A 101633-nucleotide genomic window follows, 5' to 3' on the forward strand; every position below is an offset into this window, starting at 1 on the left:
TCACTCCCTTTGTTGCATGTTCTCGGGGGCGGGGTTTATGTAAATATTAGGGTTAGTGATGTCACTAATCTGGGAAGAAGCTTGTTGTAGTCCCTATCAGCCATTTGTTGTAGTCCTTAAACAGTGAATTCTTTAAAAGAAAATATCTCCCTTTGCATTGAACTTTGAGCGTCATAACTGTGCACACGTTGTTTATGCAGCAACATTACACACTAACTAAAGTTAAAAACCCCTTTAATAAGGATGCAGAAATAAATACGACACTTATGTGTAAATAAAAATAAATGCATGTCACAGAGTCGAATAAGATTAAACATCTTTACTTGAACCGAAATACAGTGAAGAATTGTTCTCGTTTGTCTTGGAAGACAGAAGGTAATTTGCAAAGCTAATGACATTAACAATGCATACAAACATAACATGGTCATGTCATCAGCTAGATGTGTTTATCAACCGAGTTATAGACTGTACAATAATAGCCGTTTCCATTGCATGACAGTTTAAATGCAACTTCTTCCTAAGAATGACATTTAAGATCAAGCATATCTAAGAGAGAACAGAACTACAGGAAATATCATGTAAAATGCTTTTTCTCTTTTAAATGAACATCACTCAGAAAGCCCAACAGCTTGTTTTTCGTCGTCCACGATAATGTTACACTCCTAGTCTTGGATCATCTTGACGTCTTTGTGCTTCTGCCAAAGGGATTCTCTTTCTCTCTCCCCCCACGCTGTTCATTGTTCTTCCGAAGAACATTTAAACCTCCTGAGGGGGAAATTCAGCGGAGCTGCAGTTCATGATTTGTTGCCTTTGTACGCAGTGAGCTCAGTGGAGCGCTGCATCATGTCAAAGCACACTGGCATCTCCGTGGCTCTCCACCTCAACGGCGCTACAATAATATTCCTCCCTCGCGTTCACCCCTTCACACTTTGATGGGCAAACACTGCCCGACACTCGCCAACCCTTTCCCAACAAGTATACACAGCAATGTCAAACCAACATTTTGTTTGTGCAAAGGCAACATTTTGTTTATGAGAATATAACAACAATAAAACAAAGCAACAACTAAAAAAAAACAGTCTCAGCCAAAAAATGAAAAACAAACAAACAAAAAAAAAAGTACAATAGTGCAATTTCTCAGTTTAATGAACCTCTTCTCCTCCTTGGGTTGTCCGTGTGGTTTTTCCAAGGACAGTTAGTGGCGGTTCCGTTTCGTGTTGCTCCTGCCTGAATTTGCTCTGCTCTGCAAAATCTGGTCCCAGCGCTGGCAAACACATAAAAACATTAGTCACTTCCCATTGCCCTCTGCATCAGGGGCCTCTTTCCATATGCTCATGCAAAGGGTCTACAGTGTTATATTTTATGTCAGCAGGTCATAGACAGAAATTAACAACACTTTATTCCATGCTAAAGTCTGCAGAATAAAAACGTATTTCCTACCCAGATGTTATGGCCAAAAACACACATTATATGTATATATACACATATTATATAACAAAATTGTCTATATATATATATATATTTCCTTGCTAGATATTATAATATATATTTAAGTTTTTGGACACTTAAAAAGATATGAATGTCATTATATTATGTAAAATTACATTAGATTAGATTATTTTATATTAGATGTTAGTAAGGTTTGAATTGAGAAAACTCATATATATATATATATATATGACATCCAAAGTATGTAAGGCAGTACAACTAGATCTCTTTTATTGAATCCAAAAGGTTTTAATTATATTTTGCTATGTATAAAGGTATTTTAAAGATTCTGAAGTGTCATACGGTTTAACCGTCCAAAGGCCAATACAGCCATTTCATTTGTGATTAAAATATCTTAAAATGTAATAAATGTATATATTTTTTATTCTGGCATTATTTTATAACATCGTATATCAACATAGTGCAACATGGTATTAAAATTATGTGTAGAAGTCGTTGCTTTGTTATGGAGAAAGAATGTCCGGAAAAATGAATTTCATTGATGTCATTCGGAGTAACCAATATAAAGAGACCATTTTGGATCAAGTCATGCGGCCAACATCATGTGACAGGATGCAACATCATTCAGACACCTGCAAAGGACCACATGGTCGTGAAGCAAAGTAACTAAATCTCTCTTAACTGTTTGAAAAATTCATGTTTTCACTTGCTCATACGCATGTCCCGAAACATCAGGTCATTCGGTACAACCGCTATAAAACATGGAAAATGTTGTAATATTTTAAAAACTAAATGTACTAAATAAAAAATATAAAGTCTAGATATCAGCCTGTTAGCATTGTTTAAAAATATCGTCATTCGGTATAACCAAAAGTGTCATTCGGTAAAACCAAAATTTTGGTTAAACCGAATGACTTTTTTGGTGACAAATTTTGTCCATCTTGTAGACAATGACAAAAGCTGTGTTAATTGATTATAAAAACCACATAATCTCATTGTTGACACTTAATAAAACTTCAAAATCATATTATATGTTTTTTTAAAAACCTTATTCGTCAATGACCCATGTATGTATGTATGTATGTGTGTGTATATATATATATATATATTTATTTAGATTTTTTTTCAAGGAAATTTAGCAAGGAAATCGGCTCATAAAAGTACAATCAAGCACTATTTGTTTGCAGACACTACTTGATTTTATATTTTGCATTTTATGCAATGGCATTTAGACATTTTAAGCATAAGTGTCCAAATACTTTTTGGGCTGCACTTTAATGTGGGGCATATGTTATTTCCATGTTTTCACACCTTCACTTTCCGTCCCATTTTGTCTTTCCACTTCTGTGCAATGGATCCATCAATGAGCAGCAGTCTGTTGGAGAAATGATTGATTATGAGAACAGGAATATAATCCACAAAATCCTCATCACATACTGTAAATTAAGCTTTACCTGGACCTTTCCTCGTTTTCATAACCCATGATGATGTATTCCTCATTGGCTATTAGTGGAGGACACAGACACCCAGAGCTGTAATACAGAGTGACGATGTCTCGAGGGATGTTGACCAGAGAAGACTTCAGAACGTCTTTGACCTCGACAATGGCGCTCAGGTCATGATTTCTAGTCTTTATCTCTTTCACTCTTGCCCGGATGACTGCAAAGAGGAACAATGAAAGTGTGTCCAGCATTATATATAGTACTTTCAGTTTAGGAAAGAAAGAAAATGTGTAAGAAACACAAAGCAAACAAAAACACAGTAGTTTGAGACTGTCGAGAACTTAACACAAGGTAAACTGCAAAATACCATCCAGGTCTTACCATAATTGTAATTGTTCTTTGAATATGTCTTTTGAGCAAGTCTCACAGACTTGCATTTGCACCGATCTGTAAAAGTAAAGGTATTATGTTGAGAAATATTAATTGTATATCTAAACAGCAAAATAGACTATAAAGCACTTTTATGCAGTGTTAAACATATTTGCATGTTATCAAATATTCATTCTGACTTATGCATTAAAACTAAATTAAACATTCATATAAATACTGTAAACAGTAATGATATTTAAATAGTAAACCATTAGCTCCTTTGCAGTTGGAATTGTGTGAATCCATCGGGAAGTCTGGGTTTCCCTCTGTACAAGAACCAGAACTGAGTTTAATGTTCAACTTGCATTTCAATCTTTTCTTGATCTAAACTATCTAGTCTGGACACAGAAATAAACCTCCTTAAATTTGCAATATGAAACAAACTTTTAAATAATAATAATAATAATCTTACCAGGGTTACATTTTGAAGGGTCTTGATAGTAAGGATTATCTTTAGGGAAGAAATGTTCAAGGATTATTTTCATAGAATTATTGATAATGATTATAGATATTAGAAATACTATAATACAGTATGTATTATAAACTCTACATACAATTAATGATTAATAAAATATTTGAATATATATATATATATATATATATATATATATATTGTGAATCCATGTAAATTGAGCCACTCTGGACACGGAGATGACTGTCAAAAATGCTGAATTCACCTTGAATTCAGTCTAATATAATATAATATCAAATAATATAATATAATCACTACAGTATATAAATATATTATAAACTGGTCAACTTTTTGACATTAAAACTACAAAGAAAAGTGATCCAATTTACCTAAACTCATCCTATATAATAATATAATATAATATAATAAACATTATTTTAATATTTACATATTACATACTATGCATACAATAAAACCTGTATCTACTTATAAGTAAATTTATAGGGTACATTTGTGTAAATTGGGTCACTTTTTGACACTGAGATGACTGTCAAAAGAATCCCAATTTACCGTATATGACAATAATTATTACTACTAATAATAATAATACATAAAATAAATTAATAAATAACATAAATCATAAATGACCTGGCCCATCTGCCTTGACTATGGCCTCAGGTGAGATGCAGACTCCTCGGTCGTACACGGGAAGCTCCTCGCAGGCCAGACTCTCCGGCCACGTATGGTTGTACTTCTTCATGACCGGCTCGCAGCCGCACTTGGCCCGCTCACACACGGACTTGCAGGGTTTGATGGGGTCGTGCTGGAAGTCGATGGTGCATATGGGCGCGTACATGGCGCACAGGAAGAACAGTAGGTCCGGGCTGCACTGGGTGCCCAGGAGCCCCTCGAACTGCTCGATGGCGAGCACGGCGTTGGCCTGTGTGCTGTGATGGAGGTGGTTGGGCATCTTGGTCATGTTCCACGGCATGGACCTGCACATGGGGATACGGATGGGCTCGCAGGACGCGGCCGCGGTGCCTCGGGGGATCTCCAGAAGACAGGCGATGGCCAGGACGCAGATGAACATCTCGTAGGAAAACATCTTTTTTATTTTTGTGATAAAAACACAGTTGAGAGAAGCAGCTAGATATAATTCACCAAGGACATGCGGAGATCTTCTGGAGAGCTGGAGACTCTTGCGCGTAAAAGCTCCCCCAAAACAAAGTTTCTCAAACTAACTTCACCATACTGAAGTACTGCATCAGAAACACGGATAACAAAAGCTCATCTTTTTAAACTCTCGCTGAAACGGAGGTGAAAAAATAAAAATAAATTCTCTCGTTGGGTTCCTCGCTTCAGGACCGCGCTGACGAAACTGATCTCTCCTTCAGCTCCTGCTGACAGAAAGCGACTGGAAGCAGCTGGAGGAGGAGGAATAAGAGGAGGTGGGCTGGGGACAAGAAGCAGCCCACCTCCTTCTCCATCACTTCAGTCTCCTGTTGCGCCATCAAACACACGACTGTTGACTTACTGCTGCCGTAAATTACTTTAGCCAAGACAAAAGCGCTATTTGAATAAGTAAAATAGTACATAAATAGAGTTGTGGACATAAGGAGGTGTTAATTTAAAAGCAGACCTCTAATCAACATCGGTCTGTGTTGATTAGGGGACTACAATGAGGTAAAAACAATTAGAACTCACACTTCACATGTTCTTGTAGTGCATTTACAAAAGTACGTGCTGACTATGAACTGTTTTGCGGAGCATAATATTATGTTAGCCATAGAAATGTTTGACTTCATAATATTTGGAGACATCTCGCCGTATTGCTAATAAAATTGCATCTTTATGATAAAATTTAAGGGCATAATTTTTTATTAAAATATTATAGGCCTACATCTGTTTAATCATGAAACTCGTTGGCTAACCAGGAAGGCTAATTTGCCTAGGAATGTTTTTAGCATAGCAGTGTTTGATTTGCGAGTAAAATGAGTGTGTTGCTAATGTGTTGTGAGTGTTTAACGTTAATTTCGTGTTTTACAAGTACACATTTATAGCTCAGACATGATTCTTGGGAAAAAAAAAAAAAAAAAAATCTAGTTGCTAGCAAGTTACTACAGGAAAACTACAACTACCATAAGGATGCGAGCACGTTCTTAACTCAGGAGAAGACCGTTTGTAGTCTTTATCTAGAAAGTTTTTAGCAGCATCTCTGTATGTGATTGATGTTGCACAACAAAATGTAAAAGAACGTTCAAGAAATGTTGATTACCTTAATTTACTCATAAATCGAAAAACTGCTATGCTAAAAACCCATTAGAAACTCCCGCGGGAACTCGTGGCTCAAAAATGCTAATTCTCTTCTGGGTTTTGGCACTATAAACAGCTGTATTGAGCAAATTCATGAAGTGATATCTGTCCACCAGGAGATATAATCCCAGACATAATGTTGCTATGCACCAAATATATCAATATGTTGAGAGAGGGAGACATGAATCTAGAAAAGCTATAGCAAATCCTATATAGCATAATAGCATATCATGCATGACACAGCACTCAATTAAACAATTTACTTGTCGTTACACCTGAGGAAATATGATTTTTTTTTTTTTTTCCCCCTCAGCAGCAACATAATTTGGTTTAATCTCTATGCCAAAAAGGGTCAAGTACAACTTAAATGTGAAGCTAAAAAGCATAAACTAAAGGTAAAAACAAGTCCATAAAAGTAGCAAAATATACAGCCTTTTAAAACTTTGTGCCTTTTGGCTCCGTTTCTTTGAGAAGATTTAGATGAGCAGCCTCAGATCAAAGAATTTCAGCAATGTTCTTACAGCTTGGACAAATAGAATAGTAAAATGCTGTTTTAGAAGCCGTTTTTCATACTCCTGCATAATACATTGTCAAAATCACAGATGCAACCTGTTATAGGGTTCCCCCACTTTTTGACAAATGAATTTCCATGACTTTAAAAGTTGCCTGTGACTTCTGGAAAATGATTTTTATTATTAATAAAAATACAATTAAAAAGAATTTATTCATAAATAATTGGGAAAAATATGTGAAATCAGTTGACTTATTAAAAAAGAAAAAAAATTTTTTTCCTGATTTTTCATCAGAACCCTGCTGGCTGTAATTATTATCTAAAAGATACATTTATATCACTAAACAGAATTAAAGTGGACCAGTCAAACTGCATATGACCTGATGTTTATTCATGTTATGGAAGATACATTGTCATTTCCAAAAAATCCAAAACATATAAAACCGTTTAAGGGAGAGGAGGGGGGGAACAACTGATAAACATTCAATAAATATGTAAGAATGTTTATTATAGCTCACAGACAGGTACAATGGAGTGTCAATGCCACAAGGCATCATGAAAGTTAGTTAAAAAATTATACTATGCTTTGTACAAACAACACTAGGTTGCTTTTATAACATGTAGTTATGCACAATTCTGCCTTTTCAATCCAAATGAGATGTTATATCTATCAATTTGGCAAGTATGTCAAAGAAACACAAAGTGTAATGAAAAATAAATGCAAATTCACAGGGAGGGAGAGAGAGAGAGAAAGCACGCAGTAACCCACACAGATTAGATCTAGAACAACATCAAAAAAAGAATCACTGTTTCATAGAGGCATCTGTTATCGCAACAAGCATTTTAGCATGATGTAGAGTTTTTAACAATTCACCCTTGCCCTCCCCCCATGTCCCACCACACACAATTAACTATTTAATGTGTTTGTTTCCAAGTTTAACCATTGCAAATTAAAACACAAACCAAAAAAAAAAAAAAAAGAAAAAAAAAAAGGTAATTAGTGTCACTAGTCCCTGGGATCAAATTCGATTATTGTAAGTGGACAATAAACAAATCATTTTTTTCCTTTTTTCCCTCTTTATTCAGTGTTATAAAAGATTTGATCCCATTAAAAGTCTTGAACTGGTAAGACTATAACATTGGAGAATCCTACAGAGGAATATGGAATGAGGGTTGAAGTATCCGCCCCTCGAGTGCTCTTCACACAGGAACTCTTACGCGGATGAAGACACAGACTGCTTGTATACGGCATGGTAGGCATTCCGGAGCAGGACATATGGGAAGCAGGATTCCAAGAGGTCCATGGTGAGGAATGGTGATTCTTGAACGATCTGGACAAAAACAATAACTTTCAGAACAGATCTCAGGGTGATTGGGACGTTCTGCTGAAACTGACACGCGTGGGCTCAGTCCAACTCCTCCTAGCTTTCCATTACAGCCTAATTCAGTGCATCCTGCAGATTACACTTCAAAGAGTTAAAAATCCCATGGACAAATCCCCCACAAGCCTTACAGATCAAAAGAGCTGTGTGACTCTCAAACACAAACAACAGAAACAGTCCTTAGCACATTTTCCCAGTCATCAGATGGACTAAAAGATGGAAATATGGAGAAATAGAGCGCACCAAAGTTGCAGCCCACTTTTTCAGTTGGCTTGGTTCTTTGAAGTATTTTTCCCATTCATTTTTTCCATAGTGATTTCAAAACATTCTTTAGTTCTAAGCCTTGAACCAAACCGATCCAATCTGAGATCAATCATAATATTGCAGCATTTGGTTTATGAAAACAAGAAAGACAAGACTGTACTTCACATCATTTATGAAAGAATGAACTACTCATACCATAAACACTTCAACATTATGATATAAAACTACTGACTTCAGTCATTGATAAGCATAAAAACTGTTTAAATTGCTACTGTAAATTTTTCTATTTGAAAAAAAAAAAAAAAAAAAATATATATATATATATATATATATATATATATATATATATATATATATATATATATATATATATATATATTACAATTTAAAATAATGGTTTTCTATTTTAATATACTTTAAAATATAATTTATTTCTGTGATGCAAAGCTGAATTTTCATCATCATTACTCCAGTCTTCAGTGTCACATGATCCTTCAGAAATCATTCTAATATGCTGATTTATTATCAATGTTGGAAACAGTTGTGCTGCTTAATATTTTTTTTTTTTTATAACCTGTGATACTTTTTCAGGATTCTTTGATGAATAAAAAGCTAAAAAAGAACAGCATTTATTTAAAATAGAAATCTTTTGTAACAATATACACTACTGTTAAAAAGTTTGGGGTCAGCAATTTTTTTTTTTTTAAGAAATTAATACTTTTATTCAGCAAGGATGTGTTAAATTGATAAGAAGTGATAGTAAAGCTTTATATTGTTAGAAAAGATTTATATTTTGAATATTTTTTTATTTATTTTTTTTACTTTTTATTCATCAATGAATCCTGAAAAAAATATCACAGGTTCCAAAAAAATTATTAAACAGCACAACTGTTTCCAACATTGATAATAACTGAGTATCAAATCAGTATATTAGAATGATTTCTGAAGGATCATGTGACACTGAAGACTGGAGTAATGATGCTGATAATTCAGCTTTGCATCACAAAAATAAATTACATTTCAAAGTATATTAAAATAGAAAACCATTATTTTAAATTGTAATAATATTTCACAATACTACTGTTTTATTCTGTATTTTTGATCAAATAAATGCTGGCTTGATGAGCATAAGGGTGTGCTCACATTAGGCACGAGCGCGATTGTCCCCCCTCCCCACTCCCCTGCTGGCCTGCACTCACACTACACTTAACATTCCAGGCCGGAGCACGCTTACGTCATATACGATGCAACTTTTTGAATGGAAGAAAACGAGAAGAAATGCACTTTCGCTAAGATACTGCCTAATATAGGCTATTTATAATTTATGCCGAGCAGCGATTTTCACTCGCACGTATCAGAGGATTATTACAAAGGCAGCTGACGTTAATGGAGGAATTTGCAGCTTTACTCGCAAACTACAATTCCTGTTCATCAATAAGGTGAGAATCAGATCCGTTATAAACCCAAATACACTCAAATTAATTACATGAATTGATAAGTGTACTATCAGAGTAGTAATAAAGATGTTTGCCGTCGTAATGATGACAGTAGTACACACAAAAGTAGTAACCGTCCCGTGCTCAGGCACGGTTAGCGCTCACACTGGATGCGAACCTCGCTCGAGCCCAACCGAACCGCGCTCTGGCCCACCGCTTCCAAGCGTCAGCTAAACGAACCGCGCCCGGGCACGGAACAGAGCGATCACACTAGTCGAACGACCAATTTGGGGGTCAAATGTGCTCGGGCACGGTTCAGAGCGCCTAGTGTGAGTACACCCTAAGACACTTCTTTAAAAAACATTAAAAATAGTAATGTGTCCTAACTTTTGGATATATATATATATATATATATATATATATATATATATACACACACACACACACACACACACACACGCACACACTTTAATCTACATATTTTAGCGTCAGCAATGAGCTCCATTTTTTAAAGTGTGCGTGTGCGTAAAATGCGCTAGGGAACCCGCAATGAATCAAAAACATCAAATAAAGCAAAATGACACGGAATTAAAACAGTGTAGTAGTCATTAGGTGCCACGTTTGTTACAGCAGCATTGCGGAGATCTCAAACAGATTAATTAGCAGAAGTTATTACTCCTCCACCTGCGTGTGATGTTATTAATGACAGTCCTGTATTGTTTAACAAATGTGGTTTCAAATGACAGAGGTGCGACTATGTTACTACGGTTTCAGGAAACAGTCATGACTAGTTGGATAATTTTCAATGATGCATTGTAATAGTTAATAGGCCTACATTATCATTAAAAATTGATGTCTACTTCTGCAACTCCACTGTTGCACACCATCATGAACCGCTCTCTCTTGTAACTGAGGTGTGGATTCACTCACCATGTCCAGAAGCAGGTAAACAGACTCCCTGTTTCGTGTAGTGGTTTTATCCGTCTCCTGTCCAATCTTCAGCAGGCTGGAGGAGGCGAGCTGTGTGTGGGAGGGAATTACAGGATTTTAGCAAGCTGCATAGTTCCCCAGTGAGAGTTGCATAAATTGAGTATTTATTGTTGATATGTTAATGTAAATTGTATGTTGCAGAGTAAAAGTATTGGAAAAGAAAAACCTGTAAGCCAGGATTTAGGATAATTACAGCTAATACTGTTACTTACGGCAAGAAACTCTTTCAGGCGATCCTCTATGCTGCCCTTGTGGATAGTGAACAGCGCAGCGGCAATCTGGTTTATCGCTTTAGCCAGACAGTGAATGTTGTTGCAGTGACCTTAAAAGATTTATAGAGAGTTAACACACATGATAAATGTCATGCACATTAAAACGCGTCGTTCCAGCGAACCGCAGTTCAAACAGCACAGATATAATCTGATTTCATTCGCAGCGGTTCAGCGCGAGTCTGAAATGTAAAAATTGGTACCTTCTATTGCGGGACTGTACTGTGACATCACGTTGCTGGCCAGGGTCGGCATGGAAACGGCCACGAAGACCATCAACAGGCAGGCGATCTTGTACTCTTCCTCTGGGCTAATATTTTCTGTTACAAACATGGAGAATTGAGTTCATGAATTTTCCTTAAGGTGACTCAGAGTACTGATGTGTTGCCATTGTGAGACGGCAGGGAAATCGCAGCGATTGCATTTCTCTCTCTGGACAGTGTCCGAAAATCTGCGTGAAGAGCCAAGAAAAACGGCGCTAATGTCCAAAAATTAACTCTTATTTATGTTATTAGCGCAACAGCATTTGGGAGTGATTCAATTAAGTCTAGTTTGAGTTGACTTGCTATTTAGATAGTAAACAGAAGACGTTTGGATTTAACCATCAGGGGAATAGAACAAAAACATCGGTGCTGGCCAAAAGGCCCTGGAGGGTCTGGGCTGCTCTGAGAAAATGAAAGCTGTTCACCGGAGAGCTTTGCTCAATTCGAGAAAACTGCTATGCGGTATGAGGTGTTTAAGTGCACAAGGCTCTTCTCAGGAAGCTGATTCCTCGAATGGGCTCTAATGCCTGATGAAGGTTTCAGAAGCAATGCTGGACAAATGCAGCTGAAAACAGCAGTGTGACGGAAGCTACTTTGAAACTAGCTTTGCAAATGACAGGATAATTTGAAGTAGTGGTTTAAGTTTGAACTTCTTACAAGGTTACACTCTAAAAAATAACTGTAAAAAGAAAAAAAATGAAACAAATTTACACAGTAAAATACCATTTTCCATCGAAACAGTCATATACCGTGAAAACAATGCATTCTGGGTAATATTATTAGTTGTTTTCGAGAAAGTAACCTATAGGCCTCTTTTCTTAAAATGACAAATATTACCCAAAATGCATTGTCTTAACAGTATATTACTTTTGTATATTACAATACATTCTGTATATTACAGTGCATTCTGGGTGATATTATTTGTCGTTTTTGAGAAAGTAGCCTATAGGCCTCTTTTCTTAAAACAACAAATATTACCCAAAATGCATCGTTTTTATGGTATATTACTGTTTCAACAGAAAACGGTATTTTATTGTGTAAATTTGTTTCGTTTTTTTACAGCGTGTAAATGATAACAATAGTGCAATTTAATTCTACATATGCTACCCTTCAAAAGTTTGGGGTCAGTAAGATTTTATAATTTAAAAAAAATAAATTTTATTTTTATTTGATCAAAAATACATAAAAAACAAAAATACATTTGAAATTTTAATGTTATTTGTTGAAAAAACAGTAAAAAAAAAAAAAAAGCAATATTCTTGAATATCATTGCAATTTAAAACAACCATTTTCTATTTTAAAATGTAATTTATTCTTGGGATGATGATGAAGCTGAATTTTCAGTCTTCAGTGTCACATGATCCTTCAGAAATCATTCTAATATGCTGATCTGCTGCTCAAGAAACATTTATTATTATCGATGATGGAAATTCTTGTGCTGCTTAATATTTTTGTGGAAACCGTAAAACCGTGAAATATTACTGATCCCAAACAGTAGTGTATACTAATACATTTTTGTAAAAATTAATAATACTTAATGTATTAAGAACAAAACCAACTGCACATAAGTATATTTACACTAAATGACCTAACAAAACTAAAAAGCATCCTAATTTATATAACCGAGTCAAAAACAGTGATAAACAGCAGCATTCAGTGTTTAATTAGGCCTAGTCAGGCCTAGTTCACACGTACACAGGTATTTTTATAAACACAGTTATTCCTCCTTTGTTTAATAAATAAATAAATAAATATTAAATAAAAAAAAATTCACCCCCCTCACAGTTGTCATGAAGAGTAAAATTAGCTATATAGACCAAAACCACATTTGTAACAAGCTGTAAACATGTTTTTTTCTGCTGTAAAGTTGGACATTTTAACATGGGGCTCAATGAGATTCTGCTCTCTTTTGGAGCCTGTCCCTAGCGGCCAGTCGATGAATTGCAGTTTAAACAGGGGGAGGTTGATGAAAACTCAAAAACACGCTATGAAGCCCTGTCAAGAGCATGCCAAACCAACAGGTGGCGATATAACCCTCATCGTAAAGCCATGTTGGCCAATTTTTTCCAGAAGCCTGGAGAAAAGGTTATTACCGGTTCCGGTTCATCACAAGCCAAAATCTCTGGTTTTACCATCTACATGACAACACTGCAACCAGAGTTTCTAAAAATCTTCACCCCGGCAGGAGTTTTCAAAAAAGTTCGGTTTCAGTGACCGGATACTGCGTTTGCACGTGAACAAACGGCCAAACCACACAGAAAAAGCTGCGGTTTTGAAAATACCCGCGTTCGTGTGGACAGGGCCTCAGTTTGATTGGCTGTAAAGCTGCATTAGTAGATCAGTGTGACAAAAAAATCTAATTGATGTAGCACTTTTTTGTCACATTACATTGTTACACAAAAAAGTAGCGCTACTGGCAAAGCGACGCTGTTTCGAATAGAGCAGAGTATTGTCACATGTCACTTTTAGTTAGCTACTCTTCAACACTGAAAACAGCAATCATGAGATACTAAAGTGCAGATCTGCTATGCACAGATATTTTTTATTATTTTTAACTCTTGAGGTTGTGGTTAAGATAGGCCTGGCCATGTGAGGTTTTAAACTTTCTTGTGAAATCATTCACCACAGAAATAATAAGACATGGTAAACTGATACTGTGACCAACATGAACATGGGTGTGGATGTAATGCATGTTTTCAAGTGTGTATTATAGCATGAGGTTACACCGTAATCACAGTGCAAGCAAGCATCCTAACGCTGCAGTACTTGACCAGATTGATCTAAAGCATGTGATACCACTTAACGTTTCAGCACAAACCAAACCATTTTTACAGCCAGCTAGCTTGATTCCAAGGTCTTAATACAGGGATTTCTGGTAAATCATTTGGCATAAAATGGTCTTAAGATGTGAGCACCAAAGTGCACTTTGGAAAAAAAAAAAAAAAAAAAAAAAAAAAATCTTGTTTAACATTTCTTTCAAGTGTGTGCACACCGACGTCACACTTTGGTAACTATGTATTTTGGGGCAAATGCTGATGAAAGGAGCAATCCAAAAGTGGACGTTCACCGTTCTAACAAATCTAGAGCAAAAACACCTGATGCATATCAGCACTTTCTTAGGAGGCCAAAACCAAAGAACTTCCAGTTACGGCATTTTATTTTCCTCTGACTGTGAAAAAAATTAGCCAGTTTATATATTGATGCCAAAAAAGATTTAACTTTTTGCATCTGGGATCAAATGGCCTGATGTGCACTGCCATTTCAAATGGTCTTAAATAACTTACCAGACTTCTGGGAAGACAGAGCCACAACCAGAGCAGGGTCGATCTCACAGGGCAGGCCTGCGGCAGAAGACAGCTCATACACGTTCATGGCCACCTGAGAAAAGGGAGAATTTCAGGTCCAGCGGCCCATTGTTACTGCCAACAGCAAGTCTGAACGTCACCTACCTTCATGTCAGTTTCACGAGGAATGTGGTCTTTGAAGTCTTCCACGGAGCTCACCAGGAAGGGAATGTGGCAGGACAGCACCTGGAGAAAAGGACACATCTGTGATTAGAGCTCATTTGTGCTAGAACATTTCCAAACAAAGGAATAGTTAACGGTCATCCTCATTCCAATGCCATATTATTTACTTTCTTCCTTCTAACAAAGTCAGAAGAATGTCTGAGCTGCTCTTTTCCTTACAATAATTGTGGACAGTGATTTATTGTGTCAAGCTCCAAAAAGCACACACAAAGCCATATGATATATATAAACTAGTGCTGTCAAATCTATTAATCACATCTAACATAAAAGTTTGTAAATATATAATGTGTACATACATATACATACCTACACACACACACGTATATATACACAAACTTTTACATTAGATGTGATTAATCGTAATTAAATCGATTTGACAGCACTTTGACAGCAAAAAATTTCAATTATCATTCACTATAAATCTTCTCTTACTGTAGCTCAAACTTGTCATGTGACACGTGACAACCAAACTTGATGCATCTTCAGGTGGCATATTTGAATCGGTGTAATTTTAGTATAATTTATATACTATAATAGTATTTATTAATATTTTGAATTAGCTTTCATTTTTATATTTTAAGTTTTCATTTTAATTTTAGTTTGAGTTTTAGTAATTGTCTTTTTTATTGTTTTTTTTAATATTTCTATTTAGCTTTAATTTATTTTTATTTCGGTTACAGTTTGTTTAATTTTAGTACTTTAACTTAAATGTTTATTTCAGTTTATTTTTAAAGTCAACATTTCTATTTTTTATTTTTGTCATATGGACAACTTAAATGCTGCTTTTTTGTCTTTTTTGGAGCTTGGCTGTACAAATCACCGCCCACATTTGCTGTATGGAAAAACAGCAGCTTGAACATTTTACCTAACATCTCCTTTTATGTTTCACGGTAGAAAAAAGTAATACACTGTTGGAATGAGCTAGATCTCAGCTATGAGATGTACAGCATCCTTCCATTGAGTTGAAGCGCTGTCCATGTGAGTGTGAGAGAAATGAGATGAGATGTCTGGATAACAACTCACATCTCTGAGAGCTTCCTGAGCCAGAGAGCGAAACGACAAAATCACGCCGATGATGGTCATCCGTTTCAGCACGCTGTCAACCGCTACAGAAATAGAAGACAAGTCATATTAATAACTTCCAAAAATAGGCCATTTTCGTCCTTTAGAACCACTAAAAATAGGTCTGCAGGTGGTGTGTATATGGGTCACATTCCTCAGACGAGATTTTTAAATTCCTGCTCACATTTGAGCTCAGTAATACAGGACTGTATGAGGACAAGCCATAACAAATACCACAAATAGCTCTGTGTAGAGGGTCCTGTCTGCCACGAGGGGTGCAGGGTGCGTGTTATTACAGCTCATACCACGACATTCCAAACAGCTATTGTCTAATACAGTGCTTCTCGACCTGTGGTAAGTGGACAGGACTGGAAAGGTAAAATTTTTAAAATATTCCAAATTTTTCAATTATAAAAATTGCCATTTTTAATTTTTTTGGTGTTTCATTTGCAATTTCTGACCTTGCCTCAGAATATTAATAAAGCTTCACGCATTTATGACTCTAAAACTATGTCAAAATGTAAGTCTCCTCTCATTAAAGCTAATTCTGGCCAAAAACTGCCACTTCAACAGGAAGATAAGTGACATACAAAGTGACCAAACACAGTTCGCTTTGTTTTTACATGCTGCTCATGGGCAGATTCATCTGAGAAAAAAAAAAAAAAGGAATTTAGTTGAGATACTACTGCATTTAGTATTGAAATTATTTATATTACAAAAATGTACTGTGATACATTTGTTCCGGGATGCATTTATTAAAAATAGAAATGTGTTGTAGTCTTTGCTGTCACTTTTGTCCAATTTATTGCATTCTTGCTGAATAAAATATTCATTTAAAAAAAATATATATATATAATTAAAAATCCCACAATGGATACTCACATGTGAGCCGCTTAAAGAGTGCTGCCATATGGTCCGGCTTGTCGAAACTGGTCCTCATCTGGGTAAGAACCTCCACATTGTCCACCACAAGTTTCTGAAATGGCAACAAAAGACAGTATGATGAATAAGCAGGAAAAAATTATGTGAATAAGTCTGAAGTCTGTACATCCTTCAAAGGCATTGCAATCTAAGCATTTATGACACAATGTTGATTAGCAGAAAATATTTTTAATGTGATAATCGGCATAAATGCTGTCGATTGAACTCAATTTTGAACCCAGAACATTACTTTTAACACCAAAGCAGAACAATTTTGAACAGTAGCCGATTAAAGATATGAAATCGCCTGAGACGGGAACTGTAAAGAAATGCAAGAGCATGAGTTTGCATGTCATCAAATCATTTGCGTAATTTGAGCTCTAAGAGAAAACATATTCCACGTTTAAGTCCTTTGGTGAGCATGCCGCAGAATAGAAATGCAAAATAAACTATTTCACTACACAGCTGATTGTGGGTCAGATAGGAAATTTGTCGTCCCCCCCCAAAATTACTTTCAGCTGAGGGAGAGAGGTTTGCATGTTAGAACATCACTGACATGTGCCAAGCCTGTGTTCACACACTTTGGTTGGCTCTTGTTGCTCAAGAAACTTTTATAAACGCAGAAGTCTGTTTCAATTACATCACACATTTGCAAACCTGCTGCCATTGTTGAATAAAAAACAAAGGGCTTTACATGCAGATGCTCTGCCTAAGAGAGAAAAAACAGTTCATTCCTAAATCATTATGTCAGGGAGTGCAAACAATACACCATTCATACTTCATGAGGAAGGCTTTGCCTTCAATGTAATCAAAGTAGCATTTGGTTCAGGATTGATCATAGTTGCTGTTAATCCATCATTGCTGACAGTTCTCAGCTGTCATTGTCTAAATGTTATCCAATAACTCGGAGCGAGGGGAAGTGCTACCTAAACTGTGTTCCCAGTAAGCAGGCTTACATGGAATCGGTAGCTGCAGAAATCCACAGAAAGCTCTTCAGATTTCTGTAATATTGGAACGTCCATCATTCACAAAGTTCAACACATCATGTGTCCACTACTTTCAGCCCTGTTCTAAGGTCATGTGATGCTTCCATCTTTACTCATGTGCGAGACTATATTTTTGTACAATGAATAAAAGTCATTATTTTTGAAGCTTCATTTTTCCATCTGATGATTTTGACACTGTGAATCATCAAATACTTCTGTCCACCCTCTCATCACTGGGCATCACAGGTACTCCACTTCACTGGTTTAAATACTATCTCACAGGTAGTTCTTTCAGAGTTGCCTGGAGAACGGAGGTATCCAAAGTGCATCAACTGATCACAGGGGTTCCTCAGGGTAGAGTTCTTGGACCCCTCCTCTTCTCCATATACACTAAATATAATAAATATAAATAAAAATAACCTATCCTTTCATTTCATTTAATCCCTCCCTATTCTAGCTTATGCTTAGGGCTGGGTATTGACACAATTTTCACAATTCGATTCGATTACTATTCACATGCTTTCGATTCGATTCGATATAGATTATTTTGGATGTAGCATTTCAGTGACAGTAGCCTACATGGCAAATTTTCTTGAGGAAAAAAAATCTCTCAACTAATGCTGTAAACTACACATGGGAGTCAGTTGGTACTACTATAATAATATTGAAGGTTAAATTAACTTATATATTTATATACAAACACTTAAATTACACTCAATGATGTTTTTATTATAAATAAAGTTTAGAATTATATTTCTACTCCAATTCGTTTTTTTGTTTGTTTTTTTTTTAAATATAAACATTTAAATCGTGGCTGTCATAACTGGTTTATTCAAACATGCATTAAATATTGAAGAACATTATAATGAATATGTAACGGTGCATCTATATTTATCAGAATGCGCCTTCTAGAGTTCACTTTTCTAGCTGACTAATGAGTTTATGGTCACTGAATGTTTTCTGAGGTAAATGTGACGTTACGTGACTTTGTTTACAAGCTGTTTTATTGACGTCTTTCCGAGGTTGAAACACTGATTGAGCTATTACACAAGACATGATACAGATTTCGGTAAGTTGTACTGTATATTTTAACATACCTTCAGATGTTTATTCATGTGTATTTCGCACTGTAACTGGTATTAAAGCGCAGAGGATAAGTTCACATGGGCTCTGTGCTGCCACTTCTCTTTAACTGAGGCGCTAAAGCGATCTGTCACGTCACATTAAACAGCGCCAAAACGGTATTTATTTTTTGAATCTCATAATAAGATCTACGTTATTTGAAATCTGAGACTTTGCTTCATATCAAAAGTAACAAAGCACAAAGATTATTGTGATTTATTGGATGGGAGGCGCGCTACATGTTACCCTGAGCAATGTCTGAAACTTGTATTGTGAGCACTTCTTGTGTCTATTTGCCTCTTCATGATGAATCGCTTGTTGTATTGTTGTAAGTCGCTTTGGGTAAAAGCGTCTGCCAAATGAATAAATGTAAATGTAAATACAAAATAAATAAAAGAATGACCTGGCAGTAAGTCAAAGTGACTTTAAATAAATAAATAAAAATAAATAAAATTCAAAATTTTAAAAACTATAAATAAAGGAGTAAAAAAAATAAATAAATAATTAAAAAATTCCACAGATTCGGTCTAGACCTGCCGGTACCCTTACCTATACAAATGAATAAAACTCAAAATGAAATACATCAAGTAAATAAGTAAATATGTAAATAAATAAATAAATAAAAATTCCACAAATTCACTCTGGACCTGTCGGTGAGTCAAAGTGACTGTGGGAATCACTGTTCACCCGTTGTTGAAAAGAGGCTCTAACTGCTCTCAGGCAGTCGTCAACAGAAAACTGTGCTTCCGAGGAAGGCAAACAAATTTGGAACTGTGACAAGCCTAATGATGTGACCTTTCACCTCAGAGACCCCTATCGCTCACCTTGAGTTCGGCCACCTGGGAAGAGATGTGCCACATGAGGCTCTCGCTGAGGAACTTCATCCCGTATGGACCCAGCAGCTCAGACAGCGAGCGCATTTCTGAGAGACAAAGTCAAGAACTTCAGACGTGCTATGGCAGTTTGAGTGTGGAAATAATCACATCCAGCTGAAGACAACTATGTGAAATGTTTCTAAACAAGGAAATCTTTTATTCAATGTGTCTTTATGGCATGCTTTTTTCCCCTCACCAGATATGTCGGAATACTCCTCTGCATTGAAGGTGAGCTCATTCTCTGTGGGCAAGTTGACGAAGGCCTTCATGGCAGGAAAGTAAGCGATGTGACCATTGCTAACCTGCCGCAGTAAAGTCTCCAGATACCTGCGAACAGATTTACACCAAACCAATGTTTTATTTTAAGGCAGTGGTCTCAAACTCAGCTCCTGGAGGGCCACTGCCTTGCAGAGTTTAGCTCCAACTCTAATTAAATACACCTGATCCAGCTAATCGAGGTCTTCAGGATCACTAGAAACTTCCAGGCAGGTGAGTTGGAGCTAAGAGGCCCCGATTTAATCTTTCTTCTTCATTCTTCGTTTAAGGGTAAAAAGATTTGAAATACCTTTGCAGTGGTATACTGTTAGTCAAGTCACATTATGTTTATTTATCTATCACTTTATGCAATGTACTGCTTTAAAACAACCAGCTTCACAGGTCAGTGTCACTTTCAATTGGAATTACAACTTCAATTTCTACTATAAAGCAGCTCTCCAGTTCATGTTTTTTCTTGTGTCTGACTTCAATGGACTGAACAAGGCAGAGCTCCAGAGCGCACCTACTTATTACTTAATTCCCATGGACCAACGGTAATTCAAAGTTATTCACCAGCTGGAGCGGACTTTTCCAGAAAGTTCGATTTGGCAAGCTGTTTTGAACTCCCGAAACAAACTTTTTTTTGGCCTGATTTTGTTCGAAATGACATCACACCAGTTAGTTCTTCGCAGGGTTGTTAAAAGTACAGACTTTAGTACCAAGTCGATACTGAAATTTTAAAAATGTGACGATATTAGCATTTCCCCCTAGCATTTTGAGTGCTGTTGAGAGTATTCTTAAACACCTCTGATTGGCCATTGTGTTCACATGCTCAACAGATAAGTCATCTTATAGACACCTTTGACGCTCTTCACCTAGCACTTGCACAGATACACACAGCAGCGTTTGAAAGCAGGAGTCAGCAGATATATTAGGGATCCGCAGATAGACGCCTGCTTTCAAACGCTCCTGTGAGTATCTGTGTAAGCGCTCGGTGAAGAACATCAAAGATGTCTATTACAACATGTTTTTGAAGCATTGATCATTGTAGCCAATCACAGACATGTCTGTTGAGCACGTGAACACAATGGCCAATCAGAGATGTTTAAGAATCCGCTCAACAGCACTTAAAATGCTAGGGGGAAATGCTGGTGTCATCACATTTTTAAAATTTCAGCTAATTTCAATTTTAAATTGGTACCTAGGTTGGTACTTTTGACAACCCTAGTTCTTCGATTTCACTGTCATTATTGGGGCCTTTAGAGCATCATGTATCCAAATTAAGTCAAAGATTTGAGTTAGGAGTGCCATTTGTTGCAGCCTATGTAGAGTTCTCTAAATCTGTCACTTAAGAGGTTCTATTTCAGTTAGAATGCTGTCTAAGCAGCAGCCTATGTAGGGAGTATACTTGGTTTTGGAACAGAGCCCTTCATTCTATTGTAAAAGCAAAAGTTAAGCTCTGAAATAACTCTGTGGCCATTCTAATATTGACAGAGTCTCACCAGTTGGTGTAGAGGCTGGTGATGGTTGGTTCTCCATGGCTGTCCAGGTGTTGGGTCTGCTGCAGCAGCACGTTGTTAAACACTCTGGTGATGTCAATCTGCACATAATTCTCAATGGACTGCAGCACTGTCATGTAGGCCCGCACGCTGGTGAGCAGCTCTGATGGTTTGGCGATCTCCTGTGTGGCCTGGTTGTACATGGTCATCCCAACTATGGACCTGAGCAACAGTTACAGACACAAAGCGAAAGACAAGAAAGACAAAAATCTGGTTTTATTGTGCATTATTAATCGGTGCATGTAAGGAACAAAGTGTTTGTTCTCTTAATATTTTATCAAAATGTATCTTCCTATTAGGGCTGGGACAATAAATCGATGCATTGTAAATCGAGAAATGATTCTGGATCGATTCTGAGATTTTCTGAACGCATCACGATTCTCTCTCGAATTGATTCTAAGCTTAGGTTTTAACAGCAGGTGGCACTGCGTGCTTTAGAAACAGCCGTACTCTGCCAATTCCTTACAACCACCACTTGAACCTTCTATAAAATAATAATTCATAAAGTTTGCAGTGGGATGTTTACATTAATCTTGTCATAAAAGCATTCTGAGGTACAAGTACATTCTCAGACTCAACCGAACGCACGAGCGCTCTTCTTCATGAGCATTTGAGCGTACGGTTAAAAACGAGCCTAGAGCGAATCAATTCAAGAGAGAATCGTGATGCATTCGGAAAAATCGCAGAATCGATCCACGAATAAAGATGAATCGATTTATTGTCCCAGTCCTACTTCCTATACATTGGAAACAACATTTATGCTGATGTAACCAAGACCAAGCAGGAAGAAAACAAAATAATAATAATAATAGTATTAATAATAATAATAATAATAATAATATAAATAAAAACAGTAATCAATACAATTGAATGAACAATCAAATAAAAAACCCCCAAGTGATAAAATCCTGCCTTACATAATTTCCTACTAAATATGCATTTTTACTCAGAAATAGTTCTTATTTAAAAGTCATTAAATTGAACATGAAATTATGTTCGCAACCCAATAAACTTAAGTTAAATTATATAAATAATAAACAATAAAACTATATTAGCAAAAAAAAAAAAAAAAAAAAGAAAAGAAAAAAAAATCTGTGACAGCTGAAAAGGAAAATCGTTTCAAAGTTGGACCAAGTTATTACATTTTGATAAAAGCTTACGAAGATTTTTTTTTTTTTTTCTTTGGAATAAAATGCACCAATTAATCATGCACAGTAAGACCTGGAAGATATGTTAAGAAAGTAATCAGGGTCAATTTGGATTTGGTTATTTGGTGCTGTTCAGAGAGCAATGGTGGCCACCATAAACAGATCCATAACAACAACATATTCTTTTTATGCTTTGACCTGAATCAAGGCTATTTACCCCATCAGATGGAAATGGGTAATAACAGCACATGGTTGGGTGGTGAGATCTGCTAACAGGGCCTCTCATTGCTGAGAAGCACGGCCACATGAGGGGTTCACAGCCCGGGAGAGAGGGGCCAGCCAATGCATCCGCGTCAGAGTTTTGAGTCCAACAGTGGAAAATACCTGTTATTCCTCTGCCCAATGTTTATTTAGTTGGAAAAGCTCTATTCTGGAACTGTGTCAAAAATCATGCTAACCCAAACTCTCACCGCTAGTCCAATAAATTACACAAATCGAACAATAAACCCAAGAGGCTCTTTAAGCCGTTGAGTTCTCAGCTTAATTAATAAGGGAGAGTTGGAAGACAATTTTCCCCTCACATAAAACGCAACAGTAACTCTCCCCTATGAGGCAAATCAATATGATTGATGCTAGAGTGGAACGAGTGCTGATAGACCTCATCAGGAAGGGTTGACTGTGGGTAATGTAATAGATAAAACGAGCAGTGATGTGTTTATGGAGGTAGCAGCCAAATTCAGTTCAGGCTATTGGGATCTTTAAACCCACAGGATTCAGAAAAAAGTTACTAAATACTAGTATTAATAAGAAATTAATACTTTTATTCTGCAGGGATGCAATCAACTGATCAAAAGTGTCAGTAAAGACATTTTTAATGTCACAAAAGATTTCTATTTCCAATAAATGCTGATCTTTTGAACTTTCTATTCATCAAGGATATTCATCAAGTAATTTAAAAAAATATTAAGCAGCACAACTGTTTAACATTGATATTTCTTGAGCACCAAATCAGTTTGTTACAATATTTATTTAATATATATATATATATATATATATATATATATAGTGTGACAATAAAAATGTGTCAACTTAATTGTGAACTATTTAATGAACTGGAATCCCCCCCCCAAAAAAAGGGCATTACCACATGGTGATTCAATAAAAAAATGTTTTTTTTCTTTTGAATTTTCAGCAACATTATGATATTCATTTACACATACCAAGATATTATGGTCATACCGCTAGCCCGAGTTCAGATTAGGAGTTTTGTGGTATCTGAATCATCAAGATGGAAGTCTGACTTACTTAGTGAAGCGGATCTCCAGGTGGGAGGTCAGGTACTCGCGTGGGGTGAAGGTGTGCTCCCAGACCATCATGTTAGGGACGTAGTTAATGGAGAAGCAGAGCTCTGAGAGGGCAGTGTGCAGTTTGTCCAGACTGTAAAAACCAGACGACAGCCTTAAAAACTAATTTCCTTCAGATTATACAGCCAATCAGGCAAAGCTTAACCAGCACAACAGTGCTGCTCACCATGGGGCCATACTGTTACTATTGCTCATGTGCGTCCATGTCAGGTTTTAGGATAAATCCATTTTATATTATATGGGGGATCTGTTTGAATGTCTGCCGTATGGGAGGATAATAGGTAAGGGCCTCCAGCTGGGTTTTGTTTAACACAGTGATTCTTTACTGGGGAGTTCTAATAGGGACGCAGACATGCCCTCATCGACAAAATCAATTATAGAAACTAGAACAAGGTAAAAGACAAAATGACCCAGACTATATTAGATATACAGTATGAGCAACAAGGATTAACAGAGTTCGTGCTGACTAGATATAGAAGAAGAGTAAGTTTCATCCTTACTTGGTGACCAGGAGTCTATTCTTCCTCATGCTCTCAACACCAGGTTTCTCTCTCTCCGGTTCACCCTTCTTCCCAGTCTGCTTTTTCGACTTCTTGTTCACGGCCTGACTGATGGTTTTGGCACAATGTTTTGGCAGTAGCTACACAGAAGAGCAACAGGAAAAAGCCCCTTTTTAAAGTCAACATGAAATCAAAATTGACCCTACTTACTTTCTCAATACAAGTTCCTGGTCAAATTGTGCACAATTCATCAGTGCAAGTTATTTCAAGTAATAAAAAATGTGTGTATAAACGTACATTTTTCTTAAAATACTAGAACCGAATGATTTATGTCAAACTAAAATACAGCACCACGGCAAAAGAAATTGTGAGCTTGAGTTGTGAGCATGCAGCCTTAAATGAATGTAATGAAAGATTAGGTGTAATAAAATTTAGGCAATGAATAGATATATTTCTGTTGCATTATCTTTGCAGCCTGGCCAGTACAGTCCATCTCATGCACAAATGACTCTTAAGAGTTGATTCTTTCTAATGAGTCACTCGAAAAGCCTCAACACAGTCTCAAACTCAAATTCAATTTGAATCAATGAATTGGTCACACATGTTCTTAACTGACTAACTGAACCGCTTGTCTTAAAATTAACTGAGAACTGTTTCTGTGATATGTACATATTTGTTTTATATATACATATCAAACAGTTTTGTAAATGTATACATAAAAATTCGATAACCTGCTCTGCCTTTGAGACAATTTTCCTTTTTAGTTGACACAAATCCAAATCCCTCTTACTACACCTCTCCTACAACCACCTGTAACATCCACTTTTCACCATCCAATAAATTCCTGATTAATAAAATAAAGTCCTACCCTAAATCTTTGCCAAATAAATATCTTGCTGCACTTGGAAATATGTCAGATTAGAGAAGTAAAATAGGTTTCATGTGGACCTTAAGACTATAATTCCTTAAGACAAATGTGCCTTCCGCAGCCCAGACATGAGCAAAGCGGGAAGTTACTTATGAGCTGCTGTCCTGTTTGCTTACAACATGACGGTTACATTCACCAGAGGGGGGTGAGTGTAAGTTTATTCATTAAAGCCGGCTGTATGTGTTCGAATCATTGCTGCCAACTGTGTCCAGCGAATCAATCACCGTTTAATTTCATTGCGATCATATTGCAACGGAATGGAACATTCCTGGTGAATTTGCAGAACTCTTTGTAAACCCAGTTAAGTTTGTTAAAATCCCAGATATGACATGGAAAATTCCAGAACTCCCAAAAGTCCCTCTGTGTTTTGGCAGCGCTGAAAGCGTGTGTGCGTCACTGACCTGGTCGCTCAGGGTGCACTGCTCTGTGCATATGTCTGTGATGAGGTTGCGGGCTTGCTTGGCCATCTCGTCCAGGAACATGTTGCAAAGGGACAGGCTGCGGTCTCCAATGTGGTGCCTCTGCAGGGAGGGACAGACAAGGAGACATTACTGGAGACTTCCCTTAGCACAACCCCAATGTTAAGCGAGACTTTTGATTTTCAGCATAAAGTACGATCCACTCTGTAGCATACATTTAGTATTGACAGTGCTAAATACAGGTGTAAATTGTCACTTTTGCACCACTAGCGGCACCAAATGGAATTGCAATTCTATTTTGTTCTGCTATAGGCACAGGAAATACATCCTTAACCTTTAGTATCAGCAGTAAATAATTTGGCTAAGCTGGCCACCTGTAAAAACCATCTGTGAACAGGGTCTTATACTGGCCAAGAACCACCCAATAACATCCGATGGATGTATAAAGGGACCAGCCACAGGTTTTGAGTGGCATTTAGTGACATTTAAATCAAATAAATGCAGTCCAAGAGACTTTAAATATTCAAAATATTCATTTTAATACATTAATTGAACCAGGGTGGAAAAAGACTTTATTCGTAAGGATGCCATTAACTGTTGAATTCAACTGAAAATGGTCTTGTCAGAGGCTGAAACCACTCCAACACAAGCTGCTCAGGTGGATTTGGCTCACAGTGAGGTGCTGTTTGTGGCCTGTCCATGTGTAAGTGAGGCTCTTTGTTATGGCCCAACTGGTCTTGTCGCCTCAACTCCCTCCCTAGAGCAAACAGTGCATACTCTCTAAATTACTAATGCAAAACAATCTTTGCCCCTGTGCGTTTTGACGAAATCCATACAAGATGGAAGAGGCCGGTCCTTCTTTGCGACAAACAAAAAGTGTCATTTAAAGCTTCGGTGGTTCAACTCCGATTTGACGAGCCCCAAATATTCTGCCTCGCTCCTCGTGGGCATCTGAGGGCAGAGTCTGAGACAGTGCAGGTTGGAAATAACACATCTATCCGACGTGATGCCGAGGCTAACCTCTGCTGAAGCGCCGTGATCTTTTGTTGTTTCTCTAAACCGCTGTAAAAAGTTTTCTGTGCGAGGATGGAAATATTCTTGGAAACTTTTAGTGCTTTTCCAACATAAATAAAGCTTGCAGCTGTCCAAAGCTGTGTGGAGTGGACATAGGAGGAAGACCATTTCAGAGACATGCTGAGAGAGGGAGTTTCATGTTTAAATAAGGGAAACCCAAGCCTTCTATGGCTCAATAAATCTCTTTTATTCCTCTAAGTGCTCTGAGACAGCTCAATGTTTAGGCCTCGCAATGACATGAGAACTCTCATTGTGCTGTTTGTTTGGGTGCCGTTTGTCCACCAATTAGAAGTGAAAATGTGGGTTTATTTACCAAATTAAATTGGATATTGGAGGGCACGATGTTTGGCAGGAACAAACTCTTGGTGAATGTGCCGGCCATATACTGGCGGGGGGCGGGGGGGGAACAGGAATCTGTTGTGCTCCTCGTGTGTGCGGAGGGGCTTCCATATGCCCCCGGGGAGCCTGGGTAGCTGCACTGGTGTATGGTTCAATTACAGATTTAATAAATCATGCTTTTCAGCATTTGGTTTTCTGTACACATCCTGATACATGGACCACAGCGCTCAATGCTGCGTGTTGGGACATTCCAGCTCTAGTTAACTCATGGAGCTTTCCGGATTCACAGTACGACTCCATCCTGAACCCTCGCATGGGTCGCGGCTAAGCCGTGGCGAGACCCGACAGAGAAAAGAAAGATCTTTTCCAAACTCCTCTTCTCAAAAGTAACACTGGCCATATTCTCTAAGGGACATTCACAGACACATAAAAAGCAGTTTTTTTCCAAAAACACAGAGTCTGTGTTGAAACTAAACTGGACATTTCAGGACAAGTCAAATAGAATATATAATCTGACCAAATTAAATAAATTAGGTGTCAACTGATTTATAACAGTCAATGAAAGCAAAGTACATGAGGCTAAAACTGCAAAATCACTATCACTGCAAAAATGTTGGCAGAATCACATATCATGACATTTTTATAAGTTGAAATACTTTAGTAAAAATATATGTAGGTAAATATTGTTAAATATTGTATAAATTTTATATTGGTGCATATTAAAAAAATAATTATATAGAATTATTTATTTGTTTTAATTTAGTTAAAAACTGTGGAAAACATTTTGAACTTGATTTTTACTGTATTTTACTTGCATTAAAAGGCCATTTCAGAGAAAATAAATACATTTTATAGATAACAGTAACAATCATTTAATAATTTCACAAATACAAATTCACAATACTCCTCTCAGTGATACCTACAAAAATGTCATGAAACACTATTCTTAGAACAGGTTACTAAAATCAGGGTTCGTACAGATTTTTAAGAGTGAAATTTAAGCACTTTTCAAGCACTTTCAAGCAGTTGAAGCAGTGCTTTTCAAGGGGTACAGGTGAATAATCAAGGATTTAGTGAATGTGAGATGTACATTATATGCAAAATAGCTGAAAAGTAAACTACAGTAAGCTAAACTGCTATATAAATGGGAAACTATAGCAAATACAAGTTTGTTTCCATTTGCTCCAACCGAAATAAAAAAAATCCATTTTGCATTTCCAGTGACTTTCCATTTCCAAAAGAAGAAAAAAAGAAAACAGATTAAAAAAAGAATACATATATCAATAATCAATTGTAAAACATTTTACACAAAGAACAAAACGAATATGAAACACATTCTGCATCTAAACGAGTCAAGCGCAAATTCAGAGCCGTACAGTAGAGGGCGAAACATGAATCGGGATATCAAAACAAAAAAAAAGTAGAAGAAAGTTAAAGGATTAGTTCACTTTCAAATGAAAATTACCCCAAGCTTTACTCACCCTCAAGTCATCCTAGGTGTATATGACTTTCTTCTTTCTGATGAACATAATCGTAGAAATATTAATAGGGAAGGCGTAGGACGTACAGTGTAAGCTTTTTGAAGATTACGGAAGGCGGTCTGGCGGAAACTAGATATTTTACTTCCTAACTTGTTAAATATGGATTTTTTTTTTTACACAAACGTATCGCTTCACTTCAGAAGGCCTTAATTAACCCTCCGGTGCTGCGTGGAATATGTTTATGACGGATGGATGTGGATGGAGACACTTTCTTCAGCTCATACTCGTTTGGTAACGCTTACTGCCATTATAAAGATCGGATGTGTCAGGATATTTATTAATATTTCTATGATTGTGTTCATCAGAAAGAAGAAAGTCATCTAGGATGGCTTGAGGGTGAGTAAAGCTTGGGGTAATTTTCATTTGAAAGTGAACTAATCCTTTAACTCTATAGATGTGACTCTTCACTTGCCTCATGATTCGATTACGTTTCAGAGGGCAACAATTTGATTATAAAACGATTCTCAATGCATTACACGGCATCATTTCCTCTAATCCTTTATATTAATAATAATTACTACATTAATAATCACAATATAGTTCTTTTTGTCATTTTATCTTTGTTATTAAAAATGAGAAAAAGGATGCACAAACAGTAGAACAAATACAAGAAACAAATGAAATGAACAATGCTTTACTTTTTTTTCATTTCACATCTGACAGAAGCATTAAAGTAAGAAATAAAACAGAAATTGAATAATCAAATCTAAAAACCTTTTTCTCATTCATGCATGCTTGTTCTTTTCATAAAAACTGAAGCAAGTGCTTTGCTTCCGAAAGACATACGCAACTTTTTCTATTAATATGCAGTAATAATACTTTATTTACTATAAAACAGTAGTCTATTGTAGAACTCATTTCAAGTATTAATAAAAACTCAGGTTACCTTGGCAGGCTGGTGAGAACTGATTAGCGCAAACTTCGATGCCTTATTTTTTAATTATACAGCGTTTCAGCTTTTGTGTTTTCGCTCCTTAACATACAACAGGGGTCAGCAACCTGCTTGTCATGAAGTCCCCCCCAAAAAAAGATAGCAAGCAGGATCTGAGCTTCATTTTACTTTTTCATTACCCAATTTCAAGATCAAAGACCACAATTGGAGAGAGAGCGGCATCAGAACTAGTAAGATAATTTAGTGTCACTACTTTTAATGAAGATAACTGTGTGTTGAGCTTCAGTATGTGATGCTGAACTTTCAGTTTCATTTACGATTGATTAGCTATCCGATCAGAGAAAACGAATGAAGTGACCAGGTATGCATGAACGGAGTTACATGAATCACAGTCATTTTGATGTGTGTGAAATGTTAAATAGGACTCAATATACTTGGTTGCATATCTCTGAAATTTATAGCATTGACTACAGTATGTGCAGCTGGACAAGCTGTAAGCTGTCAGTCAGTAACTTGTGTGTGCGTGATGTGCAGTGGTTGCGCTAATGGTTTATCAGAGCTGCGCGCTTTCAATGACTTGTGCAGTTTAATTCTCACACTTTAATAGTTTATAACTCCTAACTTAATAAAACAAGCCATGTTACTATGAGGAATGATTACCTCAAAAAGTAGATCTATATGCAGGTACGAGGTACTTTATCTGAATGAAATACATACACCTCTCTCGCTTTTGCTCACGTTCCAGCGATTACCTCTCCGCATGTCAACACTGGCATAGGTTGCCGACCCCTGACGTAGAGATTTCATACTTCTCTTTCAGCCAGCTGTCATTTATACAGTCTCATGAACAACTCGGACCTGCATTGAACTTGAAGACAAGTCGTGCTTAATGCGGATGCAATTTTCGGGCGCCAATCTATCTCATGCACTTCCAATCTTTAAAGGTTATTTTTGCTTTCCTTTTTTTAATCGAGACATTCTAAGAAATAATATATCAAGCTTTTTTAAGGATGATATTCAAAATTCAAGCACATTTCAAACCTTGAAAACATAACGGTTAAAATCAAACATTTTCCAAACTTTCAAAACTCTGTACGAACCCTGTGAAGTGAATCTGACATTTGTGCTCCTCTTGGGGCCTGTTGGACTGATTCCAGGTCAGTGCGACTCACCTCTTCAGGGCAGAGCTCATGGGTGCAGCTCATAAAGTGGGTGCAGAGCAGAGGGAAGGAGATGGAGTATCGAGACTGGGACGGCAGTTCGAGACACTGCTGGAACATCTTTTCAAAGGCTCGGCTGTAAAAGCTATCAAAGAGAGAGAAAATGAGTTGCCAGTTCACTTCACCGTCTGGTACAGTCATATCTAATCATTAGAAACGCCCCTGTCTGCTTTCCACCCAGCATGAAAGAGAAATATCTAAAAACAAGAGGCACAACAGACAGTTGCTATGGGGTTCTGAGATCAGATATGCCTTCTGCCAATTGTGGAGCTGGCGTTAAGCAGCGTTTCCTGTGCCACTGCTGAATCAATAGCGTCATGGCAAAAAAGAATCATATTTTGCCCAAGTTGCGAGCTTTCCGTGAATTAAAATGTAGTTTGGAAAAAAGGCCAGGTACCGTTAAGTTAATCAATTTTGCATCGTCTTTGCGGGCTACAATAGACAATTAAAGGGATAGTTCAACCAAAAATGAAAATTATCCCATGATTTACTCATCCTCAAGCCATCCTAAGTGTATGTGACGAACACAATCAGAGATATATTTAAAAATATCCTTAGACCTCCAAGGTTTACAATGATTGTGAAGGGGGGGCCAAAAACAATGCATCCATTCATAAAAAAAAAAAAAAAAAAAAAGTAATCCATACGACTCCAGGGGGTTAATAAAGGCTTTCTGAAGCGAAGCGTGCGTTTTTGTAAGAAAAAAATATCCATATTTAAAACTTTATCAATTCAAATAACTAGCTTCCGGTGGTGACCGTACGCAAAATGCGCAACAAGTTGATTTGCAGCGGAAGAGTATCCTTTGACCAGATGCACAACGTAATGATGAACGTGGGGGAGCAGAGAATAGAGCAAAACAAATCACCGGTCATGGATTATAAGTCTACAACGATAATTTTTAAAGAGAAATTTCTAAGCATTTTGATATAAGAGAAGAGGAGCTTAAATTTGTTGCACAGTCCTATTTGCTTGAACCGCGAGAGACGTCTAAGCTTACAATACTCCTACATCCTGCATCATACATCGCATTACTCATTTGGCCAAGTCGACCATACTGCGTACTTTCGTCCATCAGAAGCTAGTTATTTGAATTTATGAAGTTTTAAATATGGATATTTTTCTTTCAAAAACACATTGCTTCGCTTCAGAAGGCCTTTATTAACCCCATGGAGTCATTTGGATTACTTTTTTTTTTTTTTTTATGGATGTATTATTTTTGACTTCAAAACGCAGCCCCCATTCACAACCATTATAAACCTTGGAGGACTAAGGATATTTTTAAATATATCTCTGATTGTGTTCGTCTGAAAGAAGATAGTCATATACACCTAGGATGGCTTGAGGGTGAGTAAATCAATGGATAATTTTCATTTTTGGGTGAACTATCCCTTTAAATGAATAAAATACACAAATAAATTAAAATATATTGGACAAAAAAATTCAAACTCAAGTCTGAATCAAAATAACAGATGATTCCTTTCAATGAACCTAGAGCAGCTGCAGAATTAACTGACTCGCATAAAGAATTGCAAGTCAACATTTTTTTTTTTTTTTTTTTACTTCTAAAGCCACTTTTTGTCTATTCAGTGTTCTACTCTACCACATTAATGTAATATCTTTGAATGACCTTTTCTTTGATGTGAGGTCATACCAGAAAATGGAAAGGTCAGAAGTCTCCACAAGCATCTCCACCAGAGAGTCCACCATCTTGGTGTGGAAGATGATGGTGTTCATCATCTTTCCCAACTCCCTGTGATCTGCCAGTCCTAGTGAGGCCTTGGACACACTGGTGTAAGCCTAAACACAGAGAAAGACATCATCATTAGCATTAATCTGGAATCACAGTTCATTAATTATTCTGACAACTTTTCGCAATCTTTTCTCAAAGGCTAAGCTTGGTGGGCTTGATTTCCATGAGCAAATCTTCAAGCAAATGAAGAGCAACGAATCAGATTGGAAACTGGACCAGGGCAGAGTCTGAAGAAAAGTGTGGTTTGATGTTTTACCATATCATTAACTTCTGAGAAGGCTTTCTGGGAAATATTTTTGTAAACTTGATACTGTTGAACCAGACAATGTCCAACCAACACAATTTCCTCTCTAGCATACATGATCAAATGAAGACTGTATGCAAAACAGATTCTCTTTGGTGTTTAAGTCAAAAACCCTCTTTTTCCCCCAGCGAAACAGCTGTGCCAGCCAGTGCGTTCAGCTCTTGGACAACTCGAACATAAGAAGTGTGAGAAAACTCAACCAAAACACGGACTGCACACACCCTGCGCTGGCTTTCATCATCTAAAGATCGGCCAATTCAAAGAGCGCGGCATGCCAGGATGATGCCACATGACATTCAGCAGGTGCTAAACTCACAAAGCTTGTGGTTCTGGAGTCCGGGGAACGACAATAAACATATCGTACAGCACTGAAGTCCACTGTGGACCAGAAAAAGTATTGAAAACAGGGCTTATTTTTAGATGAACATTTGCAGACTGCTGCTGGTAGTTTAATCGGCCATAGCGATAAAAAGGACCGCACCTTTGGAAACGAAGAGGCCAAATGCAGACGAGCAGACATGAACCGAGTGAACCGTTATTTGTTATATACTGGCAAATGCTAGCTCAACAACAGGTCCATTAAACAAGAAGAAAGCATGCTAAATTTAAGGAGAGAACAGGGCATCCCTGCTTAGACAGCAGAGTCAGGGCAGCTCTTCAGAGTAACTCGCTGCTGTCAAACTTGGAGTAGAGACTGATTCTAGTGCCTACAGAGAGACTTTTTCTACACATTTTATTTCAAATCTGCTTGGTATCATTCGCCAAAACAATCAGTTTTCATGACCTATCTCTTTTTACTTACTACTATACATTTACGATATACACTACCATTCAAAAGATTTTAAAAATCTTTTTTGGGGAAAAAAAAGTCTCATGCTTACCAAGGCTGCATTTATTTGATCAAAAATACAGTAAAAACAGTAATATTATTTATAAAACAACTGTTTTCTATTTTAATACATTTTAAAATGTCTTTTATTCCTGTGATCAGGGACTGAAACAAATATATTTTTTTTTATAAATGGCTTTACTGGCACAATGGATCAATTGTTTTGTCAAACAATGGAAGACAGTTGGAAAATCTCATTCTGCAATTTTTTTTTAATTACATTAATACAGTTAAATTACAGCAATCAGAATCTAGAAAGAACCACCAATAATAATAGATTATCGGGAATAAAATTAAATAATAATGTAAATTTTAAAATAAATTTTGAAAAAACTAAAAAAAAAAAATGTTGTATAATTTTTTCCTTTTGGTTTTGGGGTAAACGGACACCTGGACACGTTTTCGTGCGATTCACCTACATAGCTGAACATACACATCCACCCACCCACATCTGTCAACAGCCTCACACACACTCAGTTGCTCTATAGCTGACTGTTTAAATCCATGAATTTGCTTTGTCCTGGCAAACTGAGAGCAGTCTGAGCTCAAGGCTGCGCAGTGAATAAACGCTGCTGTTAGTGGGGTCGATTTGTTTTTGTGGCCATGTGAAAGAGAGGACTCTGGCTGCGAAAAGAGCGATGGAGAGTGGGAAAAGGTCCAAACACAGAAAACTGTTGTTCAGCTGTGAGAAATGTTCACATTCCACTGATAGCAGCTTCTCCTGCTGAAGAGGTGAACTGAAACCCTCCTGTGTGAAGAGGTTGAGTCCTGCTCTTAAAGGTATGTTCTGGGTTCAAATGCAAATAAGTAAACTTTTTGTGGGATTTGTGGCATTACCACAGGAAATAATCTGTCCAATAAAGCAAAAATTCTGGTAACTGTATAATGGAAGTACAGTAAACACGCTGACTCAATCATATGAGATGGCGTGAGACAAAATCATTTACTGACCATGTCTGTATAAAGTTATTCGCAATTTTTCAACATCATGACCATATAATATCGATAAAGCAGGTAACTTTAACATAACACATGCAAGGTTACCAGAAAGGAACTATTAAAATAATGCACATTCCACCAACAGGAACTACATCAGTAATGCACAACTAATTCATCCAAACTGAATATTTAAATGTAAAAGGTTCCCACAAGGTTGGAAAAATAAATATCCAATACTTTAGTCATTCCTAAGTATAGAGACTGCACTCACAGACAGCAATTTATAACCGATTAAATATTTCAGAGCTGAGTATAATAAGAAAAATATATATTCACTTCTATGAAAATGCCAAGATTTCTAACAAACCTCATACATTTTTTTTTATATAGCACTATTCCCAATATATTATGTTTCAAAGCAGCTTTACAGGAAATCATGTTAATGTTTATAATATCTTAATATCTGCATGCCTTAGTCGCATTTAACAGATTAGAGGGGGATGACAATATAGTTTACATTGTGATGATACAAATAATAAACCAACTGAGATATGCTATATAATATATATTGCACTACGTGGGTATACTGTATGTTAATTCAGTATACTGTATGCATATTAAAGGGTTAGCTCACCATAAAAAATTAATTATCCCATAATTTACTCACCCTCAAGCCATCCAAGGTGTACATGACTTTCTTCTTCCAGTCAAAACACAATCAAAGTTATATTAAAAAATATTCTGGCTCTTCCAAGCTTTATAATGGGAGTGAATAGTAACCGAGATTTTGAAGCCCAAAAGAGCACACACATCCATCATAAAAGTAATCCATATGGCTCCAGGGGGCTAATAAAAGCCTTCTGAAGCGAAGCAATGTGTTTTTTTAAGAAATATATCTGCATTTATAACTTTGTAGAATATAAACAAATAGGACTGGCCAACAAACTCAAGCTCCTCTGACATTACTCTTTAAAAATTCTAATTTTAGACTCCTAATTTGTGACGGGTGTTTTGTTTTGCTCTATCATAAAGCTTGAAAGAGCCAGAATATTTTTTTAATATAACTCTAATTGTGTTTGATTGAAAGAAGAAAGTCAAATACACCTAGGATGGCTTGGGGGTGAGTAAATTATGGGTTAATTTTCATTTTTTGGGTGAACTAACCCTAACTAATTTCCATTATTTTTCCAGACCTGCAAATTATAAATTTTGAAATTCCCTGATATTTCCAGGTTTTCCATGATGATCATGACTCTGAATGTGAGTGCTTTAACCATAAGTATATTACTGTACATACAAGGGAAATAGGGAAAAAAAGTTCTGTGGTAATCAAAATCATGCCTCAAATTCTGTTGACCCAGAACATTCTTTTATGGAAGAGGTCAAATGGCTTCTCTGCTGTGGGACTGGGCAGGCCAACACACAGGAAACGCATTTGAGAGCAGACTGGACAATCCCAAAGACTGCAGTCCAGATCCATGGGCTTTTGAGGTCCACGCACACAAAAACACATGAACAAGCCAGTCTCTCCATCTCTGCTTCCATCTCCACCCACCCACATGAACTGTTACTTGATGAAAAAAATGTGCTGTATTCCACAGGGACGAAGTCTGATTTATTTGAGCCTGGATGAAAGGCGCAGGCTCTTCTTGAATAATCAGAGCTTCAAAAGAACAACATGCATTGTGGTTCATTTCGAAGTAATTCAAAATTAAGTCATTTTTCATACAACATGTAAAAATGTTGCTTTCATTCGAAAAGACAAAGGATAAGCAAATTTCAAACATTTGTCAGCATGAAACTTTTAGTTGTGCTGCATCTCAAACTGTGAGAGCATTAGTTGCTTTATGTTAACCAGCATCTGCTAATTAGTAAGGGGGAAGCAAAGATAAGAGCTGTTAATTATGCCTGATTAGGATCAGAGGAAACAAACACCATGTATTGACCCAGCTCAGACGACTGAGATCATCTTACCTGCAGTCTAAACCAGTCTAGCCTCATCCCTCTGAAATCAAACACTTCACCATCTTCAACTGCAACACACACCCATACAAAGTTAGTTATTTTGGGACACAGTACAAACAACAAGAGACAATGTTATATCACAAAATAAAAGAAAAATAGTAAGTACATCAGCCCCAGTGTATATAAAATATAATTATATCATGAGAAGCTGTTATGCTGTCATTTTTTGGCTGGATTATGCAAAATTCAGTCACTGGCCATGATTATTTAATATATAAACCCTTTTATGATGAATTTTCAGCAAAAATAATGACAGTGTAATCCATGCTGCTACCCTGACTTAAAATTACATGATATAAATATATTATAGTTTATAAAACAAACCAATGAATCTGACAAATAAGACCAGTGACATCGATTTTGATTTCATATTGTCTTTTAAGCACATTACAAATGTTTAAATAAGAAGAAAGCTTCCCTACCTTGTTTAACACTGAGAGAGGTCATAGTGTTCACGAAAGATGACATGATAATGGATTCATCCTCTGGGCAGACTGACAGGTTCTACAAGAGAAGAAAACACGATGATTTTACCAATCGCGTGTGCATTTTTAAATTAAAACACCATGACGAGCAAGTCTCGCTGCTGATTGCAGTCTCAGAGCTGAATGACAATACTAGTTCTCCATCTAGTGGTGAAGTTCATATATTTCGCCTTATGTTCTTCTAGACGCCCTATGCGAGATCCTGTGAATGATTCATATTGTGACTAATGTTCATGTCTGAACCACCTAACCGCATGACTGATCCTCATTTCATGAGAGCACTACAAATAGCAACTGCTCTCTAAAGACTGTGTAACTGATCTGTGTCCTTTTAGTGCAGTAGGAAGGAAAACTGGATCCACAGTGCAGATAGTCTCACCTGCACAAGCTCATTGAGCACCACAGCGTCAAAGCCAGATAGGTACTGCACGTAGTATCTCTGCATCACCGGGCCATACTTCCGTACATGTGCCCTCAACTCCTCCATGTAAAAGATCAGCTCTGCAATGTGCCTGAGAAAACAAGAAGGAATGAATTAAAAAACAGCTTTGGTTCCAGACCCATTTTTCACAGTCATTTTCTCTATAAGGAAAAAAACTAGGATTGGTTCTAAGCCATGAACCAAATCAACCTGCACCAAGATGAATCACAAGAGTTGAAGCATTTGAATATGGAAAAAGATGTTAAGTTAATTAATCACTCATCCCATGATGCTGTTACAACCCCAAGATGGCCTAAGGGTTTCAGGGTGTAACATTACAAATGATTTAAAAAAGGAGGGAAAAAACAAACAAACATTAATGTAATGAATAATGTAATCAAATGAGAAATGATGTTATTGTTAAATAAAAGTAAAATTAAAACTACTAAAAATTATTTTCGGTAACTGAAAGGCTGAAATAAAATTTCTAAAAGGCTGAAATAACTTTAACTAAAAAAAAACAAAAAAACAAAAAAAAACATGCAAAAGTAAAAATGTTTCCTTAGCAACTAACTGAAATAATTTAAGTTGAAGTACTAAAATGACAAACTGAAACAAAAATAAATAAGAGAAATATTTAAAGATAAACAAAAACTAATAAAAAAATTACAAAAGCACAGAAAATTACAAAACCTTAACCTAAAATTAAAATGAAAACTGAAAATATAAAATAAAAGCAAATTTAAAATATTACTACAGTATATACGATAATAGCATTATTATTGTTAACTAAAACTATTAAAAATTGTTTTTGTTAACTAAAATAATCCGGAAATAAAATATAAATATTAGATTAAGTACTAAGTACCTTTTTTTATGTGCCTTTCCCCTGGTTTTACAAACAAGGCTTAAGCTAGTCCTAGACTAAAATGCAAATTTTAACTGAAAGAAACTTTCTCTGAGATATCTCAAAATATGTCAGTGCAATTGTTTTGTCTCAAGATTTTTTTCTAAGACAAGTTTATAAAAGTTACTTAAATGCCCTAATTGAACTAAGGTCTAATCCTGGCTTAGGCTAAGCCCTGTCTGTGAAACCGGGCCTTTAAGTACAAAAATTACTAAAACTGAAATTAAACTACAAAATAAAAATGACTAAAATATATGAAAGCAATATATGAAAGCTAAATAGAAATATTAAAAAAAAAAAACTAATAAAATGAAGAACAAAATAAAAAAATAAAAACACATTAAAATTATTAATACATCCAAAAACAGTAAATAAATTATATTGAAATAACATTTGCAATGCACTATGGGAGCAAACTGCACGGACTCACACACACAAAAAAAAAAAAGACAATCAGAATTTTTTGGTTTTAAAAATATGAAAGCGTAGCATAAGGCCTCATTAAAGCATACATTTAAAAAACAAATGAGTGTTGAGGTGTAAGAATTGGATTTACTTGTCAATGAAGTCATCTGTGCTTTTCTTCTGAATGTTGTCGGCATGTCTGAGCAGCCAAATGATCTCATCACGGGCGAAAGAGAGAGCCATGAACACAAACAGAGCCTTGGGACCCAGTAAACCTGGCTGATCCGCTAGAACTGTGGCGAGCTCTTTTAGGGCAGACCTCAAGAACTTGCGCCGTTCTCTGTGCATGGAGCCCCTGGACCAAATGATAAAAAAAAAAAATATATAGATACTGCAAATATAGAGGAGTGACAACTGTTGTAGTATCTTCATACCAAGAGGCCACTTACGCATGTGACAGAGCAGACTCCTTGCATTCGCGGATGTCATTGACACGTTTGTTGTAACTGTAGAAGATAGAGAAAACAAACAAAACACATCAACAACATAATATATACACAACACAGTAACAGGCTATATATGAAACACATGAACACATTATGATAATTTAAACATTATATTTATGTTACACACAATATGCAGATTAATTATAGAAAATGTGAGAATGTGTGTGCCAGTAGAAATGGCTGACCCGCGAATGTTTACAAAGAGATCCTCGGCAGCTTTGTGAATGTGGAAGACCTCGTCCCTGAATAGACAGAGACAGGAACTGCTCTGAAGAGCCAACTTCCACAAACTGAGAGCCGCAGGGTCACTGTTCAGAGCCGCATGACACAAGATGAACCCGACTAGGACACAGAACAGAGAGGCTGTTACAAACCACATACAATGCTGTTACATTTGTAAAACCAGGCCCATACAAGATCTGTGTTCACGGATTTTGACAATTAGAAAGAGTGTAGTTTACAGAAAGTATGAAAGATTTTGGTTAATTTGATCATGCTTTTCCACAGAGAATGTATTGTTCTCAGATTTAACACCTTTCACCAAATTTGAATACATTATGCAGATTCCTCAAAATAAGCACAGAAAGTATGTGAAAAAAGCAGACTCCATCTGGACCTGCTGAATATTAAACCATATTATGTAAATGGAATCCTACTATACAAAAAGACAAAAAAATAAATCAAATGTTCAAACAATTATTGCTTCTCTCAATCTGAGGCATTACAACCATGAAACGGCGTTCACAGAAATTTAACTTCAGTAATATGATGTATTTTCAGAAAAAATGTCATTTCAGAGAGGTTTTGATCTAAAGTTAAAAAAAAATATTTTTAGAATAAAGTGCAATAAAGAACCATACACAGTACGAATAGGTACATTTATTAAAAAAGAAAAAAAAATGTTGTCTTTAACACTTACAGACGATCCATTTCTCCATGGTGTCCAAGGATAGGTATTCACAGGGCATCTGAAACACACAGCTCATCAAATTATATTTGATCAAATGCACAATGTTCACATGCACCTGCCTATGAGGAATGTACAGTATGATAAAATCCTATATTACAGTATGAGACATTTTATATCAATACAGTAATTTTTGCTGGAATATTACATTAAATAACCCTAATATTTTAAATAACCATGTGTTAATGCCTATATATGGACAATCCAGTTAATTAATAATCTGTGAGCAATGTTTGTTTACACTTTGTTCTTACACCTAGTGAGATTGTGCCAGTGTTATTTTAGTATTATTTATCTATTATAAGAATATTTATTAAGATTTTGAATTAGCTTTCATTTTTATTTAATTTAAATATCTATCTTATATAGCTTTAATTTATTTTATTTTAAATCAGTCTCTTATACAGGTGCCATGACAGTCATTATGCTGCCTTAAAAGATAGCTGCGTATGACGACAGAGACCGAGTTCACAAAAATAATTAAAGACTATAGCGAAGCCTGACCGTGTCGGATTGAGCCGGGTTGAGCATGGTGCTAGGAGCACTAATCAAACTGAGGAGCTGAGCGTTCCTCCACTGATCTGCAGACAGATTCCGGCGTGGGTAGACCATCTGCAGGGAGACCAGTGCATCTGACAGCGACTGTCATAGAGAGAGAAAGAGAGGCGAAAAACAAATGAGCTCAGATTAAACCATGTTGTCTTTATAAGTTGGGAAACAGAGTAATAGGATTTTCTGATCTCATTGTAGCATGCAAATATTACTTTTCCATGAGGAACAAACTCCTCCATCATCTTTTTCAATGGGTTTTCATAGTCCACAATCATCTGTCCAAGCCTGGGGTATTCTCGATCACTGAACACAAAAACATCACACAAATCATGACCCCCCAGACACAGCTCTGTCATTGGTCACATCCACACTATAGCAGAATGAAATCTAACAGTGTGTGGCTCTAGGTAAGATATGCATTACCTTGAACCGTGTGTCATTTCGTGGGCATAGTTGTACAGGCCGATTATCGCTTTGCGCTCCTCAATTCGAGAAAGCAGCATCATCAGGGTAGTGTACGTCACCACCAAATCCAGGTAGTTCCTTGTGAGGTCAAAATTTACAGTCTGCATTTTGGAAAAAAAGAAAAGAAAAAAAAGACACTTTGCTATATATCTGCTGTGTCACTGAACAAAAATCAATAATTCAAAGACATATTCTATTGCCATTAATTCAACTCACAATGTCAAAGAAAACTTGACAGACATCAATAGTGTTCAGCAGTTCACAAACGTGGTCCTGGAGGGACAGAAAATCACAAACATATTAGTTTTTAAAAAGACCCTCAATGTGTCTTTTAGCATAACAAACAAACAAAAAACAAAAAAATTAAAATTGAAATTATAATCATGTATTATTTTATATTATAATCAGTATGCTCAATATTAAATATTATATAATCACAGAGTTTTTATTGTTAATTAAAATAAAATAATTTGCGTTAATTGAAATAAAGCTGAAATACAATAAAATATAAATATTAGATATTAGAATATTAGATTAATTTATAATCTAATTTATAATTTGAAAAAAACTAAAAAAAAAAACTTGGCAACTGTTCAGTTTAGTTAATCTTGAAGTACTAAAATTACTAAAATTACTAAAACTGAAATTAAATTATTACATAAAAATGACAAAAAAACAAATAGAAATTGAAAAACTGATAAAAATGACAACACTACATAATAAAATTATTAAAATTAAACAAATGAAAATGAAAACAGAAAAAGTAAAAAATAAAAGTTAACTCAAAATATTCATAGAAAAATATAACAGTAAATAAATAATACTAAAATACTACATACTAAAAAAAAAATTTACATAAGAATGATTTTATGAAAAATTCATGGTGTTTCATGATTGAGGCCCAAAGAGTGGGACTGCTCTCATACCTTAAATTCCATAACGTCCACAAAGGTGAAGTAATATAGTGCTAGATTCTTCAGTATTTCTGACTTTTCTTTTTGTAGTTGTGCAAGCTGTTGCTGTAATGTAAAAGACAAGTGCATAAATTAAACACTGTCACATTAAACAAGGTCACATAACTGTGATATCTGACCAGGAAACTTATCAGCAGGGTTCACATTAGATCATTTATGGCTGAGAACTGTACTATTATATTAATTCTAATAACCTCAATAACATGCATGTAAAGGAGTTATGAATTCAGAATCTTTGGGTAGAGGTCTGACCAGACAAATCTGAGTGCGGTGTGGGAAAACTTTTGAATTGTCAAGTGCTGGTGCGGAAGACAGAAATGACTCATAAATTTAAGTATCTAAAATTTACTCAAATTTATTTCATGTTTTAAGGTCAATTCACACTGCACCAACAGACACCGTCCAGTCATCAGAACCCCACAAACGCCGAATCAACATGTTCAATGTTGAGAGCTGACCAACGCCGACATAGGGTGACACACTGATCCGACAAAACCCATGAAGTGTCTGTTGCTGTATGTCGGTACAGTGTGAATTGGCCTTTAAAGTAGAGAAAGTAAATTGTCTTTTGCACAACAAAAATAAACTGTTTATGCTTTTCGGTTGTACGTGACAGCGAGGGAAACAACCTTCCTTTTGCCTGCTGACAAATTCAACAAGGTGAGGTCTGAAGTCTCACCTAGGGTTGTTTTGGGGTACATTTAAATAGCGTTAGGGTACGTTTACATGACAACGTCCTAAAAATTAAAAAAAAAAAAAAAATTCCTTTGCGTTTTTTTGCTTACAGACGACAACATTGTCAAAGTGATCCTAGTTCACTCAGTTCTGTGAAAACGACTAAAAACATTGCATTATGTATGCCAGGCCAGCATGACCGTTTTCACAAACTTGCATTTTTATAGTTTACACGGAGATGATAACAGTACAGTTTTTAAAAACTTGCACTTTTAAACCCGTTTTCATAAGTTTGCATTTTCAGGCCCCCAAAACGCTATTGTCATGTAAACGAACAGCCAAAACACATAAAAAGTTATCCGTTTTTAGTTGAAAACTGTATTGTCTAAACGCCCCCTAAACACCAGAGTGAGACAGAATCTTACATTAACAGGACTGAAAAATCCACATAGATCTAAACCTGCGGGATTTTTTGGGCAGGAACGGGAAGAAAAATTATTTTTAGCGGTAGTGGGATTAGAAAAAAAAAAAAAAAAAAATTGTGAGCAGACCTCTTAGCATAACAAAACAATATTCAGAAACTGGCTAACCACCAAATACAAAAATAAAATGTGTCAGAGCAGGGTTCAACAATAAGGATGTGAGAGAGCTTCATAACATTTGACTGAACTTCCTTGCTCTATCAGGGTAGTTCTGCAATGTCACTTATGCTCACCGATTATGTACACCTATATTAAGCCTTGCAAACTTGCCAGTTGTGTCAATTAACTAAGTTGATGGTATATAAATGAGAATTTTTGAAATGTTGAAAATAATGAGATAATGACGTGTTACAGTCTTGTAAATAATAAAATCAGTAATGTTTGATGCAAATGCCACTGTTTTCCAGCAAACTTGTGTTTATGAATGTATACCTGTCTTGGAGTTACATCATGTATAAAAATTAGTGCTGTCAAAATTAGCGCGTTAATGCATGCGATTCATTTTTTCAGTTTAACTCATTACTCGTTACATTATATGATCATACACTTATTCGCGCAAATGCTTTTAAACCATTCAAGCGCCACAAGACAAACGAGAACGCGCTGTCATGTCTGTGTGTCACACACATATGGAAAGCCAAAAGATAAAAAATTTTTTTTTAAAAAACTTGAATTTTAACATCAACAACAAAGTAAAATACACGTTGAACCTCCTGGCTTTCCATACTATGCACACATGACTCGTGTGCACAGAAAGACACATGCCAGTATCGAGTTCTCTCTCGCACTTAAAAAAAACAACATGACATGTTTTTTTTTAATCGATTGACAGCACTAATAAAAATATATGAATATATAAATTAAGATATATAAATTCAGAACATACAAAGTAAGTTTCTAAAAATAGCTATTTATCATTTATGTCGCAGAGCCAGTTAAATGTTGACAGGGCAAGTAAACCCGACCAGTACAGCAGAAAAGAATCCTTATTGTTGAGTCCCGTCAAAGACAGCATTTCTCAGATTTTATTTTTGACAGTCAAACTAGTGAATGAACCCTGCATCAAGTCCTGACACGCACAGGCCTTTTCCCCTTGGTTGTCTTTTCGGTTTTTGCAATTCTAGAGCAAAAATGCATTGCACCTGGAAAGGTACTCGAAAATAGAGTTTTCTGACCTCATTTCAGGCATGCACATCTATATTATATTTTATTCATGATGTACTGCTAATATCATTGTCTTTTAATAATGCTTGGATAATATTACATAGTTCAAAAGAGCAACAATTCAATTCAAATGGAAAAACTGCATGATTTGAGAAGACTTTTGTCATTTCAGCAGTTTTCTCTAGGTAGTGCAAATGTGCTCTAGAATCAAGTTAGTGACAGAACCCTTAGTATCTATCAGGATTTCCAGAAAACCGGGTTAGAGTTAATGATGCACTGAAGATACCCATAAAGCCCAATATCAGAGAAACTACATATAGGCAGAAAACACATAGTCCATCAAACCACACCATCCCCACCCTACATACTATATATTCACATCCTATGCTAGTAAAGTATATAATTCCACTAGATCAAGAGGTTAAATGTAAAATGGGTCTGGTATTCAGATACTGTAGACCTATATGAGGTAGAGATGATATCATGAAAAACAGCAGAGAGGGAGATTAAACTGTGATAAATGTAGGATATTACAAAAACACGTTAAGGTCACATTTCAATTCAAAATCAAAAGATTAAAAAAAAAAAGACAAATTTTAATCTGCATAAAGAAAATGAAGCCTATTTTTAAGGGTTAAGGCTTTTTTTTTTTTTTTTAAACTTCTATATTTCCATTATTCAGTAGATTATTTTTATTACATATAAAAATATTTCAATTCAATTATTTTCTTTTTATAACACTTTATAACTCTATCAATTTTATCAATTAAAATAATATTATTGCATTACAGTCATGAGGATTGGTGGAAAATGTCCTTAATTGTCATAATTAAAATGAAATAATTATAAAATAATAATCACAAAACAAAAATAGGCTTTATTTTGTTTAAGCAAAATATATTTTTTTAAATTTATTTATTTATTTATTACTTCTCTCATTAGATTCTAGGGTACTACACAACCTGGACATGTTCTTAGCAGGTTTCATGAGATTCTTCCACCAAAAACAAGTAAACTGAATATCAAAGATACATCTTTTTTCTTTTTAAATGGCATAGTTTGAAGTTTAAAAAGTTTCCTGATCACCATCTCCGCTCTTTTCAAATTAAAGTGTGTTGGGGCAAAACTATGTGATGCTGTGCACAATGGGCTAAACCTCATTACATTTTTTTTTTTTTTTTTTTGAATAGAGTGGATATATATATATATACACTGAAGAAAGCATGTAACCATGCAGTAACAGACTCAAAGGAAGCTCAGAGCACATCCCAATAAGTAGTCAAATATTATTTCATAGCTACTCCAAATGAATACAATTCACAGGATTTATTTGCTATTTGAAGGGCACATCTGAGATTCCTTTTGTCCATGTAGGTTACTGAAATACTGACATATATATGTGAGTACAACTGAAATGTTAAACTACATATACATAAGAGCAGGAACTAAATAAAGCAAATGGGACTCCACATGGAGTCCAAACTTACCAAAAGAATAATCCAGAAAATAGCCATGTTAAGCATGCAAAAAATGCAAAAAACAAAAAAGGAAATATAAAACAACACTAAAAGGCAACTCAAACACAGTTAAACATGACACAGCTCCACATCATTGCGAGAAGCAGTTAAACATCTTTAACACAAAGTAGAAGGCAAAGCAGCATCTGAAATATACAACACTTCAAAAGGACATGGTGGTTGGTTAATACAGTGGGACCAAAATGAAAAAAAATGAACACAAAACACAATTGAGACAAGAAATGTATATATAAAAATAATATTTAATAGCACACATGAAAAACGTGTTTGGTTAATTTGTTATGAGACAATCCCATTAAATAAATTAAGGCAAACGATTGATGTCATGATGCTGATGATTTTCCTCTGTTTTCCCCATAACATCTGTGGTTTATTTAAAATCCAGGCTAAATGTCATCTTTACCTCTTTTCCTCCAAAATTCAAGAGCTTGCACTCAGGACCAGCATGAATTTCCATTTACTTGAGAGTCAAACTATAATGTATCTGATCTGTTTTTATACCATCACATGCTTTGATTTAGCATCAGAAGTTATGTAAATATAAAACACAATTCACACAAATGATTTTTGAAAGTTTACATTTTTCAACTGAATGTGCAAATTTTCCAATGAATTGTGTCAGAATAGGCACTGGCTCTAGCACCAGGATCTTGTTGGTGGAAAAAAGGGGTATCTGAGACAAATAACCAGGGGGAAAAATTTACTTTTTTACCCCACAGTAGTCATTTGAGATGTGCACAGAGATCAGTGACTGTAATAGCAGGAATGCAGGACCAAAACCAGTAGAGGTGTGTGAAATTACAACACACCTACATTCCTAAAGTAACATGGGCTGAATGGATGTCATTTCCTGATCTGATAAACACCAAAAAGGTCTGGTGACTGCATCTCCTCTCTGGGTTATATGGATTGATCCACACAAAATTATTCCACATTAAGAATTGCTAAATCCTATTTGTGGTGTTGTGGTCAAGTTAAGTGTGGCCAAAGGTTCCTGGAAAGAAAAACAGATCTGGGAAATGAGTCCTCTCATGAGGACATCACCTCATGTTCTATGACTGACACTACATCAAACATTTGAAAAATAAAAAATTGGGCTGCATGACAAAACATAGTGTTTTTACAATGATCTCAAACTGAACCTCCATATTCCACGACCATAAGGAGTGATGTTTGAATCACTCTCTGATGGTTGAGGAATGAGCACCATGGGAACCCATGAACAGCATGGTAAACATGTTCCAGAGATGTTCAGGGTTGTGGAAATGGCAACAAAGCATTACAGAAAGGACTGGGCTTGGCGACTGTGGTGTTGGAGGGGATATGATGATAATCAGATGGGAGACTAAAAGTGCTGAAACAGAAAACAAAATATTGAGCATTTATTTCACTACTACAGCACCATCTCCACTCCAAAATGATAGTTCACCGAAAAATGAAAATTACCCCCATTTACTCACCCTCAAGCCATCCAGGGTGTATATGACTTTCTTCTTTCAGATGAATACAATCAGAGATATATTTAAAAACATCCTGGCTCTTCCAAGCTATATAATGGCAGTGAATGGGGGCCCGATGTTAAAGCCAAAAAAAGTGCATCCATCCTTCGTAAAAGTACTCCACACAGCTCTGGGGGGTTAATAAAGGCCTTATGAAGTGAAGCGATGGGTTATAAAAATTTATAATCTAAATTAACTAGCTTTTGGCAGATGACCATACGCATACTGCGCAAGTTGACTTGCGCCACAAGAGTAACCCCTGATGCGATGTATAACATAGGATGTCGGAATAGCATAAGCTTAGATGCCCCTCGTGATTTAATCAAATAGGGCTGTCCAACAAACTCAGGCTCCTCTTCTCTTATATCGAAATCCTCCGACATTTCTTTTTAAAATTTCAAATTTTAGACTTCTAATTTGTGACCGGTGTTTTGTTTTGCTCTATCCTCTGCGCTTCCACGTTCGTCATTGCGTCATGCGTCGGGTCAGGGGTCTTCCACCGCCAATCTATGCGTATGGCCGTCTGCCAGAAGTTAGTTACTATAGTCAATAAAGTTTTAAATATGGAAAATACAGTAACTATTTAATTTTTTTTTTTTTTTTTTTTACAAAAACCCATTGCTTCGCTTCAGAAGGCCTTTATTAACCTACCGGAGCTGTGTTTTTTGGATTCAAAATCAGGACCCCCATTCACTGCTATTATAAAGCTTGGAAGAGCCAGGATATTTTTAAATATATCTCCGATTGTGTTTGTCTGTAAGTAGATAGTCATATACACCTAGGATGGCTTGAGGATGAGTAAATCATGGGGTAATTTTCATTTTTGGGTGAACTAACCCTTTAATATCAGCTCAGAAGATGTATACAAAGCTGTATATTTGCTAAAAGATGTATAGTCATCATATAGAGCAGCAGTTCTCAACCAGGGGACCGGGGCCCACTAGGCAACCTCAGCAAACTTCCAAGGGGAGAGCAGGATGAATTATGGTGGGTTGAGAACCACTGATAGAGAGGAACTGTTCTACAAGTTTGCTGTTGAACAGCCACCAACATCAGATACAGTAAATATTATATGTACTTATATAATTAAACTGTTTAAAATCAGAGTTTAATGCCATTAAAGAGTCCCTTTCAGGGTCCTGCACAATAGATGATGTGATCCGGGTCATGGCACCGGATTTAAATTAAAAGGGTATATTCTAATCAGATATAATGACAGAAAGTATGGAGGAAAAAAATACTTTTCGCTGATAGCTGAAACGCTGGGATGGTCCCTGGTAAACATGGTTATCAAAACCTCATTTACTGATGCACCACAGGAAGCAGGAGAAAACATGCAGTACTATCTCTCAACAATTATCTTGACTGATTAAAGGTGTTGTAAATAGTTTTATCCATTTTGCTAAGTGCAAGCCCCCCCCAACAACAACAAAATCACTTGCAGCACCTTTAATGCATTAAACATTGGAATTATAGTCTATTACATGAATAAAATATTATATAAGCATCAACATCATAACCTTCGCTCAGTCATTACAACATACTTGATTATAGTTTCAAACTTACGTTGTTGTTGCGCGTCTCAACGGCTGGGAATTTTCTGACGATGAATTTCACGGCTGACTCCAGGTTTTTGTCAATTAGGTAGGAAGGTTTTGCCTTGGGATCTCCACAGGCCTACAATGAACAGGAAAAAAACATCACTGCTAAACGTGCAACAGCTTGAACAGCAACACTGTGAACATGTGCAGAAAACTGACTGATAATCCACTGATAATGAAACAAAGATTCAAACCATTTGAGACAGATCAGAGAGGATGAACAGTGAGGTAAAGTGCAGGGATTTGATCACAGTTAGAAAATGCAGTGGATGAAATAAAAAAGAGAAAGGCCAGAATGTTGAAGAGACTGAAAGAGAATGAAGGACAGAAAGAATGGAAGGTAGGAATGGGAATCGTAAGGAATTTAATGATTTCAGTTTTATTATGATTCTTAGAACCTTTTAGGAAGCACAAAATGATTGAATCAAACTATATTATTTACTAACACTATATATATATATATATAGAATAATGACATTAATCGCCTGTGATTCAACTAGTGCTGGAACGACATGTCGACGTAATCGATTACGTTGATTGCGTAAATTAGTCGATTTGCGTGGAATGCGTCGATTCTTGTGCTGTTTATGGTCATCCCCAGTGATGGCGGCTCCGACTCTCGGGCATGCTGAAAATCAGCCATTATTACAAAAATACAGAGCCCAATTTAAAGTGTGGGAATTTTTAAACAGAGACCAAATAAAATGGTGTTTTGCACACTCTGTAAAACTGAAATGACAAAGGCCTACCACAGCAGCACAACTTCTAGCATCTGAGCTTCTGAAAAGAAAACATCCTGGGGCTCTCCTACCTCAAAATGACCAGGCGGCAGTGGAAGTATTTGGACTATTATAGTTAATTATAGTACGGTTCAAACGTACTCTCTGCAACCGGTTACAAAGCAATTAACACTGTTGTTGGTTATTTAAAATATTTCATTTATTTAATGGGCTAGCTCACACAAAAATTTAAATTCTGTCATCATTTACTCACCCTCATGTCGTTCCAAACCCATAAGGCTGTCATTCATCTTCGAAACACAATTGATATTTTTAATGAAATCTGAGTGATTTCTGCCCCTCCATTGACAGCTAAGCAACTACCACTTTTGATGCTTCAAAAAGTTAATAAAGAGATCGTAAAACTAATCCATATGAATTGAGAGGTTTAGTCAAAATTTTCTGAAGAGACACGATCGGTTTATACGTTGAACAGATTTAATTTAGGCTTTTATTCACATAAACATTCAAGTGGTAGTTGCTTAGCTGTCAATGGAGGGACAGAAATTGCTCAGATTTCATTAAAAATATCTTAATTTGTGTTCTGAAGATGAACGAAAGTCTAACGGGTTTGGAACGACATGAGGGTGAGTAAAAGATGACAGAATTTTCATTTTCGGGTGAACTAACCCTTTAATAACAAGCTGTCAGTCGCAGTAAAACCATAAAAAAAGTTTTATGGACACCGTTCATGTTTGCTACTGTCGCTGTGGTTACTGCTATGGTTAGTTAGAATGCGGTTGTGACTTCAGCTGTTTTGATCATACAGCTGAATGAACATATTCAAGCAGCTACTTTAAAGGGTTAGTTCACGTAAGACCTTCGTTCATCTTCCAAACACAAATTAAGATATTTTGATTCAATCTGATGGCTCAGTGAGGCCTGCATTCACAGCAATGGTACTTCCTCTCTCAAGATCCATAAAGGTACTAAAAACATATTTAAAACAGTTCATGTGAGTTCGGTGGTTCTACCTTAATATTATAAAGCGACGAGAATACTTTCTGTGCGCCAAAAAAACAAAATAACGACTTTTCAACAATATAGTGATATGCCGATTTCAAAACACTGCTTTGGAGCTTTACGAATCAAATCAGTGATTCGGATCTCCTATCAAACGGCTAAACTGCTGAAATCACGTGACTTTGGTGCTCTGATCTTAATTTGTGTTCCAAAGATGAACGAAGGCCTTACGGGTGTATTAGGTCTAATAAATAGATAGTACTGTCATAAATAGTATCATTAGATAAAAGATTGTACATAGATTGGTTCTGGTTATTATTTATTGGTAAATTAACCAAAGGATTAATCGACAATTCAGAAAATAAACAATATATTAACCGGGGAAAATAGTCCTTAGATTATTCGATTAATCAGAAAAATAATCGACAGAAAAAATAATTGTTAGTTCCAGCCCTAGTTTTAATTTTCCAAGAAAAAACAAGTATAAAAGAGTTCAGGAATCGAACTACAACCAGTGTGTATGGCGCAATAGAAAAGATGTGTTTTTATTATAGATGTGTTATTTTTTTGTATCGTATTATTTCGTTGCACATAATCTTTCTCATCACATTCAATTAAGACAAAAAAAAATTGCATTTTTTTTTGTTGTTGTTGTTGCCATGGCACTGTATTTTAGTACATTGTTCCAGTTTTGTTTCAAAAATGTTACCGGTTCTGGATTCCCAACCCTAATGGAAGGACAGACAAAAAAGGGAAAAGAGGGAAAGAGAGAGGACAGAATTGAAAATGCTCTTCAAATGGACAAGGTGCTGTGTGAGAAGTTGGAGAGCAGTTAGTGGAACACGGACAGCAGTGTATGATCAGAAACAGTCCTGGAGAGAGAGCAACAGAGAGATGGTGGGTTTGCTGGACAGTGCGTCTGATTGGCTGGCTGTTCTGTAAGAGGTGAGTGTCTTACAGAGTGAAGGAGCTGGAACGCGTCAGTGGACGTGCAGCTGAGGCAGGGCAGTGTATATGGTCACATGACACGTTACATGATGCTTTACATGCACCTACGGCTAACGCAGCATCAAACCTCAAGACCATTCCAGTGTGCACGGCAACACACAGAGGCTCTGGGTGCTGTAAGACAACATGTGTTTTTTTACGAAGCCCATTAGGTCGTTCCCAAAAAAAGACACCGCATGGCTAGCAAACTGACGGGGGTTACACGCAGGCCCTGGAAATGATGCAAACCGGCAATCAGCTCAGGGTAACAGAACGAAACCCACTAACATTAAATTTACATTAGCTAAATTACTCCTGTACCCACTGATAATTTAACACAGCCAATCACAGAGGAGTAAATAAATAAAGCCACAGAGAATCTGTACTATGCCTCAAAAATGGCTGACTATGGCTGGTTTTGTTCTTCCTTGTTTATTGTACTACTGACATCCAACTGGTGCTTTGCAGTTAAAAGCAAACTTGCTGAAAATAAAGAAGATGGTAAAAATAAAACAAACAAATAAGAGAAGAAAAAAAAAAAGGAAAATAAAAATAAGCCTCATGCATTAATAATATTTATTACTACCCCAACAAATGTAAGCAAAGGTTTGTAGTAACATATTTGGCTGGGCGATATTCGTGAATTTTATTTTATTGGAATGTTACTTTTGTTGTTAAATAGTGCTAAATTGAATGGATAGTGCAAGAAAACAGCAAAGATTTACCACTTTTTAGAGCACTATTTCTTGAAGGGCGACCATCTCCACTCTTCAAACTTTTCGTAAACTAATCGTCTAAAACACAATTTATCAATATTTTATATTGTATATTATGATGCTTAAAGAAATGCATGCATCATAACCAGTGTTGGGTGTAGTGTTGTCAAAAGTACCAACCGCGATACCAAGTCGGTACTGAAATTTTAAAAATGTGACGCTTTGAGCGCTGTTGAGGGGATTCATAACCACCTCTGATTGGCAATTGTGTTTACATGCTCAACAGATGTCTGTGATTGGTTTTTAAAGCGTTGATCATTGTAGCCAATCACAGACATATCTGATGAACACAATCGCCAATCAGAGGTGTTTATGAATCCGCTCAACAGTGCTCAAAGCGTCACATTTTTAAAATTTCAGTACCGACTTGGTATCGCGGTCAGTACTTTTGACAACACTAGTTGGATGTAATGCATTACTAAGTAATTAATTAATGTAATTTAATTACTTTTAACCTTGAGAAAGTAATCTAAGGGATTACTCTTAATCTTTCTGTAATTTAATTACACTTACTTCTAATGTAATTGCATTAAATACTATATAGACTATAGAAAAACTGTATATAAAATAGTGGTTTAACATCACAATTTAACGTCGAATGTTAAAATATATGGTTTTTAATGCAAATTTCTCCCTTTTAAACACTTTGGTCAGACAGTACAAGAATAATTTATGCGATTTTATATTTTTTATTTGAAAGAATTAAAAGAGCAGTTTCATGTCTATGCTTGTATTGTTCAACTGGTCAAGGTTGATATGGGATATAGAAAGTAATTAGTAATAAGTAATGCAATACTTTTTAGAGAGTAATTAGTACAATAATCTAATTAGACTGCTGAAGATGTAATTAGTAGAGAGTAATTAATTACTATTTTTAGAGTAACTTACCCAACACTGATCATAACATTATAATGTACAGTAAAAAAAAAAAAAAAAAAAGAAAAAAAAAAAAGAAGGATAAACATTAAAGGATTAGTTCACTTTCAAAGGAAAATTACCCCAAGCTTTACTCACCCTCAAGCCATTCTAGGTGTACGTGACTTTAATAAATGATTTTAATAAATATCCTGATGCATCCAAGCTTTATAATGGCAGTGAACAGGGGTCACGAGTATGAGCTGAAAAAAGTGCTTCCATCCTCATCCATCCATCATAAACATGTACTCCACACGGCTACGGGGGGTTAATAAAGACCTTCTGAAGTGAAGTGATGCGTTTGTGTAAAAAAAAAAAAAAAAAAAAAAAAATCCATATTTAACAGGTTAAGAAGTAAAATATCTAGCTTCCGCCAGACCGCCTTCCACATTCAAGTTACAAAGACAGTGTAAACTGGCGTCGCGTCAGTTACACTTTTTCCGTAAGTTGAATAGGGAAGGCGTAGGATGTAGTGTAAGCTTTTTGAACTGCAAGAGTTTTACACTTTCTTCATAAGTTGAATACAGAAGGGGGTCTGGCGGAAGCTAGATATTTTACTTCATAACTTGTTAAATATGGATTTTTTTTTTTACACAAACGCATCACTTTGCTTTAAAGGCCTTTATTAGAAGCTGTGTGGAGTACATGTTCATGATGGATGGATGTGGATGCAAGTACTTTCTTCAGCTCATACTCGTGAACCCTGTTCACTGCCATTATAAAGCTCGGATGCGTCAGGATATTTCTTAAAATATTTCCGATTGTGTTCATCAGAAAGAAGAAAGTCATATACACCTAGGATGGCTTGAGGGTGAGTAGCTTGGGCTAATTTTCATTTGAAAGTGAACTAATACTTTAATTTATTTGACATTTACAAATACTATTGATATTTGTTTGTAGTATAGAACAAATTAGTTTAGAATTTTTTCTTTTATTTTTTTTATTTTACTAATTGCAATTAACATTTTGAATCTATGATGTGAATGGCTGTCAAATTGATGGCTCCTCTGCTCATAAAACCATTTCAGACAACATCCATAAATATAGGCATATACTTCAAATATCATCAAAATGCAGCTAAAAATACTGAGATATAATTGAGAATTATTATTTTTTTCCTATACCGCCCAGCTCTCACCACTCAACATCTGTAAGACTGGCATTATCTTAAGATCGCAAAACAACAATCAAAACGAAACTCACTCCGTTAAAGAAACAGAAATAAATCTGTTTAAAGAAAGATTAAACAGAAGAGTCCTGCTGGTGCTACAGTTTGGGAAGGGCCTTTTTTGTGAGTTGCGTACAGAAAGATCATGGGACATGAGACTGGTAGGAGAGCGGGGGGGAAGGGGGGGACTGAGATTTTAGGAAGGTGAAAAGCTGTGCAAACCTTCCAAACTTGTCCTTGCTGGGGGAAGCATTGTAACAGAAAGAGAGAAAATTACACATAAACACAGGTTCCAATGTCTACCATGCATGTTCACTTCAAAACAAATTAGCTTTGGGAACTAATTGTAAGTCGTTCCGGTTAGTGTGTTGGTTCGGGTCCTAAGGAGGGACGCAAGGGGTCAGTCGGGTCACACAGTGCATTGAGAGGCAGTCGTTCCCAGAGCTAACATTGACACCATGCAGAATTCACTCCTCCGGGAGCAGGAACACTGTGGGCTGAGTTCAGAATTCACGTCATGTTCAAGAAAAGACTAGGAAGTTTGTGATTAGTCAAAGAAACATAATCCATGCAAGTAAAAGGGAACCAAGGTCAACATGTTCACAAAATGACTAAAAACAGATCTGAACTTAAAGAATGACGAACAGAATCACACTGCAAAAATAGAGCGAGCAAACAAACAAAACAGACAAACAAACAAACAAAAATGTCATTATTATCTGCTCCAATGCATCAAATCATCTCATGCACAGAATTATAAGAGCAAAGGGCCAATTACAGCTGACCGTCACTGATCTCAGACTGAATCCATTCTGGTGAACTTTGACTATCTGTGTCCTTTCAATCAGAAGTAATAGCAGGTAAGAGTACTAGATGGTACTGCACTTCATCGAGTAGTGCACTATATGTGCTTGATCATTTAAACTCAGTTTAACTGTTATTCCAAGAGGTGTAGCTTTTGAAAAAGAAATATTTTTCCCCTAGAACTTAATATAACAGCTTCTATTACCCCTTTTCCACCAAAATAATGTTGGTGCCGATACAGCTAGACAGAGTGCAACGTAAAGTAGGAATTGTTTGAAAATATTGATTTCTCGATTTTATTTTAATCTCATTTTGATTAAATCGATACTGATTCTTAAATCCCACGAAATGATCTCATAGCTGTTTTCAGCTGATGAGAGAGAAAAAAAATATTAAACATTATTTGAAGCATGCCTTCCATCCAATAACTCGCAATAAGCCTTGTGCTTTGTTATTTTTGTTATAGCTAGAAAAATACATTTATAGAGGAGCATTTTGATAAATATATGCGGGTCAATGACGTAACGGGTCATTTTTTCATCCAAAGGCCTTAATAATAATAAAAAACAAAGATATGACATCCAAAGTATGTAAGGTAGTACAACTAGATCTCTTTTTTTGAATCAAAAAGGTTTTAATTATATTTTGCTATGTATAAAGGTATTTTAAAGATTCTGAAGTGTCAAAAGGTCATTTGGTTTAACCATCCAAAGGCCAATACAGCCATTTCATTTGTGATTGAAATATCTTAAAATGTAATAAATGTATATATTTTTAATTCTGGCATGATTTTATAACATCATATGTCAACATAGTGCAACATGGTATTAAAATTATGTGTAGAAGTCGTTGAACCATTTTGGATCAAGTCATGCGCTCAATATCATGTGACAAAAGGACCACATGGTCATGAAGCAAAGTTACTAACTCTCTCTTAACTATTTGAAAAATTCATGTTTTCACTTGCTCATACGCATGTCCCGAAACATCAGGTCATTCGGTACAACCGCTACGAAACATGGAAAATGTTGTCATATTTTAAAAACTTGTACTAAATATAAAATGTTTAGGTGCGTCCTAATTTGCGTACTTATGCACTATGACGTTTTTAAGTACAAATAGTGCGAGTAGTGTGTTCACACAGAAAATTCCAAAAAGAAAAGTTATACTTTAAAATACCCGGATGATGCACTAAATTAACGAAAAAAACAAAGTGTGGAATGTTGGACACTTTATGCACTCAACTGCTGCAGCTTTAATTACGTTGCGGAGGGGGGATCAGACTCCGATGTTTAATGACAAAGTAACCTTATAAATTTACACACTACATGGATGAGTACATAGTGCATATAGTACATAGTGTGTAAGTGCATAGTGTGTAGTGCATCATTTGGGACGTAATTTCTGATTGTCCTTTTGTTTGCTGGCTAGCAAGCTAACTAGCTAGCTAGCTAGATATCAGCCTGTTAGCATTGTTTGAAAATATCATCATTCGGTATAATTTTGGTTAAACCGAATTACTTTTTTGGAGACAAATTTTGTCTATCTTGTAAAAAATGACAAAAGCAGTGTTAATTCATTATTCAATTAACTTGACTGACTATTCAATGTCAATGACCCATGCACTATATTATATATTCATTTACATTTTTACTTAACCTGTTCTTCAATATTTCATGTATGTTTGAATAAATTTGCCATGAAAACAAGTTATGACAGCCACCATTTAAATGTTTATATTTTAGAGATGCACCAGTCGACCAGACATAAATAGTTTTTTAGATTTATTTTGGCCAATCTCTTTTCTGGACTTGCACACAAACTACATTGCAATTATTTCCCAAAATGTCATTTGTGTGCAAGTCTGTAAACAGAACGTTAACACAGGCCAGAGACGAGACACACCGAAGACGGACGCAAAGAGGAGAACAGTCGCGCTTTTCCTCTTACCTCTGTATAAATTAAGCGCAGCGCTGCTTTGTGTATAGTGAAACACTATATCACGGCTGTTCCATAAGCGCCACCTACTGGCAGAGAGTGAATTTGCATTTTCATTCAGTATGTCTGCTGTTTTTGTTTTGTGCAGGTATGTTTTTATGCAGCATAATTTCACAAAGCTGTGAAGACCATTCGGTTTTTGCTTTAAATCTTGGAATTATACAATATAATTAAATAAAAAAACAACTGCTAATGCTACATGTGTGTAACACCTTTGTTTGGATTGTGAATGCAGTGCTTGCCTCTAATTTCAAATGGCTACAGATTTTTTTTTTTTGTTAAAGGCAAGTTTGGCCTGTAATACAGCAAATAAACAACAAATAAATTTACTTTAAAAAAAATAGGCAACTGGTAGGGCTGCACGATTAAATGAAATTAAACCGCACACAATTTGGCAAAGGATGCAATTTTTTATGCGCAGCTTGTCAGTGAAGCACAGCTCTGATCAGTAGTAAATGCTGCTCCATCTGAAAGCCAGAGGGCACTCTCGCACAGAAACTCCAAACATGCCCCACAGATGTAGCAAGATAACGCACGTCGTTCCAGGAAATCCCTATGGGCATCATAACATTGCTGTATATCGCTAAATAAACAGAAGATTGAAATGCTTTGATTGATTAAACATGACTAATGTGGTTTTTCTGACTTCTTCAAGCCTTCTCGGGTATTTTAATGATAATAAAGTATATTTATAACACCGTGCTAATCTGCATAGCCTTTATCACTGTATAGAATACTATGAAATAAACGTTGTGTGCCTTATTCTGTGTAAGAAGCCAGATCATCTCACAGAAGGATGTTTTCAAACACTCAACTGATGTTATGAAGTGAATTTGTAGTAAAAATGTTATTAAATGTTGAACAAGAGGTTCATAAATGCTTCTCATGTTTGGAAAGATGTTTGACGCGTTTTGCTTTTTCAAATGCATGTTATAAGCGACACAAACTCGCAGTGCTTTCAGATGGATCAGCCTTTACTACTGATCACAGAGCTGTGCTTCAATGAGAAGCTGTGCATTAAAAAAATAAATAAATAAAAAAATATCGCAGCCTTTGCGATTTCATAATTGCACTAAGCCGAAACGTTTTAAGCGCGTTTCGTGTTTATTGCGATTAATCAATAAACACTAAAACTCACTAATCTGCTGGCTGAGGAGCCCATTTGTCTGGTCTTCGGTGGAAGTGCACAGAATGGCTCCTGCTTTGGGCACTGGCTTTGGCACCAGGACTCTGTTGGTGGAAAAGGGGTCTCTGAGGATTTCATGTCGAGCTAAACACACTGAAAGATAAGAGCGCATTTCCTGAGGTTGTTTCCATGGAAGTATTCTGCTGTCATTTCCTGTGACACAGTTTTGCTACCAACCTATATACCCGCGGCAAAATCCAACAAACTCCAAACTGCATTTAATACAACTTGTGTTTAAAACAAAGTCAGTTATCATTCTATGCTTAAACTGCACAAGCACAGGAAAGATGAGAAGGTCATTACGTATTACTTAAGGTTTAAACCTATACGAAAAACATGCATCAAATCCTTTTGGCTTAGATAGTAAACATTACAAAGCAGAAAGAACAACAATAAAAATGTCAGTTTCAGATATTCAGATTCAAATCAGCATCAAATGCTATCTAAAATCTTAACTCCCTTTCTGTATCCACCAGAACGCAACATAGATCTTACAGCACTCAATGCAATGCCTGCCAGTTGCTAGGCAACAGGACTACCAAAAGCATGTATTCCAATTTCTAGTCCTGTGGAAATGCAATCCCTCAACTAAATTTGACAGAAAAAAAAATGCAAAATGAAATAATTGGCAATAACACTGAACTGGTTCGGTCAAGTTTCCTACAGTGCATTCAACTGTGCTGTATTCCAAATGGATATGGTGCATGGGAGTTCACAAGAATATGACAGAACATGACTAATATTGGGTTGACCCCCGGTGACTTGTCTGAATGAGCAAGGTCAGACACACACAAGAGTGACATCAGTGGGCATGGAGAGACAGGCGGCACTCCAGAGACCTTCTTGCGCTCTAAACGGGCATCACACACACTGATGAATTCACATCACATATCTGAGTGAGTTCACGGCCAGAGGGAGGAAAAAATGCTAATGGCGATGGTCCTCCACTAGCCTACTTTCTGCTGTGATCTGGACTGCTTCCATTATGACTAGCCTCAATGCCAAGCCTTTCTCAAAAACCTTAGAACTGGCTTTATTGGCAAAGGGAAGGAAAGATTTTTTTTTTTTGAACATACTGACTACAACTGACAGGCTTTTTAATCTGTGTGTGATGCTTGCACGATTCAAGATATCTCATGAAAACATGTCCAGCTCACATTTTCAACCCAACATTAAGAGAAAAAAATGTTGCATTACGAAAATAAAGACCATTATTTCATGACATTTAAGCACTTTCCTTCCATCTTCACATTAGTGTAATGTGTCTGGACATTTTACATTAGATTTTTTTTTTTTAGACGTAGGCCAATATACCAGCCAGACAAATGAATAATTTGGCTTTATTCTGCATCAGAATAAAATAAAATTTATTGTTAACTTAAATTTAATTCAGCAATCGTATTTTTTGTCATTAAGTTCACAAAATCACGAATAGTTTGTCACTAAAAATACTGTAATATATATATATATATATATATATTTTTTTTTTTTTTTTAAATCAGAATTAAATCATTGAAACAATGCCACTCATGGTTCAGCTTGTTGGTAACATGGACAATTAATTGCATTTACTGCAGGGGAAATCTGCTTAATTGCCATGAAAATAATGTCAAATATATTTAAGCAAAATATCTTTTGATTTTGGGGTGAAAAATGACCCAGACATGATATTTACCCAAATATGTTTTAATTTCCCATAATCCCAATTAGAGCTGCACGATTAATTGTTAAAAGATCGTGATCTCGATTCAAACATCCACACGATCTTATTCGTAAATGACAACAATTCACCTGTGTATTAAACCTTGGACAAGTACGATTACAGCAAACATGTCATGTATAGGTAGGAAACAACTCACTTGCAAGTAAATCACTTACAACTAAATCTTCACTCTGGGCGACTAAATAATGTCTATCATTAGCCATTGGCTGATAAATTCTTAGATTTTTCTTGCCAGTGTGTGTGTATTAGAGGCTAAGTATAACTTTAGCACAGATATATTTTCACTCACTGAACACTCTGACAGAGCACTTGACAGTTTTGCTGTACTTTCAATTCAGCTTAATGGATGCGCAGTGTATCTGTATTTGATGTACCGCAAACTCTAGTGCGAAGGTGCACGACACACGCAAAGAGAGAGAGAGAGAGAGAGCGAGATTTACATACCACACAGAATCGACGAGCTACATGTAAACGATATTATTCATGTTCGTATTGATCATTCGCATGTTAAATATTCATGAACCCAGCAGCTCATCAATCTTTAGTGCATTGTATATTGTTATTAGTAGTAGTATTATCATCTTTTAATATATCTTATACTTATGCACCAGTCCTAAGTTCAGTTAAAATGCCAAATATGCATCCATACATGGTTACCAAGTTTTGGTTCTGAAGTTCTATCATTAAATAGTGCTTGATTATCATAATATAATGCTTGATTGACTAATGTTAAGAGTGTACATTCAGATATATTTAAAAAGCTGTGCCATTTTACAAAGATAAGCTGATTTGGTGGAATCATATACATATGTGTGTGTGTGTGTGTGTGTGTGTGTGTGAGATATACTATATGTGTGTATATATATATATATATATATATATATGTATATATATATATATCTATATGAGTGTATATCAGTCTGGCAAGTAAACTAAATATTTATTAGCCAATGGCGATTCTATTACCGAGGTGTGCTTTATTTGACGCTTCAAATTAAAACAATTACATCAGTTACAAGCGACTGTTAAAAAATGTATTTGTCATTGAATCATTAAGTGAATAGATTTGTTCAAAAACACTGATTTACCCAGCAATGAAACAAGTGAAGTATTTGAGTGAGTCATCGAATCATTTTTTCAACAAATTAATAATAATAATGGTAACACTTTATTATAGGGAACATGTATTCACTATTAACTACAAATTTTCCCTCAAAACTCCTAATTTACTGCTTATTAATAGTTAGTAAGGTAGTTGTTAAGTTTAGGTATTGGGTAGGATTAAGAATGTAGAATAAGGTCATGCAGAATAAGGCATTAATATGTGCTTAATAATTACTAATAAACAGCCAATATTCATGCTAATAAGCAACTAGTGTTACCATAATAATAATAATAATTAATTCTAATTATTAAATATTTTTAAATAGACTCCAGCTCTTAATATTTTGTCAAAACCTCTATTAAACTACGTTATTTTGTTTAGCTGTGAATCCTGAATCGTGATCTCTATTTTAAACAACGACAACAAAAAACGTGATTCTAGATGTATCCAGAATCGTGCAGCTCTAATCCCAAGAAAGGCTTTAACCAATTTGTGCCTCTGATTTTATATTACAGCTCAGCAAAATCAAACAACTACTTTTACAATTAAATTCACCGTTCAATAACAAAGAGAAATTATGAAAGAGCAATACTGCAGGACACAACAGTCAAACCACCACTTCATAATCCTACAGATCTGACATCTGTCAAACATGCTCTGGACTTCAGGTGTGACAGCTGAAGGAGTGAAAGGGCTTGGTGTGAAAATTTCAACACACCCACTGAGATATTACACTGAAAGATTCAATTTGACCAGGACTGTCAAGATCCTTACAAATACCCACAATTACATCTTTGTAGAAACTCCAGCTTTCAGGACTGAGATGTCTGGATTGGATTATCCTCTTCTATAGATGGTCATTATCAGTGCTTTAAAAGCTGGGTCACGGTGAGGTTCTAGTCTGGACACACAATGTTCACAGGCCCTCTCAATCACAGCTTTGTGCACTTAGCCCTGAATAGACAGTGCCAGTATATAGATGCATAGCATGATATCTGCTTTAGGAGCGTAGGGGATGTAAAACTAGGACATTAGCCATCCTCATCACACCATTATAATCATCGTTATTTTTATAGGTTAGATCGACCCCTGGAAATTCACTAACCTGTACTAAATCTAATTTAAATGAGCCATTAAAGCACTATACAACGTAAACATTGATTTATGGCTGTGTCGTGCGCACACACACGCACGCACTCAATCAGGGCCTGGCCTCATCAACCCCGTGTGTGTGTGTGTGTATTTGTGTGCGTTTACTGCAGTCCTCTGCTACACACATGCATGAAGCGCTTATTCTCACCTTCTTGATGTTGTAGATGCGCGTGAGCATCCCGATGCCGCGGTCGTTGAGGATCGTCAGTTTCTCCGCCAGCTTCTGCTGGCTCGGCTGCAGCGCGCCCCGAGACATGGCTCAAACGACCGTTAAAACGAGCTAAATCACAACCGACCGGATTCCTCTTGTAGTGTTAAAGGGTAAAGTGCCGAAACGAGTTGGTTTTTAGTGTTAAAATTCGCCCATATTAGGGGCTTCAGGCGCGTCGTCGGGGATGTATTTTTTTTTCTAGGTGTTGCCCTGACGGCCAGAACGAGGCTGCTTCCGGCAACGACGTCACTGCGTCATGTGACCAGAGCACTCCGCAGAACCTCCGCCCCCATCATGCTGATGATAGTAGTTGTTGCAACGATGTTGTTATTGACTCTTAATTCTTTTCTATGAATTTTATAGTTTTAAGCTTGTGATTTTATTTGGTACATTTCATACACATAAAAGCAAATATAAACACAATGTTTTCAGAACCTTTTTTTCCATTTAATGCATCATAAAAATTATAGATAAGAAGCTGAGAGAAACAAAGGCCTGGTAGATTAAGCCAGGATTAGACCTTAGTTCATTTAGGACATTTAAGTAGGTTTTATAAATGTGCCTAGAAGACAAAAAAAAAAAAAAAAAAACATTACTGATATGCATCTTGAGACAAAACAATGGTACTGAGTCATATAGCCTATTTTTAAGATATGTCATTACAAGTTGCTTTTAGTTAAAACAGCTCAAACATGCATTTTAGTCTGGTATTAAACTTAAGCATTGTCTGTGAAACCAGAGGTAAGAGTTGAATAATTCAAGATTGCTGTCATCAGTGGAAGTCTGAATAAATTGAACCAATTGCTTCGCAAAAAGATCCAAATTCGAAGCGCTCGAAACATCGCAATGTGGCAAAACATGCTGGTCAAAGTGGTGCAAATGCAAAGTGAACACAGTCCAAACGTGCAGACACCTTGTACAAACCATCTGTAAATGTTTTTTTTTTTTTAATGAAAGTGTAATCTACTAAATGTAATATACAAATGATTGAATACCCTTTAATATGAAGAATTTGTGTTCTTTTATAATTTTGTAGTTGCCTGTTTTATATGTTTTGGCAGGTCTTGGTTTTAGGCCAGTAAGAAACAATTAAGGGGTTAGTTCACCCAAAAATGTAAATTTCTGTCATTAATTTAATTACTCACCCTCATGTCGTTCCAAACCTGTAAGACCTTCGTTCATCTTCGGAACACAAATTAAGACATTTTTGATTAAATCCAAGAGCTTTCTGACCTCCGATAGACTCCAACGTTATTACCACTTTCAAGGCCCAAAAAGGTACTAAAGACATTGGTAAAATAGTCCATGTAACTGCAGTGGTTCAACCTTAATTTCATGAAGTGACGAGAATACTTTTTGCGTGAAAACAAAACAAAAATAATGACTTTATTCAACAATTTCTTCTCTTCTGTGTCATTCTCAAGATTGCCACAGCAAAGCCACTGGAAGGCAAGCCTGCAACCTTTAGCCAAAAAAGCATAACGGCTAATGCTAACGCTCCGCCTCTGGCGGTACGCAGGGAAGGAGACCAGAGGCCGTTTTTTGAATGGATGTCAATGGATGAGAGGCTTCACTATGCTGATTAAACAGCTTCTGTGGGGAAATAGCTAATCATTTAATTAATCGACAGCCTGTTCGCTAATCTTCAGCATGTTTTACACTAAACAATACTTTCGTTGGGAACTATATGTAGATTTTAGCTTGATAAAAATGTATTTTTTTAAGAGAAGGCAGACTAGGGAATGTTGCGACAAGTCGAACTCATTTACAGCATTACCAACAGCAAATGTGCCGCATTACTGTTTAACAGATAGGCCTAGAACAATAGATGTTGTGTCAAAGCCACTGGAAGGCAAGCCTGCAACCTTTAGCCAAAAAAGCATAACGGCTAACGGCTAATGGCGATACGCAGGGAAGGTGTTTTGAACAGCGGGCACTGATGTCACTGCCATTACACGATAGGCTGAGAGGTGCCGCACGTGATTAAGTTAGCCGTTACGCTTTCTCCAATGGTAAGAGATACAGACCCTCTCATCTCCCTATAATATACAATCTCTGGCCACAGAAGTCCTGAAAAGTGTGAAGCCAAAGCGTTTCAATCGCCCCCAGATGGCTGGAAGCAGTATAGGTCATAAACCCCGCCCTCTCCATGAAATGTAATGGGACATGAGACAAACTAGTTAAAGGGAAACAACTGCACACTCACTGAAGCATATAGGCTTGTTTATTCACCAACGTTTCGGCTAGTAGCCTTTGTCAAGCTTGTTGTTGTTTCCCTTTAACTAGACTGCATTTTTTCCTTCAACTTGCACCTCTGCAGGTGTGCGTTTGCTATGCCTCATTTGCTCTATTAGGACATGAGACAAACTAAATAACCAAATTACACAATTAGACAATTTCTGTCATTTTAGGTAGTTTTTATCACGCTGGTTTTAGTTCATATGTTCGTTCTTTAAAAAAGTTTGGTTTTAGTTAGTTATTTGATGCTATAAAAATGGGGGTGTGACATCATGATTGACAGCTGAGATTGACAGCTTCTCTGAGTGAAGTAGTCACTGAGGCACCAACGAGACTTTTTTTCTGGATCTTCGCGAGGTGATTGGAGCTTTAACTTTAGTTTCTACATTTCCATAACTGTTTATTTCACACCGACATAATGAGTTGTTCTGAGTTTGGGCGGGACATTCATATCGAGGTGGCTCCACTTCGTGCTCACTACTGCGCAGACTCGGGCTCCAAGTTCACAATGCGCAGACTCCAGACTCAAGATGTCAGCGACATATTGGCACGCTGGCGGTTTCAGTTACTACAGTGGAAGAGAGTGAAGGTGCGTCGACTCGTCCATCTTTTTATTTTTATTTTTTATTTTTTATACAGTATATGGTAATTCTCTACTTCAGAACGCCGGCTCAGTATTGGCCGTAAGATTCGCGTTTTAGTTGTTTACTCCGTGTAAACAACAAAAACGCGAATCTGTGAAAACGATAACTTCATGTACATGCGCATTACATGTTCAGTCTATAGCGTTTCATCGCCATCTAATGGCCTGACGGCAGAATAGTTAAGTCTTTTTCACGGATTCGTTTTGATAATGGACGTCGTCTATACGCGGAAAACTCAAAGGAAAAACTTCTCCGTTTTAAGCATATCGTTGTCGTGTAAAGGTACCCTTAGATTGTTAGTAATTTTGCCTGGCCTGAAAATACGTGAATAATTTGCACATGAGAAATACTCTTTTTAAACAGGTTCACTATTGCAGGAAAACATATGCAGATATATTTCTCTCCTTTAGGTGTCACTGTTGTTTTGACCTTCCTCAGGTAATTAGGCCTATGCTAAGGTGCGCTAATGAATCTTCTCAGTTTTCAGGTAGTATCAAGGTCACAGAAATGTAGACGGGCATTACTAGGGAGGGAGGGAGCAACGAACGGTCTCACAGCACAAACTAAGATTAGGAGCCTTTACATTTCTGCTTTGGACATCCCCGCCGCAAATGTGATGCAGTCGCTTGCACAAGAAATAAAATCCTTCTCCAAAACTAATTTGCGGAAACAATGCACCAGAGTAACGACTTTGAGCGGCAGGCGGATTATTGAGACATGGAGAGGTTCCACTGTACAGGTGGTTGAGGAAACAGTACAGCCTGAAACTGCATGTGGATATGTTCAGGATAATAACTGGGATCTTCAGGTTGGATATATTAAACCATATCTGTTGCTTGGTGAGTAGTTGATCTTTTTTATTTGACACTTAAAAAGTAACAAAAATATGTAAAAACCTCTCAGGATGGCCTTTTTATGTTGTATAAACAGTATATATTGTGTACGTAATGAATGCATTAAATGAAATTTATATTTCACGTTATATCTAAAGTAAAATAATAAAATATAAATGATAAAAAAAACGTTATTACATATTATTCTAATAGTGTAATATATTCTATATAGATTTTTATATATTCTAATAATGAGTAATGATTTTTAATTATGTTTATTTCATAGGGTCACAAGATGCCGCTCATGACTTTGGTACATTGAGGAAATATAAGGTAATGTGCTTGACTTCTTTCTCAATTATTTGTGTTTATTATTATTTTTATACTATTTTATTATAATTTATAATGTAACTTTGTTTGATGGCTTATAATGTGTTTCCATTGATTTCAGGTCACACATATATTAAATGTTGCGTATGGTGTGGAAAATGCCTTTCCTGACCTGTTCATCTATAAAACACTGAGCATACTGGATCTACCTGACACTGATATCATATCATATATCAAGGAGTGTGCACAGTTTATAGACCAGGCTAAAGATGAGGTAACATTAGCGTTTTGTTCCTTTGCATAGTCAAAATTGTGATTTCCAAGAATGTTTTTGCACAAATTCAGCTCAAATTCTTGCATTTTGCATAATGTAACACCAATGTATGGAGGTCTGGCAGCATTAAAAGAGGGATATTTCATTCTCTCAGTGTAATTTCCTGAGTGTTGGGCTTTAGCGCCTGGCCTATGTGATACTGCATGGTCATCCAATGGCTAGTTCTCTTATTCTAGGTAACCGTGCGGCGTGCTGAATAATGGATGCTGAGTTTTCACAATGCATTATTTAGCAAGTTGTAGAAAGATCATATCACTAACGGGCCATTGTTTGTCATACAACCTCTTTACTAAATAGTGTTGCCAGTCACCCTTAACCTGACACTGCCACATGATTCAAATTCACTAAGGTTTATGATTACAATGGCTGCTGGAAATAAGTTTCCACTCCTTTGTAAAATGAGCGTAGCACCTCCTGTCACCTAATTTAGTATGTCGTCTATGATGCAAGGGGAAACAACAGCTCAGTTAATCAAATAATGTTCTTCTCAACTCGGTGGAAAGTGGTTCTCTCACCCGTAACTTGCAATTTTGTAATTCCTTGCAATTAGCATAGGATTAATTACATGCTTTATAATGGAGTATGTAATGATGTGAAATTAAATGCCTCCATAGAGGGATTTTAGTAGCTTCTGGAAACAGTTTATTTTCCTGCTGTCTGACTGAACAATTGCTTTCTCTCTCCAGAAAGGAGTTGTACTTGTCCACTGCAATTCGGGAGTTTCGCGTTCTGTCTCAGTTGTCATTGGATATCTGATGTTGAAGGAAAATCAGGCATTTGGTGACACGTTTGCACTGGTGAAATCAGCTCGACCAGCCTCGTGTCCAAATCCAGGTTTCATGGAACAGCTGAAAAACTTCAGACCACAAGACGCTACACAAGCAAACGGTTTGGGTCATGACTGAACATTATTCTATGGCTGCATCCACTCAATGTTAAAGAGATAATTCACCACATAATTAAAATTCTGTCTTCGTTTTCTCATCCTCACATCAAACTTTCTTTATATTAGGTGTCTTTAACTACTATGTACTAACATTTAAATTAATCATTTGATACAATGCACTTATTTAGTACATACATGTTTTCACATTGTATTTGTATTTTAAAGTGGTTCTTGATTATGACTTCACTTTTTCAACTTTGTTGCTGTTTGAGCATAAACAACATCTGCAAAATTACTGCTCAAAGTTCAATGCAAAGGGAGATATTTTCTTTTACAGAAATCGCTTTTTAAGGACTACAACAAATAGCTGCTGGGGACCACAACAAGCGTCTTTACATAAACCCTGCCCCCGAGAACACGCAACAAAGGGGGTGAGGCCATGTTGGGCTGCTTTAGAGAAGAGGAAGAGTTGTTGTAGTAGAATGTTGATACCATGCCATCATTTTATGCCAGACTGCTTCACAAACGAGGGTCAATTCAACGCTGAATTCACACAAAAGATTAACATGACGGCACATGCTAGTCGATGAGTTGAATCAACTCCACAGCATCTACATAAATTTATCCACTAACCATTCAGAAATGTCCAGTTTCATTCTAAAAGTTGTAACTTCTTCCTGAGCCTCTCCATCAGTGTCCGACTCCGGTTTGAGCAATGTAAGGCTAAACACCGTTACTGACAATTGTCATTTTGGCTGCGTGAGATTCTCCAGCTTTGTTGTTGTTGAGCAACAGATGCGTGAGCTGTTAAAGCTCCGCCCTCTTCTGGAAAGTGTCAGGGAGCAGTAGCTCATTTGCATTTTATAGGGACACACACAAAAATGGTGTGTTTTTGCTCACACCCAAATAGGGGCAAATTTGACAAGCTATAATAAATTATCTGTGGGGTATTTTGAGCTGCAACTTCACAAACACATTCTGGAGACACCAGAGACTTATATTACATCTTGTGAAAAGGGGCCTAATAGGTCCCCTTTAAAAATACATGCATGTAATTACATCTGTAATTAATTTATGTAATTACATCTGTAATTGCACTGTTGACGCTTCCTCTACCTCTTAACCCACCCTTAAACCTACCCATACCACCAAACCTGTCCCTAACCTTACCCGTGTCCCACCTCAGTAGCAGCAAAAGTGTTTTGGAATATAACATCAACACAATAAGTAAACCGGACTTATTTGTTGACGTAAGCACATAGTAGTTGAAGACACCTAATATAAAATGTGACTTATTTCTTTCTTCTGTATAACACAAATGGTGATATTTATAGAGCATGTATAACCTGCTATTTTCCTTAAAGTGAATAGTTTGGTAAATAACTCAAATTTCAGTCTGTTCCTCACCCAAAGCTTAGAATAGCACATGAGTTGTATGCACTACTTTTTATGGAGTTTTTTTTTTGTTTTGTCTTTTTGGATTTGAACAGTCTTTCACAAAAAAAGAAATATATGATATGAGGGTGAGTAAATATTGACAGAATATAAATTTTTGGCGAACTTCTCTTTTAAAGCCACCAGTGCTTCCATTGCAGTCTCATATATGGCTTTGATTTAGCACTTTGGAATTGTTTTATAGGTGCTAAACCTGCAAAAAAGGGAACATTCTCAGAACTTCCCTAAAGTTCTGGCAAGGTTCTCTCAAAGTTATGAACAAACGTTCTTCCAGTAACATTAATACAACATCTGTTCAAAGTTATCTGGTCTTTAATAATGTTCTCAAAATGTTAGCACAAAAACATTTTTTACATTGTTCATGGAACGTTTTTTTTTCTTTTCTCTCTGAAATGTTAGTTGGATATTCATCTAACATTTTTACTTCTTTCAGAATGTTCATAGAACTTTCAAAAGTAACACCCATAATGTTTGCAAAATGGAATGTTCCTTTAATGTTTGCATAAGATTTTTTTTTTTAATATTTAAAAAAACATGGCATTTCGAATGTTCAGAGAACATTCAAAATAACATTGTCATAACTTTATGGGAACATTAGCAAAACGTTCTTAGAACATTTTATTGTTAGCTGGGAATATGACAAAAAAGACAAGTGAGAGCAGCCACAGGCATTACAATACACTGAAAAAAATATATATAAATAAACAAAAAATGTCCTGGTAATTTTCCATCAGGACATTATCTATTTCTGTTAACCCTAAAACACAATTCAATGCAGTACAATACATAATTCAAAATACAGGTAAAACACCTGTAAAAAATCAATATGGAAAATTACTTCATATTAATACAGTACATTGTGTCCTATGTTTACGGACATTGCAGCATTGGGAAAAACTTGCTTACTTTTAGTTAATGAGTTGCAGTTTGAATTAGCTCTACAGGATGTTGAATTGGAATTTGAATCAAAATGACAGGAAGAGGAATTTACTGAATTGCAGTACTAAGAAATTCACTACAGTCACAGAAGAGATTGCATTAGTTCCCATTCCCAATATACCATATTATTTGTAATTCCATAAATTCTATTACAGACTACATTTCAATTTCAAGAATTTAAAGGCCATTCTATGGGGTATACATTTCTTATCATAATAAATTAGCATACTCTAACAGTGTATCCTTTAAGATGCAGTTATCATTCTGTTCCGCTAAATTAATCAGGCGTTTAGAATCTTCTTTCCTGATAGTGACATCTTGTGGTCACAGCTCACAATTAACTTTTTGATATTTTTGGTAAAATTATTAGATCCGTTTCAGTCTCTTATACTCAGTAACTTGGCCTTTGAATGTAACACTAGGTCATTTTGTCCTCATTTAACTTCCTTGGTTAGTGCCTGGGATGTTAAGCTATATTTGTGCAATAAAGTAACTTAAATATCAACCAAAAGAGAGGGACTAGTTGAAGAAGTATTCCTGGTACATCAAATCTTAGTTCATTTTCTTTTGTAATTTTGTAATTTTCATTATATATTTTGATGTTTTTGTTCATAAGTTGCATAGTAATATAGTGTTTTTTTTTTTTTTTTTTTTGTTTTTTTAACCTTTAAATACTTGTTTAAACCTGTTTTTCACTGTTGTGATTTTCTGAACGTAGCAAGTTTTGTCATCAAATTGTGAGGACATTGTTTTTTCTTTTTTGGATTTTGTGGTCTAGACCGAGCCTGTTTTTGATGTTAAAGTATGAATGTGTGGAATGGATTATATTGAATAAAATGTGTATATAACGATACTTTACATGCCTGTGTATTTTTTTATACACTATGTGTTTAACAGTGCTTTTAACTAAAATTAAATTCCAGTCAAATTTAATGTATTCAGTCTATAAACTACACTGGCACCATAAACAACATAATCCCACCTTATTTTCCATGTCATAGTCAATACTGAGATAATTATGTTAACAATATTGAATGGAAAAATGTTTGGAATTGCTTATTAACTTATCAAAGGTAAGTGTTAGATTATTGCATACAATTTTTCCCAGAAAAAAAAATAAATATTTTTTTTTTTTAAATGTTTAAAATAGATAAAGAGACAAACTTGCTTCACATGAATCTGCTCCTGCTCAATATATTGTTTGGGACTGTATATGTATAAAACGTCTCCACTCAGAATAGGCGGGGTTGTAGCGCCCTCTGTGTTAGTGATAGTAATACACCTTGGCAGGGCGTGCACATCAGCCGATGGCGCTTTTAACTGGACTGCTGCCTAAATGAGGATATTATAAATGAACTGAGATGACTTATCTCGCAAACATAGGGAAACTCTTTGTGCAGTTGTCGTCACTTCAATTCTATCTCCCATGTTGTTGATAAACTCGGGAATTTGCTTTTCCACATGGGCACTTTCTCATCCAAGCTCTCCAGGAGAAACATTGTGACCGTGAAGCCCAAAGAGTCTGATGACGGCAGAGCGAACCGGGACCTGACCGAGAGCCAGACTCGGGTCATTAAAAATGCAGTTCAGAGGGTCAGCCGGGAAGTTCAGAGGGCGTCTGTCATCACCGAGGGAGGCAAGTGATGAGAGTTTCATTGCTGTTTTCAACACTGTCCGTGCTGAGGTAAAGTTTGGCATGGTCCAATGACGGTTTTGTTTATTAACTTTAAAGGCGGGTAAAATGATGTCAGGCATTTGGTTACAGCATAACTTTTAGTGACAGTTATATCTATGTTTTCATATAAGAGAATAATTAATTCACAGTTAATTACAGGGGATTTGTCACTTACAAGGTGCGAATTAAGATTTGAATCCCCTCAAAGGAGGTCTAAAATAACAATGATGGCAGCAAAACATCAACAAAATATAAGTATTCATAATTTTACAAGTTGTCATAATTTATAGGCTATTCATAGATGTAAACACAAAAATATAACAGAAATCATTAATGTTAGTTGACTCTTCTGAAACTCATTGAATAAACACTTAAAGTCACCATGAAATCAAAATGGACAATTCTTATTTTTTTTATGCACATCATTATTTTTTAAAATTCACGTGCCCTCGTAATCTTTAATCAAAATAATTTTCTCTCTTTTTTTCCATCCTTTCCCTCAATATATAATATATACAACATCAAATACGTAACAAATAAAGGTACACTAGAGGGGGCTTAATTAAAATCTACAAAAAATATCGAAAAGTTTAAAATTTTTTAGTTTTAACTGCTTTTTGCTTCAAAGAATATCGTATGGAGTCAATATAATGTTCAAATTCTCTCTTAAAAGATATAAAACAGGGTATTTTGCAAGAAAACTTGCATTTATGAATATGAAATTTTGCCAAGTTTTTTTATATAAATCTGGCTGTGCTTGTTTCTACAATCCTCCATATGACCAAATACTACATCTTTCCATAACAGCACAGATTGGTCGTCAATATTTTTTTGCCATAAAATCACAAATATTTTGCCAAAATGGTCTTACCAATGGCCAGTGCCAGAACAGATGAATCACAGTTTCAGGGCAATTGTCACAGAAAGTGCATTTAACGTCAATATAATTTTTAAATTTTACAAGGTAATGCTTCACTGGGTAAATCCTATGTATAATTTTGAATGATACCTCTTTGACTTTGTTTGTAATTAAATATTGATTAGGCATAAGCCAGACCTTTTTCCAAGCAATATTGTCTGTCAACCGATTCCAATATGAGTAAATATAAGGCAAACATATAATATTTCTTTGAAATAATTATCTTATAGATCTGTTTTTTGAATTAAGAGAAAAACAAATATCACCTACATAAGAATTAACTATAGTAGATGGGGACCATTGTTGAATGTTAATTCTTTTCTGAAATCTGAACAGCATACAGACTTTAGAGGATATTGCTCCAAAAATGTTCCCTCCTTTTGCAACGACAACTCTTCTCTGATGACGTTACTGACGCGAGGGCGGGACATCTGTTTTTTTTTTCCTGTTCAAGAAGCTGTTTAACTCAGATAAACATCACCACAATAGGGAAGAAAATGCTATCACAACTTCTGTTTTAATTCCCACTTTTTAAACGTCATTTAGGGTTAGCTGACTGTGCTTCGACAAAAGACAACTTTGGCTACACTAATTTACTGACAGGAAAATTACTCACAGGAATTAATTAAAAAAGTTAAACCCGCTGAAACTGACTGAATAAGCATCATACTTAAGATTTTTTCCAGATATGAGGAAATCAGGTAAGCACTCTGTCCTTTAGACCTTATATATTCACCAGGGATTTCTTCAGCAAAACTAAATTCAATATGTACAGTGTTATCTGTTCCAAGAACATTTGTAGACAACATGACCAAAATAGTAAAATTTGAAAAAATACAGATACAGTTGTTTCGGTGGAAATTTTATTTATTAGGGAAGTCATTATATATAAGTCATTGTTTTGCGTGCACCCTCAAAATGACCTGTTAGCTTGGGAACCAATATTAGTTCAATTTTGAATTTGCCTTCAAAAGTTATAGTTGGTCAACTCATTATTAGTAGTCACACCCAAAAAATGAATGGCCTTTTTTCAGGAAAATAATTTGACAAATCAAATTTGTCAAACTGAATGAGACATAAAGCTTAGAAAATGTTAAATGGTTAATATAAGATTTTATAGACTGATCGTTCCAGCAGAGATCAATTTTTGAGTGAAAAATCCAACTCAAAAATAAATATAGATCAATTTATTGGTCTTGTTCAACAAGTTTATTTGGGTTACATACATAAATGTGTTTAAACTTCATGTTGAACAGGTTTCATATAGATGTGGCCACATGGACCACTCACGTACTCACTAGGTGAGCAATATGAATATTAATGCACTTCCAAGAATGATATGACATGGCCAGTATTTCACTGCTGTCTTTGTCATGGCAACCCCTGTACAGTATTTAATAGAGTGTCATCAGAGGTCTTGTTTCTTTAGAAAATGCATTATAATGATTTGAATCTTACTATTTTATTTCAAGCCTCTTGGACGTAAAGGGGTTGAGTGGGCAGAACAAAGCCGGTGGAATTCATTACGAGGCCTCTCTGCGTCGTCGATTGGGATGCTGCAGATTGGGGGCTAATTTGCTCACCGTTGTTTTGGTTGCCAACCGTGCTGGATGGCTGCGAGGAAAGCAATTAAAGATTTTGTCTTATAGCCAAATGAAGAGCAATTAAGAGGAATGAATTCAGCCTCTTTATTTCACAATCACACTGAAGAGCTGTTGGTGGTTAGATTAGCATAAGTGCTGGCAGCGTTCTTTGTTCCCAGTGTTTTTCCAGCCTTTGACCCCTAGTAACTTACACACAAATCTACTGTTAGCCATAGTAGTAGAGCTCACAAAAGTATCTTCAAATTCAATATTGCACATTTTGGGCCCTATCATACACCCGGCGCAATGCGGCACCAGGCACGACGCAAGTGTTTTTTGCTAGTTTCAGCCCGACGCAGTTATCATTTTCACAGTCCTGCACCACGTTGTTTAAATAGCAATGCATTTGCACCCATTTGTGCGCCCATGGGCGTACTGGTCTGATATTCAGGCTCATTGTTGGCGTGTTGCCAACAACTGAAACCTGGTCTAAAGTAGGCATGTGACGTTAATGTTAGTTAAGAAATACAACTGATCATTGTTAGTTTTAGCTCAGGTCCATTAAATAAGTTACAACTTTTGATTTTAGTAATGTTATTAAACATTAACTAAGAAATTAACATTAACTAAGATTAATAAATGCTTCATTATATAAGAAATGCTTTAAATATTTTTCATTGTCAGTTTGGTAATAATGAATTATCATGTTAACTAATGAAGCCTTATTTCACTAAGTTTTACTGAACAATAACAAATAATCACAACATTTTCAATCATTAGGGCATGTTGTAGTAGTCCAGATTAAAATATAAAAATGTTTAGGTTTGAAAATAAATAGCCTATTAAGTCTTTATGTATTAAGTATTTGGTGCTGTGATGAATAACATTGCGAATCCAAAAAACTGAATGGCTGTTTGAAGCATTTTAAATACTGTTCAGTAGCGCAGCTGCTTTGTTTACGGGGTTTCCGGGGTAACCGCTTCATTTCTGCTGTTCCATCAGCTGCCCTCTGCTGTCAGAAAGTGAATGCGCACTTTCATTCAGCGCGTCTCCTTCACTCGTTCTGCCATGTGCTTCTTGTGCACGTTGGGTTTGTTTACATGAGTGCTCGTGTCCCTTTGACGCAGCATACAGCGGTGTTGTGCATACAGTGTTGTGTTGTGATGGGGAAAGTCTTCTTAAAATGCATTATAAAAATTTGAATAATTCGTAATAAATAATTATTCATGGTATTTTGAAGTGCCTGTGATAACAATATCGTGCATTCATTATCGTGATATATTGTATTACCGAATATCTGCACGTCTAGTCTAAAGTCAATGCCGCAATATTTTTTTTGTTATTTAAAGAGCGCGTTAGTAATATGCGCCTATAGGCAGGTGCACAAGGCGCGTACACTCTGCTTATTACACACACAGGGATGCACAGCAGCTCACAAACATGCTAAATATTAAAAATAAAAGGATTACAATGTAAAAGATTATTATTGCGTGCATAAAGATAAAAATGCTTTGCTGGATTTTTGTAACCTCGCGCACGAGCAGATCTGTTTCCTCGCTAGAGAAGCATTCAGTTTTTCCACTTGCAAATTTCGCCATGGAAATAGCGAATCTGCCATGGTGCGAACGCAACTGGCTTTTAAAGGGAATGGGAGATGAGACTGATTGGTTTATTGCACGTTACGCCCAAAACACACCCACTACTCATTAAGAGAATAGGGACAACACTTTTAGACCATGCGCCGGGCGTGCCGACCATTTTTCACGTCGTTAAACTTGCAAAAGTGGATTCAGACACACCGAGTGCACTTGTGCCGTGTGCTTTAGACCATGCGCTTAGATCATTAAAATAGGGCCCTTTGTTTTTAAAGGGGCTGTATGTAGAATTCAGAAACCCTTGTTATTAGCGACACCGGTGGCCATTAGGTGAACTGCAGCCAGAAACTTACTGCTAGTGCTTGCACTCGTGCACATGTAACGTACAGAGACTGAACTTGATTCAATGCTGTGATATTCTCACGGCGAAGTTCTTTTCCTGTTCTTTTCTTAGAAGTAAAAAGAAGTTGGAAATACTTTTGCAGCGATATACTATTAATGAAATTGATGAATATGTAAATATGTGTGCGTGCTTTCCTCTCAATAACAAAATAAACACACAACAAAAAAGACAGTGGTGAGAAAGCAGCAGTTAAGAAAGCAGAGTTTGAATTAATCCCTTTCTTTGCATGACACATAGACTTTATAATACAGAGTAGCTCTTTCGGCATTATCCTGAACATTGTATAAGCATTCATTTCATGTGTCATTGAACGGAAGAGAGGCTCTCTGGAGCACATGTAAATTTCCTTTTGATTTTTGATTTTTCAACAGAAATGTTCCGAGACCTTCACATAAATGCAAGGCAGGGCAGTTGTGGCCTAATGGTTAGAGAGTTGGCCTTGTAACCTGAAGGTCATGGTTCGAGTCTCAGTATGAGCAGGAAATGTAGGTGGGGGGAGTGAATGAACAGTGCTCTTTTCCACTCTCATTAGGTGCCCTTGAGCAAGGCACCTAACCCCCAATCGCTTCCTGCAAAAATGGTTGGCCACTTCTTCGGGTGTGTGTGTTCAATACTCACTGCTGTGTGCACTTGGATGGGTGAAATACAGAGCACAAATGTATGGGACACCATACTTGGACACATCACATCACATAACAATTGGTCTACAGACTTTCATAGACAACATAGGAAGTCGGGGAAGGTGTCTTTTTTTCATGTTTCGTTACAAGCTGTCCACACATTGGCAACATAAAAGCGATTAATACATAAAAATTCTTACATATAGCCCCTTTAACCTATATCTTTAATTTATGATCTTCAGAGCAGGTCATATGGCGCTACCAGATAAAACAAGTTTTCCCTCCGCAACTGCGTAGGAAGAACTGAGGTTGAGTTACGACAGTGGTTGTGTTAATTGGTGTAGTGATCTATATTTTAAAGCCCATAATTAAGTCTTTGAGTTCCCGCAGTAATGACTCGCCCTTGCCTTGTCAAATGTGTCTGCAGACGAGCAATTCTATGTAATGAAGAAGGTTTCCAAATGCCTTCTGTCCATTTGAGACCCAGGCTTGCTGTTGCATATCAGCTCTAGATTTATTACTCTGTTGCTGGACCAGCCGAAGAACTCTTCCTGTGACGTGCCTGCACTGTCATCCTGGAAGAATAGGAGTGTTGATTTAATGGAAATGCAAAGACTATTTCCTGTTCATTGTTGCTGATAATTAGATGACCTTGAGCATGGCCAGGGCAGTTTCATTAGACCAATTTGCATGTTCATGTCTGATAAACATGCACATTATATTAAGAAACAAACTGGGTTGTGGAAAGTGGCAAATATATTACTGAGAATCATCTACCGCCTCACACTGTGTTTACACCAGACGCGAGCGGCGAGATGCAATGCTACAAAAGCAAATAGAAGCCATTATAAACAGTAATGCTGTCTACACTGGATGCAGCGTGGCGCGACACGACAAATTCCCGACAGTAAACTGTTGCCTCATTCTATTTCTGATGTACTTCTGAACAAATGGAACAAAACAAAGAACAAATGGATTTGCAATGATTGACTTTGTCGGGTCTAGTGTAGATAGCCACAAGCTCAACCCACCCTCAAACACTGTAGTTGTAGCAGAGGCCTGGAAGTGTTTGGTTTGTGTTGTCGACATGTTGAGAAGATGCTGTTTTCTTCGCTGCAAAAGCAAATCCATGCAAAGTGCACTTCTAAAGGATGAGGACTCGTGCTTGAATTGATACGGTAAAACCGACGGCATTGTTACTGTTCATATCACCATGTATGGAGTGTGGAGGAATGTGGAAGAATCCTCCGGAGCTGAAATTCAGATGGTAATGGGCGTTTCGTTTTTGATGCGCACTCTAAGCAGTAGACCAATCAGACTGACTGGGTCATCTGATCAATCAGAGCAGAGTAGGCTCGTGGAAAGGAGGAGTTTAAAGAGACCGGATCCTTCATCAACAGTTTTAGACACTGTGAGAAAAGTGTTGATGCTGCAATATATATTATGAGAAAACGAAAGTGTTTTTTGACCTTGGATGCATATAAACCTATTGTGGGAGACCTCCAAAACTAAATTAGGAACCATTAAAATAGCAAAATGGGGCACTTTAAAGGGGTTGTAACTAGGGCTGCACAATTAATTGAATTTCTAATAGCGATTATGGATGCCACGATTTCGTAAATGTTCAAAGATGTGATTACAAAAAAAATCCACATACATTATTCTGCGTGCTTAAGAGGTGTGTTTAGAGCATGTTACATTGTGAGAGGTGAATCATGACTACTTCAGAGTGTAAAAGGTCTAACCCAGCACAAAAGGAACTACCATTGACCTAAATGTACGCTGATTGGTCGAATGAACACGAAACACCAGCACCCGCCGTGTACACAGCTTATATATTTACTCCACGAACTAACTCTACAAACATGGAAAACAGTGATAGATGGACCTCTCAACCTTACGCTAAGGATAAAATCCAGCGCGACTTTAAGTGGACCAAGCAAAACATGATTATGTATTTCTGCACAGCTATTGACATTAGGCATCAACCACACAGCAAAAGCTAATACTTTTTCATATACTGTCTACTTTCTTTGTATATCAGTTCTATCTAATAACATATTAGACAGGACTGTTAAACAGGTTGTAAACTAATGAAGACGGAGAATGTGGAAGGCTCTGGCTGAGCTGTTACGTCACAAGCGCGATTTGCGTCACTTCAGAGTTCCTACTGGCGCTGCAATTGCAACCATGAAAATGGCCCTAGGTGAACATTAGTTCTCAGGGAACCACGCTGGTGGCTAGTTCCTATAACTAAGTTCCTAGAACAACATGGTGTGAAAGCCCTTATTATTATTGCATGCATATGTTTACTTTTTTTTTATTTAAAGAAGAAACCAAACCAATGTATAGTTGAAATTTGAGGCTTAATGCTATAGAACAGCAATAAAAAATTTCAGGAAGAGTGTTTTCAGCTTGTTTTTTATTTTTATATAAAATATGGCATGCACTTGATTCAATCAATGGTATAAATCTATTCAAAACATGATTCAATGTCATTGTACTAATCGTAATTAATAATCGGAAATTACAGTTTCAAGGGAATAATCGACAATTATGGTTTCTGTTTTAATTGTGCAGCCCTAGTTGTAAGTGAATTATTTGGAATAGCATGCATAAAATATCCATACAACCTGACAGATATCACTGAAATATGTGTCATAAGAATCACTGTCTCTGCTTCTTAACCTGCTTTTTGCCTGGCTATCATTGTGTGCATTCAGATGTTCAGATCCTAGAATGACCCCCTGAAAGGATGTGACTTGCTTTCAGAAACATTGGGCACTGATCAAACATCTATTCTAATCTAATCTAATATAATATAAATTTTCAGTCACCAGAAAAAGGTGTGATACTCCTTTCATGGTAATTTTTAAATAAAATACCATTTGAATAAAGAATCTTTAGCAATTACTTGTTGTCTCTGTTTAATCTACCATATAATTACTTACCCATAACACATAATTACAGTTACACCCGTAGTTTCAAAACAATAGCACTTAAACTACATTTAAATAAAAATCTCACAATGGCATATTTACATTACAAGACAAGGTTCTTGTCACTAGAGGGCTCCCTTTACCCATAAAATTCCTTAGAGAGTGAAAGAAATAAAAGGCCATCAGTTTATTGTTTTGAAAAATGCCATGCATCTTAAAAGCATTAGCAGTATTATCAGTATGGCGTATGTGAAGAGTTATGCTTTGTTTGAAGAATGTTCTCACATAGCTGTAAATCTAGGGTAACAATGATTCAGTGCAGACAAACTCAAAGTGCTGTAAATGATTGTTTGGAAAACAGATAATAAATAACAGAAGAAGAAGGATCTAGAAAACAAAAATATTAAATGTGTTTACTCAACTTGGTCGAACATAACAGCATTGGTTGGCTCAACCAACAATATATGCTTTGGGTTGGACTACATGTTTGACCATAAACAGAGAGGGCATATCTAAAAACATCACTATTTTAAAATTTGTTGCCGCTATAGTGGACGTTTTCAGCCACTTTGCTGACTTCCACCACAAATTTATCCATTTATTATACCACCCAAATTCCTTCAATTACATGCCCTTTTAACAAAACCCTGCCCTCCAGAGACATGATGTCATGCCAGCAAATGAGCAGAACATGTAAAAGGCAGTGAGCTAGAGAGCATTTCTGATTGGCTAAAAAGGGATGAGTGGTTATTAACACTGATTTTTGTTGTTTACAGAGTCTAGCGCTGTCACAGAGACATACGCTACAACTTTTAGCCTGACGGGTGCTAAAATAGATATTTACAGAATACAGAATAGATACAGAATAGATATTTGTGTTCCACCGCACTGCTTTGAAATCGTTTTCTGTGTGAACATGCGATATATGGAGGTCTTGGTCCATTACATCAGGTCTCGCAGCTTTTTCATTGTTTTGTGCACGAGCCAGGGTTTTTATAATAAAACTTAAACCCTTGTTTGAAATAAAAAAACTTTAACTTAAAATAAATAAAATATAAAAACTTATTTTATTTCAGCTAGTTGCCAAAGTAACATTTTTCATTTTCATTTAGTTTAACTTGATGTACTAAAAAACTAAAACTGAAATAAAAATGAATAAAAACTATAGAGACATTTAAAAAACATGCAGCAAAAACCAATAATCCTAAAACTTTAACTGAAAATAAAATGAAAACAAAAACTAATTAAAAAAATTAATGAAAACTATAATTGTATCTCAATGATACTAAAATAACACTGGCATGAGCTGTGGTTTTTTAAAATGGCGTGTCAAGCTCAACTTTTAAAAATGTGTCTCGATAAATTCTGATATATATTCTGCATTCTGCTTGGTTGGTCTCTTGGTAAATTTCCTCCTATAATGGCCTTTTCACATCAAGAGTGATAACTATAATGATAACTACTAGCATCCACAGAGCACAATATCGTTCTGTTTATTATTGCATTGCAGTTTTGTTGTAAATTCTCCACCTCTTTAAAGGGTTAGTTCACCCAAAAATGAAAATAATGTCATTAATTACTCACCTTCATGTCGTTCTACACCCATAAGACCTTTGTTCATCTTCAGAACACAAATTAAGATATTTTTGATGAAATCCGATGGCTCAGTAAGGCCTCTATTGCCAGCAAGTTAATTTACACTTTCAGTGCCTAGAAAGGTACTAAAAACATATTTAAAACAGTCTTTATGACTACAGTGGTTCAACCTTAATATTATAAAGTGACAAGAATACTTTTTGTGCACCAAAAAAACAAAGTAGCAACTTTTCAACAATATCTAGTAATGGGCGATTTCAAAATACTGCTTCGAATCTTTTGTTTCAAATCAGTGGTTCGGATCGCGTGTCAAACTGCTAAAATCATGTGACTTTGGCACTCCAAACTGATTCAAAACAAAAGATTCGAAACCCGTAAGACTTTCATTCATCTTTGGAACACAAATTAAGATGAGCTTTCTGTCCCTCCATTGACAGCTATGCAACTACCACTTTGAGAATTCAAAAAGTTCACAAGGAGATCATAAAACTAATCCATATGAATTGACTGGTTTAGTCCAAAATGTTAAACTTAACAGAAACTCAACCAAACCTTCTTGACGTGCGAGAACAAACCTCATTGGTTCTTGTGGAAGCTCAAACGTGCTGCGTAACACACGAGAATGAATGTAGTTGCTTAGCTGTCTATGGAGGGACAGAAAGCTCTCAGATTTCAACAAAAAGATCTTCATTTGGATTCTGAAGATGAACGAAAGTCTTATGGGTTTGGAATGACATGAGGGTGAGTAAATGATGACAGAATTTTCATTTTTGGGTGAACTAACCCTTTAAGTGTGTTGGAAAATGGAAAAATACAGAAATGATTAAATGGCTGAGCTAACCCTATATTTATCTGTCAAACAACTTACTGGCCACCATGCGAACAGCTCTAGGCTTTGGGCCAGGTCAGATCCATCCCCCTCTCCTCAGTGTATAGTCTGTCATTGCTCTAAAGATGGGAGCGTGATTGTTAGTCACGAATCGTGCCGGATATAGCGTTTGACATTTGAGCCTATTAAATCAAGAGAGGAGCATCTACTCACCTTGAGATGATCCTTGATAAAGCATTCATTAAATTTATCTTATTGCTTTTCCAGACTTTTTGTTATATCGTTTCCCTTCAAGGTTGTGTGCTGTAAGATTAAAGACCTTTAATGCATTTTTTTTTTTTTTTTTTTACATAGAAATGGATTAAAGCAAAGGTCTGATCAGTCCACCAATAGTAAATTAGACAGACAGGAATGATAAGGAACACAAGGTGAGCCCCAATCAACAACATAAAGGCTGCCTATCCATATGAGGATGATTTATCCTTCCAGGAAGAGGAAATTGGGCTCATTGTAGCGTGTGTAAATCCGGATTTATTCCCTCAATGAACCGGTGAGGTATAATGAAGCACTCTGTGAATTGATTAATATCTGCCTCCAAATGTCAGGTGTCAATCTCAGTTATTCAAGGTTAAAAACAACATTTTCTTTGGAGTGCAACACTTGCACGCTGCTTTCACTGTTTAATCACAGGTGTGTAAGCATGAATCATGCCTTTTGTCGCAATAACTCATGCCAGCATTTAAAAAAATTGTTATGTAATGGTTATGCAATGCTTAATTTTTATGTAATTCAGACACACTTGGTCCAGGCACATGCATTTTTTTCTTCTTCTAAGACAATTTGAAACTGTTGTCATATTTCTCTTTTATGCTTCAAACTATGTTCATAATAAATAGATTTCTATTTTATATTTCTGTTAAACTTTCGTATAACTTTCAGAGTTATAAGAAACTAATAAGAAAATGCTAATTAGGACTAGTCTATATGGAATATTCACAATATACTTTATATTCAAAATATTCACAATAATTTTGCTGTCAATCAATGATTGTAATATGGTTTTTATTTGGACATAAAGTTAAAGGGGTCCTTGATTATGATTTCACTTTTTTAACTTTAGTTAGTGTGTAATGTTGCTCTTTGAGTGTAAACAACATCTGCAAAGTTACGACGCTTAAAGGTCAATGCAAGGGGAGATATTTTCCTTTACAGAAATCACTTTGCGTCACTTATAAGGACTACAACAAATGGCTGGTAGGGACTACAACAAGCTTCTTCCTGGGTTGGTGACATCACAAACCCCAAAATTTACATAAACCCTGCCCCAGGGAACACGTAACAAAGGGGGTGAGGCCATGTTGGGCTGCTTTAGAGAAGAGGAAGAGTTGTTGTAGTAGAGTGTTGTTGCCATGCCGTCATTTTACGCCAGACTGCTTCACAAACAAGGGACAATTCAATGCTAGATTTGCACAAAAGATTAACATGACGGCACATGCTAGTCGATGAGTTGAATCAACTCCACAGCAACTACATAAATTTATCCACTAACCATTCAGAAATGTCCAGTTTCATTCTAAAAGTTGTAACTTCTTCCTGAGTCTCTCCATCAGTGTCCGACTCCGGTTTGAACAATGTAAGGCTGAACACCGTTACTGACAATTGTCATTTTGACTGCGTGAGATTCTCCAGCTTTGTTGTTGTTGCGCAGCTGTAGCGCGAGCTGTTAAAGCTCCACCCTCTTCTGGAAAGCGAGCCAGGAGCAGCAGCTCATTTGCATTTAAAGGGACACACACAAAAGTTGTGTGTTTTAGCTCACACCCAAATAGGGGCAAATTTGAATAACTATAATAAATGATCTGTGGGGTATTTTGAGCTGAAACCATCCATCCATCCATCCATCCATTCATGCATTCATGCAACTGCAACTGCTTAGAAACCATTCAAGCATACCTATGCAACCGCATAGCAACACCTTAGCAACCTCCTTGAAACACTCCAGCAACCACGCAAAAAAGTGTTGACCGTCAGGCCAGGCAGATGCATAGATGTCTAGAGCCAGAGTTTGTCATGTGACTTTGAGTCAGTGTCAGTGAGCAATGAGGCCCATGATTATAATGACAATATATGAGCTTTCCAATTAGAGCTCTATTTTTGCACTGGCAGAAGTGAGGTATTACATCCCTAATGTGTCATATTTTATTCAAGACCTATAACTTCTCTGATAGATACTTTCAGCAGAAATGTAGTTTAGCTTCAATTTGAGAGCGGATGCTATTAATCAGACATTTGACAAGGTGTAGTATATTTAGACAATTATATTCCAGTCCTATTCTATTAACAAAGAGAACCTGGTCTTCATCAATCAAGGGTCCTTTCAGGTCTTCAGTGTTTAACAGCATTTTTGGTCTGAGTCTGTGTCATGTCTTGCTGTGTTTACAGTCCTGTTGTGACTTTCCTGTTCCCTACTGTAGCTTCACTATGTGGTGCTAATGAAGGCCATTAACAACACATGCCACAGCAGCTAGACATACTTGAGACTCTGACTTTTACACACACACACACACACACACACACACACACACACACACACACACACACAAAGCCTTGACAATCTTTACAGTCTCCAGCTTGGAGATCTGTCTGAACTTATAAGAATGACCTTTGTATTACTGACAGGGCATTGGACATGACATCTAGAGAGAATTGTGTAATCGACTCCTGACGGTGTTTTACATTATCTTTGGAAGATTTGTACATTTTCAGATTTTACATTTTTAGGTCACGATGTAGTAAAATGTAGGAAGGAATTATTATATCGTGCACACAATTGACTTAAAACGAGGGAATGAATTAGTAAAATGTGCTGATACATCCAACATTACTCTAATAGTGGGTAGCAAAAAGATAAACTTCACAGTCAGTACTTTAAATTATTTTAATATATATTTTAGTATATTTTAAAATGTAATTTATTCCTGTGTTGTCAAAGCTGAATTTTCAGCATCGTTACTCCAGTCTTCAGTGTCACACGATCTTACAGAAATCATTCTAATATGCTGATTTGGTGCTCAATTATGTTCAATTATTATTGGTGCTCAATTATTGGTTCTTATTATTATGAATGTTGAAAAACATTTCTATATATATAAAATAGTAAGTAACACTGAGTAACATATTCCTTTAATATGTTAATCAGAAATAAATATACAACTTTAATAAGTTTTTATTTTTTATTTTTAATGAGTTACCTTCATCCACAAATTTTAGTTAAGAAATTTCTCTAGTAGCATCTGTACTGAATAGACTCACACTGTGAGTAACAGGCGTGACGCTTCCATCAAATCCACTGAAGTGCAACCATCTGGCCGTAGCAGAGAGACTCGCACACCTCAAATCACCCAGGCTGGGAACTGTAGGAAATGAGCTCGCAGTCCGACTGATGGCTGACGTTTCATGAAAAAGTGCATGAACATTTCTGAATCCCTTTCATTCCATCAATGAATTATTGAATGTTCTCTTTCAGAGAATGATCAGGAGCCACTTTTTCTGGAATGTGTATGTCATTTACTTTCATACAGTGTCTTTTTAAGCACAAACCCCTTATAGAGTTCTTTGCTTAGGAGCACATTGGCTGTAATTAAACCTTCATTAAACCTTCAGATCGATTGACTTTGTCCTCTTGGCAGTCCTTAGGTCAAAACCTTTACATTTCAACCTGTGGCATATATGTACATATAAACCTGAGAAACATTTAATTTAAAATTTGTTTTGTTATTGGCCAGTCTTTAGATGGAAAGAGTAATAATATCAAAAATATCAGATTTTTTCCCTCTCTAAAATTGTCAGTTGGCTTCTAGCTCTCCCTAGTGGCCCCTGGGGATCAGTTTTGGATTGACATGGGGGTGAGTAAATGATTTTCATTTTGGGGTGAATTAACCCTTTAGGTTCAGCTGATCTTGACTAGATAAACAATTCTTAGTGTCAGCTCAAACATACATCTGTTGCTTTTCATGGTCACAGAACTTAGGTTGTGATGAGTGGATCATCTTTTTGAAAGCTATCCACTGGATTCAGACGTCATCTTTGTGTGATCATGCAAGAACTTCATAATTAGTGCTTTTACTGGATAACCATAGCAATCCACTGTTCTTACGCTAATGCAAAAACCACTGCACTGTTTTGAGCCTTGAAAGGATTTTCTAGAGTGTCTGTTCCTCTTCTTTTCCATGGTAACGTAAAACATGTCCTCACAGGTCTGATTGAACTGCCACGAGCAAATCAAATTTCCTGCTAATGGTCTGCAATGCCTAGACGCCTCTTCTTTCCCCACAAGTGTGAGTTATTGTCAGAAAAGGGGTGAATTCAAAGCCTTAATGTATCACTTACACAAAAACAGGCTTTCATAGGGGGGAATTCACTAAGAATCAGTTGCTCCTACTGATAGCTTAGTTTTTTGTTGTTGTTTTGTTTTAACATGATTTCTGTATTTTTAGCATCTGATTCACTTAAGGAATTGTGTGAATCAGGTAACGGCACAGTTTTCATAGCACAATACTTGACGACTCGCCAGCCAGATTTGCATAGAAAACAGAAAAAAGCTCACACACCTTGCTTTAATATAATATAATTTAATAATAATTATCTTAATATTGTGACATTAACAGCACATCATCAATTGTGGCAGGCTTAATGTGTACAGACAGAAAAATGTTAGAAGTTAATATTGAAATTACATTTTAGACACAATTTTGCCTTTCTTTGTCTATTTTAGCTTTACCAATGTAAATAGTTTGAAAATAGTTGTCTCTCTGAACACATAATAGGGTGTTTCATTCCTGAATGAAGTGTTTTTGAATGAATCGTTTGAGTGAATGAGTCAACTCAATCACTTGTTCCATTTCTGAATGAATCAGTGTGTTTGAAGAAATTGTTTGAGTGAATGATTCAATGACTCGCTTATAAAAACACTGGCTGTATATGAAATCACATAATCTCTTGAGTAGGTAATTATTTTAAATAAGTAATTACATAGCAACAGCTTCTGTATAGTATAAATGTGTGTAGCATGAATGTGATCCGGACGTACTACATTGACCTACCAGCGTCAGTTGTTGTTGCTTCACTGCCATTCAAAAATCCTCTCCCGTGGCCTATGTTTCAATAAATACATCAAGTTTTTATGATGACAGCCACCATTTAAATGTTTATATTTCAAAAACCAAATTGGAGTTGAAACATAATTATGCACTTATAAAGTTAGTATTATAACTTTATTATTATAAAAACTCCCTTGTGTGTAATTTAAGTGTTTGTTTACAAATCAGTTAATTTTAACCTTCACTATTATAGTAATGTAGACTCCCTATATAGTTTACAGCATTAGTTGAGAGATTTTTTTCCCTTCAGAAACTTTTCCATGTACTGTACCTGGTATATACACTATTTTGCCAAAAGTATTGGGACACCCCTCCAAATCATTGAATTCAGGTGTCACTCCCATCACTTCCATAGCCACAGGTGTATAAAATCAAGCACCTAGGCATGCAGACTGCTTCTACAAACATTTGTGAAGGAATGCAGAATTGTGTAACCTGCAGAAAGAGTCACTGAAAAATATCCCTTGTTGCTTTTTATTAAACAGCATAATAAAAGTATTTAATACATTTTTACATTTAATATTAATAATAATAATAACAATTCTTCCACAAAGTAATACATTTAATTAGCCTAACATAAAGTCTCCAAGCAACATAACAGCTTGGCACATTGATATAGAATATCTGGCCACAGGTGTAGGTTTACAATGGCTTTGAACATGACTCAATCAGTCAGAGTTTAGAGAAACTATCCATTTTATAAATGAGGTTTTGCAGTATGTTTTTATCACCTGCAGGCTTTGGTACAGTTTTCCTGTGAGATGTCAAGACATTGACCTCAGCTGCAAAAGCTCAGTCGGACACAGTTGTTTCTGCAGACGAGAAGTAAAATTTTAATCGAGGCGATCACGGTCACACCTGCCGCTCGCACGCAGCCACATATATCCCTTAAACCACACACAAACACACACATCGATAACACTTGCACAAGTAGGCTATTCAGGATGGACCCATGTTTACACACGCAAATGTTCCGCTCTTCTGATCGACGGTGTGCATCAGCCTCCACTGAAGAGAAACTGTGGGCAATAACATTTGACATTATGGATGAATAGTTTTGCATGGAATTTTCAGAATGTATCTCTATGGCAACCAGTAAAACCCAATTTCACCGACACTGAATCATAAATTAGGCCGTAATTGTCGTGTCCACCCAAGTGCTCTCTCTCACCATATTTAGTCACACATGCTACCTCATTCTCACGCTTGTCTCTGCCTTCTCTCTTTCACTTTCCTTTTTTTTTCTTCCTTTGGTGTACTGCCACACAAACACACTTCAAGTAGAATTAGAGGGGAATTCATAAAGAATGAATATAGCAACATTTATTTGAAAGCAACGTCTGCATTTTAGCGTCTGTTCCAGTAAAGGAATTATGCAAATCGGGTAACGGTACAAATGGACCCATAAAATCTATACTAACCACAATTTGCATGCCAATTCCCAGTCTTGCAGTTCTAAGTGCACAATTGTAGAGGATACACTAGACGGTACTTTACTGGGACTGTACAGCATTTATCCTCCACTCTTTAAATCTGTAGCTGACATATTAAGCCTGACATTTTAAATAATAGTCAGAAACAGTGTTGGGGAAAGTTACTTTATGCAATACAATATTGCGTTACTCCCTAAAAAAGTAACCAATTGCATTACTTAGTTACTTTTTATGAAAAGTAATGCATTACATTACTTTTGCTTTACTTTTTCTGACCTGGGTTGGGCTTGCTTTTTTGTTTTTTAATTACAACAAAAAAAGCTATATTTTTGGGGAAATTTAAAGGCCCTTTCACACCAAAAGTGAAATGAATAAGCCTAAAGCTGAAGGAAATGCATATTTACACCTGTACAGTAGAGGGCGCAGCTCAAACAAACCTTTCAGCTGTCATTCTGGATTACAGAAGAATAGGACACAGGAGAAGGAAGTTCAAAACTCTTATTTCTAAATCTAATCTAAAGTCATTTTTGATAATTAGTATGGTTGAATTAGATCATTGAAGGCCAGCAGCAAAGACATTGGTTAATAAAGTGAGATTAAATACATGAAGTATATTTGTGTAATTTAATAAGGTTAATTATTACAGGTTTGCGTAAAATTCTGAGATTGCACTTCACTGTTTTTATTCATTTTGAGGAATACTGAATGTTTTCGTGCAAGTGAGATGAGTAAATGCATGTTCACATTTAGTCTAGAACCACAATTATAATGTTCACACAGCGCACACAACACCTCTGCACTTTATTTCTCTCAACATGGGGACAGGAGAGCTGTCAGTCAATAAATGTGAAAAAGAAACTCAACACCTGTGTGTGTGTGTGTGTGTGTGTGTGTGTGTGTGTGTGTGTGTGTGTGTGTGTGTGTGTGACAACACCACGTGCTGCAACGGTTTAGTGAATTTGTCTCTTAGCTGTTTTAGATACCAAATGGAGAAAAGGAAAGTTACTGCATAGTGAAACAAAGTTTAGTTGAATTAATTTCTCCTATCTGGAGCTTCAGGCACACTGAATCTTGAGAGAGTGTCTAAAATAATTCTCTGGGAGATTAATGAAGTCCACATCGAAATGCCAGTGGAGGGTAATAATTAGAAACTTCAGCATGACAATTATGCATTCTAATTCTAATAGAACGTCAAATCGTCATATTTCTCCACTGGCAATGAGGAAACGAGCAGAAATCTTGTTGGAGAGCTTTTAAATACCTTCTGATCACGGTTTGAATTATTGCCTTTAATTTTAACTTCTCACACAAGCTGTGTGAGTTATGATGAGCTAAAAACTAATTTGATGAAGGTACTTTAAAGAAAAACTGAGCTGAGTTATCACGGGACCAAAATTTCAATAATACTAGTGAAATTCAATTATTCCTTGTATTTTAAATGTTAAATATTAATATAAATAATATCAAAATAGATTTTAAATGTTAAATGTTAATATAAATATTAACAAAATGAATTTATTTCATCTAGCTTACAAGTGTTTATCATTTAAATAAACATAGGATTAGTTCACTTCAGAATTAAAATTTCCTGATAATTTACCAAATCATCCAAGATGTTTATGTCTTTCTTTCTTCAGTCGAAAAGAAATTATGGTTTTTGAGGAAAACATTCCATGATTTTTCTCCATATAGTGGACTTCACTGGGGTACAACAGGTTGAAGGTCCAAATTGCAGTTTAAATGCAGCTTAAAAGGTCTCTACACGATCCCAGCTGAGGAATAAGGGTCTTATCTAGTGAAACAATCGTCATTTTCTAAAAAAAATAAAAATGTATATATTTTATTGCACTGCTCTGCGATGCGCCACGCATTACGTAATCACGTTGGAAAGGTCATACGTGACGTAGCTGATCAGTGTCTACAGAGCAAACGTGCAAAGACTAAGTCAAACGCCCTTTACAAAAAAAGGTAAAACAACCATGTTGGATGATTTTGAAGTTAGAGGAGAAAATGAGACCGTGGTACTTCCGCCTACGTCACGCGTGACCTTTCCAACGTGATTACGTAATGTGTAGTGAAGTCCACTATATGGAGAAAAATCCTGGAATGTTTTCCTCAAAAACCTTAATTTCTTTTCGACTGAAGAAAGAAAGCCATAAGCATCTTGGATGACAAGAGGGTGAGTAAATTATCAGGAAATTTGAATTCTGAAGTAAACTAATCCTTTAAAAGACTGTTATCTTTTTGCATTTAAAAGTACTAAAAGTACATTTAACATCTCTAGAACTAATATTATCTGTAAGTGTGTTCATGAACATGGAAGTGGTTCACACAGTCAAGGTTTTACGTCAGTCTTCCACCATGCGAATAATCTAGAACATACTGTGTCTCCCTGCAGGTGACTCTGTGCACTCCATGATTGCCACGCAGCCTGGCTCTCGGGCCCTCAGGCACAGGTGGGGCTCAGTGAGGGGCCAAAGCCGAGGACTGGCTGGAAGGGACGTGCCTGTGGCCAAAGATCCTAGAATTAGGTAAGAGTCCCCTGAAGTGACCAACTGCCACCAGACCGTACATCACTTGTGTGTTCCCTTACTACCTCACGCTCACACTGCCATGCCAACCCATCTTCAAGCTTTTTGTGAGGACACCATATGTTACCTTTGGACAAGTGAATACTCACTTAAGGCACATTACACACAACTTATTTGCTATATTTTCATAACACTTACACAGTTACATGGAACTTATACATGCAATTTTGTTATCTGCACAGAAATGCCATGCTTCATCTTGAATGCTGTACGGATTACAGCATGTCATATTACCCAGAACACTAATTACATCTTGAGACTTATTGCAGTTTTATGGATTGTGGGCGTTTGATGTGTACAGAGCCGCAGTTTCTCCATGGTGAAACATTTCAGGTCGCCATAGCAACTCAGAAGACCTCTTAACACCTGACGGATGCGCAGAATGTTGACATTCATCAGGGTTTTGTCAATCTCTGAAAATGCACACATGGGGTTTAAAAAGCAATCTGACCACCTATTGGGGCAACATGGGACTGAAGACTAAAGCCATGAGGAAATCCTTCTTCATTAATCAGTATGCTATTATAAGGCAAAGTAGTTTTTGTGTGAACCTTTATAGGGTTAGTTCACCTAAAAAGGAAATTTCTGTCATTAAGTACTCACCTTTATGTCGTTCCAAACTCATAAGACCTTCGTTCATCTTCGGAACACAAATTAAGATATTTTGATGAAATTTTTTGGGAGGTTTTTTTATCCTCCATTGAAAGCAACACAATTACCACATTCAGCGTACAGAAAAGTATTAAAAACATCGTTAAAATAGTCAATGTGACTACAGTGGTTCAACCATAATGTTATAAAGCAACGAGAATACTTTTTGTGAGCAAAAACAAAACAAAAATATTGACTTTATTCAACAAATTCGTCTCTCCCCTGTCATTCTGCTACACTATTTTTCGTTGCAGCGTTTACAGGTTCTACGTCCAAATGGTGGCTCAGGATTGGCCGATGCCTGTTCACATGAGCAGCACGAGGCATGCGTGTGATGCTGACGCAGGAGCCGGCCAAAAATGAGCCACTGTTCGGACATAAACACGGAAACGCAGCACTGCACCAACTATGTAACAGACTGACAGGGAAAAGGAAAAATTGTTGAGTAATGTCGTTATTTTTGTTTTGTTTTTGCGCACAAAAAGTATTCTGGTCACTTCATAATATTAAATTTGAACCTCTGTAGTCACGTTAACTATTTTAACCATGTCTTTACTACTTTTCTGGACATTGAATGTGGTAATTTCATTGCTTTCAATGGAGGATAAAAAACCTCTCGGATTTCATCAAAATATCCTAATTTGTGTTCCGAAGATGAACAAAGGTCTTATGGGCTTGGAATGACATGAGGGTGAGTAATTAATGACAGAAATTTCATTTTTGGGTGAACTAACCCTTTAATGGAAATTTGCAGCATGGTCATTTCTGAAGAAACATTCAGACATTTGGGGTCAGTATTCAGGGCTGGGCTGTATTTATTTGATCAAAAAAACAGGAAAAAAGGTAATATTGTGAAATATTATTACAAATTAAAATAACGGTTTTCTATTTTAATTTACTTTGAAATGTAATTTATTCCTGTGATGCAAAGCTGAACTTTCAGTAGCCATTACTCCACTCTTCAGTGTCACATGATCCTTACAGAAATGATTCTATTGGACTCTTTTCAAGGAGTGTGATGACGCGTTTCCACAGTTATCAACATCGCAAATCTTGTAAAGTTTTTTTATATTTTAATTTTGAATATTTTTTATAAACGTTTATAACACTATACTTTATAGTAGTATAATATTATATTACCTTGGCAGTATACAAAAAATTATTATAATTATTATAATGGTTACTTTCTAATACTTTCTACTTTCCGTCCTTCGGATGAGACGTTAAACCGAGGTCCTGACTCTCTGTGGTCATTAAAAATCCCAGTATGTCCTTAGAAAAGAACCCCAGCATCCTGGCCAAATTTGTCCATTGGCCTCTGTCCATCATGGTCTCATAATCATCCCCAATATACTGATTGGCTTCATCTGTCTCCTCTCCACCAGTAAGCTGGTGTGTGGTGGGAGTATCCCAGAAATGTCCAACAAAAGGGTCCATATGCTGATTTGGTGTTCAAGAAATATCTTCGTATTATTATCGTATTTGTATTATTATCACTGTCGAAAAAACATTATATATATATATATATATATATATACAGTCAAACCAAAATGTATTCAGACACCTTGAACCTTTCATTCATTAATACAGTTTATTTACTATAGTTTAAAAAAATAGTAATAAAATATGACAAGATCTCAGAGTTAAACTGTGTCAGAAAAAATTAATCTTAATTATGTCAGCTTAAGCAAAACATGGTCAGGTCAAAGTGTCTGAATCATTTTTGGTTCCAAATTTTTATCAGTTTTACTGGTAGTCCACTGTATGAAGAATTTTTGGGTATAATATGTCACAGTTTACTTTATTTTGCTATCCTCACTTACATAAATGAACTATAGTGTCCTGCACCCACTAGTAAAAATATATATCAAAAATATAAAAAATGTCTGAATAATTTTTGGTTTGACTGTATATATATATATATATATATATATATAGAAATCTGTATATATGAAATAGAAAATTGTAGCATAAATGTCTTTACTGTCACTTTTGATCAATTTAATGCATCCTTGCTGAATATAAGTATTTATTCTGTCATTTTTTTTTTTTTTTTACTGAACCTAAACTTTTGCATGGTAATGTATGTATTTGTATTAAATCTAAAAATCTGCCATTAATCTCATACTTTTAGAAAAGGAGGAATCATGAAATTAGTCTAAAGACACGCTCTTTAAGATAATTTAATGACCAAATAAAAAGAAAATTAAAATCATATTGGTTATTTTCTTATTTATTAATTTATAGTAAGCAAAATCATAGTAAAACATTGTGAATATTCAATAAATTGCCTTGTCCTACTCTGTACTGTGTCTATAATAATAATAATAATAACTAAAACTTGCACCCAACTTTATTTTTTTTAGGCTTTGTTCATCTCTTCTTTGACAATTTTTGTTCATGTATACCCAATGATTTCAAGAGAAGACCTTTACCCGATTGGTGATACGGGACACAGGACCAGCTCAAAGTCACGGTCCTCATCTCGTTAGAACATTAATCATGCAGCGAGATGAAAACTGGCCAGAGCTCAAGTGTGAAACCGCCTCTGTTTGCATGTTTCTATCTGCCTATAGAGAAAATCTCTGTATGAGTCACTGAAATGACTTAAATTACCATTGCAAATGCGAGAGCTTAAAAATCACAATAATAGGCGACGTTAAGCACTCCAGAAGCAAAGGACAGATACATTCATAAACCGTTTTCATAATAGTGGATATAACAGCCCAAGAAAGAGAAACCTGCTCAGTGTGCCTACACAGATAATTGAATTGTCTATTAGGGAAATGGCTGGGAGTAATGACACATCATTACAGACATTAGTGTTACTGATCTTCCTGGCTTTGCAAGAATTCAAGTTTTGTGTTCAGACAGAAACAGAGAAATAGAGAGGATGGGTAAAGAGTTGCTCTTCCGCTTTGTTCGTGGTCTGGCTAAAGTCAGACTGCTGTGGTACTGGCAGAATCACATTACAACCATGCTAATTAAAGTCAGTACAGGCTAAATTAGCCGAGCTGCGCTTGAGTGGCCTCAGAACTGACCGTTCCCCTGTGCACTGGATAACCTCACAACACGCTACTGCTAATATAGGACAAATTGAGAGGTTGTGAAAGACTATCCTAAATTACCCATGCTGCATTAGGTCCCTGCGCATTGTGGTGTGTGCATGACCTAATGGTCTGAATGACATCATCCATTCGGGTGACATCATTATAGTTTGAGATTCCTCTCGGTTAGGCTGACCAGATGTTCTGATAATTCCTAAAATGAAGATAATTCATAAAATAATAATAATAAAATTATATGAATATTTATTTTATTTTATTCATTTATTTTTATGTATATGATATAATTATAAATTAATTCATAATTCACTGTAAAAAATGATTTTTCGAAGTTCTAAATAAAACAAAGATTATTGTACATTTTACAAATACTATTTTAGTCTTTCTACTTCAAAATTTCAAGTTTAACTCAACATGTTACTTGCCATTTCTTTATAATTATTTGTGAAATTTACTAGCAGTTTCAAAGTAAATCCTATTCCTATAAATCCTATTTTTTTTAAACCATAATTATTTATAATTATTAAATTTTATGTGATTATACTTATTTTAAATAATTATATATATATATTTACAATCATATAGCTGATGAGGACATAAAATAAGTGGGTAGATGCACTCTTGTGGACGTTTGACGTAAGTGAGACAAGATAGACATGGCCAGTTGACAATTCACAAAGCCTTTATTGTGTATCTTTTTTTTGTTCAGTAGTTCAGAAGTTTAGTGTGTCATTTGGCCTCAATCAATAACTAATGAGACAGAGGTGGAGTCTTTCTTTCTCTTGTTCAATGTGACACAGATCACACAAGCATTACATTTGTGGAGTGACAAACAAAAAGCTTCTAACAATAACACAAGGTTCATCGGTGCATAATTTCAGCCATGACCTTGGAAAAATAGCAGCACTTGCATTTGAAGCTGTCATTATGACCTTTTCCCCTGCCTCTGGTGCTTTCAATATGTGTCTGTTGGCTTTAATTTGTTTTCCATTGACTTTTTCTAACTCTTTCTAAATCTTCAAACTGCTCCTGTAACCCACGGTACCGATCCTATCATTTGCATGCTCTCGTGAGATTCTGCCGAATGCCCCCACATTCGTGACAATCAGGGTATTTGTTTTTCACTCTTGCTGTCTCCATGTGAGGTATCCATGGTGACAGTCTTTGGCCTCTGCATTAGGCGGTCGGAATAAAGATGTATCATCAGTATCATCGGTTTAATAGTCTCCAGAGACTAGACTGATAAAGTTCCTCTGTGCTTGCTGCTGGAACACTACAAAAGAGATTTACTGCATGTTACTGACCTCTATGATCTTTTCCTTATCCTTATAGTGGCCACATTGGTCATTTTTATGCTGTATTTACATTACATTAATTTATATTACATTTAAATGAATCATTTAGCTGACACTTTTATCTGAAGCGACTTTGAGGAATTGAGGAAAACAATTTAGTAGCAGTATTTAACAAAAATGAACATTTTGTCAACATTAGTCCTCATGAAATTTAACACCATATGACTTTTCTTTTTAGTTACACTTTATTTTGATGGTCCACTTTAGACATAGACCTAGAGCCCTATCATACACTTGGCGCAATGCGACGCCAGGCCAAGTGTTTTTGCTGGTTTCAGCCTGACGCAGGTGTGTTCAGGTGCATTGTTGGCATGTTGCTATTTTGAGGCAACTGAAAACGACTGTGCCATTGACTTTAGACCAGGTTTCAGCTGGTCAATGGTGCAGTCGTTTTGGCGCAGTATTTTTTGTTGTTGTTTGGTGCACAAGGCACGTACACTCCGCTTATTACACACACAGGGACGCACAGCAGCACACAAACATGCCAAATATTAAAAATAAAAGGATTACAATGTAAAAGATTATTATTGTGTACATAAAGATAAAAATGCCTACATGGATAGTTATTGCATGTATCAGAATTACCTATTTGCAGTAATGACGAATGAAATTAGACCAATCGTGGCAATACACACATGTATTTAAACTGACTTGTCAGGTTGAGGGTGTCTATATTCTGCCATATAAATAGCAAATCCGCCATGGTGCAAGCGCACTTGGTTTTTAAAGGGAATGGGAGATGAGACTCTGATTGGTTTATTGCACATTACTCCCAAAACACACCCATGACTCATTAGGAGACTAGGTACAACCCTTTTGGACCATCCGCCTGGCGCCAGTGGCGCGCCGACCATTTCTTGGTCGCATAATGAACCTTTAGGTCAGGAATGTGACTGAGTCAACTAAGAAAGAATGCAATGACAAAAGACATATAAATGAGAGTCAAAGACACATTTTGAGTACACAGTTATACCTGGAAATAAATTCTTTTCAAAGATATATGTGAAAATCACATACCTGGCATTTGGTGTTTCTGCAATAGAGGGAAAAAAAGAAGGAAAAAAAAATAAATAAAAACTTTCCTGCTTCCAGTCAGTGATCTCAGTATCATATGCATGCAGTCCAGTGTGGACCAATATCTGGTCACTATGATTCTCAAATCTGTGAGATAAAAGAAAAAAAAAAACCCTCTGTGAGCATGCTGATAACAGGATCATATCAGCTATTGTATTAAAGTTAATATAATGTCCACTCTTAACAGAAAACATGATGATTGTGATCTTATGCATGCACGTATTATTGCACATTATGTGAAGAAAATTTTGTATAGGCCTATATTTTAAATTACAGTACCAGTCAAAAGATTGGACGCATTACTATTTATAATGTTTTTGAAAGAAGTCTCATGCTCATCAAGCCTGCATTTATTTGATCAAAAATACAGAAAAAAAACAGCAATACTGTGAAATATTATTACAATATAAAATAATGGTTTTCTATTTTAATATACTTTAAAATATAATCTATTTCTGTGATGCAAAGCGTCTGAACATTCATATTACCTCTATGGCATTTTATATATTATATTTGTTATATTATAGAGCCTAAATGTTAATGTGCAGTTTAATAAATTGCTAACACATTTTATTTCAGTATTTATTACGTATTTCAGTCGATTTCACTCATCTCAGTATAGCAATATAGTTTGGGAATAGCCATGCCAATTTACTAATGTAAGTTGATCTGCCCAGTTAATTCACACTGAGACACACAAAACTTGCAGGATTCATATTTAAACAGTTTTTTTGCGGTTTAATATTCACAGACACTATATCGCGATTAGAATAAAGAACTTAAGAACAAAAACAACTTACCTTTCACAATCATCGGCTCGATCTAGTTGATCAAAAATAAATAAAAGAAGACGTTCTATAGTTTCAATTGATATATTACTTCTGTCTCTATGACAAAAAATGACGGAGTATTTTAAGTTGATTTTGCTGGTATGTGAGAAAAAATCCAGCAATCCGTTTCCAGACTCCAGAGTGTTAAACTAGCAAAAGAGGATTCGGACACACCCTAATTGCACCTCTGTCATGCGCTTCAGACCATGCGCTTAGATCGTTAAAATAGGGCCCTTAGACTTCATTATAAGTAACTTTGCAACTACATAACTACTAAGGGCGTTTTCAGACATTGCTTTGTTCTGAAACAGGGACTTAATTTGTTACAATGTTGCATTTTCTTCTTGGTTTGGTTTGCTTTCACAAGGCAACATTTCAAAGCATACCAAAATGTGTTTATGCAAGTCACACGTGAGTAAAACTGTCCTCTTATTGGTCAGAGTTTCCTCTGCATCATCCATCAAGATGATTGACAAGTTCGCTCCACAAGCTTATTGTGGGTTATTTGTAACTGTCGACACACACCAACACTATACAAATTATTATTATTATTATATGACAGTGATTTGACCAATGTGTGGACAATATGCCAATAATGAACCGTGAACCGTGAACACACACCCGGAGCAGTGGGAAGCCATTTTTGCTGCAGCGCCCGGGGAGCGATTGGGGGTTAGGTGCTTTGCTTAAAGGAGACTTACGTTGTGGGTAATAAGAGTGGAAGAGAGCGCTGTTCATAACATAGCCTATATAATGCAGTTTAGAGTGAAAATCAAGGCTTCGTCGGGATGGCATTCTTGCAATGCATGGAGATGAGCAATTACACAACATTTTAAGAAGAAGAGGCTCTCTTTGGTTTTCAGGTGCGATACCTTGTGCTCAATCACAGAATCAGACACTGCAGCTTTTTATATAACACTTTCGCCGTTATGAATTATGGCTCAACTTGGTTTGTTGGTCCGTTGGGTCGGATTGCTTTCTCACCTCAACCGAACCACTCTAGAGTTCATTTGCAATCGGGCTGAGACAACCTTGTTCAGGCAATCTCAGAGCGATTGTTTTGGTGTGGATTTGAGTACGATTGCTGTATTCATAAAGGCCTAAATGAGCCGTACTAAGCGAGAAAATGCACCAGGCTCCGAAACAAATGCTCCAAATGAGCCAGGTGTGAAAGCACCCTAACTCTCATTAGAGTATTAGTAGACTGTTAGGTTAGGGTTCAGGTTAGTTGAAAGTATGGTGTCCCACCTGGTGCAGTGGGCAGCCATTTTTTCTGCAGCACCCAGGGAGTGATTGGTGGTTAGGTGCCTTGCTTAAGGGAACCTTAGTTGTGGGTAATAAGCATGTAAGAGAGCGCTGTTCATTCACTCACTCTCCCCACCTATATTTCCTACTGGTACTGAGACCCAAACCCACGACCTTTGGGTTACAAGTCCCACAACTGCCCATAACCATTAAGTCTGAATGTCTGTTAGGGGAACATCAAAATAAAGTGTTAGCAGATATAAAGCAGACAATCTACTAATACTGTAATCACTGGTAGTTGACATGTAGTTGCAAAGTTACTTATAGTTAGTAGAAGTGGACTGTCGAAATAAACTTTTACCTTCTTTTTTCATAAAACACAAAATGAGATGTTAGGTAGAGAATCTGAGCTGCTGTGAATTATACTTTTAAGCTTTTAAGGCACCATAAAAATATTATAAAAGTTTTTCTCAAGTCATATGAGCTTTTATAGTATTTTTTGTTCTTTTAACAGAAAAAAATCACTATGCATCTCCTTTAGTCTGTTACAGAAGGTAATAATGCTGTTGGAATGACATTGGGGTGGGTAAATGTCAAATGTTTTGGATGAACTATCCCTTTAAATGTTACATACATGTGGGTGCGATTATGTATAACTGAATATATGAACATCCTGTCTAGACGGTTTGATGTTACATTGACATCTTTATAACCAATTGACATCTTTATAGAGCATCAGTTCAGCTAAATGTACGCTATATTCATTAATTGATCCCCTCTGGTTTTCTTACTGTAATGGCTTGAGTATTGATTGAAATGAAGTGACCTTTCTAGACATGATGTTAAACGTAATTAAAACTGAACGTTTTGTAATGTTCTACTACAGGCCAGGAAAGAGGGCTCACACACCACACATGATGGATCCATAATTATCCCCTGATCTTTACAGAGCTGGGGACAAACCTTTCGTAATGTAAACCATAATTGGGAAATGGCTTTAAAGATTGATAAGGCTTGAACCTAAATATTTATTAACTGAGCAGTTAGGAAGGTCATAGTCATGGTATAATTGAACCTTTGCTAAGCTCCGCCTCCTTCATTTCTTTTGCTAACTCAGATGGAGAACACCCCATAGGAATGAACTGGAGATTTTCAGCAGTGTTATTTTAGTATTATTTATGTATTTTTGTAGTAAAGTGATAGTT

General features: G+C 36.2%; 3 protein-coding genes across 11 annotated transcripts; 1 reads left to right on the forward strand and 2 right to left on the reverse strand.

Moving 5' to 3' along the window:
• Window positions 1-304: 304 nt before the first annotated feature.
• On the reverse strand, window positions 305-5184 carry frzb (frizzled related protein). Of its 2 annotated transcripts, XM_051905256.1 has the most exons (7): window positions 4381-5164; window positions 3733-3771; window positions 3530-3586; window positions 3273-3338; window positions 2904-3108; window positions 2761-2824; window positions 305-1264 (listed from the first exon to the last, which is right to left on the reverse strand). In XM_051905256.1, the coding sequence occupies exons 1-7, from the start codon at window positions 4835-4837 to the stop codon at window positions 1196-1198; spliced, it is 957 nt and encodes a 318-aa protein (XP_051761216.1). In that variant the 5' UTR covers window positions 4838-5164; the 3' UTR covers window positions 305-1195. The 2 variants fall into 2 exon arrangements, with proteins under 2 accessions (XP_051761216.1, XP_051761217.1); XM_051905257.1 differs by lacking the exon at window positions 3530-3586 and having other exon boundaries at window positions 4381-5184.
• Window positions 5185-6926: 1742 nt separating this feature from the next.
• Window positions 6927-63482, reverse strand: nckap1 (NCK-associated protein 1). 8 transcript variants are annotated; one of them, XM_051905248.1, is made up of 31 exons: window positions 63148-63482; window positions 55254-55271; window positions 49409-49519; window positions 42437-42523; window positions 41727-41783; window positions 41469-41611; window positions 41258-41348; window positions 40998-41135; window positions 40446-40494; window positions 39712-39868; window positions 39470-39526; window positions 39172-39375; window positions 37667-37799; window positions 37225-37306; window positions 36752-36810; window positions 32547-32692; window positions 30773-30977; window positions 25809-25928; window positions 24480-24619; window positions 23921-24052; window positions 21411-21629; window positions 19850-19980; window positions 19603-19700; window positions 16632-16725; window positions 15711-15793; window positions 14610-14690; window positions 14445-14538; window positions 11101-11217; window positions 10841-10950; window positions 10569-10658; window positions 6927-7887 (listed from the first exon to the last, which is right to left on the reverse strand). In XM_051905248.1, the coding sequence occupies exons 1-31, from the start codon at window positions 63253-63255 to the stop codon at window positions 7771-7773; spliced, it is 3471 nt and encodes a 1156-aa protein (XP_051761208.1). In that variant the 5' UTR covers window positions 63256-63482; the 3' UTR covers window positions 6927-7770. The 8 variants fall into 8 exon arrangements, with proteins under 8 accessions (XP_051761208.1, XP_051761207.1, XP_051761212.1 ...); XM_051905247.1 differs by having other exon boundaries at window positions 42437-42529; XM_051905252.1 differs by having other exon boundaries at window positions 30845-30977; window positions 63148-63481.
• Window positions 63483-66637: 3155 nt separating this feature from the next.
• dusp19a (dual specificity phosphatase 19a) lies at window positions 66638-72159 on the forward strand. The gene is made up of 4 exons (XM_051906953.1): window positions 66638-66931; window positions 67212-67258; window positions 67377-67529; window positions 68276-72159. The coding sequence occupies exons 1-4, from the start codon at window positions 66709-66711 to the stop codon at window positions 68492-68494; spliced, it is 642 nt and encodes a 213-aa protein (XP_051762913.1). The 5' UTR covers window positions 66638-66708; the 3' UTR covers window positions 68495-72159.
• Window positions 72160-101633: the final 29474 nt, after the last annotated feature.

Source organism: Ctenopharyngodon idella, chromosome 9, assembly GCF_019924925.1.
Source record: "Ctenopharyngodon idella isolate HZGC_01 chromosome 9, HZGC01, whole genome shotgun sequence".
NCBI lineage: Eukaryota > Metazoa > Chordata > Actinopteri > Cypriniformes > Xenocyprididae > Ctenopharyngodon > Ctenopharyngodon idella.

What these genes read in the sequence shown, in the direction of transcription:
- frzb (XM_051905256.1), bottom strand. Translation starts at nt 4,837, where the DNA reads ATGTTTTCCTACGAGATGTTCATCTGCGTCCTGGCCATCGCCTGTCTT. An exon ending in AAAGAACAATTACAATTATG is followed by an intron (nt 3,109 to 3,272) that starts GTAAGACCTGGA and finishes TCCTCTTTGCAG; the next exon opens with TCATCCGGGCAAGAGTGAAA. An exon ending in AAATGGGACGGAAAGTGAAG is followed by an intron (nt 1,265 to 2,760) that starts GTGTGAAAACAT and finishes TGTGTTTGCCAG; the next exon opens with CGCTGGGACCAGATTTTGCA.
- nckap1 (XM_051905247.1), bottom strand. Translation starts at nt 63,255, where the DNA reads ATGTCTCGGGGCGCGCTGCAGCCGAGCCAGCAGAAGCTGGCGGAGAAA. An exon ending in GAAATGACACACGGTTCAAG is followed by an intron (nt 41,349 to 41,468) that starts GTAATGCATATC and finishes TTTTGTGTTCAG; the next exon opens with TGATCGAGAATACCCCAGGC. An exon ending in GGAGTATTCCGACATATCTG is followed by an intron (nt 19,701 to 19,849) that starts GTGAGGGGAAAA and finishes TTTGTCTCTCAG; the next exon opens with AAATGCGCTCGCTGTCTGAG.
- dusp19a (XM_051906953.1), top strand. Translation starts at nt 66,709, where the DNA reads ATGCAGTCGCTTGCACAAGAAATAAAATCCTTCTCCAAAACTAATTTG. An exon ending in GTACATTGAGGAAATATAAG is followed by an intron (nt 67,259 to 67,376) that starts GTAATGTGCTTG and finishes CATTGATTTCAG; the next exon opens with GTCACACATATATTAAATGT. An exon ending in TAGACCAGGCTAAAGATGAG is followed by an intron (nt 67,530 to 68,275) that starts GTAACATTAGCG and finishes TTCTCTCTCCAG; the next exon opens with AAAGGAGTTGTACTTGTCCA.